General features: G+C 36.3%; 1 pseudogene; it reads left to right on the plus strand.

Annotated features, from left to right (window-relative positions):
* Positions 1-6,825: 6,825 nt before the first annotated feature.
* On the plus strand, positions 6,826-86,054 carry LOC119536939 (annotated as a pseudogene).
* The last annotated feature ends 58,125 nt before the right edge of the window (positions 86,055-144,179 follow it).

Genomic DNA, 144,179 nt, shown 5'->3' on the forward strand with positions numbered 1-144,179 from the left:
ATCAGTCTCTCTGAGTTTCAGTGTTCAGTTATCTCCTCCACAAAGGGGAGGAAATAATACCTGTCAATGTTTGTTAAGAAATCAAAGAAATAATCTATTACAGTAAGTAATAAAAAGATCTGACAAATATTCAATGTTTACTATGAGCCAGACATTGTGCTAAGCACATTCAGATGTATCCTTTTATTAAAGACTCTCAGCAATGTTAGGGGATAGTTGGTATTGTGATTAGCTTTACCAGAAAAGAAACAAAGAGTCAGAAATATTAAGTAACTTGCTCAAGCTTGCAAAGCCAGTATGTGGCAGATTTGGACATTGAATGTTCATCTATCTAATACAAAATCCCTTTTAGGTACTACCCAGTCCAGTATATGGAACTTTGTACAGGTGAACCTCCAAAAATATTTTCCAAGATAAATTATCACCTTCCCCATTAACCAGCTTTGACCATGTAAGTGCCAAAAAATATATATATTTTTAAAGGGGGATTTATTGGGTTACAGCTTTACAGTTCTAAGACCGTAAAAGTGTCCAAGCTTCAACAAGAGGATACTTTCACTGAAGAAAGCCTATGGTGTCCAGAACACCTCTGTCAGCTGGGAAGGCCAGTGGCTGTCATCTGCTGGTCCTTTGTTCCTGGGTTCTGGTTGCAAAATGGCTTTTTCCAAAATGTCTATGGGCTGCTTTTTTTTTTCGGTTTTTTTTTTTTTTTGATTGTTTTTTCTTTAAATTTAATTTTATTGAGATATATTCACATACCGTGCAGTCATACAAAATGTACATTCAGTTGTTCACAGTAGTACCATTATATAGTTGTGTATTCACCACCAAAATTAATTTTTGAACATTTTCATTACCACACACACACACACACACACACACACACAATAAGAATAAAAATTAAAGTGAAAAAGAACAATTAAAATAAAAAAGAACACTGGGTGCCTTCCCCCTCCCCATTTTTCTACTCATCCATCCATAAACTGGTCAAAGGGGAGTGTGATCTACATGACTTTCCCAATCACGTTGTCACCCCTCATAAGCTACATTTTTATGCAATCGCCTTCAAGATTCAAGGGTTCTGGGTTGTAGTTTGATAGTTTCAGGTATTTACTGCTAGCTATTACAATTCATTAGAACCCAAAAAGAGTTGCCTATATTTTGCATAAGAGCGCTCACCAGAGTGACCTCTTGGCTCCTTTTGGAATCTCTCTGCCACTGAAGCTTATTTCATTTCCTTTCACATCCCCCTTTTGGTCAAGAAGATGTTCTCCATCCCATGATGCAGGGTCTAGATTCCTCCCAGGAGTCATATTCCACGTTGCTAGGGAGATTCACTCCCCTGGGTGTCAGATCCCATGTAGGGGGGAGGGCAGTGATTGCAACTGCCAAGTTGGCTTAGCTAGAGAGAGAGGGCCACATCTGAGCAACAAAGAGACATTCAGGAGGGGGCTCTTAGGCACAATTATAGGCAGGCCTAGCCTCTCCTTTGCAGCAACAGTCTTTCCAAGGGCAAGTCCTGTGGTAGAGGGCTCAGCCCATCAAATCACCAGTCCCCTATGTCTGTGAGCACATCAGCAACCATCGAGGTGGGGAAGCCCAATACCACTGCGTTCTCCACCAGCTCTTCAGGGGGCTCTGCATATTTTTTTATTGTTTCTGTTTTTTCCAAAAAATATTAAAAAGAAACTTGATCTGACAAATCATTAACATCAAAAGAAGTATAAATGAAACCACAAGTGTTGTTCAATTATTCACTCATTCATTCATGTATTTAACAAGCTTATCAAAAGCCTACTCCATAACAGATGCAGATAGAGCACTGTAGATAGAGCTTGACCTAGTCTGAAGGCATACCTGTCCTCCTGGAGCTTAGATGCTAGTGAGGAAAACAGAAGCTTAGCAAGTAAAAGAAATCCAGGTGGTAGACACAAATGGGAAGAAAATACAGGGAGTTATGAGAAGATATGAATCAAAGACCTCTGTTAGGGAGGGGTATTCTAAACTAAGACCTAAAAGATGTGCAAAAATTAGCTGTGCAGGGGGAGAGGTAGTAGGTGACTTTTCATAATGCATTTCCTGTCATTTATGTATCTCAGAAAAGCCTATGTTCCCTTTGTTTAATCTTGTGGGGGCAGACCTATTATGGATAGGTACTTTGATTAGGTTGTATCCATGGAGATGTGATCCTGCCCATTCAAGGTAGGTCTTAATCAACCCTTGCTGGCATCCTCTATGAGAGGATAAAAGGCACAGACATTTTGAAGAGAGCTCAGAGATGCTTAGAAAGAAAATACCCTGGGAGAAGCAGGAAGGACTCAGGAAAGAAGCTGAGACAGAACCCAACAGAGGTTTTGGAGATAGCTGTTGAAACCAGAAGCTAAACCTGAGAGAGAAGGATCAGCAGAGCCAGCCACTTGTCTTCCCATGTGACAGAGGTACCCCAGATGCCATCGGCCTTTCCTTAGAGAACGTATCTACCTCTTGATGCCTTAATTTGGGCATTTTCATTGCCATAGACCTGTAAATTTGCAACCTAATAAATCCCCATTGCAAAAGCCAATCCTTTTCTGGTATATTGCATTCTGGCAGTTTTAGCAAACTAGAACAGATGGTAATAGAATGAATGTGGATGGCAGCAGGAGGAAACAAGATTAGGATTAGGGCTAGATCAAAAGGGATTTATAAATATCGGAGACAAGGATTGTAAAGGCAGTGTCTCTTTGTGTTTTCTATGCCAGCCTGTAACACAGATGCATTTTTATGAGCAATTTTACCTAAATCCACTCAAATTATCACAATTTGGGCAAGAGCTAATGTATGAACTGGCTCACAATGAAAAAGTAAAATATTCCACTTCAGTTTTCATAATGCCAAGTTTTGAGAAACAGAACTTTTTTCATTTCATATTTTTTTCCTGGTTACATATTTTTTTTTTAATTAAATTCAGCTCCATTGAAATACACCCACACACCACACAATCATCCATGGTACACAGTCCACTGTCCACAGTATGATAACACAGTTACGCGTTCATCACCACAATCCATCTCCAAACATCCTCCCCACACCAGAAAGAACCAGAACAAGAACAAAAAACCAAAGCCAAAAAGAACACCCAAATCATTCCCCCATCCCACCCCACCTGCCCTTCAATCTTTATCCCCACCTTCCCACCCATCCATACACTAGATAAAGGGGGTGTGATCCACAAGGTCCCCACAACCACACTGTCGCCCCCGGTAATCCACACTATCATACAACTGCCTTCAGGAGTCCAGACCACTGGGCTGGAGCCTGGCAGCCTCAGGCATCCACTTTCAGCCACTCCAACACACCAAAACCCAAGAGGTGTCATCTACACAGTGCATAAGAATGTCCACCTGGTTACATCTTGAGATCTGTGTTTGGCATTGATATAGCAGTAATATGTATAAGTTGGGAAGTTCAGGTGTAGGGAAATAGTTAATGTAAAAATAAAAAACAAAACAGAAAAGTGAAAGAATCATTTGTACAAAGCACAATTTAAAATGTAATGTAAACATTTTGAATATTAAGGTAGTTACATCTACATGACAATATATGAGTAAATTTTCCTTCTTCCTGTGCTTTTCTATATTTCACATGTCCTTTATAATAAGTATATATTCACTTTAATGAAAGAGAAAATCCATAAAAAATCAGTTTGGTGTGTGTGTGTGTGTGATTTGTATAAAAAGAAAGCACTGAGAAAGTGTCATAGCTAGGGAAATAACTGGTTTAAAAATCTGTATGAGAGAGTAGGAAATGAAGAGTGGTAATACTTATTATGTTTATCATCAACAGCATCATCATTGTTATCATAATTGCAGACACAATTTATTGACCATTTAACATATACCCAGGCTACTTTAAACACTATCCACCCATCGTTTCATTTCATCCTTAAACAACTCTGTGGAGCTGAGTTGTTATTACTTTCACAGATGACCAATTCCATATTTGGGTATGTTATAAAAGTTCTAAAGATCACATACTAAATAAAAACTACTAAATGTGTATTAAAACCCAGATCTGTCTGACCCTAATGCTTGTGCTGTGAATCATGGATTATGATATTAATTCTCTCTCGTCATATAGCAGTATGGTGAGATATCAGGTGGCAGGAGAGATTCAAGAAGAGCTATGTAAGTTTGGTATGGTTGGGTAAGTTTAGTATGGGATGGTCAATAATTCAGGCCAGAGATCTGGGGAAACAGATTCAACAAATTTAGCCCTAAAAAATTGAAAGAGTACAATTACAGTTCAGAAAGAGAGGACAGTAGAGCTCAATTCCAACAGGAAGGCATGTGCAGAAAGATGCAAGCATCCAATAGCAAGTAGCAAGAATATTAATGAGGACCACAGCATTTGATTGTGCAAGACACAAGAAAATCACATTACTGCACCAGTGTATTAGACAATTAGAATAGTACCTTTAAATATAGGAACACAAGATACTTACTGAGAGGCACTTTTTAGGAGTAGATTTACAATGACTGACTACGTTAGCTTGAAAGCAACATAAGTATTTGGGCAGTCTATTTACAGGACAGTAAATTGAAATTGAAAGATCATGACCCAACCCCAACTTCTAATTCATGGTAGAGCTCAGATTTGAGTACCTAACCCCTAATCCAATGGTCACCCCACTCTATTTCTCCTCTTTGATATAAACACACTGAAATTTATGGACCATTTATTAATTCATTTAATAAACATCCCTTACAAGCCCTACAACATGTTAGTCACTCAACAGCAGCAGGAATTCAAAATAGGTAAAATAAAACAGAAACTCTGTCATTGCCCTCTAGAAGCTTGAAATCTGGTAGAAAGTTGGAGATAAACACAGGCATGAACAGTGTAATATATACTAAACTCTGGGAACACAGAGAAAGTAGAAACTAACTCTTTATCTGAACTTAGGGTGAGAGTGGGAGGGTTGTCTGGGAACATTTTACAACATTAAAATCCAAGAGGAAGGACTAAATTGTGTCATGTATCACTCTGTCTTGTATTATATAGAGAGAACCATGCTGGGTAAGGATATGTGGGCTCTGATGTAGATGGACATGTATCCCAACACCCCCATTTACTTGAAGCATTACTTTGGGCAAGTGACATGTACGTTCTAATCTTGGATTCCTCATTTTGAAAAATGGGCATAATAATATCATTTATTTCTTTGGGTTGTTGTGAGGGTTATATAAATACTGTGAATGGAAATTTGTTGCAATTTAATAAATGTAGAGGGCGATTAAGGTAGCATGCATGAAGTCCACCTTCAGCTATGCCGGAGATGTGCAACATGGCCGCCAGGGCTGATACAACAATAGCTTAAGTTACCCTCAGCCTTCTTTACAGAAGTAGTTCATGCCAAAAGTGCTAGTTCACGCCAAAAATGCTAACCCTACATCTGCCATCCGCCCTAGCAACAGCAGCCACCAATCCTAGACCGCCACGAGCCCTTGCTAGCCACTTCCCCTTCTCCTAGAGTATATATGCTCTGCCTCTTCAATAAAGTTTTGCAGCTTGATCAGAAACCTGTCTTGCTGTTGTTCTTCATGTCTCTTGTCCCATACCATTCCTCCCTCACAGGATTTGGAGCCTCCATTGATTGTCCCGCGGGCCGGGACAAACTGGCGCCCAACGTGGGGCTCGGAGTTCTGTGAGAGACGGAACGCCGCACTCAAGGAGAGAGGTACCTCACACTCACTGCACCCGGGATCGCCGCGAATAAACTCGGTCGCGAGACAGATCCGTTCAGCAGTCAAAGAAAGAAAGAAAACCACACCAGGGATCACCGCGAATAAACTCGGTTGCGAGACAGATCCGTTCAGCAGTTGATCAGTGCTGGCAAAAGGAAAGAAGAAGAAAAGAAAGCAACAAAAGGTAAGCCCCCCACCCTCATCATGGGACAAGTAACTTCCCAACACGAATTATATGTTAGTCAAGTTAAGCAATCACTCAAGGCATGAGGAACACGAGTTAAGAAAAAAGATCTCACACATTTTTTTGATTTTCTGTTAAAAACCTGCCCTTGGTTCCCTCAAGAGGGTACTATAGACCACCAATGCTGGCTAAGAGTCGGGGACTGTTTAAAAGATTACTTCCAGACCTTTGGTCCTGAAAAGGTCCCGATTACTGCCTTTTCTTATTGGAACCTAATTAATGAAATTCTAAAAGTCCATTCCTCAGCTCCAGACATTCAAAACCTCTGCAAAAAGGGAGAGGAAGCTTTAAGAGAGCACTCTCGCCCCGCTTCAGCATGCAGCTCAGTAATTATTAACATGCCTGAATATCCCTTAAACAAAAACCCCAACAGGGATAGGCCAAATACCCCAACCAGTCAAGCCAGTCTATCGCCTGATCAGCACGAAGTCGAACCAAAGGCTGAAATTCCTCCCTCTTTGGAGGAACCGGAGGCTAAAATTTCTCCCTCTTTAGAAAATAACTCCCTTCCTCCGTTTCGGCCACCCCCTTATGCACCCGCCTTCCCCAGGCCATGTTGTCGTTTTTGTCCAGTCGCGTCCCTACCTCAGTTCCACGCTTTAGGGGGTGCTGCGGAAGATCTCCGGCTGCACGCCGATAGTTTTGGGGCGGCCCTTGGTCAGGGGCACCTGCGAGCTGCCAGTTTGCTTGCTGACCTCCGGTTGGCGACTCAGGGTGTTGCAGCCCTTGCGCTCCCAGAGGGTGCCCCCTCGTCACATCCCCGTTGCACTCACCACACCTGCGCTTTTCCGGTCGTGCGTGGTCGAGCCCAGCCCCCATCCGCTGGGTCTCAGGGTGGCGCTGCTGGGTCCCAAAATGGCGGCGAGTCCCAAAATGGCGCCGCTAGTTCCCAAAATGGCGATTCTAGTAGCGAAAGTGAGGAAGAAAAACAATCAAACCCCCCCTGGTTCTGATGCAGAGGAGCAAGAGGAAGCTAGTACTACCCCAACAGCTAAATATAAAAAACTCAGTCTAAAATATTTAGAAAAATTAAAAAAGGCAGTAAGTGATTATGGCGCTACCGCCCCCTTCACGCTCGCCCTACTGGAAAGCCTCAGTGAAAAGGAACTCATTCCTAATGATTTGTCCCAGCTAGCCAGAGCTGCCCTGTCTGGCGGTGATTTCCTGTTATGGAAATCCGATTATGAAGAGCATTGTAAAAAATATGCCACCCGTAATGCCTGTAAGACCACCTCTAAAACTTGGACGTTAAACAAATTTTTAGGTCAAAGCCCCTACCATCAAAATAACAAACAAGCTCAATTCCCCCCAGGCCTCCTAGCACAAATACAAACGGCCACGCTTAGAGCATGGAAAAAACTTTTGCAAAAGGGCGCCGCCACTGCCTCTCTTGCTAAATTAAGACAGGGACCCGATGAACCATATACCGATTTCCTTAGCCACCTGCAAAACATGGCTGAGCGTCTATTTGGGGCCAGCGAAAGTGAGAGTGGTTTCATTAAACACCTGGCCTATGAAAATGCTAACGCTGCCTGCCAAGCAGCAATCCGCCCCTTTCGTAATACCAATCTTAATAATTACATAAAGCTCTGTTCTGGCATCGGGCCCACTCAAACTCTTGGAATAGCCATTGGCACCGCCCTTCAAAATTTTGCAGCGCAGCATAAAAATTTTACGGCACAAGCAAAGCCTCCAACGTGCTATAACTGCAAACAACCTGGCCATTTTTCAAAAAATTGCCCCGTGCCACAAACCAGTTCCTCCTTACCCATTACTAATAAACCCTCATTGCCACCCTCTATTTGTCCCCGCTGTAAAAAGGGGTTCCATTGGGCATCTGAATGCCACTCTAACACAGACATTAATGGCCAACCCCTTAAGCCTAAGCCCCAGGGAAACTTCCAATGCTAGGAAGAGCTAGTGTCACCCTGCGTGGAGTCCAAATCACCCCAGGTGTGCTGGATAATGATTTTAAGGGTGAAATAAAAATAATCGCAGCCACCTCAAGCAACATTGTCTCTATTCCTCCCGGCACCCAAATAGCACAGCTTGTAATCCTCTCCCTTCAACACATTAACTCAAACTTCAAAAAAACCCAGCGCCCCACAGAGGGCCCTGGATCTTCCGATATTTTTTGGGCACAGCCAATATCCCATAATCGGCCCATCTTACGATTAAAATTAAATGGTAAACCATTTGAAGGAATTTTAGACACAGGGGCTGACGCCACAATTATATCCTCAAATCACTGGCCTAAATCCTGGCCTCTCACGGCCGTTGCCACCCACCTACAGGGAATAGGAGAAGCCACAAATCCTCTACAAAGTTCACAAGCCCTAAAATGGGAGGATGAGGAAGGGAACGCTGGTACAGTTATACCATATGTTATCCCCCATCTCCCCGTTAATCTATGGGGCAGAGATATCTTAACTCAAATGAAAGTTTTTATGTGCAGCCCTAGTGATACAGTTACTGCTCAAATGCTAAAAATGAATTTTCTCCCTGGCAAAGGCCTAGGCAAAGCTAATCAAGGAATAAAACTGCCCATCTCTATAACACCTAATACAGCTAGAACAGGACTTGGGTTCTCCCAAAATTTACCCTAACGGCCATTGACATCCCTGTACCCCATGCTGAAAAAATTTCGTGGAAATCCATAGAACCAGTATGGGTTGATCAATGGCCCCTGACTCAGGAAAAAACCTTAGCAGCTATAAAGTTAGTACAGGAACAACTTAATGCCGGACATATTGAACCTACTCAGTCCCCTTGGAACACTCCTATTTTTGTTATAAGAAAAAAATCAGGTAAATGGAGACTGCTAAAAGACTTGTGCGCCGTAAACAAAGCCATGGTACCCATGGGGGCACTGCAACCCAGTTTCCCTTCACCAGTTGCTATCCCTATCAACTTTTACAAAATAGTTATAGATTTAAAGGATTGTTTTTTCTCCATACCTCTTCACCCAGAAGACAGGCAATATTTCGCATTTAGTGTCCCTCAAATCAATTTTCAGGGCCCTATGCCCCGGTTTCAATGGAAAGTCTTACCACAGGGCATGGCCAATAGTCCAACCTTGTGCCAAAAATTTGTCGCTGAGGCCACTAACCCTATCAGACAGCTATGGCCACAAATCTACATTCTTCGTTACATGGATGATGTCCTATTAGCAGGTGAGGACGCAAATAAATTACATTTTTGCTTTCAAGACCTTCTTAAAAATTTAACAGCAAAAGGTCTTCAAATAGCCCCCGACAAGGTACAAACCTCAGACCCTTTTTCTTATCTAGGGTTCGAACTTTGGCACCAACAAGTTTTAACACCCCGCATTTAATTGCAAACCTCCCATTTGCTAACGTTGAATGACTTCCAAAAACTCTTGGGAGACATTCAATGGCTTCGCCCTTACCTAAAACTACCCACTGAAACTCTCCTACCACTCTTTAATATTTTGAAAGGAGACGCAAGTCCCTCCTCTCCCCGAAGCATAACTCCAGAGGCAATGCAAGTGCTTACCATCATAAATCAAGCTATCCAAAATCAAACTTGCTTTCAAATAAACTACCACCAGCCTTTAATTTTTATAATTCTTAATACGATTCACACGCCTACAGGCGTATTCTGGCAATCCAATTTAAAACAACCAAACGGGCGAGGCCACCCACTACTCTGGGTTCACCTCCCAGCTACTCCAACAAAAGTGCTCTCGCCATATGTTGCTCTTATAGCTGCCCTCATAATTAAAGGCCGGCAAACTAGCCACCAACTATTTGGAAAAGATCTCGATTCCCTTATTGTCCCATACACCCAAGATCAAATCCATTGGCTTTTCCAAACCAACGATGAATGGGCTATTGCATGCTCTTCATTCCTAGGCGATATTGATAATCATTACCCAAACGACCCATTAATCCAGTTCGCTAAAATCCATCAATTCACTTTCCCAAAGGTCACTAAAGCAAAACCCATAGACTCTGCTACCTTAGTCTTTACTGATGGTTCAGCAAATGGGACCGCAGCATATGTCATCCAGGGTCAAGCATTTTCCGTGCGCTCTCCCTATACCTCATCTCAACTTGTCGAGCTCTATGCAGCCCTGCAGGTTTTTTCCCACCTTCAAAACCAACCTTTTAATTTATACACTGATAGTGCATATATAGCTCAGTCCATACCGCTATTAGAAACAACTCCATTTATCAAACCGTCCACCAATGCAGTCCCCTTATTTTCAAAGTTACAAAAATTAATTCTTAAACGGCAGCACCCCTTTTTTGTGGGGCACCTCCATGCCCACCAAAATCTACCAGGTCCTCTTGCGGAAGGCAATGCGCTAGCAGATGCTGCCACCCAATTAATATGTCCCAATCTTTCTAATTCCCTAACCTTAGCTTCCCAAGCCCATGCCCAACACCACCTAAATGCAAACACCCTCCACTTAAAATTCAATATTACAAGGGAACAAGCAAGGAAAGTTGTTAAAGCCTGCAAAAACTGTGTAACCCAACTACCAGTCCCTCATTTAGGAGTCAACCCAAAAGGGCTCATCCCAAACGAAATCTGGCAAATGAATGTCACCCATCTCGCTAGTTTTGGGCAACTTAAATATATACATGTCTGTATTGATATGTACAGTGGATTCATGCTAGCTAGTTTGCAATCAGGGGAAGCTTCAAAGCATGTCATCTCTCATTTGCTACATTGCTTCACTGTTTTAGGCCAGCCTAAAACCATTAAAACAGATAATGGACCTGGGTATACTGGAAAAAACTTTCAAACATTCTGTCAGCAATTGCAAATTAAGCACATTACGGGAATACCTTATAATCCCCAAGGACAGGGAATAGTAGAGCGAGCACATCGCTCCTTAAAAAATGCTCTGTGCCGCTTAGCCGAAAGCACTCTCAATCTCATGAAACAATGTCCCCGAGACCTTTTACATCATGCTCTTTTTGTTCTTAACTTCCTAACTCTAGACGATGAAGGACAATCTGCAGCCGACAGACATTGGCATCCCAAAACACAGATGCAACAAGCCACTGTTATATGGCGTGACCCCTCAACATCAAAATGGAATGGACCTGACCCCGTTATCATCTGGGGACGAGGTTCTGCTTGCATATATGACCAAGAAAAAGAGCGTCCTCGCTGGCTTCCAGAAAGACTAATTAGACATATTAATCCTCCACTGTCAAAACAAGTCCCAAAATCCCCCCTTCCCTTTAACAATAACCTTTCCAGGGAACAAACCCCTCCCTGAGAAAAAATTTCTCTCCTTTTTTCTCTTCCAGCACGTTGCCAACTTTGCTGTAGCCTGCCCAGAACACGCCCAACCTACGTGCAGCCGGCAACCAAAAAAGGCCCAACTTACAGGTGTTGCTGGCCTAAGCACCGGAGCCGCCTCTATTATCCTCCACAACCAAGGCTTCTCCCACCTAAGAGCTGCTATAGACGAAGATTTAGCCCGCATTGAAACCTCCATCACCCATCTTGAAAAATCCCTTACGTCCCTATCGGAGGTTGTTCTCCAAAACAGGAGAGGTTTGGATCTGCTTTTCCTTAAGCAGGGAGGGCTTTGTGCTGCACTAGGTGAAGAATGTTGCTTTTACGCTGACCATTCTGGCATAGTTAAAGATTCCATGACCAAACTTAGGGAGGGAATTGAAAACCACAAACGTGAGCGAGAAACCCAAGGAGGTACCTCCTGGGGGCTCAACGGAATTCTCCCTTACCTTCTCCCTATATTAGGCCCCTTTATAACCATACTCCTTATAATATCTTTTGCACCTTGGGCCATAAAAAGAATAATACAGCTAGTTAAGGACCAAGTTGATTCTGCCCTAGGCAAGCCTATTCAAGTGCATTATCACCGGCTTCACCTCGCTGACCAAGGTGTGAATCCAGAAAATCTGCCTGCTATCCACCCTTTCGGGTAAGAAAGCCCCCTCCTACGGGAACAGCATATAACTCGAAAGTATGCTTCTAGCTTATGCTATGATTGGTACCGCTGGGTGCAAGGCAAAGCACTGCAAAGGAGGGTCAAAACAATTAAAGGCTATTTTTGAGCTCCTTGAGAAGTATGCCTCATTAGCATAGGGGTTTGCTCTGCAAAACATCCCCTCCCCAAAAAAACAGAGCCACAAACAACTTGGGGAATGAGGCCTCTACTTCCCCCAGCAGGTTAATGCCAAAAGAATGCTCGATCAGCATTCTTCCTCCATCCTTTTGAAAAACAAAGGGAGGAGATATAGAGGGCGATTAAGGTAGCATGCATGAAGTCCACCTTCAGCTATGCCGGAGATGTGCAACATGGCCGCCAGGGCTGATACAACAATAGCTTAAGTTACCCTCAGCCTTCTTTACGGAAGTAGTTCGTGCCAAAAGTGCTAGTTCGCGCCAAAAATGCTAACCCTACATCTGCCATCCGCCCTAGCAACAGCAGCCACCAATCCTAGACTGCCACGAGCCCTTGCTAGCCACTTCCCCTTCTCCTAGAGTATATATGCTCTGCCTCTTCAATAAACTTTTGCAGCTTGATCAGAAACCTGTCTTGCTGTTGTTCTTCATGTCTCTTGTCCCATACCATTCCTCCCTCACAGGATTTGGAGCCTCCATTGATCGTCCCGCGGGCCGGAACAAATAAATATGGTTGTATCATTGCTTTACTGTAGATATTGTGATCTACTTTAATTTAGGACTTTGCATTATTTTTATTACATGTTCCTAAGTTTAGTTTCCCTTGAGTCTTAACAGCAAGAATCAGAACTGAGAGGAGATTAAGAATACTACTAGTGTGATACAAAACATTGGGGAGATATTGGTGTCCCATTGTATTAAACATTAGTGAACTATGTACAACAGTGTAGAAAAGTCTCCTCTGAAAACTGTTCTCTAGTCTTCATGGCTAGCACATTTGTCAAATATTCTATCAACTTTATTGATACAATTATTTTTGAAATTTTCTTTTTAACTCAGCTGGAAATTTTTAAGTGACATCTGAGTATGAAACAATGAAATTATCAAATACATTGTTCATGGTTCAATTCTCCTATCCTAGTTTCATGGATGGTTCTTAACCTAAAGCCAGTAATTATGTGTGGCTGGTAGTGATAACACTAACCAACGGGCCTCTGAGGGGGTGGATAAGAAGTGGATGCCTTCTTTACTGTGGTAGAGTGTACGTACCAATCTTTCACTCAGCATAATTTTGAAATTGAGTCACTATGTGTATGGAGCCACCACATACAAGTGTGGAGTTTAGATTTTCTGACTCAAGGGAAACACCAATGAGTTTCCCTGGGGAAGACTGGTCACACAGTAGAGAACTCAGTAACTTGCCTTTTAACCTGTGGGATGTGTGTGTGCGTGTGTGCATGTGTGTGTGTGTGTGTGTGTGTGTGTGTGTTTTAAGTAACTGGCAAATAAAAATGTAATGATGTAGTTGAATAATGTTAGTAGTGGGTGCAAATAAGAAATGGAGCATTTCAGAAAACAGGGTGACTATGGGAACACTCAGCTTGAAAAAAAAAAAAAGAAAGACAATGATCTTAAACTATTCACTGTCCTCTGTAGATTAGAGATGGCAGGAGAAACAATCAAGTTAGACATGCTTGTTGATCAAAGTCCTTAGTCCTGCTTAGTCTAAGCAAATGTCATAGAGCTTCAAGATCATGGAATATAAACCCATTTATGTCTTTGAAAAACTGAGCCTCATAGGTTTTATAGTAGAGAGGAATAAACACAGGGGTGATTACTTCTAGTTGCTGAATTAATTGATAACATTACACTGGTTACGAGTGATCTCTTCTCCTATTGCCTCTCTCACTACCCTTCTCTGACTCCTACACTGCCTCTATGATATTGTTTTTTTCTTTATTATGATCTCATTTGTCTTCTAGATATGGGGAAAAGCAGAATTTTTATCTGAGAGTCGGAAGTTCATAATTTTTATTTATTTATCATTATTATTATTATTTTTTACCAATTATGCCTTATAAGACTTTGAACACTTTACCTAGTAAACCTTGGTTTCCTATTTGTCCAAATGAAAACAATAATAAGCATATCCCAAGTATGAGTGAGATAATGTATATAATATATATTTTCTGTTACAATAGACACACAGCATTGATTTCCCCTTTCTCTTACCCTTTTCTGCTATTGTAGTCCACTGCAGTGTTAAACTAAAGCAGGCATACACCATTTGAAAAAATAGGCATTAACCGTTTTATCAAGCATTGTAAATTTTCTGATTATGAAATTGATGCATATTATTTTTAAAAAAGCAGTAGAATTTAGCAAATCATAATTAATGCCATCATCTACAATTTATTAAATACTATGCTAAATGTTTTTACAGCATTATCTTGATGTCTTTATAACATTCAATCCAGTGAGTATTCCTATCCTGAATTTAGATGATACACGGAGATGTAGAGCAAGTTTATCCAAGGCATAAGTTTAATAACTAAGGGAGAAAGGATTTAAATCTAGGTTATTCTCACTCCAAAACCTATGCTTTTAGCCAGTAAGCAATAGTGGTTTTTAATGATAAAATCTGGTTCTGTCACTTAATAATCTGGGTCGTTGAGTAAGAATTTAATCTTTCTTGAGTTTCAGTTCCCACTTGTAAAATGTGGAGCGTTTACATTCACAAATTATATTATGGTTTCATGAAGATAAAGTTGCATATATATATATCTTAAAGTCCTTGGAAAATTTTATTATAGAAGGCAAGCTTCTTTGACTTCTGACAGAGTGTCATCACTGAGTAGACTTAGAAGACTTTTGCTATTTGCTGCCAGAACACTATTCTATTGGTAGTTCAGTGTAGGGAGAGAGTTTTACGAAAATAAAAAATAAAGTCTGTTCTACTGAGACCTAACCCATATTTTGATTAATGATATTTCAGGCAGATCTTGGAAGTGTATAGGGGAAAATTCCTCTAAAAATGCAGTGCTTACCCCAAAGACATGCTGGTTACATTTACAGATGAGATTAGGAGATAAACTGAATAGTACCTACCCTAAGAACTGCATCATGAAAAATTAGACAGCCTGTCCACATTACTTTCTGTCCTGTTTCATGTAAGCAATAAATGCATGAAAAATGGGTAGAGCTGAAGGATATGAAATATAGGTCATGTTTGTGTCTGATAGAGTCACCTTTTTGGGGACCATTGTTAATAGACATGAGTCAAAGTATCTGCTTTTCATTGCTGATTATTATGGATACTCTGTTTTTTTTTTTTTTTATGCTAAAGTATTAGTTTGATAAAAGAATCAGAGACCTCAGACTTTTTTTTTTTCAGATGCTCTACTAATGTGTGATTGGCACACTGCAAAATGTGGCTAAAAGCATTTTCTTCAATAAAATGTTTCTGTTTCCATGAAAATATAAGATTTTCTGTTGTCACCATGAGGTTAAAGAAAATTCCCCTGCAAATGCTGTCTTTTGTACTATAAATTTAATATATTCTATTTCTGACAGTTATAATTATTTGGAGATTAACCATGTTTTACAATGGAATTCTTATGATTTTGTCTTGATCAATGAACTGGCATAACATTTTTCCATTCTATTTTATGGGCCAATAAAATGAGCACCTAAGAGTAGGAATTTGGTTTATTTTTTTCTCTGCAGTTTACAGATCACTTTCAGGTAAAATTGTAATCCTCACAGCACCCTTATAAGGCATAGCATAATTAGTATTTTTTTTTTTTACAAAGGAAGGAATTGTGGATTTGAAGTGTACAGTTACCTTACTACCTCACTCAACAAGTTATTACACGATTACAGAAAATAAGCAAAATAGAAATCCAGAATAGAGAGTGTTTATTGTATGCTACAAGAGTTTTAGAAAGCTTCAGAGGAGAAGGATGCATTGTTCCAAAATTAGCAGAGGAACAAGTAGAAAAATTTTGAAGGGAAAACAATATATGCAAAAGCCAGACATAAGCTTGGTGTCTATTGAGTATACCAGTTTGACAGTAGTAGAGGATTCTTATAATGAATAGTGAAAAAATGGTTAAAAAGTGATGTTTGATCTTCACTGATAGAGATTTGAAGACCAGGATACAGATTTTGAGCCTCAGTAATTAAAAGAGCTGCAAATTATTAAGGGCTTAACATGTGTTGGGCACTGGAACAGACAATCAACTTAAGGTATCTCATTTAGGTTTCTCAGTAACACTAATAAGGCAACTGATATCATCCTGATCCTGATTATTATTGACAGGTCAATTAGCGAGACTTTTGACTGTGGTAACTTAGAAGACAGAAAATGTACTTACTGAATTTATGGATCTGGCTAAGCAGATTGTTAAGGGTGACAATTGGCTTCTCTTAGAAGCATGGAAGGAACAGTTAACTTTGCAAGCAGAATTCAGGAAAAAGAATATGCATGTCCAGGACACTTTCTGCAATCTACTCAGCCAAAAATTTCCAAAGTAAGAAACACCTTAAGACAAAGACTAACTCCATGACACTGCCAGTAAAATTTGGCTACAAGGGTATGGCTGCAAAACTCTTCTTAATATCCCTGAAAATTTTAAGTTGTTACTCTTAGACATTCTCACCTAGGCCAAAGGGTTTCTTTAAATCTCACAGTCCAAAGTACAGAGATGAGTGCCTGAGAAAGACTTGTGGGTAACTGAAAGGATTTGCCTAATCTAAAAATTTTAATTTGTTACATAATAAAACCATAACATTTTTAAAGGAGCTATACCAGCTTGGATGAAAATGGACAAAGACAGTCCAAATGAAAAGTGGTTTTGGGACCCCAATTTTCTATGCTAAGATGCAGGATGAGGAATATATTTAGTCACAAACACAGGCATTTCACATGGACAGAGAAGGATGACATCGAGGACATAGCACAAAACTCAGAGGATAAAATCAGGAGCTATGGAGAACAGTAGATTAGGAAACAACTCCTAGATAGGAGAACTAGGCTCTACTCAAGGAATACTTCCTGCTTCTGGAGTCAGCAAAAATGGTGGTATATGCCTCGCAGGAGTTCAGAATTGCCTGAGACCTAAGATTTCTGTCTCTTATATTCTTTCCACAGTCTTTGAAGGTAAATGTCTATAGTGGCTGATGTGACACAGAGCAGAAGAACCCCTCAGCTGAGCTCAACCAGCATATGAGACATACTAACAGAAGAACCCCTCAGCTGAGCTCAACCAGCATATGAGACATACTAAATCACTGTTGTTTTAATTTATCACATTCGGGTTGTTTTCCTACATAGCAACAGATAACCAGAATGGTTTCTTAAGAAAACAACTCATTTCAAGGTGAGAACAAGCAATCTGAAACATTTTACCTCTCTATCACTACAGACTTTTTTGATAATTAATAACATTAATACTTTTATTTAACACAAAGTAAGAAACACTTTCACTAGTTATATACAACAGCAATAACTTAATAATAATAATGAGTATTATATAACACTTGCTATGTGCCATTGTTCTAAGTGTTTTACATGTGTTAACTCATTTATAAAAACAATAACTTAATAATAATAGTGAGTACTATATAGCACGTGCTATGTGCCAGACATTGTTCTAAGTGTTTTACATGTGTTAACGCATTTATTCATCACAATAATCCTCTGTGGTAGGTATTATTGTAACTATCCCAATTTACAAATGAGCAAACTGAGGCACAAAGAAGCAAGTTACTTGTTGAGTAAGTGGCAGACTCAGAATATAAACCCAGACTGCCTTACTATGAATCCAAGAGTAAAGCCCTACACCTTCAACACTTACCTAAAACAGTAAACATTTTTATGGCACACCATTCTTAAATATTTTTTTAAATGCAATTTTATTGAGATATATTCATATTCCATATAATGCATCCAAAGTATACAATCAATGGCTCACAGTTTCATCATATAGTTGTGCATTCATTGCCACAATCAATTTAAAACATTTTCATTACTCAAAAAAAAAAAATAATAATAAAGAAGAACATGCAAAACATTTCATACCCCGTATCAACCCCCCTATTATTTTTTTCTTTATTTGATTACTCATCTGCCCATACACTGGATAAAAGAAATGTCAGTCACAGGTTTTCACAATCACATGGTCACATGATAAAAGCAATATATTTATACAACCATCATCAAGAATCAAGTCTACTGGATTACAACCACAGACTTCTTGCTTTCTTCTCCTTCTCTATCCACTGGTAAAAGTCTTTAAACTATTGTGACAATAAGAGAATAAACAAAATGATACTTTATTCAACTTCCATAGGTTCTTTTTTAAATTTTCAGTTCTGAATTTGAATTATGTCTATGGAAATAAAGACAAGTCTCAAATCATGGCATGTCTCAAAGATTGGGGAATTGTCTTTAAGGAAATCTCTTTCTGTTTCTTTGGTTAATTGTACACTATCAATGAATGAAGAGTGGGAAAAACTCAGTTTGTGAGTAGAAATATTCTATTTTTAAGCATAGATAGCAAATGGAAAACACAGATTTATTTTTACTTATCTGCAGATGAGAAGACTGGTCTTGGTTAGGTGGTAAGGCTACGAGTCCCACCAACTGTCTGCAACATTAAATTCTGCTTCTCTGTTTGCTAAGACTCCATTAAAATGATGCTTTATTTCTAATTAAGAGGCTATGACCCTATCTCCAATCAAAGGCTGAGAAATCCCTGAGGTGGACAAATTATGGCAGTAACTTGGATATTGTGATGTCTATCTTTCATTTTCCAAATGAAGATGTTCATTTGATCACTTGTGACTTTTAAAAGAATAGCTGATGGAATAGTGTAGTGTGTAATAAGAAACACGGGCATTTAAGAACTACTGAAGTAGAGAATAGCAATTAAGTGTATTAAATTTGAGTTCTCTATAACCCGTATGGTCCAAAACACACATTTGTGTATAATATGTGTATTAGCTATGCATATAATTACTAAAATATGTAACTTGGCTTAAAAATAGTTTATGTAAAATCTTAGTTGAATATCAGAGGCTGGCATGAGACTCCAGTATGCCCCCCAGGCTATTTCTATGTTGATTTGTTTTACATGGACTCCATTTCTAAGCTTACGCATGATCTACTGCCAACACTATGTTCACAATTCAGTCAGAGGAAAGGAATTAAGGGCAGACAAAAGGAATGCCCTTGATTTTTAAAGACACTTTCTGGAACTTGTACACTCCAATTGAATCTTATGTCTTATTTGCCAGAAGTTCATCACATAATCAGTCTTAAGTGCATTGGAGGCCAGGATATATAGATTTTATTCAATATATCCATGTCTTATTACTAAGTAAAAGGCATCTTAATTGAAATGATTTTCTAGTTAATTTGGTTGGGGCACTTGCTACATTGGTCCTGCGTTTTAGAAAGCTCTAGTTTTATTTTGCATGTTGGTTTAAAGGTAATAGTGGCTTCCTGAGTAGTCTTTTCATTCTTTGTGCTCTCAGCCCTTCCATAACTAATTTTCTGAATTGCATTCCCTCATAATTTAGATACTTACAGATGTTTCTATTTTCCTGTTTGCACCCTGAAAAATACAGTCTTTAAAGGGGTAGAACTAGAGACATGGGTAGAAGGTGGCAAAACATTTGAGGTCAAAATGCTTTCTTCTTGTTGTATTTGCAAATTACAGTGAACATTGTATGTTCTCTTAAAGGCTGTAGTTATTCTACACAAATCCATTCAATCACATTGACTGCAACGCTTACTAATAATCTCTGTGCAAATTTAAATAATAGCAGATGGAATGGATATAATTAATGGGCAATATGGTTATAATGGATACCCGTAATTGTTAACATGGCTTCATATCATGTAAGTTCACCACCAGGTTTCAGCTACAGAGCAAGTTTTAGTTCATGATATTAAATGGAACTTAATGGTCATTTCAGAAATGTTATTTTCCATGCTTATGGCTGTTTTTGACGTATCTGGTTTGGGTTTAATACATGATGAATTCTTTTAAAAAATCAGTATCTTAATTGCAGACTGAAAAAAAGTCTATTTAAATATTAAATAAAATAAATATTTTTAATTGAGTTAAATTTTTTCAAAATCTGTAATTTGAATTATTCTTATGTGTTGAGAGCTATATTTTTAAAATTACACCTTTATCAGTATTTCAACTACCGATAATAATTACCCAGGAAAGTATTTATTGAAGTTAGGTGACACCAGCAATGCAATCCATTTTTTTTTTTTCTAATTCTGTTCTGTGAGAGACCGTGAATGGGAATTTCTATGTAAAATACAGATCTTTCAATAAGCCTGTACTCTATATTGTATATATCTTCTTTAATGTTCCTGATTTCCTAGTAATTATTAATGAGTTTTTTTTCTTTGACTCTACACCATTTTTCTAGGATAGTACTCATTTAAATGTATATCTGAGGCATTTTGCTTTTGGTTTGTTTTCCTAAAGACTTATGTCATGTTGTGGGAAGCTTTTTTTAAATGGTAAATACTATTTTTTAAGTTGAAATTGACCAATTTAATGGATATAATTATGTTGTTCATGCCTACTAAATCTTTATCAACATGGATTTGTATAAATATAAATATGTGTATATGAATGCACATGATTTTTAAATTAACTAATAATTTCTTAATACCATGTAGGAGCTGAACATGCACATGAAACAAACAAAGAAGGAACTGTCTCTCAAGTTTTCATAAATAAGAATATTAAATTTTGTTGGATTTTTTAAAATTTAAGTTTATTTCATATTTTTTATATATTGCCATGCAATTTTCATAATGAGTGTTTTTGATCTGTATATCATCAATATTATTAAATCAATTTACTAAACCAGGCTTTTATTGCTGTTGGTTTTATAAATATTTCCAATTTTCTCTATTACAGACAGTGATGCAGTGAAAAAATAAAATTATCATTTACTAAATGCTCAGTAAGTGAAACATGCTATAGATTCAATATTTTATGCACCTCCTGTAAGTTTACATTCATAATTATTTCATACAATATATTTGTGATCATTATTTTTTCTTTAAGGAAAACATTCTAGAAATAGGTTAACTTGGACCAAATGATTTGATAATTTTAGGACTAACTGCATTCAAATAGGGATTTAAAGGAAGTGGGGGAATGAGATGTGTAGATAGCTGGATGGAAAGCAGTCCAGGGAGAGGTCTGAGGCAAAGGCCCTGAGGCAGGTGGGCCTGACAAGTTTGAAAAATCATGGGGTGGCCAAATAGGCAAGCAGAGCAGTGAGGAGGAAGATTCAGAAGGGATGAGAAGTGAGTGGTAACTGGGAGGTAAATCATGTAGCCTTTGAAGTCACTCTAAGAATTTTGTCCTTTTCACTCAGGGAAAAAGGAAACCATTAGAGGACTTTGAGCAGGGGAGTGACATGATATCATGTTTTAACAGAATCCTGTGGCATCTTTGGTTGAGAGTAAATGAAAGGGAAGGGAGAGGCAGGAAGATGAGTTGGTGAGTCAGAAGGCAATACATTAAACGAGATAGGGGGTGAAGGTTGCTTGGATGCTGGAAAAACTAGTGAGGGTAGCAAAAAAATTCAGTGATTCTAGATTCTGAATATATTTATATGATAGAGCCAATGTGAATTGCTAACAAATTGAAAGTGGAATAGGAGAGTAAAAAGGGCATCAAGACTGGCTTGGAGGATTTTGTCACAAAGAGAAAAATGGAATTGTCATTCATTGTGATCATAGACAATTTTCTTTCTCCAAACTTTCTATGTAAGGCATATATGTCCTAGAGTGATTATCACTACACTAAACCATCATCTAAAACCTCAGTTTTAAGTCAATGTGGAAAGAGAAGGTTGACTCTCATCTGAGAACTACTGATAAAGAAGATGTATTCAACTGACAGGTATTTATTTATCATGTATGTTCAGCTGGAATCTTGTAAAAGAATAAATATTCAGTAGATAATGTGTTACTTCAGCCTTTCCAAATGTTTATTCCCTGAAATGTTAGTAAGTAGTGCAAATAACAATAGCAGCAGCAGCAACAGTACAGGGATATATATGGAAGACTAAATTTGCAATCAATTCTTTAACAAATATAAACAGGATGAGTGCCTACAGGACTTCTCAGAGCCTTTAGCATGCAAATATGCCCTGTAAATCTCCAAAAGGGAGTTGTAGATTAACATTTCCCAAGTGTATTTAATCATAGACACTTCATTCATAACAAGACTTCTTGGAAATTGTCTCTGGAAACTGGGATCAAGTAAATTACTAGAAAGAAAGTTAAACATAAAAAGCTGAGAAAACAAAATGGCACAAAGCCAAAACAGATACATGTGAACTATCATAGTGGCCTTGTATCCTGATTTATAAAGGTATGTATGTGAGAAATCCTATAATTTCACAAATCCAATCCCCTTAGTTCCATATTAAATGGTTTGCCTTTGTTAAAAGGACTAAAATTACATAATTTTGGTACTATCATGTGAAATACTAGAAAAATTTGAAATATTTTAAAGAACAAGGGTACATTTTTGAAACATTTCCAAGATATAAAACTAGAATAACTAGAATAATTAGCTTTAAATTGACCAAGAATGCAATTTAATCATCAGTTTTAATTAAATGAATTGCATGATCATTCAGCTTCTTAGCACATCCTTGCATGGAATATCTTGTTCAATCTTAAATTAATGTCCTCAGTTGAAAATTTAGCAGCACATCACCTTTAGAAAAAGAGGATGATCTAGACAAATCGACAAGTGATGAAAGAGAAATAAGATGCAGGAGAAATTAATGTGCCAAGTACTCTATACAGGATCTTTATTTTTACATATTCTAGAGTGAGAATCTGATCTCCATGGCAATTTGAAGAATGCCTGTGATTATTGCTCTTATAGTAACCGAATTTCTCTCTTTGGAATAAATAGGTATTGTATTATGGTGTTGGCTCTGTTAGAGTAAAAGGGAAAAGAAGTTAAACAGTGGTGAGGCAAAGAAAAGGAAGAAAATAAAATAGGGAGAAAAATTTATTTTTGTTATGCTAAACTCAGCTATACACCAATTGGGACATTCTTTTTCACTTTTTTTTTTGTATTCCCTCTGCCTAGAGTAGCCATTTCCCCCATTCTTCATGGTTAAACTCTTGACTTCTTTCAATAGTAACTCTAGGGCTAATTATAAGAAACCTTTCTTGATCTGTCCACATCCATAAGTCTTAATTAAGTGGGCTTTCTTTATATTGCCATCCTACCAGGCTGTTTAGCAGTTGGATAGTTTTTACAAACTGGTAAAATAATTATATGTCTATTCCCTGCGTAAAATTGAGAGATCCTTGTGGGGCAAGGATTGCTTGATCCATTTCTGCATCACTGACAGCTAACCTGACACCTATTAATCCTAACATTAACCTTATACATTGATTCAACAACAAAAATTGACCATCTATTTTATGTATATCAGGTACTATGTCAGGCAATGACGACACAAAGTTGACCAATCTCAGAAACATGAGTACCTGCCCTCATGACAAATACAGATTTAATGGAAGACTCCCCGAAGTAATGTAACAACATCTGTGTTACTGACACCAGCAACACCACCAGGCATGATCGTGAAAAGGCATCCTCTGTTGGCTGCTGTAGCCATGAAGGATATCAGTAGTGAGTCTGGAGTTCCATTATTTGGGAATCCATCTTTAGTAGTCCTTGATATGATAAGTGGCAGTGACTTCCAAATCCAGTCTCTAGAGTAAGTCAATCATCTTGAACCTTGAGACCCTTTCTTAGAGAACATGTAAGGAGAAGAGATTCATTTAGGGAAACTTTTCTCCTATGCATAAGTTATAAGATGGAAAAATCCAGGGGTAAAATTTTTATGTTTCGTAACTGGTCAATGATAAATGGTTTAAATTTCAATCAAGGCTTTAAAATAATTCTAACAGAATAGAATACTTTGGAAACTTCACAAGGAAGTCATCTTGTCAGCTCATCTCTATGAGAATCCATCTGGCATGAGGGATATTTTCAATATCGTGAAAATGATAACACTTAAATATTATTTTTCTTATTTTTCAATATCCTTTATTCCATTCTTGGTATTTCAGGTAATTTTGCAAATAATCCTTTGTTCATGTTTTTTGCCAACCTCTCTAAAAATATTGCTATCAGCTAAGAGGGTGTGAAGCATTTATCACTGACAATCACTGTCGTTTTCCACAATGTTTTCTCATTCCTTTGAAAATAAAGACCAGAAATCTATTTTCAACATTCAGCAGTAGTTAAGCCAGATCTATTGTGCAGGTAGACACTAGTTAAATTTGGCAATTTTCTCACCTTGCTTTCTGCTACCCAAAATAATCCTTTTGAGCCTCTTTATACCTTTTCTTCTGACAGTTCTATTATTGAAAACTCTAAAGAGAGTAAGCTTCCACCTAACCCACTTGTCTGTACTGGATTATACTTTTACTTCCCTTTATTATTTTTCTTTGATTATTTGGCATCTAATCCTTAGATAATAAACTAAGACATAAATTATAATAAAAATTGTAAAAGTAATGTGTGAATGACTAAGAATAAAATAAACCAGTGCAGTTCTAATAGGGTAAAGAGGATTCACTGGAGAAAGGAGAAAGGATCAGGGTCTGGAGAAAACATCCTGAATTACAGAAAAGGAAGAGTCATTCAGCACATATAGTATGTACTCTGTACCCATCACTGCTCTATACAATGAAAGTATTTAGTTGAAGCACACCCACTCCTCCAAAAACCAATCTCTGCAAATGGTATTTAATTTTTTTAAAGTGATGAAATTGAGATCAATATCAAATAATAATTTGACCAAATTCACCCAGCAGCAAGGTACACAGTGAGCTGCGGTTTGAAACAATACGTGCCTGATGCAAAAAGATACATGGACTTTCTTTTTCTACCTAAATTGAAAAGGTAGATTTAATGTCTTATCTCTGAAAGTTAAAAGTAAGAAAGATTGCTCTAGAAAGTAGGCTTCTAGGGAGATTTAATTATATTTTGATCATCCTTCCTTGGAATAACCTTAAAATATGGGCCCAATATTACATGCAAGAGATTTCTGTTTTTAATTATTTATTTTTTTATTTTTGGTTTTTAAGAAAGCAAGGCTCAGTGAAATGAGGTGTTTTATCCAAATTTACACAACTGATGAATGGAAAATAGAGACTCCTTGCCTTGCATCCTATTTCCTTTTCTAAGTCAGTTTGCAAATACCTCTAAGAGAGCAGAAGAGGTGGTCTTGGACACAGACCCATCACAGTACACAGGGACCTGAAAACCCCTCCAACAATAATGCTCAGCCAGTGTGTTTTCATGCAAGAGTTTTTAATTCCCAAAAATCAGAGCCTTGCAATTATATACTTGACAGTGAGGAGTGTGCCTACAAAATTATGATTATTGGGAACAGTATCAGTTAAAGATATTGTTCATAGTTTAGACTGAATTTTGGATTCAGAGAGATCTGTATTTAAATACTGGTTCAATCGTGCACTAAACAATCTTGACCAAATCACTTACTCTCTCTGAGCTTCAGTTTCCACATGGATAAAGTGGAGGGGCAATCTGTATACCATGGCATTGTCTTGAAATATTGTAAGAAATAATGCACATAAATACCTAAGTATAGTGTCTATCATATTCCAAACAACTATTCATGTAATGGTTTCCTCCAGTGAGCCCATATTTTAGCTTGATATCTTGACACTTGTTTTAATTTTGGGCTTGGAATATACCTTTTTTTTTTCACCCTGAGTCTCAGTAATTTTTAGCGCCCACTTTAATAAAAGCTTTCCTTACTCTTCTTACTCTCAATAGGTTGTCTTTCCTCTGTTTGGAAAACAGTGAAAGACCAAAGAAGACAACAGATAAAAGTTGGGAATTTTGTAGTTCTTTCCAGATTTGTTGCTACTCATCCATTCATTCATCAAACATCCAATGAGAACCTCCTATTTTACCCACCATTGTACTAGATCTGCATAAAGAAAAGCCTAGCTAGGGCAGTTACAATATATGTTGCTAATTATCTGGTTGATAAGTTCTCAGAAAGAATGTAGGGATTCATCCAACCCAAGTGTGCTGGTTTGAATGTATTATGTACCCCAAAACACCTTTATCTTTGATGCAATCTTATGAGGCAGGCACTTTATGTTGATTAGATTGTAATTCTTTGAATGTTTCCATGCAGATGTGCCCCACCCAACTGTGGGTGATGACTCTGTTTGGATAATTTCCATGGAGGTGTTACCTTGCCCATTCAGGGTGGGTCTAAATTAAATCATTGGAGCCATATAAGTGAGCTGACAAGCAGACGGAACTCAGTGCAGCTGAGAGTGACATTTTGAGAAGGAGCTACAACCAAGAGGGACATTTTGAAGAATGCACAGGAGCTGCAGATGAGACAGTTTAAAGACGGCTGTTGAAGGCAGACTCTTGCTCCAGAGAAGCTAAGAGAGGACAAACACCCCAAGAGCAACTAAGAGTGATATTTTGGATGAACTAAAGCCTAGGAAGGAAAGTCCTGGGAGAAAGCCATTTTGAAACCAGAACTTTGGAGCAGATGCCAGCCACATGCCTTCCCAGCTAACAGAGGTTCTCTGGACACCATTGGCCATCTTCCAGTGAAGGTACCTGATTGCTGCTGTGTTACCTTGGACAATTTATGGCCTTAAGACTGTAACTTTGTAACCAAATAAACCCCCTTTTATAAAAGCCAATCCATTTCTGGTATTTTGCATTCGGCAGCATTAGCAAACTAGAACACCAAGGTAGTAGAGAGAGGACGTGTAGTATAGAGGATAGGATAGAGCAGAATCATGACACTTCGAAGCATGTGCTCGGGGAAGAAAGAAATTTTATGGAAAAGGGAGAACACATTAATTGGCATGGAAATATTAGAATTTTAAAAACATATTGAGAACTTCTAATAATTCATCATGACTGCTATGCAAACAGAAAATGGAACAGTGATAAGCAAGAGGTGAGGCTAGGCAGGTGAGAGTGGGGTTGGTTCATGGATAAGTTTATATGACAAGTGATGAGCTTGTATTTTATTCTGAAAGTGATGGGATTTAAATTTTTCAAAGGCTATGCTGTTTGCACAATTGGGAATAGATTTCAAGGGAATAAGAATTTTGGAAGGAAGACCATATAAAAAGTTGCCTCAGCTATTTGAGTGAGAAGCATAATGCACATGCCAGCCTAAAGGCAACCACTTGTCTTTTAGGATGTTTTGCCTGAGGTAACTATTCCATGAAATATATATATATATACCTCTTGGGCAGGAGCTAGAAGATAGAGGTGGAAAGGTTTATTGCTATATCTAAAATTCTCTAGGCCAAGAAGGTAATCACAATCAAAGGAGAATTCTTAAAAATTCAAGAAAGTCTTTAATGTGATATCAGCTATGATAATATACAGAACCATGGATGGGGGCAATTATTAAACATGTGAAAATGAAACTTCATAAATATATCCACACAAAGATAAGATATAATAACGGTCAAATGCCATTTTCTTACTTTACTTCAAAATTTTATATTGTTCTCTTTCTAATTCTTTCAAGTTATCTTAACACAGTCTGGGAATATGTTTACAGCTCTCTAGCAAAATGATTTAGAAAACAGGAATGAAGCTAATAATAATTGAGCATCTACCAAGTGCTAGACATCTGCAGGCATCTTCTCATTTAATTCTTACAAAAGTGTAAAAATCAGCATTATTACCCCCATTTAATGGAGGAAGAATTTAAGAACCAGTGATGTTACATAGCTGTTTAGTATTACATAGTGGCAACACTAAGATATTAACCTAGGCATTCCTAACAATGAAGTCTATGTCATTTCCCCTACACCAGGACTAATTAGAAAATAGAAAATAAGAGGTATTATAAAATTTATATCACTTTGGTTTACAGCTGAGGGAACCATATCTATAATCCTAAAGATGGCTTTGAAGTTAAAGTAATGAACATTGTTATTTTTTCCACATGAGGGTGCAAGTGAGAATGATGCCATGATTGTTTTTTCTTTCTAAAAATAGATGACGGAGGAGGAATAAAAAGAACTATATAGAGGACAGTAGCATCTGACCAGGTAAGTGTGCTGCTTTTCCAAGTGAGAGTTTCATCAGTTAACTTGTATCAGACATTCGTTCATAATCTGTTTACTCAAATTATAGTCAGTGCTCCATCTGTACCAGAATCATCTGGGTGCCTGCGAGAAATGTAGATCACTGCTTGGGGATGATGTGTGTGGAGGGATATTGTGAAAAAAGTGATAGAAGTGGAAAGTCATAGTTCTGAGGAAGGAAGAGTAAAGAATTTAGGATATTAAGGGTGGTAGTAGCAGAAGGCAGAAAAGACATTTAGATTGGAGACTGATCATATGGTGTCTGAAAGGACAGAGTAACTAATTTTCACAATATTTTAGGCAAAGAGGGGAAGAGGATTATTCTGGAAGATAAAGGGTTTTGAATGTTTTCAATCCAGTCACACCTCATCACACGCTAGCCCCTCAAACACCTACCAGACTAAGAAATGCACAAACTACAACAAATGAAAAATAAAGAAAATGAAAGAAAACCAACCAAAATATCCTGGTAGATGTTTCTTGGAGGCCAGAGCACTTGCTGTGGAGAGGGCCAAAACTGAGGCTAGTGTTCGTTCTGGTTCCTTGGTGATCCTCGGACGGTAAAACACAAGGAGAGAAAGAAAAACAACCCCAAGCTGGCTCTTTATGTCTCAGTAGGTGCTGGTGTGAAACCAGAAGTTGCTGCTGTGTAGAGGGCTAAAATCAAAGCTGAAGTGCCTGCTGGATCCTCAGGGATCTGCCAGACCAAGGAACACCCACACACAAATTTAAAGAAACCAACAACAGAAAAGTTATGCTGGGCTGGCTCTTTATGTCTCAGGGGATACTACTAGGGTAAGGTAAGAAGCTGCTGCTGCTAGAGGGCTGAAGCCTACGTTAATGAGCATGCTGCCACCTTAGGGATCCCCAGACTGACCTTGACTTCCAAACTCCCTTTGGAAGACAAAGTTTCTTTGGGGTGCCACATTTCCATAGCTGCAGCCCTTTCCACAGCCATATCTGTGGAATATCTGGTTTGCACTTGCCTATGCTTAAAGGAGGTGAACTCTCAGCAGTCTCTTCCTTGATCTACGAATCACATGGTTGTTGTAAATTTCCAGATGATACCAGAGTTACCGCCTAGTTGATTCCAATCTCTTCTTGCAGCTCATTCATTTTTCTGGTGGTGAGTAAAACTTCTACTCACCATTATTTTCAGCATTTTTTTTTTAAAAGAAAGAAATGTATCTGAGTGTAAATGGAGAAGACACCCAGAGCGGTAACTTGTGTAGAGCTGCTACTCAGCAAAGGCTGGCTAGTACTGATGGGAATGTTAGAGTAAAATTTCTAGGGCAATGCTTTATGATCCAGAATAAATCAATGCTAAAGGGAACCAGGCAGGATAAGGTATTTTACATTTTTTTGTGCAAAAGTCTTGCTAGGATGTATGTCAACAAGACTTCTTTCTGTACAAAGCTAGAGCTGTGGTCAATTCTCATATTTCAGAAACATGTTTCATTAGGATGAACTGGGATTTTTTTTTTAATTAAATTCAGTTTTATTGAGATATATTCACATACCATACAATCATCCATGGTGTACACTCAACTGTTCACAGTACCATCATATGGTTATGCATTCATCACCCCAATCTATTTTTGAACATTTCCTTACACCAGAAAGAATAAGAATAAGAAGTAAAAGTAAAAAAGAACACCCAAATCATCCCCCCATCCCACTCTATTTTTTATTTAGTTTTTGTCCCCAATTTTCTACTCATCCATCCATATGCTGGAGAAAGGGAATGCGATCCACAAGATTTTCACAATCACACTGTCACCCATTGTAAGCTACAAAGTTACACAATCATCTTCAAGAGCCACGACTACTGGGTTGGAGTTTGATAGATTCAGGTGTTTACTTCTAGCTATACCAGTACATTAAAACCTAAAAAGGGTTAACTGTATAGTGCATAAGAGTGTCCACTAGAGTGACTTCTTGACTCCATTTGGAAACTCTCAGCCACTGAAACTTAATTTCATTTCAAATTGCATCCCCCTTCTCTCAATCCCACAATGCCGGTCCAGATTCATCCCTGGGAGTCATATTCTGCATTGCCAGGGAGATTTACATGCCTGGCAGTCAGGACCCACTTAGGGGGGAGGTCAGTATGTTCACCTGCCGAGTTGGCTTAGCTAGAGAGAGCGAGCCACATCTGAGGAACAAAGAGGTACCATGGGGAGACACTTAGGCACAAATATAAGAAAGTTTAGTCTCTTATTTGCAGTTTCAAGGTTCGTAAAAGCAAGCCCCAAGATAGAGGGCTACACATACCAAACTGTCAGTCCTCAGTGTTTGTGAGAACATCAGCAACAATCCAGGTGAGGAAGTCTAACACCTCTGCATTTTCCCCCAGCTCCTCAGGGGGCCCTGCATATATATTTTTATTCTCTGCCCAAATTTCTTTGGGGTGTGTCACTATTACAGTCTAACCTATACAAACCTACCAGATCTCATTTCCTATTCAAAGTTCCATGCAATTGTGGTGTTTGAACAAACTGACTGTAGAAGTTGTACTGTTTAGAAAATATAGATACTCCACCAAATAAATATCTTTTCCCTTGGTCCCACATGGAAGTTGAAGTTATAAAACACAGTCAGTTTTATCCTTTGGCACGATTTGCCCTAGTCTTAACCAGATCTGCTTCATTCATATCTCTAATTGAAGATTGAAGTCTGGGCTCTTTTACAGCTTTTTTTTTTTTTTTTTTTTTTAACAGTTGCTGTATGCACTAATACTGACATTCATATCTGTCGAGCTCTAGCTCTATTTGTCAGGTGTCACAAAGATACCCAACATTCCAGAGACCAATCAGTTTATACACAAAGGGATCTGCATCTCAGAGTTTAGAGATAACCATTACAATTCAGGAATAGATTTGACTGCTGTAAGAGCTTACAATTTAGGGACCATTCCAGTAATCGTTCCCCTGATAGGCTGTGCTCTAAGATTCAATTCTGAGTTTAGCCCATATTGGTGAGACATTATAGTGTTTGTCTTTGTTTCTGCCATACTTCACTCAAAATGATGTCAACAGGATACATTCACCCTGTGTGGCTCACAGCTTCACTCCTCTTCGTAGTTGCTTAATTTCCGTTTTATACATACACCACAGTTCTCCATTCTGTTCCTCTGTCAGTGTACCCTTAGGCCTCCTCCACCCATTGCAAATCATGGATATGGCCTCCATAAACACCAGTGTGCAAATGTCCATTCATGCCTCTGCTCTCAGATCTTCCAAGTATAAACCCCATAATGAGGTTGCAGGACCTTATGGTCTCCACATGCATAGCTTCTTGTGCAGCCACCACACTGACCTCCAGAAAGGCTACACAGTTCTGCCTCCTCATCAACAGTAAATAGGTACATCCATCTGTCCATGTTTTCTCCAGCACTTTTATCCCTATTTATATTTTTTCCTACAATTTTATAGAGATATGTTCACATACCATACAATTATCCACAGTGTACTGTCAGTTGTTCATGGTATCATCATATAGTTGTGCATATATCACCATAGTCAGAACTTGAACATATTGATTACTACAATAAAAAAAAAAGAAAAAGCTGCTGTTTTTTTTGAGTGAAAAACAAAAAAGATAATAAAAAGAAAACTAAAATGTCATGCAATACAATATAATAGTAAGGACAGGCAACAACACCACTACTAAGAAACCCATATCCCTCCCTTATATCCCCCTCTCATACACATTTAGCTTTGATATATTACTTTGTTACATTTAATGGAAGCACATTATAATGTTACTGTTGACCATAGAATTCAGTTTGCTTTGATTATGCTTTTTCCCCAATACCTCCCTTTTTCAAAACTCTGCGTGGTTGAGATTCATTTTTTCTCCCATATGTAAAAACATTTTTATATTTGTGCATTTAGTAACAGTCATTGGCAACTCCATTTTTTGCTGAGTTATACAGTTCTAGCCTTTATCATCTATCTTTACCCCTGGTGTCATACATTCACCTATCCCACCTCTTTCAACTTTACTTACAGACATGTTTGTTCACTGTACTTACAATTTCGTGCTAACATCACACAGTATTCTGCTATCTATTTCTGGAGCTGTACATTCAATCCTGCTGAACATTCTTCAGTCCTTCAGCATCAAATGCCTGATCTCTACCCTCTTTCTGTCTCCTGATAGCCTGCATTATCTTCTTTTAACTCTCAAACTTTGTTTATTAATGTTAGTTCATATTAGTGAGACTATACAGTATTTGTCCTTTTGTTTCTGGCTAATTTCACTCTACATAATGTCCTCAAGGTTTATCCACATTGTTTTATGTTCCATGTCTGTTCTGTCTTACAGCTGCCACCATTTTGTCTTTTGGATTTTATATGTCATATCTTATATTTTCCCCTCTATCCTTTTACCATTCCTGATAATCTTCATTTCTACACTCTTCACAGAACCTCTCTCTCCTGTCTTTTCCTATAAGCCTGTAGTACTTCCTTTAGTATTTCTTATAGTGCTGGTCTCTTATTCACAAACTCTCTCAGTGTCTGTTTGTCTGAAAATATTTTAATCTCTCCCTCATTTCTGAAGGACAGTTTTGCTAGATATAGAATTCTTGGTTGGCAGTTTTTCTCTTTCAGTATCTTAAATATATCATACTACTGTGTTCTTGCCTCCATGGTTTCTGCAAAGAAATCTGTACATGGTCTTATAGAGCTTCCCTTGTATGTGATGGATTGCTTTTCTCTTGCTGCTTTCAGAATTCTCTCTTTGTCTTTGACATTTGACAAGCTGATCAGTATGTGTCTTGGAGTAGGTCTATTGGGATGTATTCTGTTTGGAGTACACTGTACTTCTTGAATCTGTAATTTTCTGTCTTTCATAAGAGTTGGGGAATTTTCAGTGAATATTTCTTCTCTTACTCTTTTTGCTCCTTTTCCCCTCTATTCTCCTTCTGAGATATGCATAACACATATATTTCTGTGCTTCTTGTTGTCACTTAGCTCCCTAAGACCCTGCTCATATTTTCCCATTCTTTTCACCATCTGTTCTTTTGTGTGTATGAATTCAAATGTCTTGTCTTCCAGTTCACTGATCCTTTCTTTTGCCTGTTCAGATCTACTGTTGTATCCCTCCATTGTCTTTTTTTCATCTCCTCCATTATGCCCTTCATTCCCATAAGTTCTGCCATTTGTTTTTTCAAGTTTATGAATTCTTCTTTGTGGTCATTCATTGTCTTCTTTATATCCTTCATCTCTTTTGCCATATCGTCTCTCAGCTCGCTGAATTGATTTAGCATTAGTTGTCTCAACTTCTGTATCTCAGTTGAACTATTAGTTTATTCCTTTGGCTGGTCCATATTTTCATGTTTCCTAGTATGGCTTGTTATCTTAAGCTGTCTAGGCACCTGATTTTCTTGATTAGTTTATTCTGGAGCTCATTTCACTCTTTTTCCTAGGATTTTCTTGTTGTTTGGCTTTGTTCCCTAACCTTTGATGTTCAGTTCAATTTATTCTAGACCTCTAACTTATGTTCTATTTAGTTGATCAGAATTTTTCACCTCTTGTTTTTCTGTTTCTTGCCCTGCCTCTATGTAACCTTTTCATGAGATGGTCTCCTTAGTTATGGTCAACCCCAGTCAGGTTTTCCAGTCTAGAGAGGCCCAGGTCTCAGGAGGAGGATATGGAGTTTCTCTGAGAATGAGACCCTCCTGTGAGGCTCTAGACTCAGTGCTTTTCCTATCTGCCCAGCAGCTGGTGCTTGCCAGCCCAGAGTTCCCCCACCAGTGTGAGAAGGTACAGTGCCTTTAGATCCTGTCAGGGGCATGGCTGACTAAAGCTGGTTTCTGAATTCCAGCCCCTGGGGTCTGAGTTCCCAAAGGAGAGCTGCCAATTAAGCTGGATCTCCTTCCACTCTCCCAATCCTAGGAACTCCAGCTGTCTCCCAGAGGCACTAGTCTGTTCTCCCCTCTCCTCTTTGGGGCAACTCCAGCTTAATTCCTTGATCAGCCTGTGTTGTCAATTAAAGACTGCTATGGAGACTCTCTTCAGAAATGAATCTGGAATTCAGAGGAGTTCTGGGTACTCCATCTCCCCCCAAGACTAGCCTAGATCTTCAACTTGGTCTATCTGATAGAAGATAACCACATATGTTACTTTAAATTTTTGAGCCATGTATGTTACTTATAAATAAAAAAAAAAAAAAGAAAGAAAGAAAGAAAAAAAAAAATAAAAAAGAGAAAAGTCCCTTTTTAAAGCCTTTCCCCTGCCTGGAAGTTTTGAGTTTTGTCAGTGTCAGAATAGAGTATTTAAGAATGTGCTTTGGGCTATTATCTTGATAATTGCTCTCCAACAGCTTTAATTCCACCCTTACAGAGTGATATTGAAGTGTAAAAACATAAGGAGTCAGTGAAAAAGGAGAAGGGACAAAATGTAGATTAAAAAAAAAACAACAAAAAAAACAAAAATAATAAAAAACAAGAGCTTTTGGAGCCAGGTAATGGGTGCCTGCTTTTATGTGCCCCCCCTTCCCAGAGCCCAGCCTTTCTCTAGTATCCCCAGCTCCAATAATTAATTACTTTTTTAATTAATTCTGCAGTTCAGGCTGGGTTGAACCCCCTTTTTGCTCCCAGCAGATTGTTGGGATTTTTTTTTCCCCAAAGGGAGCCAGCTGCAAAACAGTCCATGAGGTCTGGGCGGGGAGGGGCACTAGACCCCTAGTAGGGGGAACTTACAAATTTTGCTGTGATCTCAGCTTTTTCACCAGTTTCAAACTTGTGTATGATGTGTAGCTGGTCACTGGAGATCCCAAAAACCCTGTTTCATACAGTTCCTGGGTAATTACCAGCTGCCCGAGAGGAGAGACTAAATTCCACACCTCACCACTCCACCATCTTGCCCTGCCTATCCCCTGAACTGGGGATTTTAACAAAGCATATCCTATGATAATAATTCTCTCTTGCCTCTTTCCCCAAGAGCCATTGGAATTTCTCATTCTATCAGAATATACCCACTTTTCATGTATTTTTGTCTGATTCTTCATCTTTTCATTGATAACACTGAGTGTGATCTCTGCTTTGATAATAGGACTTAACGGACACATTTGAGGCTTGAGGAATTTCACACAGGGCATTCAGGTATAACGAGAATTTTATTTTCACAAAGTGACACTAGTTTAATGTAAATTCTGCTGAATGCTTGGTCCAAGGGAATTATTAAGCTGCTACCACATAAATACATACAGATAAAATTTAACTCATACTATTTACCCAGGTGGCAAAAGCATGTTTCTTAATAAATTTGGATTAGAGAAGCAAAAGAACATTGAAATATATTTTTTAAAAAAATATTCATTCTGACATTTTATATCTCTCAGGACACAATACCGAACTGAGGACCATCAGACCAAATTGTACTGCAGGAACATAATTTCCAGTGAATAAGGATGTCAGTTAGCATGTACCCAGCAGCTTTGATATGGCCCATAGGAATTCAATTTTTTTTTTTTTTTTCCATGCAATAGCACCAACCCAAATGGGTGTCTGAAAATAGCTGTATCATTGAGAACAGCAATAGTTTGGTTCACAATGTTGTAACACCCCAAACTACACCATATCCCTTGCATCTTTAGCCATAACTTTTACTGGATATGTTATGATTCTTTTATAATATTCACAGGTACAACCACAAGGATGAGAATTATAGACACTCTTTAAAATTAAAAGAATCAGCATTTTGTGTCTTTATTATGCACCATATAATGTTCTAATCATTGTACAATTAGTAACCATTTAATCCTCACAATAATCCAATAATGTAAGTATTAAAATCATCCCCATTTTGCAGATAAGGCAGAGTGAAGTTATGTAAATCATAAGTAACAAAGCCAGAACTTGGACTCCTGAATTAGCTCACTTAACCACTAAACAAAAGTTAATTTCTTTAGTGCCATTTAAATTTGGACCAATAATTCAACTAAAAAATGCTAATTTAAAGGGAAAAATAAACTCAATCTGGACATTTTAACCATGGGCAATTAGGGGCATTCATCATTCATTCAACAAATCTTTACTGAGCATCTTCTTTGTGCCAGACCCTGTGTTGGGCCTAGGGTTATAGCTTAGAATGAGAAAAAGAAGAGACAGGCTCTTGGGAAATTCAAGTTGGGCAGACATGGGCAAGGCAATAAACAAGGAAACAAAAATATATGATTTACCATCAGTACTAAAGAGAAAGTAAAAGAAGTAATAGGATAGAAGGTGCCTGGGCAGAGATGCTGCTTTAAAATGGAGTTGCAGAATCATCTCTTTGAGAAGGCAGCATTTGAGTTGAGATTGTGGTTATAAAACTGGTTTTAAGAAGGATCTTGGGGAAGAGTGTTTTAGAGAAAAGCAAGCAAAGAGGTTATTTTCTTTTCATTTACAACAAATTTTGGCTAACTTTGCTCTGCACCCAAATCTCAGGATCATTATCAGGAAATGTTATATAATTAAGGATATATATTGGTCTGCTTTTTCTCCCAAGACCATGAAGCAGCTCCTAACAAACATGAATTGAATGTCACCAGCTTGTGGTCCCATATAAATTAGAATCTAGGACTTTTACGGCTTTGAGATTTTAGAGTTCAAACTCTCTTTGAAAACTGATTAAGATGATTTCTAAGTAGTCAATAGATGGCCATCTATTTTATTTTAAACATTTGGAGGTTTTCTGCTTATAAAGCAATACATTATCATATAAAGTTATACAATTTCTCTGTGCATATATAAATACATAAACTAATTTTATCTTAAATGAAATGACATTGCATTATTAATCTGCCTTTTTCTGTTCTACTTGTTTTTTTTCCTTATAATATGTATGACCTCTGAACATACAGTATTTTTTGTTTTTGTCAGTATTATTTATGAATGTCCTCCTTTTACAGGAAATAAGCTTCACAACTGCAGAAATTATTGTCTGCTTTGTTCAGTGATTAGAGTACAGAATAGCACCTGGCACATATTAGGTACTTAATAAATTTCAAATATATAAATGGAATAATGAATGAATGAATTTAAAATTGTTTTTAGTGGCTGAAAATTTCAGATTTAAAACAACTTTCTATGGTCTGACAATATTTTTTGATAGGACAATGGAGGTGGTGAATGTTTTAGAGAGAGTCCTGTGGTTTAAGCACACCATCTCTTAAGCTCTTTTTAGCCTAACAGTCTGTCTTGATTTGCCTGCTGCTCAGCTAAGTAAATAAATAAATCTCCTTGGCTAAATATCCAAGTTCATAACCTACAAGTTCTGCCTTCCCTCTAACATCAGAACATAATTTGTCAGGTTCTCTGACACTTCATAAAAGGATTGCCTTTCCTACAGTTTCCAATATCACCTTGATTGTTTCCTTCTAAGGCTTTACTGAAAGTGCTTTTAATGTCGTCCATCTTTCTACCAATATTCTGCTCATGACCATATATGTATTCTCTAAGACAGCAGAAACTTTCTCTATAGCTCTCACTTATTTCTGAGCCCTCACCAGAAACACCTTTATTATCCCTATCTCTAACAACAGTCCCTCCAAAGCAATCTTTTTCTGTCAAGCCTCAAAATTCTTCTAGCCTCTACCCATTACCCAATTCCAAAGCTGCTTTTGCATTTTAAGGTGTTTGTATAAGCAGCACCCCACTTTGCGGTAACAAAACTGTCTTGGTTTGTCCAGCTGTTATGACAAATACCACTCTGGTTGGCTTAACAACAGGAATTTATTGGTTCAAGTTTTCAGAGGCTAGAAGTAAAAATCTAAGCATCGGGGAGAACATGCTTTTTCTCTGAAGTCTGTTTAGTTCTGGTGCTGGTTTGATGCAATCCTGAGGATTTCTTGATTTGTATCTCTGCCTCTTTTCACAAGGCAATCTCGCTCCGTTTTTCTGCTCTTCTGGTTTCCAGTGACTTCTAGCTTCTCGCTTCTACTGTGCCTTTTTATGAAGCCCGAGTCCAAATTTCTTCTCCAGTAGAAATACTTCAGTAATGCATAATAAGGCTCACCCTGCTTCAACTGGGCGACACCTAAATAGGATTTTAGAAGCTCCTATTCACAAATGAGTCCACACCTTAATGAATAGTGCACCTTCAAAGGGTCCTATTTACAAATGGGTTCCCACACACCAGAATACAGATTAAGATTGAGAACCTGCCTGTTGTTGAGATTCATAATCCAGTCTACCACATTCATGATTCTAATCCAGGACCATTTAGTTCAACATCTCATTTTTAACTAAATATATAATATTTATGCACTAAATAAATACATGCACACACATAGTCACTCCAAGTAAATGTTTTATTAAATTCTTTGTAGATTTACATTAAAATATTATTTTTCTTTTTTCCTGAATCTCTACACTATGTAGAGTTGAAATGGATGAATTTTACATTTTTGGCAGCAATCTCTTCTTTGCGATTGCAAAAAGTCTATGGGAATTTGGACTTCAAAATTTTTGCTAGTTGGATTGAAAAAAGTCATTAACTATGGAAATCAGTATGCTTTGTGTATATGTAAATACATACCAAGACCCCTACACACATGGTTTTATAAAAGGAAGGAACAATGGAGGGAGAAGCAAGGTTTAAACTTGTAAACTTCTGTCTATACAAGACAATACACAATTTATGTCACTGTTGATTTAAACAAGACAATTCTTGCCTTCCAGAACAACACACATAAAATATTATTTATTTTAGTGCTAAAACAGTCTCTACTAATATCTTACATTCATACACACTTTAATTTAAACAGAGTTTCCAAGTAAAGATAAACCAAACATTCAGTGTGCTAAACCATTAACTATATAGCAGAGCTTAGAAAAAAGAAACTGAAACCTAACCTTCAACTCATGCCATTTCACATATATTACTTTTTCACTTTCTTAATTGTTCTGTTTACAAAGATAGTAAATGCATCTAGTAAAAGTTTTACTCTGTACTTTACCCACAGGATAAACATTACCCCCAGAGGAAAGCATTCTCGTATTTTTGGATAACCTCAGGCTATTATTTAAAGGACAAAGTATTTATAATACAGAGTATATTTTAAGAAATTCCTTTCTAAAATAAGAATTGGTTACAATTTATTGATTATGATTGTGGTCAGTTTTATTTTAGCGAGAAATATTAAAATAAAAATATAAAATATTTTCTTACAGAAACCCTGTTGATGTAGCAAGCAAAAATATAAAAGGCATAACTGTGACCTAATTAATGAAAGTATAAACACATATCACTGAAAAAAGAAAAATATCCACACGTTTACTTCAAACAATGGCCAAAACTCAGTTATCCAGCATTATTTAAAGAAGGACTAGCATATATTGAAGTTTGCCCTAGATCAGCTCTGTGTAAAGATTTTATGTCAATTTACAGAGATTTTTCCACAGGTCATTTCATTTAATCCTCAAAGCATCTGGTAAAGAAAGTATACTCAAATTTGTTAGTGAAGAAATTAAGAGTCAGCTATGATAAATTATCCATAGCTAATAGATGAGACATATGGAATGCAAAATGATTCAAATGATTAATTCTACTATCATACTCCATTTGGTGTTTGCAGGGGGGAGGCTCAGGAAAGAAGGGAGAGAAAATTTTGGTTCATTTAAATTTTTAATTAAGTGCATCTTTGACCTAAAAGGTGTTTTTTCTACTAACTTATAAATCTTTTTGAATTATTTTTGTCCCCATTTCTGATTCAGTAAGTTTCATAAAGAAATAAATAGAATTTTGCTGTGCCTTAAGTGATACCTTAAGACCATCAGTATCCTGTATTAGCTTGAGAAAAACCTCTGTGTGTTTGTATATCTGTTTAATTTTTTTTTTTTTTTCACTCTGTCTTAATGTTTAGACTGCTTAGGGGCAAACAAACAAACACATCCTTGAAAGACTCCCAGAAAATATCATGGATAATCTTAATAATTTTAAGATAAAAAAGATTTTTTTCCACTAACTTCTTTGTTCCAATACTGAAAGACATGAAGGTGATAGGTTAAAGAATGCTAGCTAAAAGCTTGGGTTCTGGAATCAAATAATCCGAATTTAAATCCTGGATCAACTACTTAGTAGACATATAACTTTAGGCAACTCAATATTCCTCTTAATTTCCCCATGTGGGGAAATGATAGTGCCCATTTTTTAGTGTTTTAGTGAGGATTAAATAAGTTAAAGCAGTATTAGCTTAAAAAAATTCTGGATTTTTATTATCATAATGCAGGCCCAGACAGTTTATTAATTCATTCTCTGTGACCTCAGTCAAGTCCCTCAGATCTCTGCCTCTAAGTTTCTTCATTGGCAAAAGGAGAATATCTGACCAGAATCCTCTCTAAAAGTGGTAAACAGATTCTCTCCCAAATCAACAAAGCTTTTGGGGCTCTAGTTCTTGGGTATTCAAATAGCTCTGGCCCAAATATAGAATTTGGATGAAAAAAGAAAGAAAGGAAGTATACATAAAAAGTACTTAATGACAAACAAATAAAAAATCTTCCTAAATTCGCTTACCTGATATAAAGGGAACATATAAAAAGAACTATGTGCCCTAATACCAGAGACAGGTATTTATTTCTGAAAAAAACACTGAAATTCTGAAAATTTCCACAATTCCCAAATTAACTTCTCTCATACTAAGACAAACTGAGGTTTTGAGGGATGCAGGAGTTGGCAATATATGCACTTCAAACTAGTCTGTTCAACACATAAAGCATAATTTAAGATATACTTAATCATGTTTTGGCCTATTCAGAAAAGTCAATTCTCAAATAAAAATAACTCAGCAGTATTTGAAACCTCATCTCTCTCTCCAGAACTCTGTGTATTTTTGGCTGAAGAGGGCTGGCCACAATAGCTCCTTGTACAATATTTGTGCCGTAATAGAAAATTCTATTCCCTAAAGATGCCAAAGCAGGCTATGTGCTGCTACTGTTGGGAGTAACCTGGTGTAGTGTAACAGATATCAGGAAGAAGGAAAGAGTTTTCAAGGTCAGGAAAATTTGGAGAAGACTGTTAGGTAAAAATTAAACAGATTTCTTTATTGAAAGATTTCTCAGAACCCTGATACATGCATGGCAATTATAATATATAGTGTGCCTTGCATTTATAGGAATAAGGAAATATCTTCTCATAGTTGAGAGCACACTGTGGAAAATGTGTGCGCAGTAAAAATTCATACAATCTGAATCTGATAGTTGGGGATTGAAGTTATGCTTCTGTATCTCATAACCTAGGGCAAATTACTTAACATCTCTGAACCTTCATTTTCTTACTAGCAAATAAGAAGATATGAATATGTACCTTGCAGTCCTCTGTCAATGTTTCTTTTATATTTTTGTTTCTTTTATATTTTTATGTATGTTTCTTTTCTATATTTATGCAGGTGACTCAATAAACAAAGATTTTATTAACATTCTGAACAGATTTATAAAAGATATTTTATAAGCCTTACTGATAAACACTGAACCTATATATGTATAAGATCTAAGATGAGCTTATTTAACCAAAGTTCTCTCTTGTCTCTGTGTTCCTTAACTTCACGCACATACACAGTCCCAAACTATCTGCTCCATTTCACCATTTCTTTATCACTACTCTGTAGATGACTCAGAAATCAACATCTAGAACTTTCTTTGCTCTTTGGGTCCAGCCTCACGTTTATAGCATTCTCCTCAATATTTCATCCTGGTTGTTTAGCAAATGTTTCTAAATCACTCAAACTCTTTAATTTGTTGTATATTTCACATACTTCTTCTTCATCTGGTAGTTATCTTTAATACATCATAATTTCCCCGATAATCATTTCTTCAGTCCTGAAAACAAAAAGAACTATCTTAAATAAGATAAATTCAGCTAAATGGGTTAATCAGATATGAAAGAAAAGGATATGTGCATGTGAAGGGCATTGCAGAATTCCAAGGACATACAAATAAATAAATCAATAACAATTAATTATCAATACATAAGTATACAAAAAGTAACTAATTACAATTATGAGTGATGAAGATAATGATTACCAAAAGTTATTAGGGCATTCAGCAGGGGGTCCTACACCATCTGAACATATGGTTGAACTGTTCCACTCTTTTCCCTAATACCTTCTCCATGCAACAGCCATAGAGAAAAATGTTTAAAATATTTATACCCAATTTTACTACTCACTGCTTAAAATTATCCAGTAGTTTATGTTTATAATTAGAATAAAAACTAAAATGTGCACTCTGCATACAAAATATATATGAGCTGGCCACTGTTGAATCCACGTTATTTCTCTGTCTTCACAGATTGCTAAACTCCAGTTACATTAGCCTTCTTTCTGTTTCTGAGGTTGTTTTCCCTTAAGAACCTTTTTTCGTCTGTTTATCTTCCTTCTTGGGATGAATTTGAGATTAATAACACCATCAGGTTATGGTGATATCAGCCTTCTTAATTGACTGCCTGTTCTCATCCAGGAATAGCTACATGATTTGCAGAGCCCAGTGCAAAATGTAAATGTGGGGCCCTTTGTTCAAAACCCAACATAAAAAAAGATTGTTAAAGATACTAAAATAGAAAGCTTTTCCTTTTCTTCTGTGGCTTCTGTCTTCACTTATGTTTTTTTTTTCCTTTTGGCTACTTAATGTCATTCTAAGTAAAGAAAATTAAAATTTTAAATTATTAGCAATAATTTGACAGTCTGTAAACATGAGAGCATTTATCTCAGTTGCAGATTTATCAAAATTACACAATTTGTATTTTGTTGCTTGTATAGCTTATGTCTTTCATTTCTTACCACAACATTGGAAAAACTGCACAAAACTAACTCAACCTTTAAAAACTTTATTTCTTGATTTGCACACATTCTATCAACATGCTCTGCCTTAGGATTACTTCCTACCTAAGGAAGGACTAAAAGGAAAATGAACTATGGGTTGCTCTGGTTTCCCTTCCTATCCCATCATTTTCAGCATAAGTGGTTGACAAATACTGGGAAGTAAAGTAAGTGTGATGGTTTCAAGCTGTATGGAACCTAGAAAAGTGTGTTCTTAATGCAAATCCATTCCTGTGGGTGTAAACCTATTGTAAATAGGGCCTTATGATTAGGTTATTTCAGTTAAGTCATGGCTCAGGGTGGGTCTTAAGCCTGTTACTGGAGTCCTTTATAAACAGGATAACTAAGGAGAGAAAGAGAGGGCAAACCAAGGAAGCAAGAGGCTGAAAGCGAAGAAACCGAGAAAAGGGAAAGACCAGCAGATGCTGCATGTGCCTTGCCATGCACCAACAGCTGGTCTTTGGGACATTTTCTCAGTCTCAAAACAGTAAACTTGTAAGCTAGTATATTCCCATTGTTGAAAGCTAACCCACATCATGGTACCTACATTTCAGTAGCCTAGCAAACAAGAAGAGAAAGTAAGAAAGTACACCATAGGGTTCCTTGGTCCTTTGTCCTTCTACAAAGCATTGCCTTCTTTCTGCATTGGAAGCAAGTTTTGGGTCTAATAGAAAGTGTTACTTCTTGGAGCTGTGAGCCCCCTTCCACTCCCTGGTTTCACAGTTGTAAATAAAGTATGCTTACCCTATACTCACTTTGAGTCTTGCTGAACTCCCATGCATCATAGGTCCACAGGAATTTTTTGCTGACGGGACATTAAAAAATATGACTGGGGCAGCAAGGTGCAGCAGACACATATATTGGGCATATCTTTTCTGCTCACGTGCCTGGGCCAATTGTCTCATTAACTTCATTTACAAAACACAAGCCAAAGATAAAATTATTAAGAATTTCAAGAAAGTGAGAGCAAAGCATTAAACTAAGCATGGGCCATTTTCAGAATGAAATTCTATGCAACTACCCAGGCACATGTACATAAAGCCTGTCCTTCTCCCATCCTTATCTAATATGGTTTATTTTCCTCAGTGCAGTGTGATTTCTTGAAAATATAAATCAAGTCAATGATCTTCCGTAATTCTAAGAATATTTTATTCATTTATTATTGCTAACACTCATAATAATGCTTGACTCATGATAAACGTTTAAGAAGTATTTTTTAAGTGACTAAGAGAATTATAAATCCAGGTTAATATAACAGATGAAATTATTTATTTGCCCCCATATTAGTCAGAACTTTTGCCCCTATATTAGTCAGAACTTTCAGTTACAGATAACATAATCTTAATGTAAAATTTTAAATTGATGTAAAGAAATAAGAAAATTATTGGCACAAGTAACTTTGAAATTCTGAGCTAATGTTTACAAAAATGGCTGGCTCAAAGGATTCAAATGATAAAATCATAATATTATCTCTTGTTCTTGACTCTTGTTTTCTCTGCTGGCTTTATTATCAGACAAGCTCTACAGAATACCCATGTTTGCCCCTGGTAATTCTAGGTTTTCATCCTATCATCTTTTCATGAGCTTAAATGGGAGAATTACTGTCTCAATATTTTGAACAGAACTAATGGACCTTAAACTAATTGGTCCTAATTAAATCACATGTCCATACCTGAATAAATTATTTTAATTCTGTTAGAGCAGGCCTAGAAAATATGGTCTATGTCTTATGTTGGAGATGGTCAGCTACATTCTTCCTGCCGTAAGTGGGGAAGTGTTTCCGTTTGCTAAAGCTGCTGGAATGCAATATACCAGAAATGGGTTGGCTTTTATAATGGGATTTATTAACGTACAATTTATAGTTCTTAGGCTGTGAAAATGTCCAACTCAAAGCATCAACAGGATGATACCTGGAATCTGAAGAAAGACTGCTGGCATCGGGAAACCTCCGTCACATGGGAGAGCACATGGCTAGTATCTGCCGGTCTTTTGCTTCTTATTTTCCTTGCTTTCAGCTTCTGATTCCAGAGGCTTCCCCTCTGAGTGTCTGTTGGGCCTCTCTTAGCTTCTGCAGGGCTTTTCTCTAAGCTCTTTGGGCTTTTCCCTGTCTTTCATTCCTCATAAAGGACTCCAGTAAAAGGATTAAGATCCACCTTGAATGGGCAGGGTCTCATCATCTCCATTGTAATAACCTAAGCAAAATATCCCACCCACAACAGGTCTGTACCCACAGGAATGGATTAAAAGAACATGGGCTTTTCTAGGGTACCTAACAGCTTCAAACCACCATAGGAAGTTTTCCTAAAAGAGAACTCTGGGTGCTTTCCAGAAGGGTGATAGATGTTGAACAGAGGGTATTTCTTCGATCCAAATTCCTGTTTAGTAATTTAAATTGCGTAAAACTTTTGAAGTTTTTAATGCATATGTTTATGTAAATAACCCTAAAATGGTATACATTTCATTATAGAATTATTATATTTCCATCATAGAAAAAAAAGTAAGTTCCTTGAGTTGGAGAATAGAAAATCAAGGATGTATGATAACCAAGCCTATGGATTACAAAGTCTCTCTATAAGTTGTGGGAGTAGTAAGATAAGTGGATATTAGCTACTAAGTAGGCATAAACAATTGGTCCATTTATCTAGATATTTCTACCAGAGGTAGATGCATTTATTTGGGAGTTGACCATCCATGTGGTATAGAAAAGGGAGTTGTAGCCCAATTACTACAAATTATTTAATCAACTCATTGGCCATGAAAAACCAAGATAATTATATTGGGGTTAGCAAATAGCATTTTTCGAAGATTTGCTTCATACCAAGCAAGCTGTATATGCATTACTGTGGCCCTCACACTTCTATGTGATAACTGTAGTTATCAATCTGAAACTACAGCTGAGAAACCTGTATTTTAGAGAGGCTAAGAAGTGTAAGTAAGGTCAAATAATTATGATGATAAGTTCATGGTCTGTCTTTACTTCTAGAATTATAACAAAAGTCTATCACATCCTCTTCCTCCATTTACTCCTTGAATCAAGCAGGTTTTCTGGCTGGTAGGAGCAGTAGGCTATCTTATTTCTACTTGTAGGACTTGCCACAGAAACTTGCATTTGCAGGCTAACACTGGTTCTTGTTCTCATTCTAGAAGTCTCTTTTTCTCTTCCCCTCAGAGGCCTGGCATGCTCAAGATGTCCTCACCTCCACCCCCCTTCCACCTACACATAAGTAGTTATCATGGTGTTTGTATTCTCAGGTATGTCTGTGATTAAAGACAGAGGGTATTTTAATTAAAAGGAAAAATTGCTAGTGATGGAGTTGGGGCATCATGAACCAGTCATTAGGGGAGAGAGGCGATATTTGGGTGACATTAGGCCATACCCTGTGAGCTACTTAAATCTGACTCTATTCATCGGTACTTGGCAGTGTGATTGTTGACTTTTGAACAGAGAAAGGATTCTTTTCCAAAAATTGCCCCTTTTCAACCATAATACTTGCCATCTTAAACCTGCTTCTAGGTGCTATCTCAAACCTTGTGACTATAATGCAGATACAGTTACAATCTCCCCATGTATATGCTGTGATGGTTTTTTAGTTGTATGTACCATGGAAAAAATCATGTTCTTTCAGTCCATTCCTATGGGTCTAGCTGTATTTGTTGTGTATGGGACCTTTTGAATAGGTTATTTCAATTGAGATGTGACCCACCTGTTTCAAAGTGGGTCTTGATCCCTACTGGAGTCCTTTATAAGAAGATAAAGCACACAGAAAAAAAAAGCCCCACTGAAGCTAAGAGAGACAGAAGATAAAAGAGGGAAACACACAGAAGGTCAAAGAGGAAGACACTGAAGGTAGAAGCTGGAAGCAGTAAAACCCAGGAGAAAAGAAGAGACCAGCAGACACACCACGTGCCTTCCCTTATGACAGAGGAGTCCAAAATCACCAGCAGCTGGTCTTCCAGGAGAAGGCATCGTCTTGTGGATGCCTTAATTTGGATATTTTTCACAGCTTCAGAATTGTAAACTTGTAAGTTAATAAATTTCCATTGTAAAAGCCAACCAATTTCTGGTGTATTGTGTTTCATCAGCTATAGCAAACTAAAACAAATGTCATTCAGTGATTAGAGTTATTCCCATGAAACTTTATAATGGAACATCTTTTTTGTCCTAGATTACTACCTTTGATCCTATCTTAAGCAATTGTTTTTGAATTTTTAACATTTATATAACTGATGTTTAAACTCAAAGAAAATTTTAGAGTTGGGCTTTATAGTTAGATAAACTTGAGTCAAGTCCAGGTTTACTACTTATTAGGTTGGAATCATGTGTAAGTTACTTAGTCTTGCTAAATCTCAGTTTCTTTATCTGCAAAATGAGGATATAATCATAACTACCTAGTAAGATTGTTATGAAGATAAAATATGAGTAGAACATGAGTGTGCTATGAAAACCCTAAAGGGCTGGAGAAATATTAGATGCATTTCCTGGAACAGAGATTATGCATTCTTAGTTTTAAAAAAATCACACATTTCAGTTTTAGAGTACAGAATTTGGTATTGTGATTAATAGGTCCCCTATATTCTGGAGATAGGCTGCCTGAATTCACATTCTAATAACACACATTATATTCTATGATGGTGGACAAGTTTCAGTTTCATTTATAAAGGGATTAACAATAACCAAACACATAGGGTTATTGTGTGGATCTGATAAAATAATATCTGTAGAGTACTTAGGAAAATGCCTGGGACATAGTAAGAAGTCAGTGAATGCATGATGATGTTGATTTTGATGACAACAATGATGACAAAGATGACAACAGTGATGATTTTTGGTTCACATCTAAATCTTTCCTTTTCCCTGGTTCACTAAGGGACTCGTAACCAAGTTTTGTATCAATTACTATTTTGTTAGTAATAGGACACTATAACCAATGGTTACAATACATTACCTGTACAAAAAAGTGCTTAAAATGAGAAGCTATTTAAAGATTCTGCCAACTTTTATCTATGAGTCACACATAGTTAACCCCATCAAAATATTAAAAAAGAATCCCTTCTCTGATAAGCAAAACACAAATCACAAAGTCTCAGGTTTATAGTCAAGACATTACTTGGGGGCTCAAAAAGTTAAGATGTATTGTGCCTGACATAGTAAAGAAATGACTTATGTATTCATTAACCAAGACCTTAATTGTGTTGAACCCATATAAATAGATTTTGTGGGATTGTGCTTTGTGTTTAAACACTGGGGTCAGTTTTCTTTTCTCCTAGGCTTACTTACTAGCAACACTGACCTAAACTTCATTTCTTAAGCAGTAGGTTATGGAAATTAAAATCATTTTAAAAAGGTTCACTACTTTATTTACAGAGGGCAAACAGGTTTCAACTCATTAGTGAAACACAATTGGGGCTGGATTTTTGCACTGAAAAGAAATCTGAAGACAGAGAAAGAAGGCACAGTGATTGTAGAGAGATGTCTGCCACGATAACATGGGAATCACAGTGGAACATGTAATCAGAGATGTGTCATTCCTGATTTTCATAGCACAGAATGAAGAAATGGAAATTTAGACCTCTCAGCATATGGGAAAATAACTTCTTGATATCATCCATAGAGATATTCCCTGCAAATAGGTTTTATTTCACAATATTTGTCAATATTAAATGTATTTCTTGAAGAAAAGCAAAAAGATATAGAGGTATGCACTTAATTTTGTTTGGCAAATGGTATTATGATAGAGAAATTCTAGCAGGTACTTTTACCTTAGGAGAGTTATTTTTAAGAAGAAGCTTCTAAATTCAAGAAAGTATTTTTTTCAAATTGGAGATTATAATATAAAAAAAAAATACATGAGGCAGTCATATAATTTTCAGCAATTTACTTTGTGGGATAATATTAGGGTTTAGTTCAGTGGGTGAAGATTGTTACCCAGCCTAGGTTCCAACTAGCAAAACAGTACACCCTTGACCCAGTTGCTGTGGTTGTAAGCTGCTAGCATTCATTGTCTCCCTCTGTTCCAGTGAATTGCCCATGACTAAAAGGAAGCTGTCTCAGCCTGAAAACAGTCCACAGTTAATAATTGACTAAGAGAGAGTAAAAATGCTTACCACTTTGCCTGAAGATGGAACCTAAGCATTGGTGCAATTCAAGATCAGAATGGGGCCAGTCTCTAGCTGAGACGACATATTTTATCTTTAACTCTGTCCCTCATTATTTCCTTCTTCCCTTTCCACTGAGAGCACTCCTTCAAAAAAAACAAAACAAAAACAAAAACACCTTTACCTGAATCACTGTGTCAAGTGCTACTGCTTGAGAAACTTATGTAAGATATTGTATACTTTTTAAAAATAAATTGATGTTTAAGGATATTATATTCTACATTAAATATCATAGAATTTGGAAAATTTCATTAAAAAAATAACATATGCAATATCATAAAAATGTTTACTGAACTACATTGTAAAGGCCTTGCCTCTGTGATGCAAAGAGAGCAAAATCTAGTGAGATTGCAAGCATTTAACATTGTAGTTTAATAAATTAATGAGTATCAATACAAAGCATTGGCATAAGGTGTATGGATGTTGTAGACAGCAAAAATGTCCCATGCAAAAAGAATGCTACTGAAGACACTGGAGCAAATGGGCTGAGAAATAGGTCCAGGATCCATGGAGGTGAACTTGGAAATCCTCTGTATCTATTCCAAGATCCTTCACGATCCAGTCCTTTCCCACCTCTCCAGTTTCTACTACACTCTTTTACATGCAGCCTAAGACCAGGCACAGGGAATTATTTTCTGTGCCCTGTAAATCCACATACATGTTTTTGTACCTTATTTATCATATAGGCTTCACCTATTACTGTGAATGTCTTGCCATTTTCTCTGCAGAACAGATAGAAAAAAAAGATTGAAAATAATGAATAGAGTTTCAGGACCTGTGAGACAATATCAAACATTCTAACATATCTGTAATTAGAGAGTCAGAGAAGGGAAGAAAGAGTTCGGGGAAAAATAATTTATATTTGAAGACATTATGGCTCAAAAGTTCCCTAATATAGAGAAAAATATGTTTTTACAGATTTCAGAAGACCAGAAAACTCTAAGAAAAATCTGAAGCAAATCATGCCCAATCTCATCATGATAGTCAAAATGCTGAAAACCAGAAGTAAGAAAATCTTAAAAGATGACAGAGGAAACTGACATGTTACATAGAGAGAACAACAATTTAAATGAACGTGCACTTCACAGTAGAAAAACTGGAAGCCAAAAGACTACAGAATGACACATTTAAAGTAGTGAAAATAACATTAAACCCTGAATTCTCCATCCAACTGAAAATATTCTTTAATAAAGAAGGGACTCTTTTAAAATGCAGATAATATACAACCAATAAAATTTGCTGATAGCAGGTCTGCAGTACAAGAAATGATTAAGGAGGTTTTAAGGCTCAAGAAAAATGATACTAGGTAGAAGTATACATCTTAAGGTAGGCATGAAGGACAAAGAAAATAATAAATACCTTAAACATAAAAGAACATTTAGTCATAATTTCTTTAAAGTGTATGTGACTGTTTAAAACAAAAATTATACTGTGAATGTGTGAGTTATATAATGTACTTAGATACATTAAATGTGAAAACTACAGCATAAAGGACATGACAGGAGAAAAAACAGGCCTATATGCATGCAACATTTCTAGATTTCATACAAAATCATACAGTATTAATTCCAAGTGAGCTGTGAATATCAAGAATATATATTTTGATAACCAAGGAAACCATGCTTAGACAACAGAAAATTACAACCTACACTAAGAAAAACAAAGTTATGGCCCAGTCAAAGGAACAAACGTACACTTCAGCTGAGATACAGGAATTTAAACAACTAATGCTAAATCAATTCAAAAAGTTTAGAGAAGATATTGCAAAAGAGATAGAGGCTGTAAAGGAAGCACTGGACATGTATATGGCAGAAATCAAAAGTTCAAAAAACCTACTAGTAGAATCTATGGAAATGAAAGGCACAATACAAGAGATGAAAGACACAATGGAAACATACAACAGCAGATCTCAAGAGGCAGAAGAAAACACTCAGGAACTGGAGAACAAAACACCTGAAAGACTACATGCAAAGGAGCAGATGGAGAAAAGAATGAAAAAATATGAGCAACGTCCGCGGGAAATCAAGGATGAAACAAAGTACAATAATGTACGTATCATTGGTGTCTCAGAAGGAGAAGAGAAGGGAAAGGGGGCAGAAGCAATAATAGAGGAAATAATTAATGAAAATTTCCCATCTCTTATGAAAGACATAAAATTACAGATCCAAGAAGCACAGCGTACTCCAAACAGAAGAGATATGAATAGGCCTACGCCAAGACACTTAATAATCGGATTATCAAATGTCAAAGACAAAGAGAGAATCCTGAAAGCAGCAAGAGAAAAGCAATCCATTACATACAAAGGAAGCTTAATAAGACTATGTGAGGATCTCTCAGCAGAAACCATGGAGGCAAGAAGGAAGTGGTGTGGTGTATTTAAGATACTGAAAGAGAAAAACCACCAACCAAGAATCCTGTATCCAGCAAAGCTGTCCTTCAAATATGAGGGAGAGCTCAAAATATTTTCTGACAAACAGACAATGAGAGACTTTGTGAACATGACACCTGCCCTACAGGAAATACTAAAGGGAGCATTACAGGGTGATAGAAGACAGGAGTGTGTGGTTTGGAACACAATTTTGGGAGATGGTAGCACAACAATGTAAGTACACTGAACAAAGGTAACTATGAATACGGTTGAGAGAGAAAGATGGGGAGCATGTGAGACACCACAAGAAAGGAGGAAAGATAACGACTGGGACTGTGTAACTTGGTGAAATCTAGAGTATTCAACAATTGTGATAAAATGTACAAATATGTTCTTTTATGAGGGAGAACAAGCAAATGTCAACCTTGCAAGGTGTTAAAAATGGGGAGGCATTGGGGGAGGGATGCAATCAGCATAAACTAGAGACTGTAATAGAATCATTGTATTATGCTTCCTTTAATGTAACAAAGGTGATATACCAAGGTGAATGCAGATAAGAGGGGGGGATAGGGGAGGCATGTTAGACACTTGACATTGGTGGTATTGTCTGATTCTTTATTCTACTTTGATTTAAGGTTATTTTTCCTTTTGCTGCTTCCTAGCTGTCATTTTTTTTTTTCCTCTTTCTTTTGCCTCTCTACCTTCTTTGACTCTCCCTCCTGCCTTGTGGAAGAAATGTAGATGCTCTTGCTTAGTATGAGCAGAATGTTCAATTAGGATGAACTTAAATGTTTGGAAATGAACAGGGGTGTTGGTAGCAAGATGTGAGAATAACTAACAGCGCCGAATGGTGTGTGAATGAGGTGGAAAGGGGAAGCTCAGAGTCATATATGTCACCAGAAGGAAAGTTGGAGGTCAAAAGATGGAAATGTATAAAACTGAATCCTATGGTGGGCAATGTCCATGATCAACTGTACAAAAACTAGAAATCACTTCATGAACCAGAACAAATGTATGACAATACAATTAGAAGTTAATAATAGAGGGGCATATAGGGAAGAGCTATATACCTATTACAAACTATATACTACAGTTAGTAGTATTTCAACATTTTTTCATAAACAGTAACAAACGTACTATATCAATACTAGGAGTCAACAATTGAGGGGGGTTGGTTAGGGATAGGGGAGGTTTAGAGTTTCTTTTTCTTTTTTTCTCTTTTCATCTTTCACTTTATTTCTTGTCTGGAGTAATGAAAAGTTTCTAAAAATTGAACAAAAATTAAGTGTGATGGATGCACAGCTGTATGAGGGTACCCATGGGCAAGTGATTGTACACTTTGGATCTTTGGATAATTGTATGGTATCTGAACAATCTCAATAAAAATGAAAAAAAAAAAAAAAAAGAAAAAAGACTATATATTTTAATCTCCAGAGCTACCAGTAAGCAATTTTACAAAAAGGTATCAGTAGATCAATTGTAATCACATTCCAGAAATCATTCAATAATCTAAAATAATTTAGGAAAGGAAGAAAAAAAGAGCTATTTTCAGAGGGATAAACAGAAAACCAATAATAAAATCATAGACTTAATCCAGCCGTATCAATATTCACAGAAAATGCTAGTGGACAAAACACTCCAGGTAAAAGGTAGAAATTATCAGTATAGATTTCAAAAAGAAAAGCAAAATCCAACCATAAAACCCTGTGATTGACACTCCCTTTGTCCAGTGTATGGCAGATGAGGAGTAAAATAAAGACAAAAAAATATATAAATAATGGGGGGGGGGGGGTGAAGGGTGTGGGATGTTTTGGGTGTTCCTTTTTATTTTTATTTATTTATTTTTTTTATTTTTGGGGAATGATGAAAGTGTTCAGCAATTGATTGTGGTGATGAATACACAACAATATTATGACACTGTGAGCCATTGATGGATTATATGGTGTGTGAATATGTCTCAATAAAATCGCACTTAAAAAAAATCAAACACATCAAGGAATACTTGTTTACCAGTTCTCTAAAAGTACCAGTTACATTCAATTCTAATACAGGTGAACAGAAAACAAACATAAAAATAAAAGACTCAGCCATAATTCTATACACATGAAATGAAATTTAAATACATTAGCACAGATAATTTGAAAATGTTTGGATATAAAAGGTAAACTAGAGTGGCCACACTAATATCAAATAACTTAAACTTTGAGAAAAAGTATTATTGGAGAAAAGGATGGCCACTTTATAACGACAAGAGGATCAAATCATCACGGTGATATTAAAAAAAAAGTAAAAGTGTTCATGCCTAATAAAAGAACTTCAAAATGCATGAAGCAGAAATCAAGAGAGTTAACAGAGTGAGATAATTTCCCGTAGTTAGAGATTTTATACTTGTCACTCAACAATTGATAAATAGTTAGACAATTAAAAAACTCACAAGAAATGCAACCACTTGACCTTCATATTATCATAAAACAGTATGCATATCTAGAAATAGCAGGGTACAATTCTTTTCAAGTGCCCATGGTATCTTTACCTAGATATACCACATACTGATCAATAAAACAAATCTCAATAAACATAAAAGATTTGAAATTATTCAGAGAACCTTCTCTTTTTTCAATCAAATTAATTTAAAAATATTAATATGTGGAATACCTCTTAACATGTGTTAAACAAAACATTAATAAGTAAACTATGGATCAAAAATGAAATCACAAAGAAAATTAGAAAATATTTCAAACTGAATAAAAATGAATATAAAACATTCAAAAATTTGTGGAATGTAGCCAAAGCAATGATCAGATGGAAATGTGTAGCTTTAAAGGCTTCTATTAGAAAAGAAATGTCTAAAATCATGAAAATGAACTAAATTTATACATTAAGAATTTTAAAAAGAAGAGCAGGGTAAACCGAAGGTAATTAGAAGAAAGAAAATAATAAAGAGAAGAGGAGGAACTGATGAAATAGAAAAAAGACAAATAATAGAGAAAATTAACAAATACAAAAGTTGGTTCTCTTAAAAAAATCAACAGTATTGGTAAATACTTCACTAGACTAAAGAACAAAAGTGAGATGAAACACAAATTATCAGTGTCAAGAGAAGTTATCACTACAGATATTACAGAAAATAAAAGGATCATAAGGGAATGATATTTATAACTTAAATCAAATAATTTGATAGAGGAAATGGAATAATTTCTTAAAAACTAATACAAGATGATACAGAGAAACTTAAGAGCCTTATATTAATTTTATAATTGCATTACTTATAATCTTCCTGCAGAGAAAAGTTGAAACTTTGAAGGTTTTACCAGGGAATTCAATCAAACATGTAAAGAACAAACAGCAAAAATTTTTCAGAAATAATGTTTAGAAAATAAAAGAGACAGCAATTCCTTGCTCATTTAATATGCCCAACAAAAAATAAAGATAATACCAAAATAAATAAATAAATAATGTAAAATAATAAAATAAAATATTTTCTTTATGAATATAGAAACAAAGTCTTTAAAAGTGAGCACATTGAGTGCAATACTATATAAAAATTATATTATAACATTTCTACCCAGGAATACAAAGTTGGTATAACATTCTAAAAATAATTTCTATTATTCATCAAATTAACAGAATAAAAAAGATATAAAAGCATTTTATTTTTCAATATATACAGAAAAACTAATTTATAAAATTCGAAATCCATCTATGAAAAACCTACAGCTAATAACCTATTTAATGATGTCACATTTTAGATCTTAAACATTACAGTCAGAATTTTACTGAGGTTCATAATTTTTACAGTAAAGCTACAAAAAGTAATCATAGGTTTAAAAATGAGAAAATAAGAATGAAAATTCTCTCTACTTGCAAATGTCCTGCATCTTTTCATGGAGAAGTTTACTGAAGTCACAAAATAACAAACAGAACTAATGAATGAATTTAATAAAGTCATATGATTCAAGATTAATACAAAAATAAATTATATTTTTTACATTAAAAACAACTGGGAAACAACATTAACAATTTAAAGGAATTTGCAAAACTCTTGCCATAAGTAGGTTAATTTAAGAAAATTGTTCAGAACCTCCACAATGATGCCAATAGAACAGTGCTGAGAAGAAATTATAGATCAAGTAAGTGGAGAAACATGCAATTTTCATGGATTACAATGTTCAATAATCTTAAAATGTCAGCTATCCCAAAATGTAAATTCAGTATATTCCCAATTGTAATCCCAGCTGCTTTTTGTAGAAATCAGCTTTTTTTTTTTTTTAATACCCAAAAAGCAAGTAACCTAGACTACACAAAGAAATCTTGAAAAACAGAGAAAAGATGGACGACTTACGTTAGTGGACCTCAAAAATTTGATAAAGTTGCTATAATCAACATAGTGTGAAACCAACAAAAAAATCAACAAGTAGATCAATGAAACAGAAAAGAGAGGGCAGTTAAACAGCCACACTTAAATGCCCAATTATTTTTTTTTTTTGACAAAGTAGCCAATGCTATTCAATGAGTAAAGAAAAGTCTTTTCAACAAATGATGCTTGAATAACTGGACATCCACATAGGAAAACAAGCAGCAACCAGAAAAATCTCAGACCACTACTTCACAGCATGCCAAAAATTAATCTGAGATGGGTCATAGATGTAAATATATGAAATAAAACTATAAAGCTTTTAGTGGAAAAAATAGGAGGACAGCTTCATGATTTTAAGGTAGGCAAAATGTTTGCAAACATTTTATTTGAGAGAGGACTGATACCCAGGATATATGAAAATCTCCTATAAAATCCTGTAATTCGGTAATAAAAAGACAATGAATAAAATGGGAAAATTTAAATAGACACTTCACAAGATGATAAGAATGGTCAGTATTCATATGAAAAAGTGTTCAACACCATTAGACATGAGGGGAATACAAGTTAAAATCATAAAGATATACATATGTATCATCAGAACAGCTTAACAAACAAGTGAACAAGAGACAGCACAAAGGGTATGAAACCATGGGAACTTTCATGCGTTGCAATTGGGAGGGCAAATTTATACAACCACTTTATAGAATAGTCTGGCACTCCATTATCAAATTGTACATTCATCTTTCCCATGACCAAGAAAATCCATTCCTAGGTATTTACTCAAGGCATTAATTTGGGCACTTTTCCTTATTTTCAGACATGAATTCACAAAAAAGACTCTATGGATGACCAGGGATGAAAAAGGTGAAATGAGCACAAAGTAACAAATATCTTAGGATTATTATTGGTTTTAAAAGATTTTATTTATTTTTCAAACAGTTACATAGAATTTACCAGGTCCCAGGCACTGTTCAAAAATGTAGCAAATATTACCATACTTAATCCTTACAATAGTGCTTTCATATGTACTATTATCATCCTTATTTTACATGTGAGGAAACTGAGTCACAGAGTTCACACAACTAGTAAAAGATGGAACTAGGACTCGAGCTCAGGCTGTCTTTAGAATCTGTGCCCTCTCACCCTGCTATGTGACTTCTTAATTTTCAGCCTGTGGTCCACTGAATTCCCAGCTTAATGCCTCATGAGGAAACTGTTTTACCCTCATTAATTGGGTTCATGTGCATAGACACTACGTGAAGTTCAGGACAAGGGAGAACTGGCAAGAGAAAGAGGAAGAGAGAGAGACAAGAGACCGAGATCCCCTCTACTTCCTCCTAAGCAGTATTATTGCATTACTTTGGTTACCTGAGAACCCAGGTCTCCCCTTCAATGCCCAAGTAATGCCTCCACTATCCACAGCCTCGGCCCATAGGCATATCAATATTTGTACAGTATGGGATATAGATATGCTGTTAAAGGGTTCCAAAAATCACATTTTTGACTGTTAATCTCACTGAAGATTTGTAGCATGTTTACTACAATGTCTAAGTCTTCCCTCTCACTGCCCACAGTGGCTATTAAGTCTTCCCTATCTCTAGATATCCTTTTCATATCTTTTACTAACAATGTATTCTTCCATTATTATTCAGTCTCTTTATAAAAATTAAAAAAATAAATGTATTGAGTTCTTGCTGTGGGCCAGGAATATGATAAACAGTTTACAATGCACACACCATCACTAAAACCAGTGTTATATTGGAAAAGTTCTTCTCTAAAATAATAATAATAATAATAATACAACTATTATGTTTTATTTATTTAGCATTTGTTTCTTTCTGTGGGTAAATAATTCCACCATGGCCAGTTTCAATGATTAGCTTGCAAATTTTCAGCAGGTACAAGCCAGTCCCATCACCCTACTGATATAGTCCTTTGGGGTAGAAACAAGTAGGATACCCAGTTTATGAATGCCTAAACTGAGGTATAGATTGGTTAAGTGAATTACTCAATGTCCCACTGCTGGTAAGTGGTAGAGTTGTTTTCAAACTTGGGACACTCTGAGGTATTTCCATCTGAACCCCTTTTCCAGCTATGGGATCAGTAATGCCTTATGGGTTATTTCCCTCTGGATAGTAACCTCCTGAAAGGGAGACCTTCCTATTCTTTTTTGTGTTATTCATGGTGCTTTCCTTAGTCTGTACCTTATTCAAACATATTTTAAATAAATAAAAGATGAATTAATAAAGGTAAAAATATCTGCATTTGATTAAAGAATGAATTCTGCCTCCATGCTTGGTTATGAACCACAATAAACCTGAGAGATCTCTCATTGGCAGCTATTGAACTATTGGTCAAAACCCATAAACTCAGGAAATCATTATTACAGAAAAATAGTGGCAATCCCAGTTTCACAATCAAACCACAAACTAAAGGTTGACTGCATTAACAGTACTTTTTCCTGTGTTTCAGGTGGTCTCAGAATAATTGGAAAATGTTTTGGTGGTAATGGAGACTGACTTAAGGATTTCAATAATGTGCAGCATTATACATGTGTTTTGTGATCACCCCTGTAATAGGTAGGTCTCAACCTACCCAACGTTTGTTCACATGAGAACAAAGGACAAAGGCAGGTGGCAAATAAATACACGAAAACCAGTCCAACATGAGTCATTAAGAAAATATAAATTAAAACCACAATGAGATTCTATTCCAGACCCATCAGAATGGCTAAAATTATAAAGATTGACCATATGAAATGATGGAAAAGGTATGGAGTAACTGCAACTGTCATTCACTGCTATTTTGAATATAAAATAGTACAATCACTTTGGAAAACAGTTTGGCAGTTTCTTAAAATGTTAAACTGAACATTTACCTACCATATGTTGCAGCTATTCTATGCCTAGGTATTTACCCAACAGAAATAATAGCATTTATCCACACAAAAACGTGTATAGAAATGTTCCTAGCAACATAATTTGTAACAGCAAAATTATGGAGACAATCCAAATGTGCATAAACAGATGAATGGCTGTCTATGCAATGAAATATTTCAGGATTTGAAAAGGACAGACTATTGCTACACACATTAGCACAGATCCGTGTCTAAATAATTACGCTGAATGAAAAAGTCAGAAAAAAACACGTTCTTTTATTCTTTTTAAATAAAATTCTAGCAAATACAAACTAAGTGACAGTGACAAAAAACAAACGAATGGTTGCCAAGGGGATGGGGCAGGAGGAAAGGTTTGCAGAATTCATAAATCAATTTTTGGAGGACTTTTTATGGTAATTAGGCTTTTCTATCATGATCCTCAAACTTCTTCCGGTGTCTGTCTGCCCATTGCCCAGTTCCAAAGTCACTTCCACATGTATTTGTTACTGCAGCATTCCACACTTCATACCAAAATCTGCATTGCTTCTGTAGTGCAATTACAAACTTAGAGGCTTAACTAACACAAATGTATTATTTTACAGGTCTGCGGGTTAGACATTCGACATGGGTGACACTGGGCTAAAATCAAGGTGTTGGAAGCACTGCATTCCTTTCTAGACATTCTTGGGGAGAATCCATTTCCTTGCCCTTTTCAGCTTCGGGAGGCTGCCTGTAATCCTTGGTTCTTGGTCCCTTTTCTCCATGTTCAAAGCCAATGACTGTGGGTTGAGTCAGTCATATCACATCATTCCAACCTCCTCTTCTGTTTCCCTATTCTACCTTTAAGAGGCTTGTGATTACAAACAACAGATAATCTGGAATATTCCTATTTTAAGCTCATCTGATTAGCCACTTTAATTCCTCTTTGCAAGACAACATAAAGTGTTCACAGCTTCCAGGAATTAGGATAGACTTGGCTTTGGGGGAGGGATACATTTTCCTATCTATTTTAAGTGTATATGGAGGAACATTAAGGTCTAACCATTCCTGCCGAAAGTGTCTCCTCTATGGGCAATCTTTATGCTGGAATTCCTGATTGGGTGTCTGAAACTTTCTCTGAGCTGCACTGCAGTGTGAGGATCACCCCTCTGATCTTCTTTCACAGTTGTCAGATCTGCATTATTTTCTGAAGACTTCTACTGCTTCCTTCTGTATCATTCTCAGATGATAACTCCAATAAATCTCTTGTACTATGAAATATATCTTGGTGTCTTCTTCAGAGTGGACCCAAATTCACACAAAGAATCTTGAAAACATGTAAAATAAACATGAGAGAATTCATTGCTTCCAGTCAAAAGGAGAATAATAGTTCTTTACTTTATAAATTCTTTACTTTATAAATACTTTATAAATTCACTTATTTAAACTTACTTATTTTTTAGCTGCCAACTCATTCAAAAAATGATGAATTAGTACTGGTCATAACTAAAATATTTCAATAACTTGATCAGCCTTTATCAAATTAAGGTGTGAGTAGTTACAGATACATCATATTCAATAACAAACAGAATCATCCTGTCTCAATGCCACACAATGGTATAAAACTAAATCTGCTTTCCTTAAAACAAATTACTCTTATAACTAGAGGCAATACAATAAATATGTTACACAACCTATGGACAATCAGACCTGACTGATGTGTATTGTTCCTTCCACCTTAGATTAAAGAGGTTCAAGAAGTGGTAATTAGAAGTTAAGGATGTATTCCCTTCTAAGAACCATAGAGGACTCCTTATAAAAGTCAGATTTAAGCTTCGTGATTTTGAAAAATGTATAAATTAGAGCTCTATACACCAGATCAAATTGGCTGCTGGTCCACCTGCCCATCTGAGGGTATAGTCTCGATTTTCAGATAGCATCTAGTTCTGTTTGCAGTGGTTTGGTGAGCAGAGTCATGTTCCTACTTTCCTGTCTAACTAGCAATCTATTTTCAACAAAATGGCGTGTAGGATGAGAGTGTATGAAAATAGTATGTGCAACCTGGGAGTTCAGTTGTTGAAAAGAGCAAAATGGCTGCACTCAAAGAGCATTTAATACTTGACAACTTGGTGCTTTATCTTTTCAAGTGTGTAAGAGTCTGAATGTCACTAATGGACCAAGGTCAGGTAGGTTATAGGTGTCTTTATAAATAGCAGCTATTTGTGGACATGAAGCTTCTGAACTGGTCACTTCAATTGATGAAACCTTTTTATTTTGGAACCTGAAAGAGGCCTTTTGGCTCAAATTAATCAATCCTGAGGAGAATTGGAAAGCTATTTTCTTGTCATACACATTTCACACCTGAACTTCAAAGTCAGCTTGTGACCTTGTCAAGAATATAACTGCACTATAAAATGTGAAACCAAAATCTGTCAATGCCATTAAAATTGAAGTTGTTCATTGATTACGATAAGGCAGTACCAAAAGTCTGTGTAAAATTAGACATTTTTGTGTTAACTGTTGAGAAACTACTTTTATTAATACTTTTATAATCACTACTACTAACAATAAACCACTTATGTATGGTTGGTACTCTGCAGTGTATCAAGCAAATTTTAATCAACTAATGTAGTGTTCACAACAGCCTTCTGTGATCAGTTATTCCCATAGTACATTTGAAAATTTAGCTCTTCCCTTGGGTTGACTATCTTGGTATCAAGGGACAATAATGAGATCATATAGCTTGTAGGGTGACAGAGCCAGTAATTGAACCTATCTCATACCCTATAGTCTATACGCAAACATCTCCCTGATTTCATTACTAACAGGACCTGATCTGTTAGGAAAATCACAGATGAAAATGTAAATCACGCTGGAGTCAACTTAGAGGACCCATTTCAGATCAGCTGCTCCCATTTTCTTACCTTCCCCAAAAGAACCCTAATCTGAATATGTCAGAGGGAACCAGAAACTTGGAAAGGAAGTTCATTTGTAGAGAAATATTTGAGTGTGCTATATGGGTTTAATATGTTTTGTACATTATGTTTAAATGAAACAAAATCTAATCAAACAAAAACTGAAAAATGGGACCAAAGTTATTCTATCTCTGTTTTCACCATGTTCTGGCCATTAGGGTTCAAGTCTGTTCTGCAATGCTGTTTCCCAAACTGCACCAAAGCAAGGAAACACTATTTATCTTACTTTCTGTTGTATAAATTTCTGGAAACCGTATGTATGCATATGTGTATGCACACACATTTGTTGTGTATGTTTATATATGCAGAATGCAATAAATAATTGAATAAAACATTAAATGAACTTTTTCAGTGGTTTCTCAGTTTTGTAACTTTATTAATTGGTACTCAGTTTGTGAACTGTGCTTCAGTTCTTATTTCTATGATTAGGGTACTTTCACACTGAAGTATTGTGATGGTTAAATTAGTTAGAACTATGACTTGTACAGAGTAATTATTTAATAAATGCTTATTATTATTTATTGTTATTACTGTTATTTTTAAATAGGAGAAGCTGAGGTGCAAATAATTGGAAGGGATGTTTTAAAATTCTGTCTACTTAATGGAGGTATGTGTATTCCAACAATATCTTAACATTTAGCTTAGAATTTCAAATTAAGCCAAATATTTCTTAACAAAAGAAATTAAGCCATAGCTACAGAAAATGCCCATTTTTTTTCCTAGGGGCTTTATTTCTCAAAAGTGTTAATTAAGAGCTTTTATTACTAAACTATTAAAAATTACAGGAAAAAATGCAAAAAAGCCTCAGATCATTAACCTAGGGAATGATTTATTTTTTACTCATTCATATACAACTTTTTGGGAGAGATAGACCTTTAAAACTATAAAAATCAACTTTAAAACTCAGGATATCTCACTTGCTTTCCATACATTAGAAAGTTAATAGAATATCCACTATTCAAAATTTTCTCATTTACTTTGTCCAAGAATACAGTGTATGTCCTTCATCCATAATGGCAAAAACAAGAGCAATGTTTATAGAATCTTTATATTCTGTTAATAGCATATTAAAGTTTCTAGATCATTCACCTTTAAAGTTGAATGAAATAGAGAAATTAAAATTATCTCATATAGGCCATCAACTTTCCTTATCTAAAATTGTGATCATTATTAAAGAATATATTATCTTTCTGAAAAATAAATAGTATCAACAAAGGTTTGTCAAATATTTTTTAATACAGAAAAAAACTTTGAAGAAGCACAAAATAACAAAAGGAAGGAGAATAAACAATGAACACCAATAACCTCAGAATCCTAAAGATACACAGCACAAACAAAATACTATTGTTCATTCACTATTCCTTTCAATCTGAAGATGTATCTTATTCTAACTATTCTATTGTATGGTGTTTTATTTTTCTAAATGTAATTTTGCTTAATAGTAAAGTGTGAATAGTTATAGGGTTATGGTGAGAATTCAATGAGAAAATATCTGTAAAATATTTAGGGCAAAGTGTGTAGTACAAAAATGGCTCAGAAATAATATAAAAGCATTAATGACAGAATCAAGAAATAGGAAGAACAGAAGGACAAGTAGGGAAAGGAGAATTTAGCTAACCTAGCATTTTTTGGTGAATTCCTAGTTTATCCTTCAGAACTCCCCATCCTTTGCAAAGTCATCATCGGGTACACCGCACAGACATAAACTTCACTCTGAAAAAACTGATCTCTTCTCCTTGCTTCCTAAGCATTTTGCAGTTTGCCAATTTTTTTCTTATATTCTTCACATTGTTCTATAATTATTTCTGTACATCCTTGTTTCTTACAATAGACTTTGAATTCTAGGAGGACTGGAAACTTTCATTCATTAATATTTGATCTCCAATTCCTAGCACAGCACCTAATACGTTTTAAATGCCCAGTAGCTATAGGTTTTTTACCTTACCTCCCCTTGAAGAGTTTCTTTTGATTAAAAGGAAAATTACCTTAAAGAAAATATCAATCAAGAGAGTGCCATTGGATCACAGACTAGTGTAACTTACATATGAAGTTAGAAGTAAACTTAATTCTACCTTCAAATTGTCAAAGACTAAAAATAATTATGAAATAAGCGGGGGAGGGGGGAAATGAGGGCTTGGCTTAATAGACATCATGCACTCTTCATTTCCTACTACCCATCTCCATATCACACACCCCACCTCTCAAGATCACTTATAATCCCATTCCACCTTGCCTTTTACCAAATTTACATATTTGTCTTAATTCAATTACTACCTTCTCTTTGGACACTATCCTCTTTTTTACTTCACAATGTAGTTTTCTTTACGTGAAATGTTTTATGGTCCACCAGTTCAAATCAATAACTGACAGTTGCATAGTATTTTGAAGTTTATAATTGTTACATATATAATTTTGCATACATTATTTCACATGATTCTCACTCTGACTGAAACATATATTAGTTATTAATATCACTCATATAACATGGACAAAGAAAAAGAAGGTCACATTTTTTTTAAAAAACAATAACAAAAAAACTTGCTTAACACCAGAAAAGAAGCAAGTCCTAAATCAAGAGAATCTGATCTGCTGGTACCAAATTTTATGTATGTTTATAAATACCAGGCACTTCAGCCTATATTTCAACATTCATATATGACATAGCAATTATTATGCTTTGCTTTGTTTTATTGTTGAATTGTTCTTAGGTTAATGATTGTGCTTGTCATTTTTTGTGTTTCATTATTTTTTACTTTATTTATCAAAAAATAAAAAATTCAAAGAAAACAAAATAAATGAATAAAAAAACTAAATAACCTAAAATAACAGCATTGCTTCCAGTATGTCCATACCATATCCCCAAAAAATTAATAAACCATAACAAAACAAAGTAATTAGAAAAACAACCTAAAATAACTACATTGCTTCCAACATGTTCCTACCATACTCAAGAAAATTTACAAACTGTAATCATTCCTGAGCATCCCTATAACATTAAGATTGCCTTCAATAGCTTATCTTTTATTAGATTATCATTTCCCCTTCACTAGTTGCTGTCTATCTCTAGGTCCCCTACATACTACAATATAAAACACTTATTTTACATTTTTCATGGAGTTCACATTAGTGGTGACATACAATATCTCCTATTGTGTCTGGCTTATTTCACTCAGCATATGCAATACTGGAAATCTAGAAAAAAAGGCTGAAGAGCCAGGGTTTAATTTGGATCTTCCATTATTAAATTTGTATCATCTGAATCTGAGTTAACTCATTCCTTTTTTTTTTTTTTTTTTTTTTGTCATTAGCGTTTGTGTATTTTATATCATGTAGGAATTAAATAGTGGAGTTACAATTCAAAAATTATTGACTTCTATTTGTATTCCATTGTGGCCAGAGAATGTGCTTTGAATATATTCATTTTTTTTTTTTTTTTAAATTTACTGAGGCTTGTTTTATGTCCCAGCATATGGTCCATTCTGGAGAAAGATTCATGATCACTAGAGAAAAATGAGTGTCCATGGTGTGCTGAAGTGCAGTGAGACCACACAGGTAGCGATGGATTCAAAGATGGCTAGAAAAGAATGTGCAGGACACAAATACGATTTTCTCTAAAGATTAATGTCAAAAGAAGGTACTTAATGTTTGAATTTTCCTGATAATTAAACACAGAAGAAACTGCTTGAGAAGATGCCACATTACCTGCCAGAGAAGTGTGAAAATGTAGCAAGTTTGGAGCTATATGTTTCCCATTCCCAAGCTATCATGGATCTTATCCTTTTTTTGTCCATTTATTACATCTCTTTTGTTTCTTCAAACAAATTTTCACATCTGCACTAGAATAGTAACATACCCAAGTTTCTCCCATCTCAAAAAACAAAGCCAAACAAAACACAAATCCTTGTCATCTCTACTTGAACTATGAAGCAACTCAGACTCAATAAGCCCCAAATCTAAGCTCATTTCTCTGCCTCCCCTCTCCAAATCTCTTCTACAGTGTACATTATTTCAGTAAAGAAGTTTGGCAAAAGAAAAGAAAAGAAAACAAAAAGCAGCCATTTGATCAAACTGAAAATTTGTGTATAACACCTTGAGACACTCCACCTCCCTCAACAACTATTCTCCATCATGCCAGTAACCAAATCCTCTCTTCCATCTAACAAGTAATATCAAATCTGACCAATTCTCCCCATATCCACTGCTAACACATTTGTACTAGCCCCATTATTTCTTACTCCTGCTACTGATAAAATCTTGATGTATTTCATCCATTTTTTGCTCTCTCCAAACTATTTATCACATTGCTATTAGAATGCTATTTTAAAATGTAAACCTTATCTTGACTTGAACCTATTCTTGTCTCCATGATTACACATTTATTTCTCCACTGCCTGGAGTACTAGCTTCTTTCTCCCATTTACCTAGTACTAGCTTCTTTCTCCCATTTACCTAGCTAATTCCTGTTTGTGATTCAGGTCTCATATTAAACTGACTTCTTCAGGAGAACAGACTGGCTACTTGACCCTGTGAAAAATATATTCATCGCTTGTTAAATGCATGTTGTTTTGTCATGATTGACTAGGTATTTGGCAATAATTAACATCCGCAAATTCCAGAAGCTAGTACAAGTTAACTTTTATTTCTCACTCACATTGCATATCCCCTGTGGCTTGAGGGAACCAGGGGAGAGGTCTGGCCCAAGTGAGACCTAAGCTGATGTAGACTCTATTATCTTATAACTATAAAATCTGAAACACCCCCGCACCCACCCACCTGGTCTCCTTGGTAGGGAGAGCTGGCCTTTAGGATCCTGTAGATTTATTCCTACCTCAGAAGACATGTGAACACATCCATTTTGCTCCTATTTCATTTGCCAGAATCACTCACGTGTTTGGCTAAAATCCAAAGCAACTGGGTAGTATGATCTTCCAGGTTCCCGGAAGGGGGAAGACCCAAATGTCGGGGAGCATTAGTAATATCTGCTTTGCCTGTCCTCTCCATTAGATTGAAAGCTACTTAAAGGTGGGGACCTGCTCTATTTGCATCACTGCTATACCTGGTACAGTGGCTTGTGTCATGAAGAGTTAAACCATAAACATGTATTAAATGAATAGAGCAATGTAATGTTGCAGGTAGCAGCATTGACTCTAGGTTCCAAGTACTAGGCCTGACTTTTAACAGCTGGATGACCTTGACCGATTTTTTTTTGCCTCAGTTTTCATCAATAAAGTAAAAATAATGAAATACCTCCCTTTCAGTGTTTTTACAAGGATATTATGCTTAAAAAGATATTTATACATTATAGGTTTATATGTGACAGTCATTTTTATTATTTTTATGTTTTATTGAAATGCAAATTATATGTTACAAATAAATAAATATTCAAATAGTGAACATATCCAAGTAACCAATATCATTGCTATTTTCTACTTTGTAAACAACAATTTACACAGAATATTAGAACTGGCACAAACCTAATGTGTCCTTATATTACGGATTATGGTACCAAGGCAAAATAAGTGAATTGCTATTCCTTTGGTAATCCTGCTAGTGGCTATGCCCAAACTAATAAAAAAATAGCTTTTCTCTTTTCCTCAGACTTCTTTTTTGGTGAGAAAGAAGCTGAAAGAGCTCTTCTTTTTCTCCTGCTTTATGTTAATTTTTGAATTAAACAGCATATTCTATCTAAAAACCCACAAATCTATTAAAATTTTTCAGTGGAGGAAAATATTAAAATGACAAGGAAAATCACCAATAATTATGAAAAAATAAAGAGACATAATTGTAAATGCAATAATTTAGTCAATGATAGTATGATACTGAAATTTAAATGCATGTCCACTTACAATTCAAATATTCGTAATACTTGTATCTTCACTCAGGAGCATGAAGAAACTTGCAATCCTTTTGGAAATAGATTACTGTTTATCATGGTCTAAAGAACCTTGCAAACTTCCAACTCTTTTAAAAATAGTTTTAATATATTCTTTGTTTTCTTTGTAAAAATAGCTTTGTTTTAGTTGATATAGCAAAATAGGCATCCTGTATCCCATACCAAACATGTCCTAGTCCTAAATCAAACAAAACAAAAATGTTATCATCAAATAGTGCTTGTCATTAATAGCTTTTATCTTATACAAACTAAAAAGGCACTCAATTCTCAAGATTTAAAATGGACAAAGCTTGGTGCTAATGTTTGTATTATTTCACTGAAAAGATAATTTACATTCTCCATCTAATTTACAAATCATGACCTTTCAAGAAACTCAGCATCTGAGCTTGATACCAATCAAAAGCAGTGGTTTCTCTGTCTGATGTGCTCCAATGAACAATTCTGGAGACACGAGGGTTCCAAAGAAACAAAGAGTTTTATTGTTAGGCATAAAGCAAGAGATCAGATAGCCCATCAGCACAAAATCTGTCTCCCTGAACTGCAGTAATTCTGATAGTTTTATAGTATTAAAAGATGGGCATGTTTTAGGATAATGAGCACAATGGCTAAAGATGATGAGTTTAGAGATGATCTAATTATTGAGCATGCACAGACTGATTACATGCTTAGTCACAAAACATTGGTAAGAAAACGGTGGCCTTAATATGATAATAGGTGTAACTTTAAGTATTATAATGAAGTATAGGTCATTTATAGGCTAAAATTTAAGCTACTATTCGTGTCAGGTTGGCCCATTTTGGTTAGATACAACTGTGTCTATCAAGAAAGCCTTGGAATTGGGTTGGGTTAGTTCTGGGTTGACAGTAAGCCCTTCATTAATAAACTTTAGGAGCTGTCTTTAGTGATCATAAGACCCTATGGTTGAAAAACAGGGTATGGGGGTATAAGTGAAGGTCAATCACGAGGCTTTTACAATCGTAGGATAAAGGCTAAATCATTATACAATCATTAACAGAGATCAAGCAGCTGGATTACTGATCAGAAATTTCAGATATTTCCCTCTGTCTATTCTAATATACCAGAAAGCAAAACGGAGTATCTACATGATGATTCAGTAATCATAATCATCCCTGAAGCCTAACTTCTCAGTTACAAGCTGTTATTAAGAAGATTGTATGAAGGCAGAGCAAGAGGTGGCATAGAGAGGTGTGGAATTTAGTTAGTCCTCTAGAGCAACTAGTAAATCACCAGGAACAACTAGTGAATAGTCTGGAACAACTGTTGGGGGACATCTGTGACTGGGCACATATTGTACACCAGCCTGGAATGGGTGGAATGGCTGAGAACACAGCATAGAACTGTAAGTGAAGCTCTCTCCCCAAACTGTGGACCTGGTGCCCCTTCCCAATTGGCAATAGCAGGCTGAGTTGAAAACTTCCCTGTGGAAAAAAGCAGGTTACCTGGGGTGAAGGAAAGTAACCAAGCTCCAATTGTGATTTTAATTAATAAATTTGGACTACTGAATACAAGCTACAAGCACAGATAAACCTGAGCAAGCAGGAAAGGAACCTGAGGTTCCTAATGGCAGAGAGGATGCAGAGCTAATGGTAAAAAAATGCATAAATAAATAAAAAAGAAACATAGACTTTTGGAGACAGCTGAGCTCAGAACACTGGAAAATGGCTGTATCCCCAGAAAAGGGGCACAGAGAACCAGGTACCAACACTAGTCAACCAGAAAAACTGGGGGCCTGGGGGCTGGCTCTGAAAAGGGGCTTTCTGTCTTTATCCTTTACTTTTTCTCTCATTCTAAGTAGCTCATTAGAGAAAGCCTCAGGAATTTCAATTGTCAGCCTTGATCCAGGCAAGAGTGGACTTAACAGAGACAGACAAACGAGGAATTCAAGTGTAAAGGATAACTCCCTAATGGGTGTATCTTCCATAAGAAAAGGGGGAAGGGGCAGGGTCCAGCACAAATGGCTTCCCTCCCTCAGAGAATTCAGACCCCAGGGACTGGGGGGAAGGAAAGAAAAAGCAGAAACAACTTAGGCTTGGCTTCTGATACCCTTGGCCCCTGGTGAGGACAGGGTTTGCTGATAATTAAAGGGATCACACCTCTTCACACCAGTGGGGAGCTGTGAGCTGATAAGTGCCCCTGCTGGGCAGGATAGGAAAATCACAGAGTCTAGAGGCCTCACAGGGAATTCTGACAATCTGCTGGGTCTCACCTTCAGGGAAACCTGATACTGAATACAGACTCCTCATGAGACCTGAGCCCATCTGGTCTAGGAAAATCAGATTGGGTTAATCAAGGAAACCAGATGTCTAGGCAACAAAAAATTACAAATTACACTAAGAAAAATCAAGATATGGTCCAGTCAAAGAAATAAACTTGCACTTCAACTGAGATACAGGAATTGAAACTATTAATCATTAATCAAACAAATCTCCAAAATCAATCCAAAAATCAAACCAATGAGTTGAGGGAAGATATGGCAAAGAGATGAAGGATATAGAGAAGACATTGGGTGAACATGAGAAAGAACTCAAAAGTTTGAAAAAAAACAATTGGCAAAACTTATGGGAATGAAAGGCACAGTACAAGAGATTAAAACAAACAATGGAGATATACAACAGCAGATTTGAAGAGGCAGAACAAAAGACTCATGAACTGGAGGACAGTACATATTAAATCCTACACACAAAAGAACATATAGGGAAAAAAATGGAAAAATACGAGCAGCATCTCAGGGAACTGAATGATAACATGAAGCTCCTGAATATACATGCCATGGTTGTCCCAGAGGAAGAAGAGAAAGGAAAAGGGGCAGAAGCAATAATGGAGGAAATAATCACTGAAAATTCCCCATCTCTTATGAAAGACAAAATTACAGACACAAGAAGCACAATGTACGGCAAACAGAATAGATCTGAATAGACCTACACCAAGACCCTTAATAATCAGATTATCAAATGACAAAGAGAAAGAGAGAATTCTGAAAGCAGCAAGAGAAAAGCAATCCATCACATACAAGGGAAGCTCAATTAGACTGTATGCAGATTTCTCAGCAGAAAACGTGTGGGTGAGAAGGCAGTGGTATGGTATATTTAAGATACTGAAACAGAAAAACTGCCAACCAAGAAATATATATCAAGCAAAACTGTCCTTCAAAAATGAGGGAGAGTTTAAAATATTCTCTGACAAATAGACACTGAGAGATTTGTGAACAAGATAACTGCTCTAGAGGAAATACTAAAAGGAGCACTACAGACAGATAGGAAAAGACAGGAGAGAGAGGTTTGAAGCAGAATATTGGGTGATGGTAGCACAATATTGTAAGTACACTGAACAAAGATGACTGTGAGTATGGTTGAAAGTGCAAGTTTAGGGGAATGTAGGACACCAGAAGGAAAGATAGAAGATAAATACTGGGACTGTATAACTTAGTGAAACTTAGAGTGGTCAATTATTGTGATTAAATGTACAAGTAGGTTTTACATGAGAAGAACAAATGAACGTTAATTTGCAAGGTGTTAAAAATAGGGTGATATTGGAGAAAAATACAATCAATGCAAAGTAGAGTCTATAGTTAATGGTAACATTGTAATATGCTTCCATTAATTGTAACAAAGACAATATACCAAAGCTAAATGTCTGTAAGAGGGGAATAGAAGGGAGGGGTATGGGGTTCTTGGCATTGGTGGTGGTGTCTGACTTTTTATTGTATTTTATTTTAATCTTTTCTTTTGTTGCCCTTTAGTTGTAATTTTTTTCTTTCTCTTTCTTTTTTCTTTTTACTTTTTTCACCTTTTCCTCTTTCTTTGTGGAAGAAATGGAAATGTCCTTATATAGACAGTGGTGGTGAACACATAACTATGTGATTATACAGGAACCATTGATTGTTTATTTAGGATGGAATGTATGGTGTGTGAATAAAACCATCTGAAGTGCTGGAGAAAATGTGGAGAAAAGGATGTAACTTATCACCAAAGGGATGTACCTTATCACCACCATCTGGAAGGCAATGTGGTGGTCGAGTATACCCAATATACTTGATTATTGGGTACATATTTGGAAGAACTGAAAAGAGGAACATGAGTGGACATTTGCACAGTGGAGTTTATGGTGGTAGTATTCATAACTTGTAGTGGATGAAGGTGGCCTAAGGGTACATCGACTGTGGTGAACTGTGATGTACACATACAATGGAATATTGAGCTGCTACATGAAGGAGTGAAGTTATGAGGAGAATGGACATTGAAGACAGTATTTGAGTGAAATAAACCAGAAATGTAAAGAAAAACATCATAATGCCTTATTAATATGGACTGACAATAATGTGAAAACTCTGAGAAGTGAGTCTGAGAGCAGAGGTTATCAGTAGAAGGCTTACTGAAAAGGTTCCTAGATTGTAAGCTCTTACAGCAGTTACAACTATTCCTGAGTTGTAATGGGCTATTTCTAAATTCTGAGATGCTGAGTTTTTTGTGCTTAACCTGGTCAGTACCAGGAACTTTGGGTATCTGTGGGACACCTGAGACTCAGAGCCAGAGTCTGTTAGCTATGGATGTCAGCATTACCCTATAAAACAAACATTAAAGGGTCTGAAAAAAGAAATCAGTCTTCAAGTAGATACATGAATGACATGGACTTGGTTAGGGCTAAGGTAAATCAGACTAAAGGGTAAAGGGTGAAATTGATGGTGCTTTTAAAACTTCAACTTCTGTGTGAGACCAAAGGAAGAGATGTTTATTAGATGCAAAATCTATATTTTTTTGTAAAAAATATATAATTTAACTTGTATTGTCAGTTTATTAAAACAACATAACTACATGCAACATGGAATATGGAGTGAAATTTGTTTGGTTTGTACAGGGTAGTGTGAAGCCCCTATACCTCCCAGAGTAATTTGGGAAGAGAATTAAAATGTATTTGCAAAGCTCCCTTGAGGAACTGGTGGAAAATGTGGAAATACTAAATTTCCCCACCTTGGGAATTAATGATATTCTCACTAGCATTGGGAGCTACCAATTCAGAAGGCTGAGCCCTCGATTTTGGGGCTTCCCCTTATGAAGTTTGCTACTGTACAGGAGAGCCTAAGTCTACTTCATATTGTGCCTTAGTGTCACCCCCAGAGAATTTTTTTTGTTGCTCAGATGTGGCCTCTCTCTCTAAACCAACTCTGCAGGTAAACTCACTGCCCTCCCTACTATGTGGGACATGACTCACAGGAGTGTAAATCTCTCAGGCAATGTGGGGCATGACTCATGGGGATGAGCTGGGCCCTGGCATTACGGGTTTGAGAAAGCCTTCTTAGACCAAAAACGGGAAGAAAAATGAAACAAAATAAAGTTTCAGTGGCTGAGAGATCTCAAATATAGTCAAGAGGTCATTCTGGAGGTTATTCTTATGCATTATTTAGATATCTCTTTTTAGTTTTTAGTGTATTAGAATAATAATTAAGAAATACCTGAAACTGTTGAACTGCAACCCAGTAGCCTTTGTTCTTGAAGATGATTATATAACCATATAACTTATACTGTGTCACCATGTGATTGTGAAAACTTTGTGGTTTCCACTCCCTTTATAAAGTGTATGGACAGATAAATAGAAAAATGAGGACAAAAAATAAATGAATAATAGGAAGGGATGGGGGTATGGGATATTGTTGGTGTTCTTTTTTTCTTACCTTTTATTCTTATTTTTTTGTGTGTTTGGTAATGAAAATGTTCAAAAATTGATTGTGGTGATGAATGCAAAACCATATAATGGTAACTTGAACAACTGATTGTACACTGTGGATGATTGCATGGTATGTGAACATATCTCAATAAAATTGAATTTTTTATAAGAGAAGATTATATGAAAATAGGTAGCACTTTTTTTTTTTAATTATTAAGCTCATTTTACCTCTATGTTATACCACACGGGCAACTCAAAAATAAACACAGGAAAGTTAAAATAATCTGAAAGCTCAAGTTAGTACTTCAGAAATTTACAAAATATTAGATACATTATTGTTGACTATATGTTAATAGCAAGAAATAAATGATTAAACCTAATTTTCAGTTATGTCATCGTATTTGATTTGTTATTTTATTCACCTCAGTTAGAAATGGACTAAGATAAATTTGCATGGTTATATTCAATCAACATGACTTTGACTATACTATACAATAACTTGAAGATGTTCTTTTGTAGGTGTGCCGGTTTGAGTGTATTGTGTCCCCCAAATGCCATTATCTTTGTGGTCTTGTGTGGGGCAGACGTTTTGGTGATGGTTGGATTTGCTTGGAGTGTGCCCCACCCAGCTGTGGGAGATAATTTTGATGAGATGTTCCCATGGAGGTGTGGCCCCACCCATTCGGGGTGGGCCTTGATCGGTGGAGCTATATAAACGAGCTGACTCAAAGAGGAAAGAGAGTGCAGCTGGGAGTGATGTTCTGAAGAGGAGCAAGCTTGCTAGAGAGGAGCGTCCTGGGAGAAAGCCGTTTTGAGGCTGGAGCTATGGAGCAGACGCCGGCTGCCTTCCCAGCTAGCAGAGGTTTTCCGGACGCCATTGGCCATCCTCTAGTGAAGGTACCCGATTACTGATGTGTTACTTTGGATACTCGCCATTTTGGTACCAGAGAAGTGGGGTGCTTTTGCTGCTGTGTTTGCAAATACCAAACATGTTGGAACAGCTTTTCAAATGGATAAGGGGAAGACTCTGGAAGAATTGTGAGGAGCTTGATAGAAAAGGCCAAAACTGCTTTAAAGAGACTGTTTGTGGAAATATGGACTCTAAAGATACTTCTGACGAGGACTTGAACAGAAATGATGAATGTGTTGTAAACTGGAAGAAAGGCGATCCTTGTTTTAAAGTGGCAGAGAATTTGGCAAAATTGAGTCCTGGTGTCAGATGGAAGGAAGAATCTGGAAGCAACAACTTGGAATACTTAGCTGAGGAGATCTCCAGACTACGTGTGGAGGACGTATCCTGGCTTCTCCTTGCAGCTTATAGTAAAATGCGAGCAGAGAGAGATAAACTTAGAACTGAACTCTTGGGTTCAAAGAAACCAGAAGTTGATGGCTTGGAAAATTACGGGCTTCCAGTGGGTAGAATCCCAGAAGCTACAGTCCAACCTGAGGACAAGCCAAGATTGGATAAGGAGTTAAGCAGAAAGGATTTGTGGAAACTCCTATTGTCTGATGGCTTTGACCCCTGCATGCTTCATGCAAAGCCAACAGAATTTTTGCGAGATCTTTATAGACGGAGCCATTGCCGGTCTGGACTGGAGGAGACAGACAAGGAACAAACTGAAGGAAAAATCTCTTCAAAGACAGAGCCATGGAGGTTGAGGTCTGGAGTCAGGAGGTCTCGGGCTGGGAGAGCGGAGCAGCCCACATGCATGGAAAGGGTGAGTTTGCCCTGGAGGTAGAGGGCGGGCCTTCTGCCTCGATGCTCTGGAAGAGTTTTGCCACCTCAGGTCCCAAAGAGGTTGGAGCACATTTCCAGGGAATTGAGGAGAGCCTGGCTGCCACCACACTGTTCTGAAGGGGTTGAGCGTGTGCCCCAGAGATGGAAGGGAATCCGGGAGCTGCCCCAATGTTTGAGGAGGGTGGGGCCAAGAAGGTGGTCTCCCCAATGTGTGGATATGTTGGAGCACTCACCCAAGCATTTGGAGAGGAAACAGCTGCCAAAAAGGTCCTTGGGAAGGGTTAGGCTCCCGCTCTCTCAAGCCCCAAGGATGCAACGTTGTTCTGTAAATGACTCTCAGACTTTGAAATCTAATGGACTTTGTCCGGTGGGTTTTAGGAACTGTTTTGCTCCTGTTAACCCTGTTTTCCTTACTGTTTCTCCTTATGGCAATGGAAATGTTTATCCTATGAATGTCTCTCCTTTGTAGATTGGGAGCACATAACTTGTTCTAAGTTCACAAATCCACAGCTAAAGAAAAATTATGCCTTAGGATTGGCCATGCCTATAATTGATTTTGATGGGATCTTGTACTTTTGTTATTGAAATGATTTAAGTTTCTGTGATATTGTGATGAAATGAATGTATTTTGTATTTGGAAAGATAGTGTCATTTTGGGGTCCAGGGGGTGGAATGTGCCGGTTTGAGTGTATTGTGTCCCCCAAATGCCATTATCTTTGTGGTCTTGTGTGGGGCAGACGTTTTGGTGATGGTTGGATTTGCTTGGAGTGTGCCCCACCCAGCTGTGGGAGATAATTTTGATGAGATGTTCCCATGGAGGTGTGACCCCACCCATTCGGGGTGGGCCTTGATCGGTGGAGCTATATAAACGAGCTGACTCAAAGAGGAAAGAGAGTGCAGCTGGGAGTGATGTTCTGAAGAGGAGCAAGCTTGCTAGAGAGGAGCGTCCTGGGAGAAAGCCGTTTTGAGGCTGGAGCTATGGAGCAGACGCCGGCTGCCTTCCCAGCTAGCAGAGGTTTTCCGGACGCCATTGGCCATCCTCAGGTGAAGGTGTCCGGTTGCTGATGTGTTACCTTGGATGCTTTGTGGCCTTAAGACTGTAACTGTGTAGTGAAATAAACCCCCGTTTTATAAAAGCCTGTCCATCTCTGGTGTTTTGCATTCTGCAGCATTAGCAAACTAAGACAGTAGGTTTTATTATTGTGTTTTAGATTTCTTAAAACTGAAATAAGTGGAAGCAATGCTAGTGAAAAAAATGTCCTAGGTAAATTTTGCATACTGGCACTATATATGGAAGTCAGAAAAGGACCTTGAACATCCCTGAACAATGAGAATCCATGCAAAGTTATAGAGAAGAGATTTTCTTGCAGATGAAATAGTGTCAGGGCCTAAGGCATGGCCAAGCTGATACATGCATTAGGATGGAAGCGAAGGGCTCTGTAGCTATACTCAGAAATAAGTGGGCAAGTGTCAGTTCATGAGAGTTGACAGATAGGCAGATGTCATATCATTTATAGTCTTGTAGGCCAAAGTAAGGAATAGGATGAATTCTGAATGCAATTGGAAACCATGCCTTTGTAAGGTTTTTAAATAAAATACACATGATATGAACAATTTTGATTACTTAGGTAGCCGAGTGGAAGGACAGGCAATTCTAAAAACTTGAGTTGTGATCTCATTAACATTATAAATTACATATAAATTAAATAATTGCATATCACCATAAAAAACATGATCACACATCAGGCATTTTTTTGGATAAAATGCTGGAAAGACTTAAATTATTTTTGTTGGCATTATTATGGGTCTAGCAGAATGCCTGTTACCAGATGGTATCAAATGCCAGTTCCCCAAATATCAGCAACACAACCTATAGATAGGAAAAAGTTGTGTTTAGAGTGTACAGGGAGAACACCGCCTTGAGGGAGCTTTGGCAATCTATCAGAAGTTGAATTGAGAATTGGATGTTTGATTTAGGGTGGATCTTTCAAAACAAAGGGTGGGGATGGGATGTGAGAACTAAGGGGAAGCATAGGTCCAGATTAGGGTTTGATGAGGATCATGATTTAAAACTGCCAGAAAGCAGCAAAACCACCTTGTAGTTGCACAAGTTGGGTTCATTACTCCTTGCAGAGAGGCAAAATGCACATCATAGGAAACATGGGACCTCTCAGTAAGAAGGTGTTATGAAAAATTTACCATAGGATTTGGGCTTGTTTTAGTTGATTTGGGAGAGACTCCAAGGAAGTGGGGCTTTGTTTGGGTTAGATATTTTCAGTAAGTGTGATAATTAATGACTGAGCGTCTTTAATGGCCATATCTAGGTAGAGAGAAGATTAGAGTAAAATTAAAAGTGTATTTGACAGAGAAAGGCAGGTATTCATTTTAACCAAGAGAGGGTATGTTGTGGTTGGACAGTGTCCACGTTTATGTCTATTTTAAGAAATGTTACAAATTAGTCTTTTTTTTGTCTTGATCTGTCACAGAGGGGCCTTATCTGAAATTGATGTTCTGCAAAATTGCTTCTTTTCAGTAGGAGTATACCAAGTTCTAGCTGATAGTACCAAGCCTGGTCCTGAATGGCCCAGGGTTGCTCTTTATTTACTTAAAGGATTAGCATTGGTAGAAACATCAAGGTGAGGATTTTGAGGTGAGGGATTCAGAAGCTATAGGGCAAGAACTGTTTTTTGATGTTCTTCTATTGAAGAGTAGATTGTTCCTTTAAGGAAATCCTGTAATGAGTCATCCAAGCATTTGCTAAAGCATCCCTGGAGTAAAGTTATGTAAAGAAAGTAATGCAAAATTAAAACCATGCTAATTTAAACAGTACACTGCCTATGTGTGTAGGGTGGTTGTGGTAGGCAGTTTCCATCCCCTGTGTCCAGTAATAGATGATTTCATTCTCAATGGACAGCCAATAAATATTAAATAGAGGAATAAACACCTGTGCAAATACTTTCCGGAATAGTTTTTATTTTACAAATGAGAAAAGGGAGTAGCAGAGAGTCATATGAGACGTAATATGCATAGTGGAAAAAGTGGGGTGAAGTGGTGGATAAAGACCAGAGCTTCTCCAAAATCCTTTATGCTTCTAATGTCTGGGGATGCCATACTTCCCAGGTAGCCTTTTTAATTTCAGGTTTGTGTTTTTTAAACAATATTTGGTGTTAATCACAAGCAATCCTTAGTTATCCCTTTGAATAGAAAACTCACTAATAAAAGACAGAATAAAAAATAATTAGCCTTTGTTTTTTGTTTCTAAGTAAACTTCTCCTGGGGCAGGCTGTTAAGAATTGGCATCTAAGGATGCATAACTTAAGTTTAACCCTAAGACAAAAGCAATGCAACTTTTCACAAGGTTAAGACACACACATATACACACACAACAAAACAAAACCAAGAACAAAACCCATATTGGGTTTCACAGTTGATTGTCTATCTCTAGCCAAGTCAACTTTTAGCTTCAATAGCAGATATTAGAAATTATTTATACTTTACCCAGACTATGCATATTCAGCATGATGGTCAAGCAACTAAAGTCTCTGTTTTTTGTTTGTTTGTTTGTTTGTTTGTTTTTTGAGGAGCATTCTGAAATGCAGACCTTTCTTTTGAGAGTGATAACTAGCAAGAGTAGACCACACATCCAAATTTCTGTTCTTCAGATAATTGCCCCTTATTTTCCAGTCAGTGACTGTTCTCTCAATTACTTCCTTGCTTAAACTGAAGTGGACAGTTGGCACAGGGAATGCAATCATGAGCTTTCAAGTCAAATACATTTAGATTTATCTTTCAATTCCACCACCATTTTCTACCTGTGTGAAAGTGGAATAATTATATGCTCCCTGTGATCATAAATTTCCACATCTGGAAAAGGGAGATAATAATACCTGCTCTACAAGACAATGTGAATATTATAGGAGGTATAAAATGTCTGACAAGATGAAAAATGAGACTTTCTTTGTTGCCTGGTTTAAAAAATGTAGCCCAAAGATGAGAATAAGTAAAAATATTAGAGAGAGCCTAGGTCCATTTGTAGAATATTAAAATCAGTGGCTTTTGCTTCTCATAGTAAATTATGCAACTCCATTTTAAATATAAGACATGAGAATAATAGAGAAGAGGAAGTGGGGGTTTCTCCAAAAGGAATAGCTGGTTTTCTGTACACTTCTCACACCTACCTCAGAGATTTCACCTCTATTTCAAACCAAGTGAAGGCAGCATTAAGGAAACTACTCCAGAGTAAGGGCATCTGTAGGTAGGGAAGATTGATGGCTTGCTATCTCCCATCCATGCTTGCTGAGCTTCAGAATTTAAAGTATGGTAGTGCTACCATGGTGGTAGACAAGTGATAAATGTCTTCTCAGGAAAACTTGACTTGTTCCATTGGAGTTTCTGTGAGAGTGGGCGGGTGGGGGTGGGAGGGAGGGGGAGGGGAAGAGAATTTCAATAGAAACTTAGCCACTTGTCCTTTTGAGATTCGGATGAGCAACCATGCTATTTTTTTTTTCTGTCAGTTATAAGGAAATTTAAAAGGACCATGATCAAGTGGATGCCTACCCTAAAACAGAAAACAATTGGAAAAGTTATCTATGCAGTATATGTGGAAAGAGCAGTAATTAGAAGATTCAGAGACGTTTCTTCATGACTCTCTGAAGTTGCACAAGGTGTTGCCTTTTCCTGGAAAGTCCTCTCCTTTCTGCTTTCATTTTCTAGCAAACGTCTCCTCTTCCATAGGAATTCAGTTCAAATATATCATCCTTCATGAAATCTTTCCTGATCTACTTCCTTCTTCTCAGGGAGAATGTGTTATTCCCTCCACTGAACCCTTACACCACATTATTCATAAATCTACTCTCACTAATCATACTCAGTCCTTCGTCTCTATGTCTGGTGGTCTACACAAATAGACTGCGTACCCTTCAATGCCTAGAATAATGTGTAACATATAAAATATTATCCAAGGTTACTAAAATTCTGAAACATATTTTCTTGAAACTTTAGTTTCTGACAGTTCTCATGTATGCCAAATCAATTTTAGGAGTGGGATAAAAGTTAATATTGAGTCCATCCCCAAAGGATCATCCATCCCATGTGCACAGGCTGTCTCCAAAATACTGCTTGATCTTTCCCTGAAGAATAGCAATGGTTAAAGGAGATACTAGGAGAACAAGTGGAAATAATCTACCTATTTTTTTTTCCACACTCCAACATGTGTTCTACTGATGGACATTCTTTCTTTAATAAATTTGTGTTAAACACTGACCAGTACTGAAAATCAGTAATAAAAACAAAATATATTATATTAATTCAGTACATTAGGAAACTGAGTTCCAGAGAAATTAAGTGACTTATCTACCTGAATTATTGTCGTGTTATGAAGTAGTGTCTGCCTTTTTATGTCTTCCAGTTCTTTGTTTTTTTCTGTAACAGTATTTTATTTCAATAATCATGGTCTGAATTTCTAAACCAGTAATCCTATAAATGCAAATGAAAAGAAAGCATATTACTTTTCAAGTCTTTCATGATTTATCTTTCATTATTTCTATTATATTTGAATACCTTGAAAATTCACTGTATGTGTCTGTTTGTTATTATTATTATTGGTGATTGATAGAGGCTCAGAAGTGAATTGCATAAGTCACTTAGCTGGTGGCCAAGGCCAGCTTCTCACCTCAACAGGGTAGTATTTTCTATTCATTGTTTCTACATTCATCATTAAAATTCAGAGTAAGAAAAAAAGTTTTCTTTGCAATAAATGGCCATGGGGACGAAGAGATTGAGAAATTTTTTAATGAGTGCACCAGCAATATAGAAGTTGCTTAGAGAATAAGAGAGAAAAATGATGTGAAAAGTTGAAGAGAAAAGAAATTTGTGGTGCTAGTCTATGACATCAGGTGGCAGATTTTTGGTGGAATAGTAATTCAGAACAATTCATAAGCCTTTGCCAAAAGTGCCTTGTGTATTTATAATCGAGGAAGTTTCCAAAGATCCTAGGCATATGTTTTACTAATTTACTAATTTAATTCTTCAATTAAAAAATAAAAAAAGAAAAGAAAAGATAAGGATAGTCAATGTTGATTTTGCTTCATAAATTTATAAAAGGTTGTATAATTGTAGAGAAAAGACATTCAATAAAAATTCAGAAGGAAGTAGGTTTTGAATTTTGCATCCATTCAGTAAAATATTTTAATGCATCTAATATCACCATAAAAAGGACTATACACTGATGATTTAAAAATATATAAAAACATGAACATGAGACCCATCCTGTCATCCTGAGACTATACAACTTCCTTACTGTTATGCAGTTCCCTTTTGAAAACACACATCACATCTCTAACTAGTTAACTTATTGATTCAACAAGGGCAGGGACTAGATTCATCTTTATTATTCCCTAATCTCTATCTAAGGCCTGACATACTATAGGCCACAGAATAGATGTTCAATGAAAATCTTTAATAAATTAGAGAGACACATGTAAACATAAAACTATAATTTTATATGATTAATGTTATAATATAGTTAGTGACCACATGTCAAGCTGATTATGAGCATTCACAGGGAGGTAATATTTAAAGTGCAATTAGAAAAAAAAGAATGAGCTTTTCTGAATAAGGAAAGGAAGGCAGAAACATTTCCAGTAGTTGCAAAACCTCTATTTTTAAGCAACAGAAATATCAACATAAATTGGTTTAAGAAAATATTATTGACTAAACTACTCATTTAATTGGACTATAATTGGTTACAAATTACTGGTAATACACCTCATCTGATACAGAAGAAGAGAACTAACTCACAACTTTGAAGTGAGCTCCCTAGCAATCACTTCCCAGGAATAAATTTTTAATAAACATTGGGGCCAGATTTCCTCATGAAAATTTGAAAAACTTATTGAAATTATTGTCCCATAAGTCATGACTTATTGTACAAAGTAAGGGGTAAGCCAAGCTTCTCTGGCCTTTTCAAGAAGCAAAGTTAATTTTTTTGAACCTGGTATCAGGAAAAAAAAAAAAAAAAAAAAAAATATATATATATATATATATACTGTAGGTGTGTGTATGTATTTTTTGAACCTGTTATCAGGAAATAAATGTATGTGTGTGTACATATTCATATATAAGTTATATAATTTATGGTATATATGTGTGTGTGTATACACAAATTTAATTTAATTTTAGTGAATTTTTGTTACCCTATAGAAAACTGCTTAGCAAAATTTCTCCATTAGAATTAATTGATATGCTACCAGAGGAGGAAACAGATTTATTCTTTATTATTATTAATCACTGTGGATTATACTGATTCTATTCAATCTTTGGTAGCAATATATTTTATATTTTTCTATCTGAAAAAATGGTGGGTTTTAAGGATTATTTAATTTTAAAAAGCCATGTTATCTTTATCTTTTCATTTTACTAAGACACCCAAAGAATGTGTACTGTATGAAACTTGATTAATTTATAGATGAGCTAGTGAAGTGCCCTAGGCAAAGGCATTAGGAATTAAGAAGTAGATTGAAAATTCAATAGAGAAACTTGGGATATTTATGTTCATTTATCCATTTTTGCAACCTTATATTAGCACAAAGTAATTCATAAGCTACTATGTTGGGTTCTGCACTGGCCCCATTTTGGGGAATAAAAAAGGAGTTCAGTATATGTCTTGTCTTCTGAGAGCTTATTCTCTAGTTGATGAGAATAGTTTTAGGGCTGTAACCAAAACCTAAAAAACTAAAAACACTGAATTCATGAAATACACAAGTAGCAAAACAACATGGTAGACAATAAGAACTTTGCATTTTTAATGTATAAGAAATGAGATATTTTATAGAAGAGATAAGAAGCAGGATATTGGGAATGAGTTAAAATCCAAATTTTCCTTGAAAGTGGGTCATATTGGGGAAAATGAAGAATAGTAAAAATCACTATAATGGGAAGCTGGGGGTTGTGGCATTAAATGAATAGAGGGAGAGGGGCAATAATAACCAAAAGCAGAAGGCAACATTAAGACTGAGGGAGATGTCCAGTTTGGAAATATTATGCCCCCCACAAAAGCCATGTTATTTTGATCCAATCTTGTGGGATCTTTGGATTAGGTTGTTTCCATGGAGATACGACTCACCCAACTGTGAAACATTTTGATTAGATATTTCCATGGAAGTGTGGCTCCATGCATTCAGACTGGGTCTTAATTAGATCACTGGAGTCCTTTAAGACTTTCAGGATGAGAGACAGAGGTGCTTGGAGATGTGGACACAAGGATGTTTAGGAGGAGAGTCCAACTGTTGAAACCATGAAACACATGTTTTGCATTCAGAGAACTGTATTTGAAACCAGAGGACTTGGATTCAAATCCTGATTCTGTCACAAGGATCTGCTCCTAGTCTGAACTTTTCATTTCTGAACTCTGTGAGAGAGAGTAATTTATTCTTCTCAGACTGTTTCTCATAAATAGCCAATTTTGAGTTTTGAGCCATTTTCTAAAACCACATTATAAGGTTATAATTCTAATCTTTATGTTGGAAAGACTCGTTAAAGTTTTTCCTCCAAGAGAGATGTATGAACCATGTTGTGAATCCAGAGTATGTCAATTTCTTCATGATGGACAGAAAGGAGAGAGTTTATCTGATACTCTGTCAAGTACCTGATGAACAAACACTCCTGAATTAAAGCATGGTGACCACAGAGCTGTTATTGAGTGCATTCTACTGTGATCATAAATTCCTGGAAAAAATTCATGTCTTGATATTACTGCAGGAATCCCTTCTTTCCAAGGACACTAAAAACAATATGTATGAATCAACTATGTCTATTGGCCTTTCCTCAGATATTCAGATGCAGAGGATCTTGGATGGAATTATTTAAGAATCAAACACTATTATAAGAATCATGGTGACACTAATGTAGTGGTCCATGAATTAAACTTTGAGAAATATCTTGTATAGGCTTCCATTCTCTAAATTGAAGGGTAGACAAGACTGGTAAGATTATCCAAAGTCTTTCCAATCACAGTTGTGGCTTTTTTCATATACACAAAAGGCATGGAATCTGCTACATACTTTACATTCATTACAGAGACTGGCTCATGACTGGGAATACAGTCATTAACAATAATCAGTATAAATTACTGGTGATGGAAGATGATCACTCTGGCTAGTGATGTCACAGTTGTCCAATGCCTCTCAAGAGGGTAGGTCCTCTACTGCCATATATTAGTACAGAAATTGTTCCAACTGCTGTCTACACCCACAATTTTGGTCAGATACCAGGTCTTTTGTGTTACCATTGACTGACTCCTCATTCTACTTTTCAGTGTGAGAACTCCTGAAGAGTCTAGCACTGATGTCTCACCTAAGGGAGTTTGGAAGCTGAGGAGCACTCATGAAGGTCACAACACAGAATCACAAGCCTACTAAGACTGAAACATAAACATAGGGTTATAGAATGCTTCCTCTTTCCCCAAAACCTTTACTAGGGAAGTTATAGACACAGGCTCAAAGGCCATCTCCCAGTCCTACCTACTCCCTGCCTCCTTTTCTATTGTGTCCTTATGTTTCAGTCTGTTTCCATTCCGCAACTCTGAGAGACATGTTAGGTCTAAGAAAAGGCCTGATCAGACCTTAAACCCAAAAACCAGGAGCAAGCAGCCCCAGATGCTTATCAAGGCAGGAATTCTCTGTGGCAAGTTTTCCTCCCCTGGGGTAGATAAATACTCCACAGTCAAACAGCATAGGGTCTCTCCCCTCCTACACGACTTGGGGCACGTGGAGCTGCCACCCACCAACCCTGACCCAAGCAGTTTGGCCTCCCCAGATGACCAGCCATAATGGAATCTATTCCCTTGCTCTTTTGGACCCTTTGTGCTGTGTAAGTAATAAAGCAGTCATTTGCTGAAAGTTTCCCTTGTGCCTGAGCCTTTGTTCCCACAATGCCTTGTGTTGCAACAGGCACCACACTTATCACATTAACAGGTCCCCCATGTAACAACAGTGGTTTGCAGCTGAAAAAAAAAAAACTGCAAGGCTCAGTCTCAATTTAAGAAAGTGTTCCTTCTAGACAACAGGAGAGAAAAACACAAGAATACTAGAGAAAATCATAACTTCTGACATTTACAGCTATCATAAAAAGTAAAGACAGGCTACATCCCAACCAGATAAATATAAAAACTAACACTAAAGGTCTCTATATAGCTCAGTCCCTATTACCCAATACATCATCTCTGGCTTTAAAAAATAAAGATTACAAGTCATACTAAAAGGCAAGGGAAATCACAGGCAAAACAGGCATCAAACTGTACTGAAAAATAGCAGAGATTTTGAAATTATCAGAGGGAGAATTTTAAACTATTATTATTTTGCTGAAGTTTCTAAGAAAAGTATGGAACCCAAGAATAAATGGGTTATGTAAGCAGAGAGATGGAAACTAAGAATGAATCAAAAGGAATGTCTGGAAATTAAAAAATAAAAAACACTGTAATAGAAATGGAGAATGCCTTTAATGGGCTTAAAACTACATTGTAGGAATGGAGCTGTAGGGGTGTGTAAGCCCTGCTCTGGGCCCTGGCTGTTGCACCCCACATGAACACCAGGATAGTGAACCTGGCAGCCATGGTGTGGTGCCAGATTCTGCAGAAAAGGAGGAGAGGGCAGTGAGAGATCGGAATCTCCTCCAGGTTCAAGACCATGATCTGCCCATTCTCTGGAAAGTGCAGTTTAACCTGGGCAGTAGCATGTGACTAGGCAATCAGTGCTGTAACTCCCTTCAAGGGAAGCACCTATTCACAGATAACTAGGATATGCTTGTGAAAGGAAGGATTTGCTGGTGAATAGCTGCTGTCACGTCATCCTGCCTAGCACAAAGCAATACTGCTGCAATGGCTGCTTGTCCAATGGCTGCCGCAGCACCTGTGAGTAGTGTCTCCTGTTACCTGCCCAATAAGCAACTTCTCCTGGAGCGCTTCCTCAACCAGGCAGCCATGACCTTCCAAAACCTCTTATGGTAGTGGAAGATCACTTTGAATTGTGTTTAACTAAATGCAGGACCTCATCCCGGAGGGTGCAGCACGAGAATACCCATAGGAATCCTAAAGGAAAGTATTGCTATGGTGAGAGTCCTTCCGAACTCTACCCTGTGTGATGGGTGCAGAAGACTTAAAGCACGGGTAAGAAGAGGCCCAGCTGAAGAACTGCCAGCCTGAAGCCAGACATCAGCATTCAAACTGAGTGCATTTGTCAGAGGACAAAGGCATTGTGGGAAGCTATTCTCATGTTGTACTCTTTGGCTTCACTTACTGCCTGGACCTTTTCAGACGGAACTGTTCTGTAAAGCAATGTGGAAACTCCAGCCATTCACATTCACAAAAGACAAAACTGTAGGCCTAGTTTTGAGTGGTGTTGACATTCTTGGATGGCTCTACCAGTGTTCCTGTGTGGGATCTGTGACTTGTGTTCTCCAATTGTTGGGGTCAGTTTTTACTTATGGTTTTGATCTGGGCCCTTCTGCCTTAAAATTATTTTTCAGTTATCTTTGGAGTAGTGGGAAAGTGATAATGTTTTCTGTAGGAAAATGCCTTGCCTTCTAGTTGAATATATTCAAGGAAATTATTTTTATTGTTGTCACTGCCCTTGTTTTCTTGTGATTCTAAGTTTAATGAGTTAATTTATGCTTTTGCCTACATAAAATATTTTGTCTCAGAACGTGGATTTTCTCTCTAGGGGGTTGTTTTTGTTTTTGTTTTAACAGTGTCTTCAGGAATCAACCACAACCTGACACATAGAATCACCTAAAAAGTCAAAGACACTATTCCACTCTAATTCTATGCAAAATTTCTGGTAGTTGGCACCATGTGCATGCAGGTTCTTTTCTAGTGGTATTTGAATATGCTTGTATACCTATGTGAGAGAATGGTGTAGCCAAAAATTCTGACTTACTGTCCCGGAGGACTTTGTTCTTATTTCCTTTGAGATCACTGTGTTCTACTTAGCCATGGTATGAGGGAAACCTCAGGAACCTCATGGATGGCCTCATGTCCTGTCAGAGGAACCCAGAGTTAAATCAGTTCTTAAATGGAGAGAAATTAGCAGCTTGCTGTATGTCTTAATTCATTGTTTCTTTCAGCTTCTGCATATGTAATAAGTGTAAATACTCAGCTTCACTGTGATTTGCAATTTAAATATTTTCATAATTTATGTTTAGAAGAAGAAGAAAAGAGAACCCAACTGTGGTGGTAAAATTCATGTGTCAACTTGGCTAGGTTATGGTGTCCAGTTGTCTGGTCAAAAAAGCAGTAGCCTGATCGTTGCTGTGAGAGTATTTCATGGATTTAAATCATCAGTAAGACAATTACATCTATGGCTGACTATGTCTACAATCAACTGAAGAGGTGGCCTTCAGCAATGAGAGAAGTCTCATCTAATCAGTTGAAGGCCTTAAAAGAAGAAGTATGATTTCAGTGGTCAGAAGGAAGAATGCGTTTATGAAAATCAATCCTGTTCACAATGGTGTTTACAAATTTTACTTCCAGTGAAAGCTTTGAAATTAGTCTGCTTAGCGCCAATTTCAATAGAATTTAAAGTAAAAGTTATTTATTTAGATGCACCAGTTCTGTGAGGCATTTATGTTAGCTGCAAAACCCATCTCCCAGGAAAAATACCCAGCAGGGATTTTTCTTTTCAAATAACATCTGCATTTCTCACATTACATAAGTTTTATCATAAAACAAAGGTGCTCACTCCAGTGAGGGAGAAATGAGTATTTGGGTGTTTCTGAGAATGAATTTTAGTGCCAAACAATCAGCTATTGATAAGAAAGTCATGGACTTGTGTTATGATTTTTTTTGAAGAACTGAAAGCCTTCATAAAATATAAACACAAGGGTAATTAGAAGTAACAATAATTTTATATTAAGTGGGGCCAAGACAACCATGGCCAGTCCTGACAGGATATATATGGCCAAACTCTCAATTTTATCTTAGGAAAACCCTACTGTACTGATTCAGCCTCAAAGCTCGTAAGATTAAAGAGAAATATGAATCCTGAAGTTCCCAGACTCAAAACATGCACATCACTTTTTAATAAAGTATTCACATTGCATACCTCAGTAGAACAAATAGATAGATGAAAGCACATTATCAAAAACACACAGGACTTTGATTTGATTTTAATGGCCCAAAAAGGAACTCCTTCCAAAATGACAGTCCTGTTTGATGAAGATTTTACATTGGCTTATGGTGTCATGATGTAAAATAATGGCATGCTGCAGAGATAAAAGCTTCATTTGCCTGATTTCAGATATGGAAAGATTAGAATGGGAGCACAGCAAGACAGAAATAGTGGGCACTCTGAAATCATTAGGATGCAGATTCACATCCTGACTCACATAGAGGATTTGTTTCCTTCCAGAGAAATAATTTGACTTCCTTGATTTTTAGTTATTTAATGTGTGAAAGTAGGAACAAAGACATTTCCTTTATAAGAATGTTTGGAAGAGCAAATGAGATAATATATTCAAAGTACTTAATACAGTGCCTGACTGATTACCTGCCATTCATACAACATGTGTATATTGGGCATGTACTATTTATTTGGCAGGCACTGCTCAATACAGCTCTCAGAACAGTACATTGGTTATCAAAGCAGGCAAACAGTCTAGCTCCATAAAGTGCATATCCTGGTGGGGAAAACAGACAACAAATGAATCTATACTGAAACACCAGTAGTGATAAATCCTTTAATGAAAAAAAAAAAAAAAAAAAGACTTGGTAAGGAGCTAGCGTGCAAAAGGGAGTCTCTAGAGGTGTTTCCTGAGCAGAGACCAGAAGGAAGTGAATTGGTGAGCTGGGGGAAGAGGCATGCAAGCAAAGTCCGTAGAAAGACAATGTGCTGGACCAGTTTGAGGATCAGCGAAGCTCGAAAAGTTTGAGCAAGATAAATATCAGGTAGGGACTTTGTACTTGAAATTTTTGATTTTTTAAATAGATTTGATGGGAAGGAGATTAGTTTGTGTAAGAAAATCACATAAACTGATTTACTGATTGAACAATCATTATGACTACTGTGTGGAAATAGGCTTAGAGCAAAGAGGAGCAGCAGGGAGACTAATTAACCAGCTAGTGCAATAGTCAAGGTGAGTGATATGGTGGATTAGATATGGTGTTAGCAATGGTTATGATGAGATGTGTTCAGTGATGTGATATATTTTGAAATTGTGGCTGACAAGATGTGCTAATAGAATCACTGTGGGGTGTGAAAGAATGAAGAGTCAAGGACTAGAGAAGCTATCATTCTATGTGTTTATTATATGCCAGAACATTAACTTTAAGAGGCGGGCATCATTATAATTATTATCACCATTATGGCGGTAACATTCCAGAGCCCAAGCACTTAACCTTTATAATAGAGTGCCTCTTAGCAAAACTAACATTACTTAGCTAGTAAGTAGAACTCTTAAAACTATGATAAGAAGTTATGATAATACAGTTTAATTTCATATTATTCTTGTGTGTGGCTGCTTTATAAAACAAAGTTCAGAAAGGGCATGATGAAAATTCTTATTTAACTGTTTAATCTGTCTTTTCCTAGAAAAAAACAAAAACAAAAACAACAAAGTGTTTACCTGGATTAAAAGGAGCTATTGAGCAAGATATATTTTTTCCTCATGAAAAATTTGCCGTAATTGGACCAAGAATAAATTGAAGACTTTCTATGAACTATTTTTAATAATTTCAAAATGTAGATGAGTCTGCAATTCTTGTCAAACTGATAAAATATTCTTACCTATTCATTAGCACATGGCCTCCTCACTGATGTTAGGCACATCCTAGAAACTACATTGCATGGAAAATATCAGATATGAATTGTATTGATAAAAAAACTGACTCTTTAATAATGTATTTCTCAGTTTTCCTTTTATTAATTCAATCATGTATAACTCTACCATATTCTGATATTTTTCAAACATTTACAAATTTTCTTAGAGTCAAATTACCTAAATTCTTCCATTAATAAAAGGTACCATATATTTTGTACCCACCAATGCAGTATTGTTTTAATTAATTGATCTGCATTATCATGACTTATTCTTACACCAACTCTACAAAATAGTCATTGTTTGTCCCAGTTTCCTAGATGAAAACATAAATATTAGAAGATTATGTAATACACTGAACATCACAGCAATAATAAGGGTCAGAGCTGGGGTTCATTGACTGACTTTTTGAAATTTCAAAGCCCATGCTCTTTATCCATAAAGTTTACTGCCTCCCATAGAACTTGCATACAGTTTCCAAGATTTGTAAGACTAAATACAGAAACTGCTGTGTGTTTCTAACACTTTCATATAACTTGAACACCAATCTTGCTTATTAATTAATATATAGCCTATTTATACTCATGCATATATATTAATAAGTAAAGATTTTTAATGTATTCTAATATACCATAAAGATTGTTATGTTCCAGCAACACGTCATTAGTATGCTGTGTTATTTTGAACAAATGCTGTAAATTCCCTGGACTCTTGTCAACTCTCATGTAAAATATTTCTCCAAGATTAAAGTGTCTTCTTTCTAAGTACAGAAATACCTTGAAATTTAGATCAGTGTGCTTTTTCAGTTAGTTAATTTCTCAACAGTATGGACAGTCTTCAATCTCCTTTCTTGGTGAATCCAGACACAATACCCTGGAGTCCCACAGCAATGCATTGTACAAAGCAGCTCCAGCATACCAGGCTCTTTCTCTAACTGTTGGGATCCTATCATTTTATTTATTTATTTTTAATTCATTTTGTTGAGATATATTCACATACCATGCAGTCATACAAAACAAAGCGTACATTCAATTGTTCACAGTACCACCACATAGTTGTGCATTCATCACCAATCCCTGACACCTTCATTACCACACACACAAAAATAACAAGAAAATAAATTAAAGTGAAAAAGAGCAATTAAAGTAAAAAAGAACACTGGGTGCCTTTTTTGTTTGTTCGTTTGTTTGTTTTTTTCCTTCCCCCATTTTTCTACTCATCCACCATAAACTAGACAAAGGGCAGTGTGGTCCATATGGCTTTCCCAATCACATTGTCACCCCCTATCATTTTAATTCAGTATCTAACTCAAGAAATGAGCAGTTAAGCAAAATTGGTGATTACACTAGAATATGGGTTACTTTGTAGAGATTTATCCTCAAGGGTCTCTCATGCCTCATTAAATATATATAGTGTTGTTTCTTAAGTCCCTCCACTGATACTCATAATAGTCATGGAGGTAGAGGGTCTTATTCAAACTTATCAGATAGGGGAAATGAGGCTCTGCACTCAAAGTCAAAAATAGTGTATCTGGAACCACATTCAAATCTTGGCCTTACCACTTCCAAAGCTCTCTGCCTCTCAGTTTTCTAATGATAACATGAAAACAATAATACTACCAATCTCAGATCAATCTCAGAACTTTCTTATAAGGCTAAAATAATTCTACAGATATAAGAACTCTTATGGTGGAATTTGGCAAATAGTAAACTCTTAATAAATGTTAGTTTTCATTGTACAATGAATCACCCTAATATGACAAAATCAATAAGTGGTAAAACTATGTCTTAAATGCAACATGTCTATTTCCATACCCAGGGTTTTTATTCCCTTTATACCACAGCTGCTCTCCAACCACCCCCTCCAAAAAAAAAAAAAAAAAAAACACAAAAGAAAACAAGCAATTAAAAAAAAACAACCTTATTTTCAGTCTTGCTACAATTATTCTGGATAAGAGGAATGCTTTAGTATCACAGGTTTTCAAAGGCAATCTTCTCTTCCCCTACATGGTAAGATATATTATACAACTGAAATATAGAACACTGACTATGATCAAGCTGCCAAGGTTTGCATCCTACCTTGGGCAAGCAATGTAACCTCTTTGTGTCTAGGTTTCCTCATCTACAAAATGGCAATAACTATTTTAAAGGGTTCCTTCAAGAATTAAATGGGTAGATGTGTGTGTGTGTATCCTTTTCGTTCAACTACATGGTGCATATCGTATTTCCCATAAGGAATCCAACTGATTTCCCCAGGAATTTAATCTAGTCAGACTTTTCAAGTTTAAACTTTAGATGTAGATCCTATCTCTTTGAAACCTAAGGGCATGCTCTAATTGGGAAATATCTACCCTGTTTTTCTCTTTCTTTTTTAACTTTTTATTTTGAAATACTTTCAAACTTATAGGACAGTTACAAAAATAATACAACCCCATACAGATCACTTCAACATGCCCTTATCCCCCATTCCCCCAAATAGATAAGAGAGAATAAATGAGTCTGTATACCTGTTGCCATCTAATAGAATCATAGACCTATAATATGTAAGATGGACAACTTTCCAAGAATTCATTTAAAACTGTGGAATTCATCTTACTGGCAAATGGGATAGTGAACAATGAAAAGCAACAAATGTTCTTGGAGTTGGCATGTATGAGATAAGAAAGAACTGAGAATGTTTAGGCAGGAGATGGTTATAACATTACTTCTACTTATAAACTATAGTAGAATGCTCCTTCTAAAATCCAAACCTGATCACATTAAAATCCATGATTTAAAAGGATTTAAAAATTTATGCATATTGTCATAAGTTATGAACAAGGAAATTAGAAAAATTTAGTTTAATTAAATACCCTGAATCTTATGGGGATGGGCATGTGAACTGAAGTATGATACCTTAGCACTTTGAGTCTCAGATTTCTTGTTTATAAAATAAGGATGGTGTTAGTTGCTCATGCACCCATCACCTAGACAAAAGCAAACAGAAAAATAAAGAACAGACTTCCACATTTCTCATTTTATTTATAATATAACCATCATGAATCCAGTCACTTCATTCTGCTTTGACTTCTCACTTATCAATCTCCTTAGCTCCCAATCCCTCATCCTTTGCCTTTTCCTTTGTATTTTTGGACTTGATGATGAACAATAACAATGCTTTAAATTTTTATTGATGACACAATTTGAACTGCTTTCTTTTGATTAGGGAAAAAATTTACTGATTCCTGTTATCCAGTGTTAGTCTACCAGATTTTTATCAAATCTCTCCATTTCCTAACATAGAAGAGTTAAAGAGAATTGAAATAATGTAATATATAAAAGCAATTGCATTCAGTAGCATTTTAGAAGGCTCATCTAAGGTAAGAGAAATATGAATTGTAATATTCAAACCTGAATAAATGCATGTATTTCTTATTAACAATGTGAGCCACAAACATAACTTTATTTTCCCTCTTTCCTTTCCTTCTCAATTATTTTCCTTATTTTATGCCTTTAAAAATGACTGGATTCTTCTTAGTACTTGGCTTTAAGACTTCTAAACATTAACTTTCCTTTTCCAGTTTAGAAGTCTCTTTGCAATAATACAGATAATAATTTGGAGTTATCATAATCGATTCATTGGTGTTTTGTACTCTTTTCCCAGACTCTGTAAATGAAAAACTCAAACAAACAAAATCAACAAATTGTAAGGCAAAAGTATCTTCTTTTTTACAAAGAGAAAACTGTAATTCCCCTTGATAGAGGGGATTATTTTATAAAAGACCTTGGGCTGAGGCTGCAAAGCAGTTACTCTTCCCTTCCCACTCCCTCTTTTCAAATTATATTGTCTTCATTCTGAATTTCATCACCTTTTACTCAGATTATTATTTTTACACGATTGAGTCTGCCTTTATTAATCCATCACTCCAATATCCAATTAAATAATCTCTTGTTTTGGTGTGTGGTTTTAAGTTTCAGTAATAGAAAAATATTTTTAAATGGTTGAAAGAAGAAAATACAAATTAACCTCATATATTTTGATTTGGTTCCAAATTTGTTTACTAATCCTCTGAAAAAATTTTATATAACTAATATATAAATATATATTATTTAAAAATAATAGATCATTTTATGCATGGTGTATCTGTAAACTTACAATATTTCTAGCAAAAGTATTAATAAAAAAGAAGATATGGAAAAAGCAGAGAGATCTAATTTAAGAAATAATAAATCACTACATATAAAGCTGAAGATCCCTTTTGACCTTAACTGGCTCAATATCCTTTCCCCATCATGAACTTTTCAGAGACAAGGCAGTTCATCCAAAACCACTGGCTGAAATAAAGCTCTCATGAACTTACATTCTTCATATCTAGGTGGATTCTCAATTTTATACAATGCACTGAGCTTCAATAGATAAGGTTTCTCTAAGGTTTCTCTTAGTTCTGAAACCTTAGTGCATTTCCAACCAATGAACACATTTCTGTCTGGCAATTAGACTCTCCTTTGCTTTCAGGTATGCCTTGATCCTATGACAAGTCATCACACTCCTTCAGACAGAAATGATTCTTCTTTCAAACTCACCCTCTGATCCTTCCTCTATCATAGGAGTTATCATACTTTGCTGGAGTTGTTAGTCTTAGTGTAGCCTCTCTGCCAAGCTGTGAAGACTATGACAGCAGAGGCATTTTCAGATTCATGTTTGTAGCTCCTGGATCTGACAAGTTACTGGTTTTTAGCTGGAGCTGAATAGATTTAATTGAATAAAAAGTAGATAAAATAAGGTAATGAATGCCAAAGGATAAGGGAGCAAGAATTTCCAAGTTGTTATTTATTGTCTTAAATTTTATAAAAGAGTTTTAGATAAAATAGCAGGGAATGAGGATCAAAAAGGCAAGATTTTCTCAGGTTTCTTCTGATGTTTAAGTTCAGTCGCTTTTCTGGAATTAAACATTCATTCAAGAGATGAAATTAAGTTTTCAGCAATGGGAAAATGTTCTATTTGACAGTGCTTATTCAAGTCTTAGAACTAATTTTTTTTCTCAAAGGAGGAAGAAATAATAAGTGAATTGTCTATTTCTATAAACAATTTGACAGTTAACATCTCCAGAATAACTCCTTGAAGATTTGATGAAATTATGCAGAGGATTTTTTTGGTTTTTGCTTGTTTTCAGTCTTATATAGCTCCAACTGAATTTTTCAGTTTATGTAAAGGGCAGGTAAGTACAATTTATTGACAGACAATAGGTGCTTAATTTACACACAGGAATTAATCTGGAAAACATGGAAGCAGCCCTGTTTCTAGGATTTTATTAATTTGGCATCAGGAAATAGTTACAGAAAATACCAATTATTAAAAATACTATATTAAATCAAGTTGCATAAAGATGGATATCAATCCAGTAAAAGGAGATGCTATTAGTTATTTTGTGCCAATAACTCTTCAGAATTAACTTATGCTTATGGATCAATCATATAAAAGACTGAAGGAAAGGAATGGGTTGACTTCAAACAGAGAAAAGGGAATTTGTTTTGGCATATACATATACAGTTTTATGGAGATACACTTTGATATCTTTTTTGGATAGAAAGAAACCTTCCATCAATAGTAAATCTGCTCTGCACAATATACTCTGATAATTTATCTGTATTTTAACCCAAATCAAAACAAAAGTTTTCTTACCTGGTTATATGGCCTTCTTATTTTTAAAATATTAAACACTTTAAATGACAAAATAATCTTATTGAACTTGACCTGGGGGATCATTTTGATTAAAAGTTCTTCAGCATTTCAATATGTGTTACAGCCTTGAGAATTATACCTCACTGGATGTAGAGTGATCTAGAAGATAAAACAGAAGAAGAAAAGACTCATCCAGACTGGAGAACTTTGATGAAACAAGGCCCAAGGATGAATGAAACTGCTTGCTGTGTTTTATATGACAGTACTAATCAGGAAAGAAATCTATTAAACTAGACAAGATAAAAGTAACAGTGTATTAGCTTCTGTGTGTAACAATGAACCACAAAAACATCAGTGGAACAAAATGTATTTATTTGTTATTCATGGATATCTGGGTTGGCTAAGGTTGGTCTAATTGATAATGTGGTTCTGTTTCAGGCTGCAGGTTGAGTTCGGGACTTCTCAATATGCCTCATGTTGAGGACCAAAGTGAAAGCAGTTAAGGCATATTCTTCTCATAGTAGATTGGAAAACTGAAGCCCAGCACACCTCAGGCTCCTGTTACTGTCAGTTCCGCTAACATGTCATTGGCCAATGGAATTCACATGACCACATCCAACATCAGTGGAGTGGAGAAGTAAACTCTGCCCACAATGGGAGAAGAAAGGAAGTGAATAATTGTTGAGCAATAATCCAAATTATCACATGCATTTGGTATATGGACTCATAATAGTAAACCAGATTTGTTCAATGCCAATACATACAAAAACTTAAACCTGCACAATCTCAGCTGTCCTACCTGAGACCATTTGCTGCATGGAAAGCAATCTTATGAACAGTAGGGTGAGGAGTCAAGGGCGACTGCTAATGAGTCACTAAATTGAAGCTGCTTCTGACTTCACAAAAACAAACAAAAAATATATTTGGCTACTTTGAAATTTTTCAGCCTCAAGACTAAGATATCAGCTCCTATAGGTGTTTCTAGCCTGTCAGCTTCACCTGTGGAATTCAGACTTGAGACTGTAACTTTGATGCTTGCCTTAATTGCCAACCTCCCAGCTGCCTTACTGTTTTCAGACTTTCCAGTCTCCAAAAGTGCATGACCAATTCCTGTAAATAAATATCTTTATGTATATATGTCAATAAATAAAAATGTATATACATCTATCTTTCATTGGTTCTTTTACTCTGAATAACCCTGACTGATGCATAATTTCTACAGATTTTTGTTTATTATTAATGTTTTTATTGTTTTTTTTAAATATCATTAATATTGATGTTCTGTGGAAAAGACTGATAGATATGGCCAAGGATTCAATCTTATTTTTTTCATTTTTTTCTTTATTAGAGAAATTGTGTGTTTACAGAACAATCATGCATAAAGTATGTGGTTCCCATATACCACCCGACTATTAACACCTTGTATTGGTGTGGAAAATTTATTAGAATTGATGAAAGCACATTTTGATGATTGTGCTATTAACTATTTCCCATGGCTTAAATTATGGTTTACTGTTTGTGTAGCGCAGTTCCATGGATTTTGAAAATTTGTATTCTGTTACCATATATACAACCTAACATTTCCTCTTTTAATCACATTCAGATAAATCTTTCAGTGCTTTTAAATAAGCTCACAGTGCTTTATTACCATCACTACCACCCATTACCAAAACACTTCTATCATTCCAAATAGGAGCACTTACATTTTTAGCCTTACCTTCCCATTCCTTAACCCCTCACATCCCCTGATAAACTATATTATAGATTCTGACTCTATGAGTTTGCTTATTCAAATTATTTCATATCAATGAAATCATATAATATTTTTTGTCTTATATCTGGCTTATTTCTCTTAAAATAAAAGGATCCTGAATTATTATCTGGGTAAACAACATGCCAAAATGAAGAGTGCATTTCCCAACCTCCCTTGCAGATAGGTTTGGACAAGTGGCAAGTCCTCATCAGGAGGTGCATGCAAGGAAGAACAATAATATAGGAAGATCTAGGGAGTCTGAGGACTTTCTTGAGAAAAATCCCAAGCAGTGTATTTTCTAAATTTTAAGAGTGGAACAAACAAACCAACCTCAATTATCTCACGAGTCACTGCTCTTTTGGGTACTTGTTACTTACAACCAAAACTAATTCTAACTGATATAGCTATATTACCATGTTATAGCATCTAAATTTCCAGTATCTCTTAGATATTCTGAAATGCATTGTTTCCTATCGCTTTGTTGCAGAGTCCTGTCTTATTACTACAACTTATTGAGAATCAACTGTGCTGGGATTGAGTGGCCAAGTATCAGAACCAGAACTCAGATGTCCTGACTCCTAATTTTTATTCTCTTCTCTCTTCTTTTCTTACCATGGACTAGGGAAAAATGTGTAGAGTATCTTAGAACTTGTGAAACATTAGAAACTTTCTTGCTAACTTATTGCCTTCAGCATGTAGACTCTATGGACATAATCTCATGTTGATAAACTTTAACATGTAGATATCTGTTTGTCGTCATTTTCCTCTTATCAGTGACTATTAAAATACGACTTTCTAGATGTTAATTTGGAAAATAATTTTAAACAATAAAATCTCTTAAAATTCTTGCTCAGGAAAAACTTCAATTTATTTTAAACTCTTCGGCTTGAATTTAAAAATTGTCTTATGAAAATAACAAAGATATATGTAAAAAAAAACACCATATCAGGCTTTGAATTTGCTATATTCAGACTATATAATAACAGAAAAGCCTCTATTCCCAGTATTCTATTTTAACAGAGTATCAAGGTGAAAGTGTATTAGGTGAATGTTTGTTCTGACAAATAATTAATTACCATTTTCCTCATGGTCAATGTCTAATGAACATGACAAAAAGATTTATATACTGTGCATCCTTAAAATCACATGTTATAATTTCTCACAATATTATAACTTGCTTCAAGAAAAATCTAATTCAACAGGTTTCAATTTTTTTTTTCGATTTATGCATTGGTACTATGCTCACTAAAGCCCAGTTCTGTTAGTCCTGGATAAACCTTAATATGTAAAAACCGAGTATCAAAGAAGATCCATTATTGTGGGAATGAAACTCACTTGAGTATTTATCTTATTCTTGTCTTCAGTGTTTGAACAGTTTCTAGAGATGTTGTCAGTCAGATAGTAAGATAAGCACGCTGGTGTTGCCTCACTTTCATCTGCTTTGTGTAATGAGGTGCAGAGTGGGAAAGAAATCATATTATTCATTGAAGAGATGTCTTAATGTATATATTTATATAAATATAATATGAATGGTAAATATTAAATACCAGTATGGAATAAAACTGAGAAGTTTTGGGGCCTTTTATTTCAGGGAAGATGTCCCAGGGATATCTTTGAATTTACTTATCTTGAAAGCATATCTTGGATTTATTTCAAGAAAGAAGTTGAGTGAAATTTATGAAGATTTATGTTAAGTTAAAAATCTATTCTCTCTAAAATATAGCCAATTAGTCATTTTCTAATGCTTAGATGCTATAAAAATGTATTATATAATCTATTATATTAAATATAATCGTATAAATTGCATTTTGGTTATCAAATATAATAAAAATTAATTGTGTAATTAAATGTTAATACAATAGTTACTATATTAATATGACGTATTAGAAAGGTTAGTGTTTTTTTATTGAGATACAATCACATAACATATAATCATTCAAAGTGTACAATCAGTTGTTCACAGTATCGTCATATAATTGTGCCTTCATCATAATCAAACTTTTTCATTACTCCAAAAAGTAAAATAAAAATTAAAATAAAACAAAAACATACAAAACATCCCATTCCCCTTCTCCCCCATTGTTCATTTACTTTTTTTAATACAGTTTGAGATATAGTCACACACCCTACAATCATCCACACTGTACAATCAGTTATTCAAGCACCATCATACAGTTGTGCATTCATCACCAGAATCAATTTTTGAACCTTTTCCATACTCTGAAAATAAAAATAAAAGCAAAAAAGAACACTTAACTCTTTCCATCCCCTCCATCCCATGCTATTCTTCATCTAATTTTTGTCTCCAATTTTCCACTCCTCTGTCCATATGCTGGATAAAGGGAGTGTGAGCCATAAGGTTTTCACAGTCACACAGTCACACTATGCAATCTTCATAGTTAAACAATCATCTTCAAAAATCGAGGTCACTGGGTTGCAGTTTGACAGCTTCAGGTATTTCCCTTAGCCATTCCAACACACTAAAGACTGAAAGGTGATATCTAACAGGCATAAGAATACCATACTGAGTGACCGCTCGACTCCATTTGAAATCTCTCAGCCACTGGAACCGTATTTTGTTTCATCTCTCTTCCTTTTGGTCAAGAAGGATCTCTCAATCCCACAATGTTGCGCCCAGGCTCATCCCCAAGAGTCATTTAAAATTAATGACACATTGCTGGGGGGATTCACACCCCTAGTAATCACGTCCTACATGGGGGGAGGGCAGTAAAGGGTCAGTGTTCTTCATCTTTGCTTTGAACTCCTGATTCCTTAAGATTTTGCAAACCCAATCACTTCTCTCTACCTTTACTACCTCTATTTTACTCTTTAACCAGGATAAACACATCTTTTCCATGTTTGCTCCTTCTCTCCAGTTCATTCTTCATGCTTTAGTCAGGGTAATTCCTCTAAGACATAAACCTCAGGATATCAATAATCTGCTTAAAGCATCATATAAAATTTCCCATTATTGTTGGGATAGCCTCCAACACTTTAGCATGGCTAAAATTACTGCATGCAGTCTAACTATTGCTGACCTCTGCAGCCTCAAAACACACATTACCCTCTCCAGCCACACTTCGCTTCTGTTTAATGAACTCACCAAATTTTCTCATACTCTAGTTTTTGTTTTTAGTTTGTTTGTTCATTTTCATATGTTAATCCCTCTTCTTAGAACACTCTGCTGATTTCCTTGTTCACCTGCCTAGCTCTGATTTCTCTTCAGTCTTAGCTTTAACATCACTTTCTCTGGAAAGACTACCTGCACCTCCCAAATCTAGGTTATATGGCTCTACTATTGCTCCCATAGCACATTGCACTGCCTCCAATAAGGCACTTATTTTATTCTTCTGTAATTGTCTATTCCATTGTCTAACTTTCACGAATGTAGGAACTTTTTCTCACCTATTTAGCATTGTATCAATGGGAGTGACACATAATAGATGTTCAATAATACTATTTTGTAAAATGAGTTAGATGAAAAAAGACTATAAAAATGAAAAAATAAATTAAACATTCACTATATGTAAAAAAGCCAAAAACTTTAAATACACAATGCCATTAAATCCGCAAAACAAATATTTGGGAATATTTTACCTCCATTTTTACACATGCAGAAATTGCGCTTAGTGAGAATTCAGTAAGCTTTCCAAATTATTTTGTAATGTGGCGATAGAGGCATAACCATTATATTATGTTGATAATTTTCTTTTTCTCCTTCACCATTGATGACTCCCTCTAACTCCTATGGCTTCTTTTCTTCCTCTGACATCTTCTTAGATTTAATATTTGGCCCTCTTGTTCTCTCTCTCTCTCTCCACTTCCTCTAATCAACTTGTGCCCCAGCTCAAACATCACATTACTTTGATCCCTAGTCTTCTTGATTACTAGCCCTGCAAATTCAACCTCATCCTTTAAATTTTAATTTATATTTGTCACATAATCTTGGGCAGCATTTTACAAAGCAAAATTTGATTTGCATATCATGTAGAAGTTTAAAAAACTTGAAGGGGCAGCTTGTCTTTATTCGTAAACCTCAGAGACTGATAGTCAAATATTAAGAATTAATCTTGAACAACCATAAAAATTAACCATAAAATTTAGAGATAAAACACAGAGCAAATAAATGAAAGCAACATGGAATAAAGAGAGGCAGGCAGATTCTATTGGTGATTATGCACATTGAGAAGGGTAGTCATCTGGAATAAACTCCCCCATTTTTGCTGCTTTTAAAATGAAGACAGGGACAGTGCACACACACATATTCAAGAAGGAGCTGGTGAGAAATGAGTAGTCTTTCTGGCTTGTAACCAGAACACTGAATCAGAGCAATCATGGTTGTTAGAGAGAGGGGGTTAGATCTCAGAAACAGAGAAAGAGCCAGAATCTCCAAATTCTATCTGTATGTAACTCTAGATTATGGTGGGATAATGTATGCATGCAGGTGATATTTGAAGAGACATAAATACAATTGGGAGCAAGTTCTATGACTACACAAGAGAAAAGCATTCCAGACAAATGAAATTGGTCAGAGAGAAGAGTGAGTTTTGCCTATGTTGAGTTTGAGAAAGGCCAGGGTGGATGTTTCACAGTAGAAGAGAGAAAGAATGGTACAAAATAAGGTAGGAAGTTGGGGATCAAATAATTCCATGTAAAGGGAAGCTTTTTGATGATTTTGAGCAGGTTTAGAACATTTATTGATTTATAAGTTATCCATCTGGCTGAAGTTTAGAATAAATAATACAGAAGGTCAAGATTGGAAGCAGAAAGAGTTTTAGGAGACTTACAGGGCTCCAGGCTCCAGGTATGGTTTTGTTTCTGGTAACTATGAGGAAATCAGTGATAATTGGTTGGAATCAGGATACATTTTTAAAATTTAAGTTACCACCACAATTTGAAAATATGATTCAGTAAATAACTTCAGTAGAGAGACAACTCTGATAATGCTCTGCTGTTTTACCTAAATTTTTTTGCAGACTAAAATGCAGTCAAATACAAAATCAGCTCTTTATTTAGCATTGATTGATTTCGAAGTGCCACATTGAGAAGTGTTGAATAAATGTTGATTTATAAACAACATTCTTATAGTAAAATCATCCAGGCTACTGGATCAAACTGTTAAGAATATAAATTCCTGCTTAGTTCGATAGTTCTATAATTTGGGGCAATTTAAACAACCTTTCTTTATCTCAATCCATGCATGTATAAAATGGAGATACCATTATACACCTTAGTCATTTTCTTAAGCATTAGTTGGGACCATATATGTGAATCACTCACTACAGTCTATGGCACTTTGTAGAATCACAAATAATAGTAGTTTATTTCCCCCAATCCTTTAAATGATTGTTTTAGTAATGGTATACCATTAGAAATTTCAGAAAGTATTCATGATGTGAGTAATTTCCAAAGCTTTCATGAAAAATTGCTTTAATGGAAGACGGTGGTCTTAATGGTGTGCTTAGTGGTCAAATTATGTATCAAGCAATTTACAGAACACTGGAAAACAAAGGGGCTATGACTTGGAGATGAAAAAGAAGAAAAAAAACTTAATTTCTTTTCCTTTTTAAAATTTTTTTAAAGAAAAATGACCCAAAATGTGAAAGCTTCAGGCTAAACAAACTGGATCCACCCCATATATCATGAAAAAGCAATTCTAACAAGGCTGCATAGTCAAGAAACTTATTGTTGTTTTGAGTCTTTCAAGAATTTTTATAAAATTTGGCTAGACTTAGATGGTCTTATATTACCAGAAGGATCTGTGATATGGCTTAAGGAAAAACAGAGTTATAATGACCTGAAGTGATAGGTACCCAGAGAGAAGGATGAAGTGATATTTGGGAAACTAATAACCAGGTTGTATTAATCTTTGTATCTCCCAGGCGTACATTAGTAAAGTACTTCTGTGGGTAGTTAATGATTTAAATTGTATCTAATAACTAATTTTCTTTCATTCTCTTTGTTTTATACTCTTATTCCATATGGTAGATTGGAATAAAATTATAAGGTAAAAGGTTATAAAAAACTCCACAATTATAATGGGACAGAGCCTTGAGAGCTGGAAAAAAAAAGTAATTTAAGTTAACTGATTATTACTCTCTTTAACAAGCTAAAAACAAAAGCTAAAGAATCTTTGCATTTGCATTAACACAGGAGTAAAGAGCCCTGGAGATCAGCCAGTGGGCAAAGGTCATATATAAGTTTAGAACATTTAGAATAAATTATACTTTCTTATTGTCATCATACTTAACCCCTGACTACAAAGTCTTAGGTAGTCTTTACAGAATATAAATAAATAGTTTTTAGCCATGAGGTTAATTCTTTTACAGGTGTAAATAATAAAGGCAAAATACAAAAATATTAAGGTAACACAATGATAATGGTAGAAAAGCCCACTTTGCACATCCTTACACATACTGTAAGCTCTTACTAGCAGAGGAGACATTTAAGTCAATTAAAACATAAATTTGAACATAAGGAAGGCTTTGTATCATTACTCCATGACATAATTTAATATAGTTCCTAGGCAAATCCTATAATCCCATAATAGAATTAAAATAATTTCAGCAGTACTTATTTCTCTGACTTGTAGCACATAATTATCTTAAAGATGTAGAAGAAATTTATACAACTTTAGCTCTTGTTTCTTGTTACTTTGGATTCACTATTTATAAGCCTTATGATCATTAACTATTTAATTTTCAGATTCTGTTCCCAAATCTGTAAATGGATAAAATAGTAATACCTCATAAAGTCATTGTAATGATTAAATATGATAATAAATGCAAAACTTTCAAAATAGTGCATGACACCTAATTAGTACTTAATTCATGTGTTATAATCATCTTACTTATTTTGTATTTACGTAAAATGACATTTGTCGTGATGAGCAAAAGATACCATGAAATTTTCAATTCTTTCCACAGAAGGCAGATTGATTTATTGGAAAAAATATTAGTATGACTTGAAAATCAAAACAAATAAACAAAATAGCCTGAGAAGCAGAATTACTTTTTATTGGCTGTATGATCTGCTCTTCCTTATTAGGTGATAATTCCTAAGCTATGTCCCTACTTCATTAAATTGCTCTGAGGGTCACATTGGAGAACCCATTAAGGGCTGATGCAAGCTGGTGAATACTTTTTAATGTGCTTGTATTACTCAGAGTTCTCTAGGGAAACAGAACTCACAGTGTTGTAAAACCGGCAAAGAGGCTTATTTAGCTTTAAAAAATTTTACATACATCTCAGAGGGGCACAGAAGGGATTTACAATTACAAATTTTCTAAAGTATGCTGGAGGAAGAAGGAAGGGGTACACCTCTCTCTCTTTTTGCCCCAGAGAAAATTCATTTATATATATTTTTTTTTCATTTTTGGTTTATTTTTACCTTTACACCAATCAAATTTCACATTCATAGAAGACGTTTCTATAATTATAATATGTGTGCCCACATGCATGCCAATTGTATCTTGCAAAATTTTTTCATAGCAAAGGCTTCTTAGACCAGAAAAGTTCTGACAAATGATCACTTTGCTTTCTCACAGCATCCCAAGTCACAAGGTGCTTATGTTACTTGGTAACTGACAAGATTCGAACACAATTTTCATACAAATACATTATCTGTGGTTTACTGAAACCATTACTAGAGACATAATTTCATAATATTTCCTTGTCTTTTTATGTTCTGTATTCTTTGAAACTTTAGAACTCTGTCAGTAATAATTGCTGTTTACCAAAGTCACAGGAAATAGTGAGTTTGGACTCACTCAGGTACTTGCAATTTGGAATAGATGGAACAAAGCCAACAACTGTTCACAGGAATAGAATGAATCAAGCCCTATACTGGGCTGATGAAACACTACAAGAATTTCAATCATTTGGGTTTGCTTCTGTGACAACTGAATAAAATACATTTACCTGTTGATGACATATTTATGACATGAAATTTATGCATAATCTATCACTTCCAAGCATTATTAAAATTTGGTGTTATATTTTCTAAGAAGCAGTTGCTTGAAAATTTCAACTTTTTTTGTTTAATATAGGTAATAAATTCTCAAGATGGAAGTTAAGCCCTTCCATCTGCTTCTTCAGATGTGTTTTCTAGGTAGCTGAACCCATGTGGAAGAGCGGACTACATTAATGGCTCCCAGGGCTCTGGCTTCTATTGGGTTTGACCGAAAGAGAGTAACATAAGTAATGTAGTAGGGGGCAGTCTGGCCATGGCCTTCCACCTTTCCCTGGGACCCATAAATACATCCTGTGCTCAGATCAGAGGTGTCAGCTTGGTGGATTAAAACACAATCCCCTAGTAGATAAGAGGACTGCAAAGAACACATTCCTATTGTCCTAAGCATATGTAAATACTTACTATAGACCCTCTAACTCAGAGGGCAGGCTTTATGATAGCTGGCTCACACCCCGGTGGTATATCTGTTCCTGGCAGGGAGGGAGCATGATTTATCCATTATGGCCCATAGAAAACAAAAGACTGGCAGTGCACTTTCTACATCTCCAGATTGAGACTTGCAGGCTATGGGGAACTGATGCTTCCCAGTGAAGCTGACCTTGCTCTGTCTCTTCTCTGTGAATACAATGTCTTTCCATCAGAGTCCGGATGAGTCATGCTTTTGCTGTGGACCCTGACACCTGGGTTGGATTGGGTTGACATCTCTTTAGGTGACTCTCTCTCTCTCTGACCAAGAGATAAGAGGGAGAGAAAGCAACTAGGTCAATTTATTTATTCACACAGCTTCCTCCCCTGTTGGGTCACCTGGGAAAGCTGCATCTCTGTGGTCAAAGACCACCTGTCTCTACACATCTGAGTCTCAGTGGAGGGTCCGTAACTGCTTCTTACCTCACCAACAGAGAGAGAAGCGGCACCCATGCTTATTCTGGCCCTGAGGTACTGACTGTTCCTGTGGTTTGTGTTCACTCTATCCACACCTCTAGAAATAGCTCCTTTATTATAAACTCACTCTAACTTACCAAATTTGGGTGTGCCATCTGTTTTCTGCCATGACTGTGACTGATACAATTTCCATTTTTGTTTTTTGTGTTTTTTTTAAACCAAAAACAGAGTTCAGTTCTTTGTACTCTGCCAGATACTGCTCCACTTCCTATGTATCCTACCCTTATATAAAGCACTTACACAGGTCAAAATCTGAATTCTGGGAGTTATCCTAGACTCCATCTTTTCTCTTGTCTCTTACACCAAATACCTAAGTATGAGTGGTTAATAGAATATGCCTTTTTCAAATGTGGTTCCTAACCTTGAAATGTCCTTTTCCTCTTTTTTCTGGAAAACATTTATTTTTCTTTCAAATCCCAGATGAGATAAAATCTCTTCTAGTGATCTGTACTGAAACTACCCTCCCAACCCAGGTTCAAATAATCACTTCTTCCTGCTTTAGAACCATAGTCTTTTTTTTTATTTTATTCTTATCATACTGTGCTATATTTTATTAATTTGCATATCAGGTTTCCCAAGCCAGACAGACAGTTTCTTGAAAGCAGAACCAGGTCTTAATTCATTTTTCTATCCCAGAAGTTTAGTACCGGGAATTAATAAAGAGTAAGTAATCAATAAATATTTGCTAAACCATATTAGAGTAAAATTAATACCTGGTTTCTTGTTTTCTTGCCATATCTTATGCTGTCAGGGTGCACAGGCTCATTTCCCTGGGTTTACCCCTGGCTGGCTGGATTTAGGACAGGAAGGCAGTTATTAGGAAGTTAAGTCCAGACAGAAACCCAGGGATCAATGATTCCCCATACTCTCCAAATGGACAAAATCTGTATAGTCCTGCCATCATCCTGATTCAGTGTGGCCTTAATGTAACACACTTTATTAATATCATAAATTTTTCTAATTTTAATCAGTACTCCATTTGTTCCAGTTAATGTAAACATGTTGATTATGCTTCTTTACAATTCCTGAGCAATAGGATTGCCTACAAATATTTAAAAGCATCTCTTATCTTCTCAAGGACATCATTGATTTATGATTCCCCTTTTCCACCAGTTAACACTCAGAACTGGATATTTTAATACTGACCTGTAAAATTAACTTGTTTGTTTTGTATTTAAGTAGCTTAAATTGAAAGTGACAAAGGAAATGACTTCCTATAAATTTCCTACTTTAGGACCTTGACCTGGATATAAGTACAGTAGAAACAGAAAGAAATTATATCCAACATATGAACACATTTATAATAAAATATTGTGACATCAGAAACTAAGGCTGTTTCTCCAAACCATATTTTTCCTTTTGTTATATGATGAAAGATTTTTTTTTTCTGACCATAGACAAATAAGTAGTATCCAAATTTATGATTATATTTTTTTGGATTTTTTTTTAATTTTCACACTAAAATTAGACACCCATACCCTTTTCCTAATTAAGACAAATCAAGTTGAGGATGCTTATTCAATACTTATCTGGGTGTGGGGGGGTGGTAAGTAATTTCTAGAATCTATGTTTGCCATTATATAACAATTTAACTTTATACATTGAAGTACATTTCGATAAATCTGTTTTTCTTTTCTACTAACTTTGCACTCTCTTATTTTGAAAAACTAGGTAAATTTTGCCATAAACACTGATGGTTACACTCTCCTTCCCCATGTCATCTTTCCCATTCTTCTCATCATGTTAACGTTCTATCAATACAGAGTTGGGAGAAATATTCATTTAATATTGGAGATTTTTTTTTTTCAGTAATGACCCTTGGTCTTCAAAACACAGCTGTCTCTTCTATTCTCCAGAAAAGAAACTAAAAAAAAAAAATCTATTGACAATCTCAGACACATCAATATAATCACAGCACATATTTCAAAATACGAAGAAAACGTACTTCTCTTCATTTTATGAGAAATGCTGCAGATGTATAACTAAAACAGAAGCATCAGATATATTTTTTCCAGTATTTATTTTTGGCAGCCATATGAAACAGTTGTGCAAAATCAGGGAAACAATTATTTCAAAAATGTATTGACTAATGGATGTGAAAATTAGAGTCACTGGCATACTGGTATTCTTTGGTGGAATTCAGCAGCTCTTTGTATTTTACCATAAAGTTTATCACATTTGCCCTCAATCTGAGAGAAATATCAAACTAAATCCATAAAGGTAAGTCAATATTACATTATCAGTGACAAAACACCAAGCGTAAATTGCATGCAGAGAGGGCAGAGCAAGATGGTGGAGTAGTGAGGTGTGCAATTCAGTCACTTCTCTACGACAGCTGCTGAATATCCAGGAACTGTAGGGAACAGCGGTTTTGGGGACTTCTGTGACTGAACAAGTATTGTACACCAGTCTGCAACTGATGGAATGTCTGAGATTTCAGTGAAGAACTGTAAGTTTCCCTGGCATGGCAGACTGTCTTGGATCAGGTTCCCCAAGGGAAAAAGAGACAATCTGTGCTGGGAGCAAGGAAGTGGGGCTCGCCCAGGTCCCAACTGCAGAATTAATTAACAAATTCAGACTGCCAAATAAAAGCTCCAAGCACAGATAAACCAAAAGCAGGCACAAAAGGAACTGGGAGAATTCGGACAGGCAGAGAGGAGTAGGGGCTAACAAGAACAACACAAAAAACAGAGGCTTTTTGAGTTTAAGGTGTTCAGAACAGTGGAAAAGGACTGGACTCTAAGAAAAAAGGGTGCATAGAAATGGGCACCAACTCCAGCTGTTGCTTCCTAACTTGGGGAACTGGGGTCCAGTTTTGAAGAGGCTTTTTTTTTTTTTTTTCCTTTTTTCTTCTCTTTCTTTCGGACTTTTTTTTTTTTTTTAAACTTTTCAATAGCCCATCAGATCTGCCATGCTTCAGCTCTACCTTGGGCAGGGGCAGAATTAAAATTGTCTGAGAGAAACTAGTCAGGTGAAAGAGATAATACCGTAAAGGGCATGTCTTTAAATAGTCTATACTGGGACTGACAAAGCTTGGGGCCTGGGAAAGGCCTTGAAAAGGGATTTCTTTTCTTTTCTTTTCTTTTTTTTTTTTTCTATTCCAAGTAGCTGATTACAGAAAGACTCATATATTTGCAATTAGCAGTGGACCCAGGCAAGGACTAAGATAGGTCAGAGAGACAAAGCAATAAGACCACTGGGGGAAATAATCCCCTAAAGGACATTATGTTCCAAAGAAAGCAGGGACAGGGCCCACTTCAAATGGTGGCCCTTATTCAGAGAATTCAGACCCCAAGGGCTGGATAACAGAAACAACTTGATTCAGCCATGCTGCTGGCAGGGACAGGATCCACTGAGAATTAAAGGCACTGCCCCTCTTTACACAGGTGGGGAGCTGCAGGCTGACAAGTGTCACCAGCTGGATAGGATAGGAAAAGCACAGTGTCTAGAGGATTCACAGGAAAGTCTAAAAACCTTTAGGGTCTCATTCTCAGGGAAACTTCATACAGACTATATTTTCCTCCTGAGACCTAGGCCTGTCTGGAAAGGAAAAATATGATTGGGGTTGATCATATCTGGGGAGGCCCTCTCACAAAAAGGTGACATAGACACAGGGCAAGAACCAGAAAAACAAGAAGTGAAAAATTCTGATCAACTAAACAGAAGCTATGTTAGAAGTCTAGAAAAAGTTGAACTGAACAACAAAGAACAGACAGAGAACAAAACAAACCAACAAGAAAACTGAAGGTAAAAGAATAAAAATAAGCTCCAGAAAAAAACTAATCCAGAAAAATTTTGATGCCAAGACAGCTAAAAATAAGAAGTCATACTAGAAAACACAAAAATATGGACCAGCCATGTGAACAAACTAACAATTCAACTGAGATACAGGAATTGAAAAAATTGATTAAAGTTGTTCAAACAAATCTTCTAAATCAAATCAATGAGCTGAACGAAAATGTGGCAAAAGAGATGAAGGATATAAAGAAGACACTGGATGATCATAAAGAAGAATTCATAAGCTTGAAAAAACAAATGGAAGTACTTATGGGAATGAAAGGCACAATAGAAGAGATGAAAAACACAATGGAGGCATACAATAGATTTGAAGAGACAGAAGAAAGGATCTGTCAACTGGAAGACAGGACATATGAAATCATGCACACAAAAGAACAGATAAGTAAACAAATGGAAAAATATGAGCAAGGTCATGGGGAACTGAATAAAAACATGAAGTGCATGAATATACATGTTATGGGTGTCCCAGAAGGGAAAGAGAAGCGAAAAGAGGCAGAAAGAATAATAGAAGAAATAAACATGAAAATGTCCCAACTCTTATGAAAGACAGAAAATTACAGATTCAAGAAGCACAGCATAACCCAAACACATTAGATCCCAATAGACTTACTCCAAGACACTTATTGATTAGATTGTCCAATGTCAAAGACAAAGAAAGGATTCTGAAAGCAGCAAGGGAAAAGTGATCTATTACATAGAAGGGAAGCATGATAAGACTATGTATGGATTTCTCTGCAGAAACCATGGAGGTGAGAAGGCAGTGGTATTATATATTTAAGATACTAAAAGTGAAGAACTGCCAACCAAAAATTATTTATCCGGTAAAACTGTCTTTCAAAAAGGAGGGAGAGATTAAAATATTTTCAGGCAAACAGACACTGAGAGAGTTTGTGAATAAGAGACCTGTGCTACAAGATATACTAAAGGGATTGCTACAGACTGATAGGGAAAGGCAGGAGAGAAAGGTGGGAGAAGAGTATAGAAATGAAGACTATCAGGAAGGGTAAAAGGAGACAGAGAGTAAAAAATAAGATACAACATATAAAATCCAAACGACAAAATGGTAGAAGAAATACTGCCCTTACAACAATAACACCAAATGTTAATGGATTAAACTCCCCAATAAAAAGACATTGACAGGAAGAATGGATTAAAAAATGGGACCCATCTATATGCTGTCTGTAAGAAATTCACTTTAGACACAAGGACAAAAATAGGTTGAAAGTGAATGGTTGGAAAAAGATATTTCATGCAAACAACAACCAGGAAAAAAACAGGAGTAGCTATACTAATACCAGACAAATTAGACTTCAAATGAAAATTAAATAAAACAGACAAGAAAGATACTATATATTAATTAAAGGGACAATCCATCAAGAAGACATAACAATCAAAAATATTTATGCACCATGCCAGAGTGCCCCATAATACATGAGGCAAATACTGACAACACTGAATGAAGCAGTATATATGTCTACAATAATAGTTGGAGACTTCAATACACCAATCTCATCAATGGTTAAAAATTAGACAGAGGATCCATAAGGAGACAGAGATGTTGCATTTCATGATAAATGATGCAACATGATGATTCATGATAATGACTTGACTTGACTGGACTGGCATTAATAGAACACCACACCCCACAACAGCAGGATACACATTTTTCTCAAGTTCTCATGTAAAATTGTCTAGGATAGACCACATGTTGGGTCAAAAAGCAAGTCTCAGCAAATGTAAAAATATTGATATTATATAAAACACTTTATTGGAACATAATGGAATGAAGTTGGAAATCAATAACATGCAGAAGATCAGAAAATTCACAAATATATGGAGGCTAAAAAACACACTTAAACAACCAGTGAGCAAAGGAAGAAATTACAAGAGAAATTAGTAAATACCTCGAGGCAAATGAAAATTGCAACACAACATATCAAAACTTATGGGATGCAGCAAAGACAGTGCTGAGGGAAATTTATTGTCCTAAATTCCTATATTAAAAGAGAAGAAAGAGAAAAAATTGAGGAATTAATTGTTCATCTGGAGGAACTAGAGAAAGAACAGAAAAATAACCCCAAAGCAAACAGAATCAAAGAAATAACAAAGATTAGAACAGAAATAAATGAAATTGAGAACAGGAAAACAATAGAGACTCAGCAAAACCAGAAATTGGTTCTTTGAGAAAAATCAATGAAATCAATGGACGCTTTGCTAGGCTAACAGAAAAACAGAAACAACAACAAAAAAGCGAGTGATGCAAATAAATACAAACAGAAATGGGAAAGGTGTCATAACTACTGACCTCACAGAAATAAGGGAGATAGTGAAAGGATACTATGAGCAGCTCTATGTTAATAAACTAGATGACTTAGATGAAATAGACAACTTCCTAGAAAAGCACAAACAACCAACATTGACTCAAGAAGAAATAGAAGACCTCAACAAATCAATCACAAGTAAAAAGATTGAGTTAGTCATCAAAAACTCCCCAAAAACAAAACCCCATTACCATAGGGCTTCACATGTGAATTCTAACAAGCATTCAAAAAAGCATTAGTATGAATCCTGCTCAAACTCTTCAAAAAAAATTGAAGAGGAGGCAAAGCTATCTAACACCTTCTTTGAAGCCAAGATCACCCTAATACTAAAGTGAGACAAAGATACTACAAAAAAAAAAAAAAAAAGAAAGAAAGAAAAGAAAATTATAGACCAACCCCTTTAATGAATATAGATGCAAAAATCCTCAACAAAATACTCACAAATTGAATCCAACAGCACATTAAAGGAATTACACACCATGAACAGGTGACATTTATTCCAGGTATGCAAGACTGCTTTAACACAAGAAAATCAATTAATGCATTATACCACATCAATAAATCAAAGCAGAAGAACCACATGACACATCTTGATAATGCAGAAAAGGCATTTGACAAAATTTAACATCCTTTCTTGATGAAAACACTCAAAAAGATAGGAATAGAAGGGAACTTTCTCAGTATGATAAAGGTGATATATGAAAAACTCAGAGCTAACATCATACTCAATGAGGAAATACTGAAAACTTTCCAAGAGCAGGAATAAGACAAGGATGCCCACTGTCATCACCACTGTTATTCAACATTGTGTTGGAAGTTCTAGCAAGAGCAATTAAGCAAGAAAAATAAATATAAGGCATCCAAATTGAAGAGGAAGAAATAAAACTTTCACTGTTGGCAATAGCATGTTAGTATATGTTGAAAATCCAGAAAAATGTACAGCAAAGTAACTAGAGCTAATAAATTAATACAGCAAAGAGGTAAACTATCAACATATAAAATCAGTAGTGTTCTTATACACAAATAATAAGCAACAGGATAAGGAAATCTAGAAAAAAGAATCCCTTTACAATAGCAACCAAAGGAATCAAGTACTTGGGAATAAACTTAACCAAGGCTACAAAAGACCTATACTCATAAAACTACAAGAAACTGCTAAAAGAAATCAAATAGGACCTAAAAAAATGGAAGAACATATCATGTTCGTGGATTGGAAGATGAAATATAATTAAGATGTCAAACTACCTAAACAGATTTTAGGTTTAATGCAATACCAATTAAATTCCCATCAACTTATTTTGCAGAAATAGAAAAACCAATAATCAAATTTATTCAGAAGGGTAGGGTGCCCCAAATAGCCAAAAATATTTTGAGAAAGACAATTGAATTTGGACTACCTGACTTCAAATCATACTACAAAGCTACAGTGGTCATAACAGCATGGTACTGGCATAAAGATAGACATACAGATCAGTGGAATTGAATTGAGTGTTCAGAAATAAACTCTCTCATCTATGGACAATTGATCTTTGATAAGGCAGTCAAGCCAAAGCAACTGGGCCAGAGCAGACTCTTCAATAAATGGTGTTTGGATAACTGGATATCCACTTCCAAAAGAATGAAAGAGGACCCCTTCCTCACTTCTTATACAAAAATAAACTAGAAATGGATCAAAGATCTAAACATTAGCACTAAGATGATAAAACTGTTAGAAGAAAATGTAGGGTAATATCTTAAAGATCTTGTTATAGGAGGTGGTTTCCTAGACCTTACACCCAAAGCTTGATCAGTGAAAGAACTAGATAAATGGGATCTCTTCAGAGTTAAACACTTTTGTACATCAAAGGGCTTTGTCAGAAAATTTAAAAGGAGCCTATGCAATGGGGGACAATATTTGGAAACCACATATCAGATAAGGGTTTATAATATCCAGAATGTATCAAAAGATCCTACAACTCAACAACAGAAAGACAAAGAACCCAATTTAAAAAATGGGTGCAAGACATGGATAGACTCTTTTATGAAAAGGAAATATAAACAGCTCAAAAACATATGAAAAGATGCTCAACTTTCCAGGCTATTAGGGAACTGCAAATCAAAACCAAAATGAGATATCGTCTCGCATCTACTAGAATGGCTATTAAAAAAAAAGAAAAAAAAACAGAAAATTACAAGTGCTGGAGAGGATGCGGAGAAAGAGGCACACTTATTCACTGTTGGTGGGAATGTAGAATGGTGTAGCTACTCTGGAAGGCAGTGTGGTGGTTCTTCAGGATGCTAAGTATAGAACTGCCGTATGATCCAGTGATTCCATTACTAGGTATATAGTCAGAGGAACTGAAATCTAAGACACAAACTAATGTTTGTAAACCAATGTTTATTTTTAGTGGCATTATTCGTGTTTGCCAAGAAATGGAAACAGCCCAAATGTCCATCAATGGATGAATGGATAGACAAACTGTGGTATATACATAAGATGGAATATTACAGAGGTAGAAGAAAACAGAACAAAGTCGTGGAACATATAACTACGTGGATGAATCTTGAAGATGTTATGTTGAGTGAAATTAGCCAGAAACAAAAAGACAAATACTGTATGGTCTCACCAATATGAACTAACATTAATGAGCAAACTTTGAGAGTTAAACTGAGAACACAGGTTATCAGAAGACAGAAAGAGCATTGAGATCAGGCATTTGATGCTGAAGGAGTACAGAATGTTCAAAAAGATTGGTTGTATAGATCCAGAAATGGATAGCACAATACTGTGATGGTAGCACAATACCTTAAGTACACTGAACAAAGATGTCTGTGAGTAAAGTTGAAAGAGGAGAGCTAGGGGCATGTGTCATACTAGAAGGAAAGACAGATGATAAAGACTGGGATTGTATAACTTAGTGAAACCTAGAATGGTCAATTATGGTGACTAAATGTATAAATATAAAAATATTTTTACTTGAGGGAGAAAAAATGAATATCAACCTTGTAAGGATCTGAATAAGGGATTTTATTGGGGAAAAATATAATCAATGCACACTAGGGTTAGCAGTAACATTGTAATATTTTTTCCATTAAATGTAACAAAGGCAATATAACAAAGCTAAATGTCTACGAGAGAGGGATATAAGAGAGGGATATGGGATTCAGTGGTTATGCTGTTGTCTGACCTTATTGTTGTATTCTATTTTTACATTTTCTTTTATCTTTTTATTACTGTTTTTTTAAAAAAATTTGGAATAATGAATATGTTCAAGTGCTGATTGTGGTGATGAATGCACAACTATATGATGATACTGTGAACAACTGATTGTCTACTGTTGATGATTGTATGGTATATGAATGTATCTCTATAAAATTGCAGGGAAAAAATAAACAGAGGGTTACAAGCACTGGAGAAAACTTGGCAAAAGGGATATACCTATTCACAATCAGTGGGGAAGTAGAATGGTGTAACCTATCTGGAAGACAGTGTGGTGATTCCACCAGAAGCTGAGTAGGTGGGTGCCATAAGGTCTTGCAATCTCATTATTGGGTATATACTTGGAAGATCTAAGAGCAGGGACATGAATGGACATTTGCACACTGGTGTTTATTGCTGCAGTATCCACAATTTGCAATGGATGGAGGTGGCCTACGGGTACGTCAACTGATGAACAGAATGGTGAACTGTGCTGTATGCATACAATAGAATATTTAGCAGCTTCAAGAAGGAATTAAGTTGTAAGACATGCAATTAGGTGAATGGATCTTGAGGTATACCAGAAATGAAAATACAAACATTATAATACTTCACTAAAATGGACCAACTATAATGTGTAAACTCTGAGAATTTAATATTAGAGCACAGGTTATCAGGGGGACACTTAAAGGAAAGGTTCCTAGATTGTAAGCTCTTAGAGAAGTCACATCTGTTCCTGAATTCTAATGGCTGTCTCCAATTCGGAGATGCTGAGCTCTTTGTATATAACCTAGTTGGTCTCCGGAACTTTGGGTATCTGTGTGACACCTGAAACTCAGAGCTAGAGTTTGGCAGCTATTAATATCAGTATTACCTCATACAGCAACTGTTAAAAAAACTGAAAAAGAGTTCAGACTTCAATTAGAGATTTGAATGAAGCAGATCTGGTTAAGACTAAGGCAAATCAGGCCAAATGGTAAAAAACAATACTGACTATGTTTTAAGTCTTCAAATTCTGTGTGAGACCAAGGAAAGAGATGTTTATTTGGGATAGGATCTTCATTTCTGTAGCACATTAAATAATTTAACTTGTATGGTGAGTTTATTCAAGCACCATAATTACATGGAACTTTGACTAGGGAGTGAGATCTAGTAGGTTTGTACAGGTTAGCATGAAATCCTGATATATCCCAAAGTAATCTGGGCAGAGAATAAAACTGTATTTTCCAGGTCCCCTGGAGGAACTGGGGAAAATGCAGAAATATTAAACTTCCCACTTCTGTTATTACTGATAGTCTCACAAACATTAAGGATACCAATTTAGTAGGTTGTGCCCTTGATCTTGGGGCTTGCACTTACGATGCTTGTTACTGCAAAGGAGAGGCTAAGACTACTTATAACTGTGCCTAAGAGTCACCCCCAGGGAACCTCTTTGTTGCTCAAATGTGGCCTCTCTCTCTAAGCCCACTTGGCAGGTAAGCCCTCCCACCTATGTGGGACATGACTTCCAGGGTTGTTAATCTCCCTGGCAATGTGGGACATGATTTCTGGGGATGAACCTGGACCCAGCATCATGAGATTGAGAAAATTTTCTTGACTGAAAGGGGGAAGAGAAATGAAACAAAATAAAGTTTCAGTGGCTGAGAGGTTTCAAATGGAGTAAAGAGGTCACTCTGGAGGTATTCTTATGTGCTATATAGATATCCCTTTTTAGTTAGTGTATTGGAATAGCCAGAAGGAAATACCTGAAACTGTTGAACAGCAACCCAGTGGCCTTGATTCTTAAAGACAACTGTATATCTATGTAGCTTACATGGTATGACTGTGTGATTGTGAAAACCGTGTGGCTCATACTCCCTTTATCCAGTATATGGACAGATAAGTAGAAAAATTGGGACAAAAATTTAACAAAAATAGGGTGAGATGGAGGCAATGAAACATTTTAGGTGTTCTTTTTCACTTTTATTTTGATTTCTCTTTTTTTTTTTTTTTTTTTGAAGTAAGGGAAATTTTCAAAAATTGATTGTGGTAATGAAAACACAACTATATGATAGTACTGTGAACAACTGATTGTTCTTGATTTTATGGTATCTGAATATATCTCAGTAAAACAAATTTAAAAAAAAAAGAGTAAATTGAATTAAATATGTTGCCAATAGAAATTTTAATGGCAGAAATCAACAAATAAAATCCATCCAGGTTTTGGCCTTCATCATTAGTGTTCAATATCCAGATGGTCACTTTATTTGCTATCCCTTCAGTTTGAAATGCTTTAAAAAGAATTGCTTTACAAGGTCTTTCATTTTAGGTACAAAAGAAATGCAGATGGTTAGAGTACTGCTGTATTTTCCTTTTATGAACTGTACTTCTGCTATGAAAACATTCATCTTGGATTTTCCACCAAGGGTGGAATGGACAGCAGTCAAAACAGTTTGAACCAAGCTGATGTACTGATTAACCTAATATAATATATTCAGTGTTGTTCCAAAGGGCATTATCAAAAAAAATATGTATTCCTCCCTATCATCCCCCAAAAATTATAGCTCAGATGTTCTCAGGGGGGTCTTAAAAAGCTGCATTTTAGGGAGCTGTGCTTTAGGTTATTCCAGATCTGAATTTTGAGAAATACTTTCTTCAAAAGTTTGACAGTATATTAGCTCATTTTCAGCTCTATTAGTGCAAAAGTATTTTTTTAAGTAACTATCATTCTAGCATCAAAAAGGCAATGCTAGGCCAATATTATTGCCCTCATTTTTGTTTTCTCTTTTCAAGGACGTGCCCCTGTACATGGGATTTAGAATCTTGCCAACAATTGGGATAAAAGTTGAATTTATTTAATTAACAAAAATAATAAATGATTAAGCATCAAATTGAGTGACTGAAATTAATAAAATTTACTAACATCCCTGGCTCAGGCTGCCAATATAGAAATTGTTATTGTCTTTTTACCAACACATTTTCCTGGCCTTCATTTATAGGGGCCAACAGAATAACTAAAGCCTTTTTGACAATCTTAATACCCTGACACAGGAAAAGTGCTCATCCCTCAGTTTTAATTAATATTAAACACATCTATAATATCATACAACCCTGCAATATCATCCTTCATAGCTCAACACACAGATTATGAATAAGAACAGATTGGAACAATGGAGTTTCTTCCAAAAGGTAGAGTCAGGGAAAGGGCAGAAGTAGCAAGAAATTTATTTCTTTTTGACACTTAGGCATGCAGGAGAATATATCTTCTAGTTGCGCTGACCTCAAATTCAGACCCATTGTTAGAGAAAGGATTGTTTACATCTTGCCTAGGAATTAATTTAAATGGAAATTTCCACAGATAAATAAATATAAATCCCATTAAGTTGTACATTCAATGAGTCATTGTTATTGAAAAAAATAAACATCACAGAAAATTGGACTATGTACCTTGGCTGCACATCTAGGAAGAAGCAGGATATGCAAGAGGAATCTGAAGAAGAGGAAATCACTGAAGGAAGATATACAGATCTCTCACTTCCATTACTGATGACTTGTCACAAGAAAGTCCCAGACAAGGGCTCCAGGCAAGGATACATATTTTGACTGATGAAAATACTCAACTTTGTGACTCAGAGTAATTTGTAAATGTTTCAACATATAAAAAAGGCTATGATTAATTTGCAAATTGTGAAAAATGAGGCAGAAGAAGTCGTATCAGAAATAAGGGAAACAGCCTTTCAAATACCTCAATTCTCCTCTACATTCACTGAAAATATTCCTGGTACTTCCATATGCCTCCAAAAATGTGATGCCTTTTTTCATTCATTCATTCTTCCACTTAACAAATGTTTATTCAACTTTAAAGATATTAGTATAAAGTTTTCACAACAGTGGTGTTAGCATTACTGTTTGTCCATGTTCTCATGAATGACTTCTATGTAAGAAAGCCAGAATTCACAGGTTTTTAAAAATTCCCCTCTTGTTTCCCACAACTCCCTTCATTTCCCCCTCTTCCCCTTCCCTTTCACACCCGCAAATATAAACCCACATGCTTCTAATTTACACAATTTGTTGTCCAGAAAAGGGACCATGGAGGACCCAAGAGATGTTCCTTTTACAGTCCCCAGAATGACAGCTTTATAACTTACATCCGTCCCTTCCAGTGAGTCTGGAGAAAAATCAGAGATCCCTGCCAACAATTACCCACACCTCTCAACTTTCAAAAATAAACGAGACTAGGGGTTAGGCCAGTGGGGACCCGAGGCCCTATCACAAGGTCAAGGAGAAGGTGGAGGAGAATTTCACTTCTTGGGCCTTTTGGATAATGATGCACAGGGGACTGGAATCCCCACATCTCCAGAAGCACTTGAAAGTGAAGGGATATCAAATAAAATGAGCATCTGGACATTGAACACTGATGATGAAGACCAAAACCTGGATGGATTTTATTTGTTGATTTCTGTCATTAAAATTTCTATTGGCAACATATTTCATTCAATTTACTCTTGGTGTTTTGTCCCTGATGATGTAATATTGACTGACCTTTATGGGTTTAGTTTGGTATTTCTCCCAGAGTGCAGGAGAAATGTGATAAACTTGATGGTGAAATTCAAAGGGCTGCTGAATTCCACCGAATAATACCAGTATGCCTATTGCTCTAATTTTCTGATCCATTAGTCACATACATTTTGAAATAATTGTTTCCCCGATTTTGCACAACTATTTCATTTGGCTGCCAAAAATAATATCAGAAAAAACATGTCCTTGGCTTCTGTTTTAGTCTTTCATTTGTCGCATTTCATATAAAGCTAAGAGAAGTATGTTTTCTTTGTAATTTGAAATATGTGCTGTGATTATATTGATGTGTCTTAGATTGACAATAGATGGATTTTTTTTTTTTTTTTTTTAGTTTGTTTTCTGGAGAATAGAATAGACAGCTGTGTTTTGAAGAGCAAGGGTCATTATTGAAAAAAAAAAAATCCTCAATATTTACTGAACTTTTTTCCCAAGAAGCATGAGAAGCATGAAAAAAGGTGATATGGGGAAGGAGAGTGTAACCATAGGTGTTTGTGGCAAAATTTACCTAGCTTTCCAAACAAGAGAGCACTGAGTTAGCAGAAAAGGAAAACAGGTTTGTCAAAATTTCTTTCAACTTTTAAAGTAAAATTGTTGTATAATGGCAAACATAGATTCTAGAAATTACTTCCACCACTGCCAGGACCTTTGCCCAGGCCCAGCTATGGATGGTCTCTTTGTGTCCCTTCAAATGTCCATTATTATGACCTCTATTACTGAATGCATTATTGCTATAGATGTATTATCCATGTGCAGGTCCAGTTGCCTTTGCCCCCTAGCCTTGACAAAATTGCTGCAATTCCAGTTATCTTTGTGGGACATGTAGAAGACTATGAACCTCCCCAACAACTGGTACATAGTGCTATTCTCCCCAAGACAGACCAACCTGAAAGAGTTCTGTTTCCTAGAAAGCACAGTAAAGATACTTAGTACAATGGTCAGAGCTTCATGTGGTATGGATGGTTATCTAGACCACTCCAGCAAATGAGCCATGCATATTTTCATTGATTCATGATCTGTAGCTAATGACCTGACCATTTTGTCAGGCCACTGACAAGACTGGGACTGGAATATACAAGTGTCCCTATGATGATGAAGCATTTGGATAAAAATGGGCTCTTCTCCTAATAAGCTTTTATATTACTCCATAGATGCTCACAGAAAGGAGCCAACAATGACAAAGGGAAATATAACCAATGAGCAGTCTGCACTTATCAAATTAATGTGGAGGCTGATTTGGTCTCCACTCCAGAGGAAGCATATGTGCAATCAATTAATTCCTGAATCCACAAGAGGACAGTGCATGGAAATCCAGACCTCATCCTACACTAGGTCTACATGTACAGACTGCTACTGTCATCAGAAGATGCAAAAACAGCATGGAAAAGCTATTCTGCCTGGCTAAAATTACTGCCCAGAGAGAGATACCCTGAGCCAATAGGCCAAGGTATTCTTGGCAGATATATCATAGAGGGCCCCTCTCCCCATACAGAGGGTTCCACTGGAAACTCATTGAAGTTAACACTTTGCCCAGCTTTGGCATAGTCAGTCCCATACGTTCTATGACTTGGATTATACCACAAGGCCATATTTGTTATCTGTTCAGGTTCTCTGAGCACATTGCATCTGATAATGGCTCCAGATTTGAAGCCCAAGTTACACATCAATGGTCCCAATCATGGGACATCCAATGAACTATGCATATTTCTTATCACTCCCAAATTTCAGAGATGGTTAACAAGTGTTTTAATGGAAAATTAAAGGACAAGCTTAAGGGGCTAATAGGAGGAGATAAGGTAACCCTAATCAGGACTACAATTCTCAGGTGAGCAGGCTAGGTTACTAGCGCAGTAATTCCTTGAAAGGTTACTTTTCATTTGTATTGCATATTTCAGCAGCCTGTCTGCCCCCTTCCTCAATTGTACACCCTTCTTGTACAATTTTTTATACCCCAGCCTCCATAGGGGCTTTTTGTTCCTTTCCGTGTCTTCATACTCTCAAACTCAAATCAATGGAAGACCAAGATGTTTCTTAAACAGCAAGGAGTAGGAGAGAGTAACCTCTTTCTCCATTTGTCTCCCAGGTACAGATCTTGTTTCTTCAGTCCACAAAGACCTTGGAAATAATGACCATTAATTTAAGCTGTCTAGTTCAGCAATTTTCTTAAGTAGTCCTGCTGTTTTGCCCTGGGTAGATCCATTTTGGATATCAGTATATAAAATACAAACTTTTATTCAAATACAGGAGACTCCAGACAAAAGATTTGAGTTCGGCATCCTGAGTTGGTTCAAGGGCTCTATCCTTGTCCATGGTACAGGACAGATTGTTCACATCGCAATTGGTAGCAAAGAGTTCCCAGACTGGTAGGACATTAGCATCATTGGACCCAAGAACTTGGTTATGGGGAAGGGAGGGTGAGAAGATCTAAGCTGTCTTCTCTCTCTCCCATGGGTGGCCTGTATAACTCCTGCTTCACTGAATTCATTGGCTTGCCTGTTCCAGGAAGTTACCACTGCCTTGAATTTGATGAGCTGTTGGATATCTCACCCACTGTCCAATACCACAGATGATTGCTGTGCTGCTGTATACCACAAATGGAATTTTTTTAACCCCTGGACTTTCTGGTAGTTCCAGTACACCAACCTTATTAATCTTGACCTGAAGCATTTTGCCACAGCTGGACTTTGAGACTGCAGAAATGAAACATCTATCTAAATGTCAACTTGTGCCTGTCAAAGGTGAGGGCAACTGAAACTTTTGGAAAAGGGGTCATGATATATGCCAATGAGGCTATTTTAGCCGGAAGCTGGCAGCCTTCTCCACTACACCATTAACTGCCTTGTTATGTGATTTCTAATACCTTGTGTTTCACCTGAATTACTGAAACTGACAAAAAAAGACAGTTGATTATAAGGCTTAGACAGAATGCCTCTTGGATCACTAAAATAGACCCTAAGACCTGTAGAATATCTTTTCCTAGGTTGGTAGTAGTTGGAGCTTATCTTGGTTTGCCATACTGCTATGACACATATCACACAATCGGTTGGCTTACATGGGAATTTATTGGCTCATGGTTTTGAGGCTAGAAGTCCAAAATCAAGTTATCAGCAATGCTTGCTTTCTCTCCAAAATCTGTAACATTCTGTGCTGGTTGTCTTGTGGTTCTTTGGTTTGTATCCCTACTTCACATCACATGGCAGCATCTTTTTTTTCTCTTCTGGGTTTCTGCTGAATTCCAGCTTCTGTCACCTCCCTGTGGTTTTCTGTTAACTCTGACTTCTGATTTTTTTCTATTTATAAGGTCTCCAGTAATCTGGATTGAGACCAAACCTCATTCAGTTGGGCCACAGCTTAACTAAAAATAATATCTTCAAAAGATCCTATTTACAATGTGTTCACACCCATAGGAATGCAGGTTAAGGTTAAGTACAGGCCTAAATTGGGGTATATAATTGAATCTATCACAAGGCTCATGCTTGGGTCAGTTTTGATTGTGTCCCTGATCTGCTGTTTCTGCAGACAGATTAATTTATTATGGTCACACCCCCTCAATGCCTGGCTCATGTGAGTCCATTGTTGTGGAGCCTAGGCTTCTTGCTCAGGCCCTGAAGGATCAAGAAGTGGAGTTGGGGAGTCTGGATCTAAGCCCAAATCCCAAGCATGATTAAGGCAGGGGGTAGTGCTAGCACAGTCTGTCTCCTTTCACTATGACCCACAAATATAGACTGCCCAGGACCAGGTGAGTTAGCCTGGCCAGGTAATACACAATCCCCTGGTAGATAAAGGGACTGCTAGCACGTTCCTTCCCCTATTGTTCTGAACATATGTAAATATTCTCTGGAGATGAATTTATGGTGGGCATATTGCATGACATCTGGTTCATACCCAGGTGCTTCATCTGTCCCTGGTGGGGAGGGAGTGGGTCCAGCACTATGGCGCACAAACACAAAAGAGGGTGCTGTGGACCAACATCTGCCTGCATCAGGCAGGGTTTGAGACCCATCGGCTATGGGGAACTGATGGTCACCAGTGAAGATGACCTTGCTCTGTCTCTTCTTTGTGTGAGCAAATCATCTTTCCATCAGGGTCTTTATGAGTCATTCTTTTGCTGGTGACCCCAATACCTGTACTGGAGTGGGTCGACATCTCTTTAAGTATCTCTCCTTCTGTCCCACAGTGATCATTCAGATCTGACCATCAGCAATTACAAGACTTTGCCCGGTAATACTTATGGAGAGATGCTGCCCTTCTCACACCGGATGTGGTAGAGTCAGTGCACTGCAGTTTTAAGGGAGTTGCAGCCAAGGACTCAGGCCATCTGCAGGTCAGCCGTGCCCATACACATAGCTGTATTGGTAGCCAGGCACCTCTGTTCAGAGGCTTCCTTATGGTAGTGTTACCAAACAAGGAGTTTGCTGCATGATGAGCACAGAAGCCAACATTGATACCAAAATTTTGAGAAAAGAAAGCTTCATTACAAAGTCAACCAGCAAGGAGAGAGGAGGCAAGCTCAAGTCTGTCTCCCTGCCTGAGAATTAAGGGAATTTTATGAGATGGGAACAAAGGGATTCAGATTGTCATATTCTGATTGGTTGCTTATAGAATTACCCATATATGGTAGAAATATGCATGTGGACAGGATCTTCCTCATGGAAGAAACACTTGCATCTGATTTGCTTCCGATGTCTCCTCATCCTTATCTTCTTTTCCAAGGAGAGTGAGTTCTTAGTGTCTCAGGGATTATCTAATGGGCAAGAATTTGTGTTTCTGCACATGCTCTGGTTTATAACCTGTGGCCAGTTTGACTGCCTGTAAATTAAGCTTAGGAAAGAAAAGATTGCAAGAACAGAGGACATCCTCATAAAATAGTTTTTGGCTTGCCCATGGTTTCAGTAGACCTTGGCTTAGGCACATTTCTCCACCGTGACCATTCTTAGCCTTTCCTTCTTTCACACCTCTTGGCTCTCCAGGTCTTTAACCCCTAGATTAAAGATAGGAGTCTTTGTTTAGGGCTCTTGAACAGAGAGAAGATCTCTGCTGTCTGTTCTATGTATCATCTGACCCTCATTTGGTGCCGTTCTTTGGAAAAAAATGAAACACTTTGGAGCCAGCACCTCTTTTCATCTTTTGCTTGCACTGTCATGGTAAACGAATAAATGTTTGTAAACTTCACTTTGGCTTGTTGTTCTAAGTGATTACCTGGAGACCTGGCAGCTCAACAGTCAGTGAAAATATATATTTTTAAATCAGAAAAGCCAGTTTCTACTAAAGTACATATTATTACTCTTAAAAATATTGCTTTGAGACAGTTTGAATCCTTGTGCCCTCAAGACAAACTACTCAGAAATAGCTCTAGTGAGATGAAAATGTGAAGTTAGGAATACCTTATAGATCTCCCAGTCCTGAACTTGGCCCATTCCTAAAAGGAATAATTAGGACATTTCATTTGAATGTAAATCATTTCAACAAACCATGAGAAAGCATTTGTTACATGACAGATACTAGCTATTTCCTGTAAGGCATAAATGTATTTTTTACTTATAATATAGTTGTAAGAAAAACAAAGCACTTCAGAAAAACAGAGAGGGACAAGTTACTTTTGCTTTGAGCAGAATGATAGGGTTTCAGTGAAGGATGTAGCAGCTGAAGGATAAGGCTGGGTTTTTGAAGATATAAATAGCATTGAGGATAACATTCTGGATGATAATCAAGAGGTTCCTGGTATTATAAAATGCAATCATGTCTGAGAAGGACTTTGGTGCTGCTGAAATATTAATTTTTGACTAGGGATTATAGACGGTAAATCTGGAAAAGTAGACCAAGTCAAATTTGTGAAATGCTTTATTTGCGTTTTCAACTAGTTACGACTTACACTACAGATATTGTAGAGTCACTTACAGTTTTTAACGGAAGGAGCATGAGCAAAGATCTCTATGTTAGGGAGATTAATTTGACAGTTACCTATAAAAATGGCTAAAAAGTGAGAATAAAGTGAGGAAACATTCTGTAAATTATCTCTATAGTCTATCAGGGAAGTGAGTAGCCAATACCATAACTTTGGCAGTAAATGTGCAAAACAGAACACTGAGAAAATCTATAGGACATGGTGTGCAGGATGAAATGACAGAACGCGTTTGTCCATTGAATGAGAGAGATAAAGCGGGTAGCAATGTTGATTAATATTCTAGGTTTCAGAACACGGTTACATGGATTCTCAATTCTATTTGCCAGAGGTTGGGGAAACATTGAAGAATGCTGGCTTCGCAGACTGAATCTGAAATCAGAGCCTGAGCGTTAGGACTTGATGGGGTGGGCAGTCTGGCTCATTAGAGGCAAAGAAAGGATAAGAGAAACGGCAGAACAGAAGAACTCAGGTAGAAAATCACTGAAGCCAAATCTGACAGGAAGTCTGACGGATAAGTAAAAGTTCAGGAAAGATGAAAAAATAAAAGCAAATAAGAATCCAGGTAGAAATCATAACAATGGATGAATTAAAAAAAAACAAGTATGATGTACATGTTTCCCAAATTTTTGTTCCTGGAGAGGCCTGGTATATCAAACACAATAAGAACTGAATCCTCCCTGTTACATGGATTTATTAACCTGAGGTAAAAGCACATGATCAGATAGAAAAATAAATGTAGGCTTTTACATGGAGGAGGTAATAGTTTGATTGGTAGATGGTAGGAAACCCACTGAGTCATGTTTACCAGTGGGCAGGGTGTTGTGGGTTAAAAATATCACATATGAATAGGCAACTCTCTTTTGTGTCCTCCATCCATGTGGCTGAATGTTTTTAACAGATAATTCCTTGTACATGACTGGAAATATGGGCATCTTGTGGTCTGGCTCCCTCCTTTCTTTTTCTTCCGCCTTTGAAATAGCATCAGTAGGTTGATCCTTGGCATTTTCCAAGATGAGAGAAAACACCAAGCACTGATATTTTGCTATCTTTCTAGCACTCTTATTCCACCGTGGTGTGACTGAAATGGTAAATTAACCGTGTTGCTACCCTCCATGGAGCTTTTTATATGGCATCACTCCCTCTGTCTCCTGTTATTATTATTATCACTTAGCCAGTTGAAAACACTAAATTCCTCAGGCTCTTGCAAATTGTGACTAGCAGGAGGGCAGTAAGATTTTAATAGTTTTAAAATATTTGGGTATATTTTTAGGGCTATAAAGGAGGCCCTTAGAATTTTGGGAAAACTCAACTCTAGATTACTAAAAAACTCTCTGCTTAGATTTTCAGATCACATTTAAGTAACACTAAAATGGTATGCTTAACTTATTTGTAATTATTCCTTGTTGATATTTGCTTTTCTGAGAAAATCAAAGGAAAGGAAAGGCAGGAGTAAGGCATTTCTAATCAGCTGATGATATTTAGAGAAAAATAACTTTCATGCTGACTTCTCACTTTGCATTCTTGACCACTAACTTCTAGTGGATCCATAATGCTAACTGGAAAACAAACTGTATTTTCCTAGTTCACGGACTTTCTCAATCTCTTATATAATTATTCTATTGTTCTTTCTAGTTGTTTGTTTACCTTGCCATTTCATTAAGAATAACAAATGCAATCAGAAAAGAATTCCTCTAAGTTCCCACCACATCTCCCCAGTGGTTGTGTTTGTTCTCACATATTCTTCCTACTCTCCTGCTCTAGGCAGTGAATGGCCAGTGCTCTTGGAAAGACCAGTTCCTCCTCTCCACTCATGCCCTAGTCCCATTCCCTCTTGCCTACCAAGGAACTTGGCTATAGCATTTCTCTTCTCTGTCCTGCATCATTAAGTTATCCTTTCTCTTTGATATTTATTAGTAACATACAAGCTGTTATTTCTTCCATCATAGAAAATAAACCTCTTCATCCTCTACTTCCCCATTTTCTCCTTCTCTTTTTTACCCTCCTTTTCACAAGAGTTGTTTGTATTGTATATACCTTGATTGCAATTTTTCTGCTTCCATTCCATCCTGTACCCATTTTAATCAGGCTATTGTTCTACCTCATTGACAAAGTTGCCCGGGACCCCAACATGCTTGCCCTTAGTTAAAATTATGACTGCTCAGCCTACACTCTACTTGAACCATAACATGGAACCTGGTTCAATTAACCATTCCTTCCTATCATATCACTTCACAGTCACTCTCACATTATTTCTCTGTGAAATATTTAAAATTACAGAAATATAAGCATTTGAGCTGAGGACATTATTAGCATATATGTTAAAAGAAAAACAAAGCATTTCATGTTGAAGCCTCTGAGCTCAAAAACAGTGAACCTGAGGAAGGCAAATTTTGATTTGAACCTTGGGAGGCATTTATAGCTTTACATGATCAAGGCTGAACCTAATTATCTCATAAATAGCCAAGAATGAATATGGAAGCAGTGATGCTCTTCAGTCAAAATTAGAGTTATTGAAACTGATTAAACTGAAAAAACACAAATATACCCACGGGCTTGCTTTTCAAAAGTGCAAATTTATTTCAATTAGTGAGTTTTTCATTCTTTGTAAAATTTATTATATGTATATCAAAGCTGGTAACTTAGGCCAGTTAACTTTTTGCACGTAATTTTTCTGACAACTGAAAATTCTGATCTGAGTCTTAGGAGTATTCTAGTGATTGCTGCCTCTTAGCATTATGAATAAATTCCATCCCTTCCAGGTTGGACCACTTTTTGGGCTAAAAATCATATGTTTCTAATTGGTAGCATCACCTTGTTCTACTAAGATTTTGCTACCTTTAATAAAAAGTAATATTTTTCAAAATTACAGGTTACTTCACATTTATGTAAACTTAAGTTATTTTGGAGAAAAAGATGATTACCTTATTAATGTGCAAAGTATACAATGTGTTATCTGAAATATTTATAATTACATTTTGGTTGGTGCTCATGTCATCTAGAACAATATTGCTGGGAAAAGGAACAAAACAGAATAATGAAAGCCAAAAACCCTGTAGGTTTGCACACAGAAGTTCAAGGAAAAAAAAAAAAAAAAGTAGAAATAACAAAGAGAGAAAAGGGTTTTTTAAAGAAATAGATGAGAGAGGATCGCTGAAAAAGAATTCAATATCTTGAACAATTAATGCAAATGGCAGCCTGTAATTTCCATAGTCCGGTAGGTTAGAAATTGAAAGTGTAGTCTGCACTATATCTTTTGTGATTTGAAGGGATTCTTAACCAATTGGGGCCTCAGTTTCCTTCTCTCTAAAATGAAGTATGTCATTTGTGCTACGAAAATCTTAACTCAATTGATCTTACAAGATGGAAGAAATGTAAAAATGCTGTGAAAAAAAAATAATGTTAGATTCATAGAAGATTTCTACATTGAGACTGACTGGGTAAAAAGTATGGCAAAATAATTTTTCATGCTATTTTCTTACAGTTCCCTTCAAATGACCTGGGATCTCATCCTTTTTACATCAAAGAAAAATATAACTTGAAGGAAGAAAGTGTGAAGATCACTTATTCCACCTCTTTTGTTACCCAGATTGGAAAATTGGGGCCCAAGCATGTGAGTCCTTGCCCAGAGTTACACTACTAATTGATATCAAAACAAGGGCAAAGACCAGGACTTTTGCTTTTTAGACTTGATTTGTTACCATCCCACTAGTTACCTTCTTCCATCATTTCCTACTCAGAAACTACCTGCTGGGACAGCTCCCTATCCCATAAGGGCCATTATGACATTTTGACCACAAGAAAAACAACTCATTGACCCCAACTTCTTCCAGGAAATGGCCAGTCACAGTAACCCTCAGCTCTTGTGGTGGATTGAATTGTGCACTCCGAAATAGACTTGTTCTTAATCTTGACCCAAATTCCTGTGAGTATGAACCCATTGTAAATGCAATCCCTTAAAGATGTTATTTTCATTAAGATGGGTCCCAACTCAATGAGTTGGGTTCTTAATCTGGATTACTGGAGTCCTTTAGAAGCAGAAGCAATTCACACAGTCAGAGAGAAAGCCATGGGGAGGATCTGGAAGCAAATGTCAGCAGAAACCAGAGGAGAACATTGCCATGTGAGGCCACCAGGGCAGGGATGTAAGACAAGGAATGCCAATAACTGCCAGAAGCCAGCACCAGAATGTTACAGACTTCTGAGAGAGCAATGCCTTGCTGATGCACAATTTTGGACTTCTAGTCTCAAAATTATGAACCACTAAATTCCTTTGTTTAAGCCAGCCCATTGTGTGGTATGTATGATAGCAGTTTAGGGAAGCTAATATAACCCCTAATACTGAACTATTCTTTCTCTTTTGAAATGTCCCCACACTGCTCATTTTCCCTCTTTCAGCCAATCAAGGACTGTCTATGTTCTTGAAGACCAATTAGAAAGTCTTCCCTGCTTCCAAAATCCCACCTGAACAGAACACTTTTACCTTTAAGTTTTTGTTGTACCTTTATCTTTCCAAATAGTTTTTCTACCCTATGCCTCTCATCTTCTGGAACTCCAATTACATACATATTAAACTATTTGACATTGTACACCAATTTTACATGTTACCTTATGGCTTTTACACATGTATTTTCTCTTTGTGTTTTGATTTGAAAATTTTCCTTTGAACTTTTTTCATGTTCAGTGATCCTTTCCTTTGTCATCATTATTTAACTACATTCTTTCTCATCCCATGCCTATCAGAATATCTGGAACATAAAAGATATTCATGAACAAATGAGTAGATGGGAGAAAATATAAATTCCTAACAACTTTGAAGATGGTAGTAGCCTTAAAATTATCCTGTTTTCTTGGGGGGTGGGGTATTCTAACCTTTAATATATTGAGCTTGCAGATTATCCATGTTGTTTATATTTATTTACTTTTAAGACATTTTGTGCCTTTATTTGAGTTTCTCTCAATAGGTAATGGAGTCTTGGATTAGAACTGCACTTCTTCTTCCACTCCCCCCATCAAGGTATAACATTCTTCTTATAGACAACCCAGTCACATATTTTATTTTTCTATGAAAAAGTGACATTTCTAAAAAAAAAAACATTCACTATAATAATTACTAATAATACAAAGTCTATTTAATGAATAGCACAATGGAGAAAAAATCAAATTAATATATACTACTTATGAAGCTCAAACATGATAGTTTTTTAAAGATATCTCTAATGTAATACTGGTCTTTTAAGATGACCAATGAATGATAAGGGTTTTATAGTCAAGCTTGAAAAAGAAAGAACAAACAAAAAATACCACAGAAGTACCCTCCTTAGGCTGCCTCTATGTGTCTTAGTTTATTAAAGGCTCTGGGAATTCTATAGAAAAGAAAACTGCTTATCAAAATTTAAGCCAGGATTTCCCAAAGTGACTTTAACAATTGAGTCTCTTTCTCCTAGAATAACTTTTATTACCTCTCAGTAATATAGTCTTTAAAAACTTACTACTTAGTGTGTGGTTTGGGGACATGCAACAAAGTCATCACCTGGGAGTTAGAAATGCGTATCTCAGATCCCACCCCAGGCCTACTCTATCAGAATCTGCATTTTAACAAGATTCTCAGCTGCGAAGCAATGCTGATTTTGTATCTGGATTTGTAAGTATTGATTATTAGACTCTCTTTCTGATCTTCTGTATCTTCAGCAGCTAGGACAGTGCCAGGCAATTTTAGACATTCAATGTTGTTATAATAGATAATTTACTGCCTCTTCCTTGCTTGAAAGGCATTAGATATTTTAAGGCTTTCCTTACTTCTGTATGACTTGGTAAAGGCCATAAATCTTCTCTGGATCTGTATCTTCATATGTAAAAATGTGAAAAATTAACTTCCCTGGATGTCTGTGGTGATTGATATGAGAGTGAACGACTAATACCAGTTTCACTCTACTTTTCTCAGCTTTTGCAGTGCCACCCACAAGCATACCATCCCTTAATTAAAAAAATCTTCATATCTCTATTATCCATTACTTCCCTTGGTAACCAGGATGATTTTCTAAATGGGCACCAATCAGTTTTTAGGAAGAGTGCTGATGTTATTAAAATTTTTAATTATCTATTAAAATTGAGTATGAACTTTTGCAAATAATCATACTATCCTCCTCACTCTGCACTTTTATCTTTGCCTCATTTACACTAAATGGATTTATTAGGAAATGAAATTTTATTTCTCACAATGAATAGTTAATATTATATTGTTATTGGATTGCTGATGATACAAAGATTACCAATGAGAATCAGGGCTAAAATAACTGCCGATTTAATCAACTACTAGGACTAATTATAACCTTGCCTTAAGAAACTATCGCAATGATTGCATTAGTATGTCTAAATAAATAGCATTTCTTAAGGTATGCTTTAAAGTTAACCCTGTTATATTATACCTGCAATTTGTAATCAGTGAAGAATGAAATGATAGTTGATTATAGTTAGGAAAAGAGCTAGGTATAGAGGGAAGAGCAAGGGTTTTTCAGTTTTTAAATTTGAGTTTGAATATGGGTAGCCTCACTTGCAGCCATGATAATCAGTATGGTGATAGTGAAGATTGTCTGAGATAATATTGCAATTGAACTTAGCACAGGTCTTGGCACAAAAATGATAATCATTATTTTGTATTGCTGAAGCCCTATGTGGTAAGGTGTATGGCTTTCAAAAACAGAAAAGGCTATTTCTTAGATAATTTGGAATTTGTGATGACCAATACTCCTAGAACCTATATATAAATATGTGCTTAAAACAACAATAGTGGAAATGTCTTCCCCTTACTAGTTTTCACAGAAAGTTTTATGGTTATCTTATTATCAAGAAAAGAGAGACACATAGGAAGAGAAGGAAAGCTATAAGTAGGTTTTTCTTTGTGGCATAAATACTGGCTTTAGAATAATTGTTTTAAAACAGGTTTAATTTTCCTAATATATTTTTCTAGTATATTAGATCTGGTCCTAAAGAAAAAAAAACATGAAATTTACCTACTTGAACAAAGAAGTAACTGACACTTTGGTACATTGGGTGCCTACTATGCATGCCTGATGTGCAACTTGATATATCCTATCTTCTTCAATAACCTTAAGAATGCAATGCAAAGGATATAAGTACCTGCATGGTAAAGATGAGAAAACTGTACAAAACTTTCCTAGAATACTTGGTCAGTAAAAGAGTGAACTCATAGAAAAGCAGTTTGATTTTTAGAAATAAATTACTTTTTTCTTCCACTAAGCTTCTCTTAGAGTCTTCAGAGTCTTAATGTTAATTTAGATATAGACACTATTGATTAACTTGTTTGTCTTTGGAGTGAGAGCCTCATCAATTCTCCTTTGATATCCCTGAGGACTTTTAGGAACACAGATATTTCTCCCTTGACTGTATATATCTAGGCATCTAACTGGCCATCTACTACCTTCTTATGTATCCGAGCATGTAGTTGATCTGGACTGTACCGTGATATTCTTCTTGATCAAACATTCTGTCATATACACCATGACATTCATTGCCACAGAACTTTTTTTCATCTGAGACCAACTTCCTCTGCTATTAGTATTTTCATGTTGAGTATATGTAAATTGAGTGTCACTTACAACATTCTTGACTCCAAAAGAGGACAAAACAGAATTAAGTTGTGATTCTCCACGATACCTTTAATTACTCCTTAGCAAGCTACAGTGAAAAACACTCTGAAGCCTACCTGATATAAAAGCTAAAGGTATTATGGTTTAATTTTTTAATGCAAAACTGATTTTTTCCCTTCTGTTAACAAAATATCACTATTTTATTAATTTTTCCAATTTGATAAGATTATGTAGTGGGCATAAATCAGTGCTTGCTCTTTTTTTGTTTGCTTTTTCTTTCTTTTTATTTGTTTCCTTACTTTATTTACCCAGAAAACCCTTTCCTGAGATGCATTTTTGCCATAGGACACACATATTATGATGAAGAGGAATAATAACCTGCAATATTTATGTGGTGCTTATAATTTACAGAGCAGATTTATCATACTATATGATTCTAGTATAGTCATGTACAAATTCAGCAAACTTTTACTGAGAGCTTACTATATATGCCTTTAAGAATCTCAAATAAGAAGGAAGATAGGGAGATAAAAAGGTAATTTTCAATCTAATGTGATAAGTTCTGTTAACACTGAGCTCCATGACAGCACAGAAGAGTGGCTTCTCATCCAACTAGTGGTAGGACAATGAGGAAAGAATACTTGGAGGAAATTATATCTGAATTGAAACTTGAAATGTTATTAGGTGCTACTTAGGGGAAGATGCAGGGGAAACATTCCAGGCAAGGATGGGCCCATGGGCAACAGCATGGATTTAAGACATACAGGGCTAGAGGGGTGGGGCAAGATGGTGGAGAGGTGAGGTATACATTTTAGTTATTCCTCCAGGGCAGTAGGTAGAAAGCCAGGAACTGCATGGACTGGACACCAGTAAGCAATTTGACTTTGGGCACACTTCATACAACACTCACGAATGCATGGAATAGCTGAGATCAGCAAAATCTGTAAGTTCTCGTGGCCAGAGGACCCATGCACCTCCCTCTCATGGGAGGAGGGGCCGTTGGTGCTGGGAACGAGGAGGGAGAACTGAAGTTGCAGTTCTTATTGAAAACTCAGACTGCTGATCCAAACTCCAAACATAGATAGACTGAGACCAGACACTGGAGAATCCAGGAGCAGTCAGCCCAGCAGAGAGGAGATAGGGCTAGCAAAAACAGCAAAAAAAAAAAAAAAAAACCCAAAAATAAAAACAGAGACTTTTTGGAGTTCTGGTGAACATAGAACAGAGACAGGCAGGGCTCAAACAGAGTCAGGCTCAAATGCAAATTGAGAGGGCAAGTTTCCTTGTCTGAAGAGCTGGTTTCTCTGCTTCCTTGACTGTTCCTTAATGGCCCTAATCTCCTTGTCTCTTAGCGTTTCAATAGGCCATTAGATATGCAAGGAGGTCCCTTCTTTTTTATTTTTTTATCTTTTTCCCTTTTTCTAAAACATTTACTCCATTACAGAAAGCCTCAAAGACTTGCAATGTGGGCCCAGACAAGAGCAAAGCTAAGAAAGCTTTGAGACACAAAGCAATAAGTCCAGTGGCTGAGAAAATTCGCTAAATACCAAACTTCCCAAGAAAAGGGGGGTGTCCCCTTACAGCCATCTTCCCAGTGGGCTGGGAATGCTCTTGACTGGCACCAGTGCCACAGCCCACAGCTGCCCTGAAAAACCCAGTGTGACAGGAAATGTTTCCAACAACACACACACACAGCACAATATAGGGCATGGACAGTAGCCTTTTCTGCATCTTCAGCTAATTGTCCCAGAGCTGGGAAGGTGGAGCTGTGGAAAAAGGAGGAAATTAACATGCCCCATTCAGCCATCCTTTCAGCAGACTGGGGAGGCCCCTACACAGCCCTGCAGCCCAGAACCTCCCTTGGGGGATGGCGCTCACCTGTGATGTAGCACAGTCATCCCTCAGCAGGGGATCTAGGAGTGCATGGCTTGGAAGAGGGACCCACTTGCAAGTCCCAGGGACCATACACCAAAGCCAAGGACTTGTGGGTCAGTGGCAGAGACAAACTGTGGCAAGACTGAACACCTGGGAGATTTGATTATTAAAGCCACCCTTCCTCCCTAACCCCTCAGACACATGCCCCATATGCAGGGCGGGCAACACCAACTACTCACACAAGCTTGGTGCACCAATTGGACCCCACAAGACTCACACCCCCACTCACCACAAAGACAAAGTGAGGGAGAACTGGCTTGAGGGGAATAGGTGGCTCACGGACGCCATCTGCTGGTTAGTTAGAGAAAGTGTACTCTATGAAGCTGTAGATCTGACAAATTAGAGATAAAGGTTTGAATCAGTCTACATATCCTAAAAGAACCCTATCAAGTTAAGCAAATGCCAAGAGGCCAAAAACAACAGAAAATTTTAAAGCATATGAAAAAACCAGAAGATATGGATAACCCAAGCCCAAACACCCAAATCAGAAGTTCAGAGGAGACACAGTACTTGGAGCAATTAATTAAAGAACTAAAGATGAACAACGAGAGCACAGCACAGGATATAAAGGGCAGGAAGAAGACCCTAGAAGAGCATAAAGAAGAAACTGAAATAAAAAATTAAAAAAAGATGATCTTATGGAAATAAAAGAAACTGTTGACCAAATTAAAAAGATTCTGGATACTCATAGTACAAGACTAGAGGAAAGTGAACAGTGAATCAGTGACCTAAAGGATGACAGAATGGAAAATGAAAGAGCAAAAGAAAGAACAGGGAAAAAAAATTGAAAAAATTGAAATGGACTTCAGGGATATGATGGATAATATAAAACATCCAAATATAAGACTCATTGGTGTTCCAGAAGGGGAAGAGAAGGGTAAAGGTCTAGGAAGAGTATTCAAAGAAATTGTTGGGGAAAACTTCCCAAATCTTCTAAACACCATAAATACACAAATCATAAATGCCCAGTGAACTCCAAATAGAATAAATCCAAATAAACCCACCCCAAGACATATTCTGATCAGACTGTCAAATACTGAAGGGAAGGAGCAAGTTCTGAAAGCAGCAAGAGAAAAGCAATTCACCACGTACAAAGGAAACAACATAAGACTAAGTAGTGACTACTCAGCAGCCACCATGGAGGTGAGAAGGCAGTGGCATGACATATTTAAAATTCTGAGAGAGAAAAATTTCCAACCAAGAATTCTTTATCCAGCAAAGCTCTCCTTCAAATTTGGGGGAGAGCTTAAATTTTTCACAGACAAACAAATGCTGAGAGAATTTGTTAACAAGAGTCCTGCCCTACTTGAGATACTAAAGGGAGCCCTACTGACAGAGAAACAAAGAAAGGAGAGAGAGATATGGAGAAAGCTTCAGTACTAAAGAGATTCAGTATGAGTACATTAAAGGCCATTAAGAGAGAGAGGGAAAAAAATTTATCTGACAAACATAAACCAAAGGATAAGATGGCTGATTCAAGAAATGCCTTCACAGTAATAACATTGAATGTAAATGGATTAAACTCCCTAATCAAAAGATATAGATTGGCAGAATGGATAAAAAAAATAATGAACCATCAATACAGTGCATACAAGGGACTCATCTTAGACACAGGGACACAAAGAAATTTAAAGTGAAAGGTTGGAAAAAATAATTTCATGCAAGCTACAGCCAAAAGAAAGCAGGAGTAGCAATATTAACTGCAGATAAATAGACTTTAAATGCAAGGATGTTATGAGAGACAAAGAAGGCCACTACATACTAATGAAAGGGGCAATTCAACAAGAAGAAATAACAATCATAAATGTTTCTGCACCCAATCATGGTGCCACAAAATACATGAGACAAACACTGGCAAAAGTAAAGAAAGCAATTGATGTTTCCGCAATAATTGTGGGAGACTTCAACACATCACTCTCTCCTGTAGATAGATCAACCAGACAGAAGACCAATAAGGAAACTGAAAACCTAAACAATCTGATAAATGAATTGGATTTAACAGACATATACAGAACATTATATCCCAAATCACCAGGATACACATTGTCCTCTAGTGCTCACAGAACTTACTCCAGAATAGATCATATGCTGAGACATAAAATAAGCCTCAATAAATTTAAAAAAATTGAAATTCTTTGAAGTACATTCCCTGACCACAATGGAATACAATTAGAAGTCAATACCTGTCAGAGACTTAGAAAATTCACAAATACCTGGAGGTTAAACAACACACTCCTAAACAACAGTGGGTTAAAGAAGAAATAGCAAGAGAAATTGCTAAATATATAGAGATGATTGAAAATGAGAACACAACATACCAATACCTATGGGATGCAGCAAAAGTGGTACTGAGGGGGAAATTTATAGCACTAAATGCATACATTAAAAAGGAAGAAAGGGCTAAAATCAAAGAAATAATGAATCAACTGAAGAAGCTAGAAAATGAACAGCAAACCAATCCTAAACCAAGTAGAAGAAAAGAAATAACAAGGACTAAAGCAGAAATAAAAGACATACAGGAGAATACAGACTCTGGATCCAGAAAGTAAAGCTGTGTAACTTGCATTGTCTTCTTACTAGTTGTGAGACCTTGCCAAAGTTATTTACCCCTTTCTGATGCAGTTTCTTTACCTGTAAAATGGGAATGTAATAGTATTACTTCCTAGGATTCCTACAAGTATTTAATGAGTCAATACACACACACACACACACACAATCTCTGGGCCCATAGTAAGCACTCAGTAAAGATCATTATCATGTCTGGAGAGATATAGTGGAGAGACATGAGATTTCCAGCAGGGCAGGTTTAGTCCCCAGTTTACATATGAAGAAACTGAGGCTATAAAAGGGATTTATAATATTCAGGCAACGTTTTCTCTTTTTAATATATAGTACTGTTTTCAGGTCTATTGCAGTTTACTATTTTATTCAAATATAGCACAATAAAGTTCTTTATTACAGAATTTCCTTGGAAGAAACCAGTAGTTAAATAGCACTACTGCTGCAAATAGCCACTTGTAAAGACAGTGCATGCCATCCCTCACAGACACTTGGCAGTGAGATAAAGAGCAGGTCAGTCACAGCTCAAATTACCTGCACTAGCAGTTACAACCAGATCGTTAGGCAGGGTTGAACATTATTAAAAATACTATGCTAGTTGAACATTCCAGAGATCCTATCACTTTATCAATGAGGATTTCCAAGTAAGGAGATCCATGGTCTGGCTCAGCATGGAGTAACACAATTCCATTTAAAGATGGATCCCAACATGACCTCAGAACCCACCCTCTTTGTTTTAATACTGCCATTGATAAAATACCACCTTGAAATCAGAACAGTTTTTATTTTATGCTTTACCTATTTATCTATTCCTACTCTCTTTCCCAAGCATAAAATTTAATCTTGTGATTAATACCTGAGTCCAAGAATAAATGAAATTGAATTGGATATATTTAAATATTTGACCATCCAGCTTTTCATATCTATATAAGCCTGTGGAAAAATTTGTCAGTGTTAGATTTTTTAGAATGTTGCTAAGTGAGCAGGCCTATGCTAACTACAGTTGAACTGTGAATTCCATGTAAACTATGTCTCCTGTTTTGAAAACATTGTAGTTTTTTTTTAAGATAGCTCTCTATCTTAAAAAGATATGAAGTATCTTTTTATAAGAAGAACATATGAAGTAATATGAAAATTCAGTATAGAAAGTCACAGCAACTTTATTCCGTAGGCAAAGTTGCACCAGAGGGAGAAATTATGTGGCTACAGGGCTGCCACCCAAATTAAGGCCCCAGCGTCCACATGTAATGGCAACTCCATCCACAATGACTTTATCTCATAGGGCATCACAGCAGGCTGGGAATGCTGCAGACTGAATCACTCAGTTACAAATGTATTTATATGGTTTTTTCTGTAATTATTTGATAAATGTCCATGTTTTACAAACAGGCTAAATTCCACAAGATTATGGATTATATTATTCTGATTTATCTACCTATCTTCAATGTTTGGTGCCTAACTCATGATAAGATCACAATAAGCAGTTGTTGAGTGAATGAATAAATGAATGACTATATTTACTAAACCTGTCTTAAGCAGGTCTCAGTCCGCTCTTCTTCACAGTATTAAGGCATATGAATTGCCTGAGTGTGTTTGGCTGAGCATCTTTTATTTCTTTCAAGGCACCTTGCAAAATCATCTGTCTATAAGGTTCTGCCATCCACCTCCACTTACCTTTATTTTTTCTTGTTTGTTTTCTGTTCATCTTTCCCATTACTATTCTTTGAAAAAGATTCCTAAATTATCTGGGGAGGAAGATAGATAAAATAACTGGAACACAATGTTATCTGGAATGTATTATATAAATGAAATACTTCAGAACGGCTTTGTGGTTTTTCATAAGGAAGGTCTGTTATTATTTAGAAAATTTTCTATGGCAGTTGAGGGTGATGACTGGATCACAGGGGAAGGGCTTTACATCATAATAACCCATATCCACCACTAAAAGATTGTTCAATTAAGGTCAGAATTATCTAGCGCTGTTGTGAGCACAAAGTATATCCATCTCCCCATTTTTGAATGGAAACCTAATGAGTTGCTGGGCATTGTGGCAAACCAAAATGAATTCCTCATTGTTCATTGAAAACAAAGGGCACAGATGTGTTAACTGCACAGACATAATGAGATTTTGAAACAGAAAAAGCCAAGGGTACAGTGTCATCATTCAAAAACACAATTGTCACAGATAATATCAAAGTTTAAAAGCTGCTCTGCAGAGCAAGATTGGTTGGCTGGGGTGGGTGAGGATCACTGTTACTCTCCCAGATTTTCTCTCTTGTTCTAGGAGCTGTGCCATCTGTCAAAGTTATCACCAATTCTTCTGTGGAGAAATCAGCATTCTTCAAAGGGAAAGAATGCAATTAACGTTTCTTAAATTGAACACCTAAAATATTCTCTACAGAGACAATTTCCAAGATAATTTCTATATTCAAGGAAATTAAGGTGTGTTTGTGTGTGTATTTGCTTGGGAGTGAGGGATGATATGCTTACAGCCTGTAATAACACAAGACATGTTTTCCCTTTGTTCTCACTACTAGATTAAAATCAAGATTAATCATCCTATGATATATGTGATTTTTTCAGGGAGCAGTTTATCTTTTACTTTTCTTTGGAGGGAAGTTCATCCAGAGTTTGTAAAAGTGTTCAATTTTTTTTTCCCCAAGTAAAACCTGTTTGTTAATAACAAACAGTCAGGTTGAAATGGGTGTCTTTTCTGAGGTATATACAGAGGTGATCCATTTCTTATAAGTAAAGAAACATAGGCTAGGAGTTGATGGTTGATGGTTATCCTTCTGAGAGGTCTATGTGGGCAAATACTTCCATGATGATATTCTAGAAACAAACAACTGGAGCACTGGACAACATTCATTTTATCACCTGTAGTCTTTCACAAAATATTTACTATCTCCTCTTTGGGCATTAATTGCATGACTATTTTATGGACAAGTCACTTTATCATTCATTAACCAGAACTGTTTCTTGAATTTCTCCACCAAAATTTCTAACTTTATTGGGTGTGACTCTGTCTTAGGGAAGGAAATGCTAATGGTGTGACATGACAATGAATCCTACAGGCCCTGAAACAGGGTCTTATGCATGTGACTGGACAGCCTAATTTGTTTTTCTCTTTACTTTAATATACTGAGACTGAAGAAAGTTTTTTCTTTCAGATCCCTTGAATTCCCCTGAAGCATTTTTTGGATGACATGATCAGGATCAGTTTGAAGAGCCTGATATCTTTAAAATTCATTCTGTTCCCATACCACTCCCCATGATTAGCAGCCATAAATATTGAATCAGAAATATTTATAGTCAAACTTTCCACCTACTTCATTGACTAATCCCTGGCGGTATCTGCCAAGTGAAGACTGACTGAGTAAGAACAATGACTTGAGAGAGGAGGAGTTTGCCAAATGAGTATTCAAGGGAAGGCTTTACAGACAGAAGGAAAAGCCTGGAAAGGGACTCATGCTTGGCATGCTCAAAGAACAGCAAAGAAGACAGTGAAGCTGAGCTAAAGATGAGAAAAGCTGTCAAGAATGGTCAGTGATGTACACTCTTGTTGGCATTGCAATGGCTTTGTCAATGTATCTTTCCAAGGCCCTGAGTATTTAAAGTCCTTTTTGGTCACACCCACTGATATTTGTGGATGCTCAATAATTTCCTCCACCATCATTCCTTAAAAAACAGCATTAATTACATAGGAAACACTCAATGTTGATACAGATTTTGAAGAGATAAAAATACTCTTCAACTTTGTCGGTTATTCACTTTCTTTTTAAGTGACTAATGCATTGGGGTTGTCTGACTATACTTAAAAAATTATTTTCTTGACTGTTAAGTTTATTTCAGAAAACAAAATGGAAAGGATAAATGAGGTCATCTAATATTTGCTTAGATGAAAGAAGCTTAAAAATGAATAGATAAAAGTGAAAGCAATTAGCCACTGGGAACTGAAAGCATAGTTCAGATTAGATGCAGGTCTCCTAATTTCAAGGACAATGATGTCTCCAATGCATTAAGAAGCTGCTTTCCCAAACATTACCTTGATTTCCTGTCTCCCAATACAGTGGACTCTCAATCAAATACTCACAAAAAATTTAGTATGTGGGAGGTACTGCTTAAAGAAAGATGCTATAAAAGTAAATCATACTGAATATGAAAAAACTCACATCTTTACTCATATATAAATGTATAATTGTAGCCACAGTGAGGCAAGTGCATTTTCTACAATTTTCAATAGCTATTATCATTCCATTTTATGTATTTAATGGGAAAACAGAGAGTTGAAATTAAGAAGAAAAAGTTAGATTTCTAATAAAATGAAGAAAAATTTTCATTAGATATCATTAAGAAATCAAAAATTATTAAGTGAATTAAATATCAGCAACTTTCATAAGTATGACTTCTAAGAGTCTGAGAAGTTAAAAGGAAAATTACTCTTGTTCAACAATTTCTAAGAAGTAACCATATACTCTGTATCTACTCAATGAATACACTTCTGATTGCAGAAAACATTTCCAAATTTCTTAGATAAATTGGCTGTGGTTATGCATGTAGCATGATTAAAGAGTTGACATTTTAGTCTATAGCCATTGGAGAGGAGCCAGTGAGAAGTGAACATATATATATATACATATACACATACACACACACACACACACACACACACACACACACACACACACACATATATATATATATATATATATATATATATGAACTTACATAACTTATATGTGGGTCCAAAAGTGCCATTTCTCCCACTACGAGGTTAAGATGTCAAAAGAAAATTAAAATATAAGATATAGGGAAATATTCCTTTTGGGCAAAGATGAAAGGGATGTCTCTTACCAGCACCGTGGATATCCTCTCTTTTCTTGGGCTACAATTAGAGATTGGATTGGAATAGAAGTGATCCAGCAAGGAATGCATCTTGGAATATTTGGGTTGAAAATTTGTATTCAAACCATATTCCATAGGACTCCTAGGTCCTAGAAAAACACATGCATTTTTACTTCTAGGAATTCCAATGTCCAGAGATATGTGATTCAGTATTAATCTAAGAACTATCTGCATTTCAATAAAGTTCAAACTAATTATGGAATTAATCATACAGCTATTCATTTATTCAAAACACTTTTAATCCACATCTACCAAAAGTCAAGCGCTATGATAGGTATGGAAAATAAATAGGTTAGCAAAATAATAATAGTAACAATAATAATAATAGCAATAATAAATATACCATCCCTGCCCTCACAGAACCCAGGTTATATTGAAAGAGATCCAAATTAATCAAGTAAATGTACAGATATTCCAACCATGAAAATTGCTATAGAGGAATAATAATTTATCAGACTAATGAGAGAGGTGAAGATGAGTAAGTATTGATGAGGTGAAGACAGTGAAAAATGTCCAAGCAAAGAAACAGCATATGCAAATCCTACTATGGGAGGAAGCAAGGAATTGAAACAGGATCAGTGCAGCTAGAGCAGAGAGAGAAAGCAAGCAGTGGTATAGAATGTTTCTAGTAAGCACTGCAGTGAACCTTCTCTTACCACTCTGTGTATTTATGAACAAGAACTTCAACTTCGGTTAGATGATGCTTGGGGCCCCTGTCTATTCAGTCCTCTTTGAGGATTGTCTGTGAAGCATCACATTCTGGTTTAATGCTTATTCAGCAATGAAATTGTTTTTCTTTTGCTTCTATCTTTGTGAAGTGGTTTTCTGGTTGGGAGAAGATTTTGCTTTGAATTATATTTCACCAACAGTATGAAGGGGGATATTACTATACTTCTCCAAAATTGGTTTTGAGGAGTAACCCATGTATATTGCTTACCACAGAACATTGGTTCATAATAAATGCTTCAAATTAGCAGTCATTATTATTATTATTTTTATTGTTATTATCAATATTCCTTTTTCCAAACATGTGTTGGTATAGACAAGTAACTTTTATAAAGAAATAGGTTAACATTCAGACTTCTTTGAATTGTAATTGGTATGATTTTTTTTTTCCATTTTTATTGAGATTGTTCAGATACCATACAATTATCCAAAGATCCAAAGTGTACAATCACTTGCCCCTGGGTACCCTCATACAGCTGTGCATCCATCACACTTAATTTTTGTTCAATTTTTAGAAACTTTTCATTACTCCAGACAAGAAATAAAGTGAAAGATGAAAAAAGAAAAAAAGAAAAGGAAACTCTAAACCTCCCCTATCCGTAACCAACCCCCTCAATTGTTGACTCCTAGTATTGATATAG

The sequence above is a fragment of the Choloepus didactylus genome, chromosome 6 (assembly GCF_015220235.1).
Source record: "Choloepus didactylus isolate mChoDid1 chromosome 6, mChoDid1.pri, whole genome shotgun sequence".
In the NCBI taxonomy this organism is placed as follows: Eukaryota; Metazoa; Chordata; class Mammalia; order Pilosa; family Megalonychidae; genus Choloepus; species Choloepus didactylus.